This window comes from Pristiophorus japonicus, chromosome 12 (assembly GCF_044704955.1).
Source record: "Pristiophorus japonicus isolate sPriJap1 chromosome 12, sPriJap1.hap1, whole genome shotgun sequence".
Taxonomy (NCBI): Eukaryota; Metazoa; Chordata; class Chondrichthyes; family Pristiophoridae; genus Pristiophorus; species Pristiophorus japonicus.
This window is the reverse complement of record NC_091988.1, coordinates 193949896-194094074: the sequence shown is the minus strand read 5'-3', so window position 1 is coordinate 194094074 and position 144179 is coordinate 193949896. Positions and strand designations below refer to the sequence as shown.

The following is a 144179-nucleotide window of genomic DNA, read 5'->3' as shown; positions in this document are numbered from 1 at the left end:
CCTTAATCCCTAAAAGTAGAAAAGTTAGAAGAAGAGCATTGTTTGGGCAACACTGGAGTATCAGACTCTCAAACCCTGAAGGTGCAAAAGTCAGGGAATTCCCAGCACAGTATTGGCACAGGATGGCTAGAGTCTGCAATTCACATGGGGGCAGCAGACCTGGTAGGAGCTGACTTGAACCTTTTGCCCAAACCCAGAACAGAAGCTAATGCCTAGTCACAAACCTTTCTCCCAAGACCTGATTGTCTTACTGAGGCATCTTACTCCGCTTACCAGGCCAACATCCCCAGCATTGAAGCACTGACCACAGGCGGGCCACATTGTCCGCATGCCTGACACAAGACTCCCAAAGCAAGCGCTCTACGCTGAACTCGTCCACGGCAAACGAGCCAAAGGTGGGCGGAGGAAACGCTACAAGGACACCTTCAAAGCCTCCCTGATAAAGTGCGACATCTCCACCGACAACTGGGAGTCCCTGGCCAAAGATCGCCCTAAGTGGAGGAAGTGCATCTGGGAGGGCGCTGAGCTCCTTGAGTTTCGTCTCCGAGAGCATGCAGAAAACAAGTGCAGACAGCGGAAGGAGTGTGTGACAAACCAGTCCCACCCATCCCTTCCCTCAACCACTGTCTGTGGTTCTCACCTGTGACAGAGACTGTGGTTCTCGAATTGGACTGTACAGCCACCTAAGAACTCATGCTCAGAATGGAAGCAAGTCTTCCTCGCTTCCGAGGGACTGCCTATGATGATGATGAATCCACTGAACTCCTTACCCAGTATCCAGTTTCCATTGAATCTCTTACCCAGAACATTTATTTTTGGATTAAATTCTTCCTTTGTTAAAGTTCATATTCCTAGACTGGTATAACAGGAAAGTTGCCTGTTATTAAGCACCTGCCAATCCTATCTTTGAACCAGCCACCAGGAAATACTTAAAAGCTCCACCGACTGACTTATCCTCGGAGTTTCTATCCCACTCTCTGGAGAAGTTCCTCACTTGCACCATCCAGAGGAGATCAGTATTTCAATGTGTAGTGATCTGCAGACAGGAAGGAAGGAAGGAACTGAAAGGAAAAAAAAAGAAAGAAAATTTATATAGCGCCTTTTATGACCTCAAGATGTCTCAAACCGCTTTATAGCCAATGAAGTATTTATGAATTACAGTCACTGTTGTAATGTAGGGAAACGCGGCAGCTAATTTGTACACATCAAGGTCCCACAAACGGCAATAAGATAATCACCAGATAATCTGTTTTAGAGATGTTGGTAGAGGGATAAATATTGGCCAGGACACCGGAGAGATCTCCTCTATTCAAATAGCACCATGGGATCTTTTACATCCACCTGAGAGGGCAGATGTGACCTCGGTTTAACATCGCATCCGAAAGACGGCACCTCCGGCAGTGCAGCACTCCCTCAGCACTGCACTGAAGTGCCAACCGAGTTTATGAGCTCGAGTCTCTGGAGTGGGACTTGAACCCACAAGCTTCTGACTCAGGAATAAGAGTGCTACCACTGAGTCAAGGCTAATACTTGGAGAAGGAGAGAAAATAACTTGAAATGAAAAGAAAAAAAAAAGGTTTTTAAAATATATTGAACACTACAGATTCTGAAAGAACAGTGAGTGGTATGTTCCTCCATTGGTAGCTAAGGAGAAGTAACTGTTTCCAATACTGTGAAGTGCTTAATGACCTGAAGAAGCGGTAGGTCATGTCTACGATTTATCAGAATCAGGTCTGACACTTTCTCAGCTTATAAATTCTGTCTGATTTCATGAGGTTTCATATTCAGCCTCCACAGCTGGTCAGTATTACAGACAATAGTCATACCTAACCACTTCCTCTCAACAGTTTTATAACGACATTCAATAAACTTCTATGACAGAATTTCTTTGTTATTAGTTTATGTTAAGGTCTGGATTTTGTATTCCACGTTCTTGGCATATTTTACATAGCAGGGAGTCAGATTTTCTTTCCCCTTCTTTTCAGTTTAGCATTGTGAGAAAGCACAATATTGTCCCTGTTTTCCGCTCCTGTTGAAAGAGCCTTATTCTTGTCTAAAAAATTTATATTTTACAAATTATTGCCAAATTGTCTGCTATACTGGATTATGGACCTAACATGTGAATGAAACCCCTGGACCCCTTTGATGAAAACGATACATCTCCGAGGTAGCAGGGACATATGGAACAGCTTTGGAGTTACAAGCGCTGGCTGTGTTGTACTGTTGGAAGCTCTGCACATTTGAATTTTGAGCAGCCACTTCGCAGGCGTTTCTGACAAATGGTCAAGAAGGAGTTTTAAAAGAAAAAAGAATAAAGACGTGTTGCATAAGACTACCAGCTTCCGAGTCATTAATTAATCCCCAATGAGTGACTGTCTTAAATTCTGTGTTAGAAAGATTGGGGTTGTATTCTGCAAATTGAAAAGTACCTGCCGGCACTTTATTCTTACTCACATTCGCGAGTTTTCAGTCTGAGGGTGACAGCAGCATTTTGGCTTCGCTTCCACTGAAGATGAGCACTGACGTCGTCTTTTTGTTAACTTGTGGAAAAATGGCCTAATCTTTTGAACTTTACTGCCATCGTCATAATATGCTTTTAAAATATTTGGAATACAACAGTGTCCCATTTAATTAAAAAAAGTTCTGAAATTTTTATTGATATCTAGCGCAGCGCTATATGAATGAGTTTAAGCCAGACTCACTCGTGTTTATTGCTAAATTGTAACACTTCATACAAAAGTTGTGATTTCGAGAGCACCGTGTTAACACCAATATGATTCTGCTATTCACGTAGAAAGAAAGAGGAATTTATATAGCGCCTTTCACGACCACCGGACGCCTCAAATTGCTTTACAGCCAATGAAGCACTTTTGGAGAGCAGTCACTGTTGCAATGTAGAAAACACGGCAGCCAATTTGCACACAGCAAGCTCCCAGCAATGTGATAATGATCAGATAATCTGTTTTTGGTATGTTGATTGAGGGATAGGGGAGAACTCCCCAGCTCTTCTTCGAAATAGTGCCTCAGGATCTTTTCCATCTACCTGAGGGAACAGACGTTCAACATCTCATCCGAAAAACAGTACCTTCAACAGTGCAGCACTCCTTCAGCACTGCACTAGAATGTCAGCCTAGATTTTTGTGCTGGAGTGGGATCTGAACCCACAACCTTCTGACGCAGAGGCAAGAGTGCTACCCATTGAGCCACAGCTGACACCCTCAACAACTTCAATTGTCGTGAACAGCTTTACACAATCACGTTTCGCATCATCGTTGCTCTTTCTGATAGAACAACGTAACCATTCAAACTCCAAAATACACTTCGGTAAAATTAAACTTGTTGAAATATATTACATAGAATTACATAGGATTTACAGCACAAAAATCGTCCATTCGGCCAACAGATCTATGCCTGTGTTTATGCTCCACACGAGCCATCTAGATGTTTTGCATCTAATACATAGTTCATCCACAGTTCAGTATTACACATCTCCATCACGTTTGCAAATTTCTATGCACCTCAAATTACAAACTGCAACATCACCACTGAAAAGACAGAGGACATGTCAATCGAAAGCAGGAGCATAAATTTCCAGTTGAAAACTACTAAGATGTATGAATGCAATTGCTCAACAATGAATAGTCAGCAAAAGGTACTAATAAAAACAAGGGAAACCAATTAAATTATTGCAAATATCTTTCCAACATTATTTCAGGCATTATGTTGGAGATAAAGAGGGCGAAATTGCCCAGCGTCCCGATTGCGGTGGTAACCTTCTGGGGCCGGGACTTTTGGCGCCCAGCACGGAAATCCTATACCCAACATGGAACTGCCCTTACCGCCCCTCAAAGTAAGTGGAGCGTAATCTCGCACGTTCCACTTGCTTTGGGGGAGGTTACCGGGGCGCTACTGGGGCGGTGAGTCAAATGCTATGCAGATACTCCATGTAGCACTAACGCGCTTCAATGCCCCTCCCCTTCGATTAAAGGGGAGGGCTGCTGCACATTCTGCACAGCCTCTGGAGTGCCGGGCTGCATGATGACGGCCCGGACTACGCCACGTATCCCAGGGGCGCAGGCGGTTCGCAAGCACGTGGGTTTCTCCAACCAATAAAGGAAGGGAATCGCCATTCATACATAGGAAGATTTTACATGTATGGAATCCACATAAGTATAAATGGGAATACCCCCAAAAATACATGTACACTTAAAAGAATTATTTTTTTAAATCACATAATTAAAATTAATCAAAATGTCAGCCCACCCTCCTTCAGATCCTCTTCAAAACCACACATCGCAAGGTCATAATCTCAACAAGAAGTATACTGACTAAATCAGCACCTACAACCAAGATATCCCTCAATGTGTGAATACAATGTAGCGCTGCAATTAATTCAATTGTCTCCATTTAGCAGAAACTTTCATTTATATAGCACCTTTCACAATCTCAGGACGTCCCAAAGCGCTTTACAGCCAATGAAGTACTTTTTGTGAAGTGTAGACACTGTTGTAATGTAGGAAACATGGCAGCCAATTTGTGCTCAGCAAGCTCCCATAAACAGCAATGTGATAATGACCAAACAATCTATTTTGTGATGTTGATTGAGAGATAAATATTATCCAGGTCACCAGGGATACTTCCCCTGCAAAACAGTGCCATGGAATCTTTTACAGTCACCTGAGAGAGCAGACGGGGCCTCGGTTTAATAACTCAGAGGGGAGAGTGTTACCAACTGAGCCATGGCTTTCACTGATTAAATCAATGCATATATTTTTCATTTTAATAGCCCATTTTAGATAACTACTACACAGATAAAAATCAAAATGGGCCCACTATGAAATGCCAACTTGTGACTGGATGTAACACTCAGGATTTTGTCACCCCTGTGTTATACAGTCAGATCCACTTACATAAAGTACCTGCAAGGTGTCTTTTGTTATTTCAGCATAACTGTATTTGGTCGGGGCGAAGGAGCGGCGAGAGACTGCAGAGGGTTGTGATCGGGGCCCAGGGGAGGCGTGAGTTCGGGGCCAGGGGTCCAGGGGCAGCACGGGCCGGCCCACACTGCGATACGTGTGCGCACGAGGTCCGTGCAGCAGAGCTGGTCTCCAGTCGCCTTGGCACTGGACCAAGACCTAGCTCTGTCAAGCCCGTGTGGTGGCTGGTGTGCAACGGCCAGCCCATGTTAAAAAAATTCACGCACAGGCATCTTCCACCCTTCAGGGTATAGTTCGGGTCCTTCATTTGAAACACCTGTGAACACATCCTCTTTTTTGGTGTGGAAGCAAGTCATCCTCATTTCGAGGGACTGCCTATGATGATGATTTGACAACTGCCTATTAAAGGATGGATTATATTTTGAAACCATTCTGTTTCTAGCCAAAAATTATTATGGACTTACATCAACCTTATTAGCTAAGATGTAAAATTTTGTTCCAGTATAAGCAGAGCTGTTTAATACTATTTAAATTGGAATTAAATGAGCGTACTAATATTGACAACTGCATATCAAAATGCATCATCTCCAATTTTAATAAACCCTAAATGGAAAGCTCGGAGTCAAAAGCAAGGAATTCTGTTGATGTTTCAAGTTACATTTTTGGAACATAACATGAAATAAAAAGGCACGATTAATTTATGAGCTAGAGAATGCAATGGTATGATCCACTTTAGCAAGAATACTTACTCAACTGAGCTTTGAGGGTACGGTAGAAGTGTTTCAGGCTAAAGACATATCATAATTCCATTTACATAGGATTTCACAGAATATACGGCACAGAAACAGGCCATTCGGCCCAACCAGTCCGTGCAGATGTTTATGCTCCACTCAAGCCTCCTCCCATCTTTCTTCATCTAAATCTATCAGCATAACCCTCTATTCCCTTCTCCCCCATATGCTTATCTAGCCTCCCCTTAAATGCATCGATACTATTCGCCTCAACCACTCCCTGTGGTAGCGAGTTCCACATTCTCACCACTCTCTGGGTAAAGAAGTTTCTTCATGAATTCCCCATTTGATTTCTTGGTGATTATCTTATATTGATTGCTATTTAGTATTTTTGAATCGGTAAAAACTACTTCCAACTTATAATGATGGACTCTTAAAATTTAGGGGGATGATTCTTCCTCTGTGAAAGAGTGGACAGGTCTACCTGACTTGAAGAAACACTCTCCTGATTCCTGCTCTTACGATTTTGCAAATTCATTCATTGAATCGGCTGGTTCAATCTGATAGTACTGGGAGGAAGACTTTCAGAGGCAAAGTACTATTGGAGAAAGGACCAATACCTTACTGAACTAATAATCTTAATGGTAGGGTTGGATATATATTCATAAGCGATGATAACCTAGATCTAGTATGAATTCCATTTGCTTTGTCGTAATATATAAAATATTGCTCAGCAAAGCTTTGGCTGAATTACAGTCATCAAACTTCTTTTGATCGATACAAAATACCGCGGATGTTGCAAATCTGAAATACAAACAGAAAATGCTGGAAATACTCAGCAGATCAGGCAGCATCTGTGGAGAGAGAAACAGAGTTAACGTTTCAGGTCGGTGATGAAAGTTTTCCTGGCCGGCCTCCCATCTTCCACCCAACATTAACTCTAAAACTCTGCTACCCGTCGCTAAACTCGCACCAAGTCCCGCTCACCCATCACCCCTGTGCTCGCTGATCGGCATTGGCTCGCAGTCCGGCAATGCCTCATTTTTAAAGTTATCATCCTTGTTTTCAAATTCCTCCATGGCCTCGCCCCACCCTATCTCTGTAACCTCCTGTAACATTACAAGCCTTCACGATCTCTACGCTCTTCCAATTCAGGCCTCTTGTGCATCCCCAATTTTAATTGCCCCACCATTGGCGGCCGTGCCTTCAGCTGCCTAGACCCTAAGCTCTGGAATTCCTCCCTAAACCTCTCCGCCTCTCTACCTCGCTCTCCTCCTTTAAGATGCTCCTTAAAATATACATCTTTGGCCAAGCTTTGGTCATCTGTCCTGATATCTCCTTCTTTGGCTCGGTGTCAAACTTTGATTGATAGCGCTCTTGTGACACACCTTGGGCCATTTTGTTGCTCTAAAGGCGTTACATAAATGCAAGTTGTTGTTATTGTTAGAATAATCTCAGATAATATTCCAAGAATTTGTGATGGCGTCATATGACAACAAGTATGATTTCTTTATCACAACTATATCGCATCCTTACCTTCAAAGGAATAGAAACATAGAAACATAGAAAATAGGTGCAGGAGCAGGCCATTTGGCCCTTCGAGCCTGCACCACCATTCAATATGATCATGGCTGATCATGCAACTTCAGTATCCCATTCCTGCTTTCTCTCCATACCCCTTGATCCCTTTAGACGTAAGGGCCACATCTAACTTCCTTTTGAATATATCTAATGAACTGGCCTCAACAACTTCCTGTAGTAGAGAATTCCACAGGTTCACAATTCTCTGAGTGAAGAAGTTTCTCCTCATCTCGGTCCTAAATGGCTTACCCCTTACCCTTAGACTGTGACCCCTGGTTCTGGACTTCCCCAACATCGGGAACATTCTTCCTGCATCTAACCTGTCCAATCCCGTCAGAATTTCATATGTTTCTATGAGATCCCCTCTCATTCTTCTAAATTCCAATGAATATAAGCCTAGTCAATCCAGTCTTTCTTCATATGTCAGTCCTGCTATCCCGGGAATCAGTCTGGTGAACCTTCGCTGCACTCCCCCAATCAACAGCATAAAACCACAGTTTGAACATAAGAACATAAGAACATAAGAAATAGGAGCAGGAATAGGCCATTTAGCCCCTCGAGCCTGCTCCGCTATTCAATAAGATTATGGCTGATCTGATCATGATCTCAGCTCCACTTCCCTGCCGACTCCCCATAACCCTTTATTCCTTTAGCGCTCAAAAATCTGTCTATCTCTGCCTTAAATATATTCAATGACTCAGCTTCCACAGCTCCCTGGGGCAGAAAAGTCCATAGATTTACAACCCTCTGAGAGAAAAAATTTCTCCTCATCTCAGTTTTAAATGGACGGCCCCTTATTCTAAGACTATGGGCCCAAGGTTCAGCCTCAGTTGCTCCTGATTTTTTGGAGCAACTGGTGTAGAACGGAGTATCTTAGTAATTCAAATTCTCGGCATTTAGTTTGCTCCAGTTCTAGTCAGTTAGAACAGTTTCACTTTGGAACAGAATTTTTTTTTCAAAAGGGGTCGGGGGGGGGGGGGAGGGGAGGGAGGTCGGGTTGGTTCGGGTAGGGGGGGCAGGGAGGGAGCGCAGGTTGGTTCGGGTTGGTTCGGTTCGGGTTGGGGGTGGGAGGGGGGGGCAGAGGGAGGTCGGGTCGGGTCAGTTCGTGTCGGGGGCGGGAGGAGGGAGGTCAGGTTGGGTCGGGTCCGGTCCGGGTGTGGGGCGGGGGGGGGGGGTGGTCAGGAGCGCAGGTCGGGTCGGGGGGGTGGTGGGAGGGAGGTCGGTTCGGTTCGGTTCGGGTCGAGGGAGTGAGAGGGAGGTCAGGTTGGGTGGGTGGGGTGCGGAGAGCGGGTCGGGTCCAGTCCGGGGGGTCGGGTCGGGTCCGGTCCGAGGGCGGGGGCGGGGGGGGCGGGGGCGGGGGGGGGGGCGGGGGGGGGAGCGGGAGTCGGGTCGGTGTCGGGTCTGGTCCGGGGGCGGGGGGGTGGGGGGTGGGGAAGCGGGAGTCGAGTCGGGTCGGGAGGAAGCAGGAGCTGGGCGTGGGAGGCACCCTTATCCACGCAGCCCCAGTGAGGCCATTCGGCCAGGGCTAGGGGCTGCGTGCTTCGGGCCCCTCCCACACAGTTTTGGGCACCTGGAGCTACTGCACATGCGTGCCCACTGTAGCGCGCATGTGCAGAGGTCCCGGCACTGTTTTCAGCGCAGGGACCTGGCTCTGCCCCCCCACAGCTCGTGCTGCGCCGTGCCCGGCTCCAGAGGACCAGCAGGGAGCCGGAGAATCTGTAAGTTTTTTTTAAGCGCACTTTGTGGCGAGAAAAACGCCGTCCAGGTCGGGGCTGCGCCGTTCTAGGCGTGGCCCGAAACTTAGGCCCTATGTCCCCTCGTTTTAGTTTCCCCTACGAGTGGAACTATCCTCTCTGCATACATATTGTCAAGCCCCCACATTATCTTATATGTTTCAATAATATCACCTCTCATTCTTCTGAACTCCAATGTCTACAGGACCAACCGACTCAACCTATACTCATAAGTCAATCCCCTCATCTCTGGAATCAACCGAGTGAACCTTCTCTGAACAGCCTCCAATGCAAGTATATCCTTTGCAAGTATATCCTTCCTCAAATATGGAGACCAAAACTGCATGCAGTACTCTAGGTGTGGTCTCACCAATTCAATGTACAGTTGTAGCAGGACTTCTCTGCTTTTATACTCTATTCCCCTTACAATAAAGGCCAACATTCCATTTGCCTTCCTGATTACTTGAAGTACCTGCATACTAACTTTTTGTGTTTCATGCACAAGGACCCCCAGGTCCCTCTGTACTGCAGCACTTTGCAATTTTTCTCCATTTAAATTATAATTTGCTTTTCTATTATTTCTGCCACCTCACACTTTCCCACATTATACTCCATCTGCCAAATTTTTGCCCACTCACTTAGCCTGCCTATATCCTTTTGCAGATTTTTTGTGTCCTCCTCACAATTTGCTTTCCCACCCATCTTTGTATCAATGGCAAACTTGGCTACATTACACTCGGTCCCTTCATCCAAGTCATTAATATAGATTGTAAATAGTTGAGGACCCAGCACCGATTCCTGCGGCACCTCACCAATCACTGTTGCCAACCAGGAAATTACCCATTTATCCTGACTCTCTGTTTTCTGTTAGTTAACCAATCCTCTATTCATGCTAATATATTACCCCCAACCCCGTGAGCTTTTATCTTGTGCAGTAACCTCTTGTGTGGCAACTTATCGAATGCCTTCTGGAAACCCAAATACACCACATTCACTGGTTCCCCCTTATCCACCCTGCTGATTACATACTCAAAGAACTCCAGAAAATTTGTTAAACATGATTTCCCTTTCATAAAACCATGCTGACTCTGCTTGATTGAATTATGCTTTTCCAAATGTCCCGCTACTGCTTCCTTAATAATGGACTCCAACATTTTCCCAACGACAGATGTTAGGCTAACTGGTCTATAGCTTCCTGCTTTTTGTCCACCTCCTTTTTTAAATAGGAGCATTACATTTGCGGTTTTCCATTCCGCTGGGATCGCCCCAAAATCCAGGAAATTTTGGTAGATTACAACCAATGCATCTACTATCTCTGTAGCCACTTCTCTTAAGACCCTAGGATGTAAGCCATCAGGTCCAGGAGAACTTGTCCACCTTTTGTCCCGTTATTTTACCGTGTACTACTTCATTAGTGATGGTGATTGTTGTTTAAGGCTCAGATTAGCCCTGCGCTTACGATCTATTAGGTCTTCGATCTCCTGATCATTCTCATCAAACCAATCCTGGTGTTTCCTGGTTGAGTGACTGAGCATCTCTTTGCAGGCATTGGTTATGGAGGCCTGGAGGGCAGACCAAGCGCAATGCTCGCTGGCATGCTCCACCTCACAGTCAACAAGCTCCCCGCTGGAGTGGAATTAAACTACAGAACCAGTGGGAACCTGTTCAACCTTCGCCGTCTCCAGGCCAGGTCCAAGAACACCCCAACCTCTGTTGTCGAGCTACAGTACGCGGACAACGCCTGTGTCTGCGCACATACAGAGGCTGCATTCCAGGACATAGTCGACGTATTTACTGAGGCATATGAAAGCATGGGCCTTACACTAAACATCCATAAGACAGAGGTCTTCCACCAGCCTGTCCTCGCCACACAGCACTGACCCCAGTCATCAAGATCCACAGCGCGGCCCTGGACAATGTGGACCATTTACCATACCTCGGGAGCCTCTTATCAACAAGAGCAGGCATTGACGACGAGATTCAACACCGCCTCCAGTGCGCCAGTGCAGCCTTCGGCCACCTGAGGAAAAGAGTGTTTGAAGACCAGGCCCTCAAAACTGCCACTAAGCTCATGGTCTACAGGGCTGTAGTAATACCCACCCTCCTGTTTGGCTCAGAGACATGGATCATGTACAGTAGACACCTCAAGTTGCTGGAGAAATACCACCAACGATGTCTCCGCAAGATCCTACAAATCCCCTGGGAGGACAGATGTACCAACATTAGCATCATCTACCAGGTCAACATTCCCAGCATTGAAGCACTGACCACACTTGATCAGCTCCGCTGGGCAAGCCACATTGTTCGCATGCCAGACACGAGATTCCCAAAGCAAGCGCTCTACTCAGAACTCCTTCACGGCAAATGGGCCAAAGGTGGGCAGAGGAAACATTACAAGGACACCCTCAAAGCCTCCCTGATAAAGTGCGACATCATCTGAGACCTGGGAGTCCCTGGCCAAAGACCGCCCTAAGTGGAGGAAGTGCATCCGGGAGGGTGCTGAGCACCTCGAGTCTCATCGCCAAGAGCATGCAGAAACCAAGTGCAGGCAGTGGAAAGAGTGTGCGGCAAACCAGTCCCACCCACCCTTTCCCTCAACGACTATCTGTCCCACCTGTGACAGGGACTGTGGATCTTGTATTCGACTGTTCAGCCACCAAATAACTCATTTTAAGAGTGGAAGGAAGTCTTCCTCGATTTTGAGGGACTGCCTATGATGATGATGATATTGATTGTATTAAGTTCCTCTCTACCTATAGCCCCTTGATTATCCATAATTGGGATGTTCTACCGTGAAGACTGATCCACAAAATATTTGTTCAATGTCTCTGCCATTTCCCTGTTCTCCATTATTAATTCCTCAGTCTCATTCTCCAGGGGACCAACATTTACTTCAGCCACTCTTTTTTTTTTTATAAACCTGTAAAAACTCTTAGTATCTGTATTTGTATTTCGTGCTAGTTTACTTTCATAATCTACCTTCCCGCCCTTAATCATTTTTTTAGTCGTTCTCTGCTGGCCTTTAAAAATTTCCCAATCCTCTGGCCTCCCACTAGTCTTGGCCATATTGTATGCCTTTGTTTTCAATTTGATACCCTCCCTTATTTCCTTAGTTAGCCATTGATGGTTATCCCTTCTCTTACAGTCTTTGCTTCTCAATGGGAAATATTTTTGTTGTGAGTTATGAAATATCTCCTTAAATGTCTGCCACTGCTCTTCAACTGTCCCACTCTTCAGTCTATTTTCCCAGTCCACTTTAGCGAACTCTGCCCTCATACCTTTATAGTCTCCTTTATTTAAGCTTCGGACCCTGGTTTGAGAATCAACTTTCTCACCCTCCAACTGAATTTGAAATTGAACCATATTATTTTCACTCATTCCTAGAGGATCTTTTATTGCAAGATCATTTATTAATCCTGTCTCATTACACAGTACTAGATCTAAGATAGCCTGTTCCCTGTTTGGTTCTGCAACGTAGTGTTCAAGGAAACTATCCCGGATACACTCTATGAACTCCTCCTCAAGGCTACCCTGGCCAATTTGCTTTGTCCAATCAATATGAATGTTAAAATCACCCATGATTATTGCCATTCCTTTATTACAAGCCTCCATTATTTCTTGATTTATACTCCGTCCAACAGTGCAGCTACTGTTAGGGAGCTTATAGACTATGCCGCCCACCAACCTTTTCCTTTTATTATTCCTTATCTCCACCCAAACTGATTCAACACCTTGATCCTCTGAGCCAATATCGTTTCTCGCTCACGCACTGATCCCATCCTTTATTAACAATGCTACCCCACCTCCTTTTTCTTTCTGTCTGTCCTTCCAAATTGTCAAATACCCCTGAATATTTAGTTCCCAGTCCTGGTCACCTTGCAACCACGTTTCTGTAATGGCTATCAGATCTTAGCCATTTGCATCTATTTGTGCCATCAACTCAACTATTTTGTTACAAATGCTATGTGCATTTAGACAAAGAGCTTTTTTTCCTGCTTGTTTCCTCTGTCCTTCAAACTCACTTTCTACATTTTTGCATTCTAATTTCAGCTTTACTCCTCTCCCTACTGAATCTATACTCAGGTTCCCATCCCCCTGTTTGACAGCATTATTTTCAAGGGACATAAAACTGGTGGATTTTTCTGGCACCTTTAGTGCTGGCATAGTCCTTGATGTCCATTCAGATGCATAGAACTCCACAAGCATTTGGTTTCACGCAATCCACAGGTAAGTCTCACTTGAGGGATATATCTCGAGGCTGCATTCTGTTTACCAAGGGATGGGGAGATTGAACTGTTAACACTACATAATTGATCCACCCTAAGAGACTTCTCCATTCCAAGAAAATATAAGAAAGTCTGCTCTCCTGGTGAACATATTTTGAGCCCTGTGGTATTTTTGCTTCTGCACATTATTTTATTGTGAATAAATTTGATTAATTGTTTTAGCGTGTGCAATGTTGGTTTGGCATTGATATTTGCTCTCCTTAGAGCCTTTAGATGGATTTGGAATCCTACATAAATTCCACTGAGCAATTTACGGCAATCAGAATTAATTATTAGACCCAAGCTGTGGTACTGCAGAGAGCCAGAAACTAAAGAAACAGATTTTAAATGGTAAGGGATACAGTGCATTCACAGAAACGTTTTCAGGCTGTTTGATAACTTAGTGTTGGTCAAATCCCAAACTGTAACAATGTGGATGTCACTATATACGGATAAAGTTTGGTATCTTTCTTTTAATGCTAAAAAATGAAGTGAAAAGTTTCGCAGCAGATAAATGTGTATAGCCTGAATGTGCATTACTTGCATTTTGTGTTACACCTTTTAGATCAGGCTGTGTATATGCTGATCTGTCCCACGCCAGATAATTCATCAGATTGATTGGAGAAAAATCCCATTTTTACAAAGCATTATTGGAGACTGTACCTTTAGGAATAACAATCTAGCCTTTCGTACTACTTGTTCCACTGTGACCAATTTAACTGAATCATGATTGCATATAAAATCATATGGCACCTCAGATATTGCCTGATAGTTATTTGGAATGACAACGAAAAACAACAATATGATTATCTATAGTGGCATAAAAAATATCTGTAAGTATGTTTCTAATGAAATAAAACTATTTACCCTAAATTGCCTTCGTACTTCCCAAGCTTAAAGCTCAACTTAATGAAGGAAAGAGGTAAATGAGCACTCTCCAAGGGGTCCTGCTCTTTATTCACTGCTTGAATTGTTTCTTATCTGCTTTGTTGGTAACAATTACCTCCGAGTATTAAGCCACATTGCAAAATATAAACAGACTCTAATACTGACTAAGTGGGTTCACCATCCAAATTTAAATACCACCCAAACACTGCTGCACAAAGAAAAATTCCGGACAAAGAGTTTAATGAGAGGAAGTCAGCTATTAGGTTTAGTGACAATCTGAGGGTGCAATTTTATACCATTATGGAATCGTACTAGTTTTCACAGACAGCCAGATTGCTGGTGAGCATAACACAAATCTCATTCTACAGGCATAGAGAAGTCTAAAATAATTATGTATGGTAATATTAATAAAAATAGTTACGAGTGCGACAAAGCTGGACTTGTTCAACATCTTTTTAGATGGACACACCTAACATGTTTTAAGAAAGGAGGGAGGGAGAAAACGGGGAACTACAGACCAGTTAGCCTGACATCAGTCATAGGGAAAATGCTACAATCTATTATTAAGGACATGGTAACAGGGCACTTCAAAAATAATAATAGGATTGGTCAGAGTCAACACGGATTTATGAAAGGGAAATCATGTTTGACAAATCTGTTAGAGCTTTTTGAGATTGTAACTAGTAGAATAGATAAGGGAGAACCAGTGGATGTGCTTTATTTGGATTTTCAGAAGGCATTCAATAAGGTGCTACACAGGAGGTTATTAAACAAAATTGGGCTCATGGAATTGCGGTAATATACTAGGATGGATTGAGGATTGGTTACCGGACATAAAACAGAGAATAGGAATAAAGGGGTCATTTTCGGGTTGGCAGACTGTAACTAGTGGGGTACCACAAGGATCGGTGCTTGGGCCTCAGCTATTCACAATCTATATCAATGATTTGGATGAGGGGACCAAATGTAATATATCCAAGTTTGCTGATGATACAAAGCTATGTGGGAATGTAAGTTGTGAGAAGGATGCAAATAGGCTTCAAGGGGATATATAAAGGTTAAATGAATGGGCAAGAAGATGGCAAATGGAATATAATGTGGAGAAATGTGAAGTATCCACTTTGATGGAAAAATAGAAAAGCAGAGTATTTTTAAAGGGTGAGAGATTGGGAAATGTTGGTGTTCAGAGGGACCTGGATGTCCTTGTACATGAATCACTGAAAGTTAACATGCAGGTACAGCAAGCAATTAAGAAAGCAAATGGTATGTTGGCCTTTATTATAAGAGGATTTGAGTATAAGAGTAAAGACATCTTACTGCAATTATATAGGGCCCCGGTGAGACCATACTTGAAGTATTGTGCACAGTTTTGGTCTTCCTTACCTAAGGAAGGATATACTTGCCATAGAGGGAGAGTGCAACGAAGGTTCACCAGACTGATTCCTGTGATTGTCCTATGAGGAGAGATTGAGTAGACTCAGTCTATATTCTCTAGCGTTTAGAAAAATGAGAGGTGATCTCATTGAAACATACAAAATTCTTACAAGGCTTGACATGGTAGATGCAGGGAGGATGCTTCCTCTGGCTGGGAAGTCTAGAACCAGGGGTCACAGTCTCAGAATAAGGGGTCGGCCATTTAGGACTGAGATGAGGAGAAACTTCTTCACTCAGAGGAGTGGTGAATCTTTGGAATTCTCTATCACAGAGAGTTGTGGAGGCTCGATCGTTGAGTATATTCAAGATAGAGATCAATAGACTTATGGATATTAAGGGAATCAAGGGATATATGGAAGTTGAGGTAGAAGATCTTATTGAATGGCGGTGCAGGCTCGAGGGGCCGAATGGCCTACTCCTGCTCCTAATTCTTATGGTCTTATGTTCTTATGTCCATTTTATTATTTCTACTACTTTATTGTAGAAATAATAAAATTGATGATTATACATAACCATCATCTTCGGTCCTTACTGCAGACTTTGCTCCTTTGCCACAAACATCATTCTTTTCCCTAGCTACTTGCTCAGAATCAGACTGTGAGAAATCTCAGGGTCTTCCTCAACTCAGCTTGGAGCTTCAACACCCTCCCACATCCTGTCCAATACTATTTACTTCCACATCCACAACATTGCCTGAAACTCGCATTCACACCTTCGTCACCTTCACACTCAATTTCTCCTCACGTCCTCATTGATGGCCTCCCATAAACTCCAACTTTTACAAAACCTAACTGCCTGTGTTCTTTCATATACAAAATCTCACTTGCCTTCACCCCCATCGTCGCTGTCCAACTCCTTGTTCCCTAACACATTCAATTTAAAACTCTCATCCTCGTTTTCAAATCTCTCCATGGCCTTGCTCCACCCTTTGCAAACTCCTTCAACCTTATGTTGCCTCTCAAATCCTTCAGATTTCTAGCTCTGGTCTTTTATGCATCAACTCATCATTTCAACCCAGCACTGGTGGCAGGCGTTCACTTGTCTTGGTCCCACTCTATCTCTCTCTCGCTCTCTCTCACTCTCTCACTCTCTCTCTCGAGCTCGCTCGCTAAACGCCCCGCCTTCTCTATTTTCTTTAAAACTTTCTTAAAACTCATCTATTTGACCATTCCTTCTGTCGCCATTCGTAATCTCTCCTCGATAGTTTGACATCCCTTCCTTTTATTATTTGTTCTTCCTTCTGTACAGCACTTTGGGATATATTATGCATTAGCGGTTCTATGTAAATGTGAGCTGTTACATTTTATTTCAAATCACTTAAAAGTTAGTTTTCACTTTATTCCTTCTCTTTAGGTCCCCTCGAGGAATTCACAATACTCCAGCTGAGATGAAGGGTATGAATCCAGAACCTCTGCCAATGTGACTTCGACCATAACTAGTTAGTGCACAAGAGTAATGCAGGATAACTGGGGGTGAAATTGGTCTTGAGGGGCAGTACAAATCGAGCAATAGCTAATCGACAGTTCCTTTTACACCCCGTTGACTTCATTGGTTTCATCCTCTCATATCTTCTGACTTTTTCTTTCTACAAGTGGCTGGCCTCTGCTGCGCATTTCCTTCCATGACCAAATAGAGAAGTTTTAAGAAAGTTTTTAAGGCAATAGAGAGGCGGGTACGCTTAAGGAGTGAGCGAGAGAGAGAGAGAGAGAGAGAGAAAGAGGGTCTGAGACAACTGAACACTGTCACCAATAGTGGTTTGAAAGGATGGGTAGATGCATAAAAGACCAGAGCTAGATAACCGAAGGATGTGGGAGGTAACGTAAGGGTGAAGAAGTTTGCAGAGGCTGAGGGTGGAATGAGGCTATGGAGGGATTTGAAAACTAGGATGAGTACCTTAAATGACACTTTTGGACGAGAAAATCAGGTAGAGTGTAAAACGCGCTGCTGATTCGCTATCACCGGTATTACGCAACTGCCCAAGAAGAATTTCACCCCTCTTGTGGACATAACAGATATTAGGAACTCCTTACTTGGGACGGTGTGGGCATAATCCTATACTGTAGTGTAGTCCCTTACAGCACCGCTACATTATTTTGAAATCCAAATTGAAGCAAGAAGATAAATCATTGTCTCCTTGAAATTAACCTGAAACTCACCCCAAATCTCAACATCCTCGCTATTAGTCAGGTTTCACTTCTGACATTATTTAAATTCTGCACAAATAGCAACAAATCACCTCATGCAGCAACTTGTGATAGTTTTGACATTAATCACTGCCTGTCCTAGTGCCAAAATGAAGATTAATTGAAACTAACACCTATGGCCATTTAATATTGTATTATATTATTTTTAAAAAGGTCAGGAATAATTTCCTTAAACAGCAAACTTTATTGTATTTTTCAACTATATTGTCGTCACATCAATTATTTTTTTTTACACAGTTAGTTACACCTCGACTGTATTTCAAACGCACATGGCAAACTGTGTACCTCAACATGTTAAGTTAAGGTTTGGAAACTAATTTTGTGTAACATTCCACTTAAGGACGAAAAATGTTGGAAAACAGATGTATCTCTGTTCATTTTACCATTGCGACCGACTCATCTTACTAGATCCACCTTTCACCCGGAAGGCAGGGTAGTACAAATGTAGTACAAATCCCTCACCTGGGAGAAACAGGAAGGTCATACCCAGGGCTCATCACAGCCTCCCTCACCTAGGGTTTTATTGCCAGGGAGCGCAGGCAGTCCAACCCACTGCAGTTTCCTTCTCTAGAGACAGCAGGCCAACCTTATTTGTAGCAATGAATGTGTAATGTTGAGCACTTCATTGCAAAGTTTTGCTCAGTTGCTGTGACGTATGCACCTGCGAGTATGCTCACAGGTTTGTAGAGCTGTTACATGGTGAGCGGCTTAGCCAGTCAGGTGATGTTCACAAGACTCAATAAAATCCCAGCCAATTGTTCATCTAGGTCATCCACGATGAGGTATGCAGTTGTGAGCCGAGTGTATGAACCGGTTATGTGTAGTGTGATTGTTAAACCAATGTTAATAAACCAACTAGTTCTTAATAACAATGTGTTGCTATGAATTCTTAAGCAAAGAACCCATGAAGCAAATACATTACAGTCACCAAATAGTGTTGCAATGGAACATCCACCATGCTAGATACCATTACCAAACTCTGATCCAAAAGGCAGTAAAAGAATAAATTAATGAGGGCAGAATTCCCTTACTGACATCTACTTACTCAGTGATCAAGAAAGTGACATTTAAACAAATTCTTTGCTTCTCTCCAGGACTAATCTCCAGACATGTACCAGATCAAGTTCCTTCAGCGACACATTAAATGCTGTATGTACATATAAAAGAAAGACTTGCATTTATACACCACTTTCACCACAGCCAATGAAGTACTTTTTGAGATGTAGTCACTGTTGTAATGTAGGTAGCGCGGCAGTCAATTTGCGCACAGCAAGCTCCCACGACTGCAATGTGATAATGACCAGATAATCTGATTTTAGTGATGTTGATTGAGGGATAAATATTGGCCTTAAGACCGAGGATAACTCCCCTGCTCTTCTTTGAAATAGTACCACGGGATCTTTTACATCCACCTGAGAGAGCAGTCGGGGCCTCGGATTAACAGCTCAGCCGAAAGACGGCACCTCCGACAGTGCAGCGCTCCCTCAGCACTGCACTGGAGTGTCAGCCGAGATTTTAGTGCTCAAGTCTCTAGAGTGGGACTTGAACCCACAAAATCTTTGTTAATGGACTGTAGTTTAGCACGAATATATGAAACAAATATGTTCACACAATATGATCTCCGCGATGTTTATTTAGGAAGCACTTATTGGACACAGTTTTCACCTTTAGCATTCAGGTGCAGAATTCCACACCCACTCCCATATCTTCCCAAAATATACTCTGGCGCACCAAGCTCTGTACCTAAAGGCAAAAATATGACCCATTCCAGACTGGAGTATGGGATAGGAGGGGAAGGGATGCATCTCAGGGCTCACTGCAGGGGAGTGCAGGTCAGTGATTATTTAGTCAGTCTGCTACTTTGCTGTGAGGTAGCTGTTAAGGCAAAATATTTATAACATTGTGGTATGAGCAGTGTTATTCTATGTACGTGACCAATGCTGAACACCAGGGCAGATTGACTCCCCCTCCCTAATTGTATCTCCACAAAATTTGCTTCAGACCTCGAAGGATATCTAACAAAAGCCAATTTTTGGGGAGGGAAGGTTGCTCATCTCAACTGCAGCAGACAGATTGAAGTGGCAGGAAGTCCTTACATAAAACTAAATTTGGCTTGGTAACCAGAGCTGCACTCACGGCTTGCCGTGGGGATATATTTTGTCTGACGGTTTCAGAGCAATTAGCCAAGTCTCAAATCATTTAGCAGCCTCTGAGAAAGTGAATGCATTACTAAGATTTATACTATTTCTCTATCACTTACCTCCTCAGTTCCTCCTCCTCTCCTGAAGGCATTGACTCCTTCCTGTTCCATGATGCCAGTCATCTGCACCTCACCCAAGTGATTATATGTGAGACTAGACAATGTGCATTGACAAGACTTTTGAACGTTGCAGGCAAGCACAATCCTGCCCGCACTCAATTTGCATACATCCAGCAAAGTCACAAGGCGGTGAACAGGAGCAGGAACCCTGGCTGACTTTTTAACCTCCCAGGAACATCAAGGCCAGTTATTGGGGTAACTCTACTTCCATCATTCTGGCTAAAGTCAGCCAACTCAGCAGAACCTGTTGTCATCTGTGGCACCATCGGAGCAGGCCGGGGAGTGGAAGGAGCAGCGTGGCGGAATACCACACCAGGGAGCAGCACGAGCTGGAGCAGGAGAGCAACGGCAGCGAAAAGGGACGTCACCAAGGTCCAGGTCGGTGATTGGAGCGTGGGCAGATACAGCAGGAGCAGCGAGGTCGGGCGAAGGAGCGGCGAGAGACTGTAGAGGGACGTGATCGGGGCCCGGGAGAGGTGTGAGTTCGGGGCCCAGAAGAGGCGAGGGCCCAGGGGCAGCACGGGCGTGCCCACACTGCGATATGTGTGCGCACTAGGTCAGTGCAACACAGCTGGTCTCCAGCCTTCTTGGTTAATCATTGCTACTGGGCCAAGACCTAGCTCTGTCAAGCCCGTGTGGTGGCTGGTGTGCAATGGTCACCACACGTTAAAAAAATCTAAGCACAGGCATCTTCCGCCCTTCAAGATTTACTGCGGACGTGGAATTTTAGGTTCTTCATTGAAACACTAGTGAACCTTTTGACGTGGAAGCAAGTCATCCTCGATTCGAGGAACTGCCTCTGACGATGATGAGTGGGTAGCACTCTTGCCCCTGAGTCAGAAGGTCATGGGTTCAAGTCTCACTCCAGGGACGAGACGTTAAACTGAGCCTATCTGCTCTCTCAGGTGGATGTGCAAGATCCCATGGCACTATTTTGAAGAAGAGCAGGGAAGTTATCCCTGGCCAATATTTATCCCTCAACTTACATCACTAAAAAAACAGATTATCTGGTCATTATCGCATTGCTGTTTGTGGGAGCTTGCTGTGCGTGAATTGGCTGCCGCGTTTCCCACATTACAACAGTGCCTACTCTTCAAAAAGTACTTGATTGGGACATCCGGAGGTTGTGAAAGGCGCTATAGAATTTCAAGTCTTTCTTTCTTCCTGGACTGTTCGACTCAGCTACTCACTGGAGAAACTGCTGATCCATCAGCAGAGGATCCAATGCACTGCCCTTAAAAATTCTTAAAGGAGAAACTATTGCAGGGATACAGGGAAAGAGCGGGGAAGTGGGACTAACTGGATTGCTCTTCAAAAGAGCCAGCGCAGACTCGATGGGCCGAAGGCACCTTTCTGAGCTTTACTATTCTATGATTCTATGACCCCAGTAATAAAAGGTATACAGGCAAGGTAACTGCCCTCTGCTCATCAGTGTCCAGTAATCTAGGGGTAGTCAATGTTGAATCACATTTTGAATTATGAGCGAGTCCACACAGAGTGGACAACCTCCAGAGGAAGCTTCACCCGTCGCCTCTCCCCCAACATCTTGTTCTGGGTCATAATGCAAGTTTCTGCTTTTGGGCCAAAGCCAAAGCTGTCACTGCCTGGGGCTGACAGTCTAAATGTTAATGGGTTGAGCAATAAGGGGTTAGGGAAGTGTATAGACATCAGTCACGACAGGAAATGTTTACTACACTGTAGAAATCATGAGCACATACGCGCTGTGCATTACCCGTACACATCTTCAATAGTGCAAAACAGAAAAGGAAAAGGGAAAAATATTCAGTACCTGTTACAGAAAACACCAAAATAGGAAATGTTCAAATCTGGAAAGGAATTTTTAAGTTATGCTGGCAGATCTCATATGGAGTTGCTTATAGTGAGTTATGCTGCTTTATATAATCCCTCATGGTATATGTCGAAGGCTTTTGTGAGGTCGAAGAAGGCCAGGTACAAGGGTTGGTGCTGTTCCCTGCGTTTCTCTTGAATCTGACACGCGGTGAAGATCATGTCCATTGCGCCCCTTAGTGGGCGGAATCTGCATTGCGGCTCTGGGAGGAGCTCTTCAGCCACGGGGAGAAAGTGATTCAGGAGGATTCTTGCGATGACTTTCCCGGTAGTCGACAGCAGGGAGATTCCTCAGTCAGACTTGTCACCTTTCTTGAAGATGGTCACGATTACAGCGTCTCTGAGATCTCCTGGCATGATCTCCTCCTTCTAGATAAGGGACATGAGGTCATGAATTCGTGCCAGTAGTGCTTCTCCGCCATGTTTTAGTGCTTTGGCGGGAATTCCATCTGCTCCTGATGACTTGTTGTTCTTCAGTTGTCGGATGGCCTTATCAACCTTGTGCCAGGCTGGGGTTGTGCTGAGAGTGTGGTGGGTGGCATGCTATGGAATGGATTCGAAGACACTCACATCGAAGACAGAGTCTTGGTTGAGGAGATCTTCAAAGTGCTCCTTCCAGCGGGCACTGACTGCCTCTCTGTCCTTGATGAGCACCTCTCCGTTCTTGGCCAGTAGTGGGGTAGGGCCTTGGGTGCTTGGGCCTAGGTCATCCTGATTGCGCTGAAGAATCCTCGCACATCATGGTTGAGATGTCTTGAGCTTTCTCCACCCACCATCTGTTCGTTAGGTCACGGATTTATTTTGGACCTCGGTCTTCAGATGTCTGAAGAGCTGCTTTCTTGCCCACGAGTTGTGTTGCTGTTCAACTGTGAGGGATTATGGAGCGTCCTCCTCAGATTCGGTTGCCCTCAAAAGTTTGTTACCATTCTCCATCTGCTCCACGATGACATGCAAGCTGTGATCCTGACCAATGGATCCACCACAGACCCATGGCATGTCTGGACCGGGGTCAAGCAAGGCTGTGTCATCGCACCAACGCTCTTCTTCATCTTCCTTGCTGCAATGCTCCATCTCACCCTCAGCAAGCTCCCCGCTGGAGTGGAGCTAAATTACAGGACAAACGGGAATCTGTTCAACCTCCGCCACCTCCAGGCCAGATCCAAGGTCGTCCCATTCTCCGTCATTAAACTACAGTAAGCAGACGACGTCTGCACACACTCGGAGACCGAACTCCAAGCCATCATCAACACCTTCATCGAGGCGTACTAGAGCAAGGGCCTTACACTTAAACATCTGTAAGACAAAGGTCCTCTACCGACCTGACCCCGCCATACAGCACTGTTCCCCCCAGTTATCAAAATCCACGACGAGACCTTGCAATTTTTCTCCATTTAAATTATAATTTGCTTTTCTATTTTTTCTGCCAAAGTGGATAACCTCACATTTTCCCACATTATACTCCACCTGCCAAATTTTTGCCCACTCACTTAGCCTGTCTATGCCCCTTTGCAGATTTTTTGTGTCCTCCTCACAATTTGCGTTCCCACCCATCTTTATATCATCAGCAAAAAAGCCAGAATCGAAGGACTGAAGAGGTCAGGAGTGAAAGAGTTGTCGGAGGTTGCAGAGATAGGGAGGGACAAAGTCATGAAGGGATTTAAATGTGAGGGTCAGAACTTTAAATTGGATTGTGTTGGAAGACTGGAAACCAACCTAAGTCAACAAGGACAGGGGTAACAGACGCGTGGGATAGTATATAGGCCGCAGAGCTTTGGATGAAATTATGAAGGATGGAGATTGGGAGGCCAGCCAGGAGGGCAAGGAAATAATCAACACTGGAGATGACAGCTGTATGCCAGAAGTGGAGGAGCTGGAATAGGGGTGGAGGAGGGTCATGTTACAGAGGTGGGAGTAGACAGTGTTTGTGATGGAGAAGAAATCGGGTCGGTAGCTCAGCTCAGGGAAAATAGGCTGCTGAGGTTGTAAACAGTCATATTCAGCCCAAGACAATAGCTGGGGAGGGAGATGGGATCCGTCACAAAGGCACGGAGCTTGTGGTGAGGCCCAAAGATGACGGCCTTGGTCTTCCACTGTTTAATACTGCAGCTCATGCGTGAGTGGATGTCAAACAAGCAGTCTGACTACACAAGAGGCAGTGGGGATGTCACGAGATGGTGGAAATATACAGCTGGGTGTCATCAACATACATGTGGAAGCTGACCCCATGTCTTCAGGTGATGTTGCCAAGGGGCAGCATGTAGATCAAGACCTCTGATATTTTTATTACTATTTCTTTGCCCGTTTAATTTTTATCTGTTACATTTTCAAGCTCTGGACACACAGGAACGTGATAAGCAACATATACCAGATTGAGGTATGTGGGGGTTTACTAGTTCCATTGAAGTTTAGAGTACAGAAGACAGCTATTTGGCTCGCCATGCTTGTGCTGGCTGTTTGCTTGAGAAATCCAAAATTAATCCCGCTGTCCCATCTCGCCCCACAGCCTTGTATCATTATCTGCTTCAAACATTTAACAACTCTTCTTAAAAAATGAAAAAAAAAAGAACAACTTGCATTTATATAGCGCCTTTCACACCCACCGGACGTCCAAGTGCACTTTACAGCCAATGAAGTACTTTTGGAGTGCAGTCACTGTTGTAATGTGGGAAACGCGGCAGTCAATTTACACACAGCAAACTCCCACAAACAGCAATGTGATAATGACTAGATAATCTGTTTATTTTTTTAGTGATGTCGATTGAGGGATAAACATTGGCCAGACACCGAGGATAATTCTGCTCTTCTTTGAAATAATGCCATGGGATCTTTTACATCCACCTGAGAGATCAGATGGGGCCTCAGTTTAATATCTCATCTGAAAGACGGTACCTCAGACAGAGCAGCACTCCGTCAGTACTGCACTGGGAGTGTCAGCCTAGATCCACATGCTCAAGTTTCTGGAGTGGGACTTGAACCCACAACCTGATGACTCAGAGGCAAAAGTGCTACCCACTGAGCCACAGCTGACCCTATGCAGCAGTCTCTGCCACTACTACCTGTAGCAAAACATTCCATGCTCCAGCAGCTCCAGAGGCAAAGGTGAACATACCTAGATTTGTCCCAGGAATAGTGTCTGCATATGCTGAGAATACTCAAGTGACTGTGACAAAACTTTGTAGTAAACACCTGAAACGTTAAACCGAGGCCCTGTCTGCTCTTTCAGGTGGACGTAAAAGATCCTATTTCAAAGAAGTGCAGGGGAGTTATCCCCGGTGTCCTGGACAATATTTATCCCTCAATGAAACATCATTAAAACAGATTATCTGGCCATTATCACATTGCTGTTTGTGGGAGCTTGCTGTGCGCAAATTGGCTGCCGCGTTTCCTACATTACAACAGTGACTACACTTCAAAAAGTACTTCATTGGCTGTAAAGCGCTTTGGGATGCCCTGTGGTGGTGAAGGATGCTATATAAATGCAAGTCACACGATGAGTTGTGCACACTGGTCCAGGAGCATCTAAACCAGAAGGAAAGCGTTCTGATGGCGAGGTATCCGTTCTACACGTACAAAAGGTCTGAAGGCCAGGAAGTGGCGAGCTGCATCACCGAGCTAAGGCGCCTTGAAGGACATTGCGAATTTGAAGGACACTTGGAGCACATGCTCAGGGACTTCTTTGTACTTGGCATTGGCCAAGAAGTAATACTTCGCAAACTTTTGACTGTAGAGACCCCAACCTTGAGTAAAGCCATAGCGATAGCCCAGGCGTTTATCGCCACCAGTGACAATATCAAACAAATTTCTCAGCACACTAGTGCTGCTGCAAGTACTGTGAACAAAATAACATTGTTTTCAAATCAAAATGTGCAGGGCAGGACTTACACGCCTGCAGCTGCACGTCCGCAGATGACTCAGAGTCCACCATCAAGTGTAGTGAATACAAGGCCATTAACACCTTGTTGGTGCTGTGGGGGTGATCAAGGTTTCCATTCATGCTGCTTCAAAGGATACGTTTGCAAGGGCTGTGGAACAATGGGACACCTCCAACGCATGTGTAGGCGAGCTGCAAACTCTGCTAATCCTGCAAACCACCATGTTGCAGAGGAGTTCAGATCCATGGTGGATCACAACGAACCAGAGCCTCAGACCGAGGAGGCAGAGGTATATGGGGTGCACACATTTACCACAAAGTGTCCCCCGATAATGCTGAAGGGTGAATTAAATGGGCTCCCGGTGTCCATGGAGCTGGACACGGGCGCAAGCCAGTCCATAATGAGCAAAAAGACTTTCGATAAAATGTGGTGCAGCAAGGCTTCAAGGCCAGTCCTAATTCCCATTCGTACTAAACTGAGAATGTACACAAAGGAACTGATTCCCGTAATCGGCAGTGCTACCCCAAAGGTCTCCTACGATGGAGCGGTGCACGAGTTACCACTCTGGGTAGTACCGGGCGATGGCCCCACGCTGTTCGGCAGGAGCTGGCTGGGAAAGATACGCTGGAACTGGGACGACATTTGAGCACTATTGCCCACTGACGACACTTCGTGTACCCAGGTCTTAAATAAATTTCCTTCGCTGTTCGAACCAGGCATCTGGAAATTCCAAGGAATAAAAGTGCAGATCCTAATTCCGGGGGGGCGACCCATCCATCACAAGGCGAGAGCAGTACCGTACACAATGAGAGAAAGGGTAGAGATCGAGCTAGACCGGCTGCAAAGAGAGGGCATCATTTCACCGATCGAGTTCAGCGAGTGGGCCAATCCTATTGTCCCAGTCCTCAAGGGAGACGGCACTGTCAGAATCTGTGGCGATTACAAAGTAACTATCAATCGTTTCTCCCTGCAGGACCAATACCCACGACCAAAAGCCGACGACCTCTTTGCAAAGCTGGCGGGAGGAAAGAAGTTCACGAAGCTGGATTTGACTTCAGCCTACATGTCGCAGGAACTGGAGGAATCATCGAAGGCCCTCACCTGCATCAACACGCACAAAGGTCTTTTTGTTCATAACAGGTGCCCGATCGGTCGCGGCGATATTCCAGAGGAACTTGGAAAGCTTGCTGAAGTCGGTCCCACGCACCGTGGTCTTCTAGGACAACATCTTGATTACAGGTTGGGACACCGTCGAGCACCTGCAGAACCTGGAGGAGGTTCTTAGTCGGCTCAATCGTGTAGGGTTCAGGCTAAAACGCTCGAATTGCATTTTCCTGGCATCTGAAGTGGAGTTCCTGGGGAGAAGAATCGCGGCAAACGGCATCAGGCCCACCGATTCAAAGATGGAGGCAATCAAGAACACACCGAGATCACAGAACGTGACAGAGCTGCAGTCATTTCTAGGACTCCTGAACTATTTTGGTAACTTCTTACCGGGTCCTAGCACATTGTTAGAACCCCTGCACTCTTTACTGCGTAAAGGAGATGAATGGGTATGGGGTAAAAGCCAAGAAAATGCTTTTGAGAAAGCTAGGAAGCTGTTATGTTCAAACAAATTGCTTGTGTTGTACGATCCATGTAAACGTTTGGTACTAGCATGTGATGCATCGTCGTACGGGATCGGGTGTGTATTGCAACAAGCTAATGAATTTGGGAAATTGCAACCGGTTGCTTATGCATCCAGAAGCCTGTCTAAGGCTGAGAGGGCCTGCAGTATGATCGAAAAAGAAGCGTCAGCGCGTGTTTACGGGGTTAAAAAAAATGCATCAATATCTGTTCGGGCTCAAATTTGAATTGGAAACCGACCATAAACCGCTCATATCCCTCTTTTCTGAAAGTAAGGGGATAAACACGAATGCATCGGCTCGCAACCAGAGATGGGCGCTCACGTTGTCCGCATACAACTGCGCCATCCGCAACAGGCCAGGCACAGAAAACTGTGCCAATGCTCTCAGTAGGCTTCCAGTGCCCACCACAGGGGTGGAGATGGCACAGCCAGCAGATTTAGTTATGGTAATGGAAGCATTCGAGAGTGAGCAATCACCTGTTACCGATTAGAACCTGGATGAGCCAGGACCCCTTACTGTCCTTAGTAAAAAATTGTGTGCTCCACCGGAGTTGGTCTCGTGTCCCTTTAGAGATGCAGGAAGAAATAAAGCCGTACCATCGGCGCAAAGATGAAATGTCTATACAGGCAGACTGCCTCCTATGGGGTAATCGGGTAGTAGTGCCAAAAAAGGGCAGGGACATCTTCATTAGTGATCTCCACAGTACCCACCCAGGCATCGTAATGATGAAAGCAATAGCCAGATCCCACGTGTGGTGGCCCGGCATCGATGCAGACTTAGAGTCCTGCGTGCACAAATGTAATACATGTTCACAGTTAAGCAATGCACCCAGGGAGGCGCCACTAAGTTTATGGTCCTGGCCTTCCAAACCGTGGCCTAGGATCCATGTCGACCATGCAGGCCCATTCTTGGGAAAAATGTTCTTAGTGATTTCTAGGAGAATTTCTTAGAGAATGCATACTCCAAATGGACTGAATGTGATAATGCCAGCAAGCACGTCCGCTGCCACCATTGAAAGCCTACGGGCCATGTTTGCCATGCACGGCCTTCCTGATGTCCTTGTAAGTGACAATGAGTTGTGCTTTACCAGTGCTGAGTTCAAGGAATTCATGACCTGCAATGGGATAAAACATGTCACGTCTGCCCCTTTTAAACCAGCGTCCAACGGTCAGGCAGAATGAGCAGTTCAAACAATCAAGCAGAGCTTGAAAAGGGTAAACTGAAAGCTCACTGCAGACTCGCTTATCCCGAGTCCTGCTTAGTTACCGCACAAAACTCCGCTCGCTAACTGGGGTTCCTCCCGCTGAACTGCTCATGAAAGGCAAGACTCTCGTTAGTCCACCCTGATCTACATGAACAGGTAGAGAGCAGGCAGCTTCAACAAAATACATATCAAGATCGCACAAATGTGTCACGCGAAATTGAGATAAATTATCGTGTATTTGTGTTGAACTATGGACAAGGTCCCAAGTGGCTTCCTGGCACTGTTTTGGCCAAAGAGGGGAGTAGGGTGTTTGTGGTCAAACTCTCAAATGGACTCACCTGCAGGAAACACTTGGACCAAACCAAACTCAGATTTACGGACTATCCAGAACAACCCACAATAGACTCTACCTTTTTTGAGCCTCCAACACACACACACGTGGCAACCGACCCAACGGTTGACCACGAAGCAGAACCCATCACCCGCAGCAGCCCAGCAGGACTCACCACCCCCAGCAGCCCAGCAAGGCCAGCTGTGCAGCAGACCAGCAAGGGCCCAACAAACGACTCACCAACATCAGCATTTGCACCGAGACGATTAACCAGGGAAAGGAAGGCCCCAGATCGACTCACATTGTAAATAGTTACACTATTGACTTTAGGGGGGAGTGTTGTTATGTATGTAAACCTGTAAATACCATGTCTAACCACCAGAGTGTGAATCCCCTGGAGTCCCAAGGAAGCCCAAAATCCCTTGGGAGCACCTGTATATAAGGAGGCCTCACAGGCTGGAGAGGCACTCTGAGATCTGCAATAAAGGACTATGGTCACACCTTACTTTGAGCTTGCAGTATCCAGTCCGATTCTTTATTCAAGACATAACAAAAAACATCCATTCTTGGGGGTTAAAATTAGACTCCGCCCTCCCCTCCCACCTCCAGAAATCGGAAATAAAAACAGAAAATGCTGGAAACACTCAGTAAGTCAAGCAGCATCTGTGGAGAGAGAAACAGAATTAACGTTTCAGGTCGGCGAGGTCATTGACCTGAAACATTAACTCTGTTTCTCTCTCCACAGATGCTGCCTGACCTGGTGACTCTTTTGTATAAAATGTGCATCATGCCCTGTTTTAATGGGCTTCGGTAGCATCCTCCGAGTTGTGTCGCCGACCATTAATGTACAGCAGCTGAAATGGTATGTGTAATACCTTTTGAACCTTAGAGATAGGTAGTACTTGTTCTCACTAAACACGATGCAAGAGGCATTCAAATTAAACTTTTTTTCCCCCCCCCAATCACTTTTTCCAATTCATCCGTTTTCCCTGGATATTCTGCACAAAAAATGGATGAATGATGCAGACTTTTCCTTTCCTCCATCTCAATTATTGGGTATAATATTTAACAACAACTTGCATTTATATCGCACCTTTAACGTAGTAAAACGTCCCAGGGCGCTTCACAGGAGAACTGAGACAATAAATTTGAAACCGAGCCCCGTAAGAAGAAATTAGGGCAGATGACCAAAAGCTTGGACAAAGAGATAGGTTTTAGGGGCGTCTTAAAAGAGGAAAGAGAGGTAGTGAAACAGAGAGATTTAGGGAGGGAATTCCAGAGCTTAGGGCATGGGCAGCTGAAGGCACGGCCACTAATAATTGAGTGATTATAATCAAGGATGCTCAAAAGAGCAGAATATGAGGAGTGCAGACATCTCGGGGGGGGGTTGCAGGGCTGAAGGAGATTAGAGGTAGGGAGGGGCGAGGCCATGGAGGGATTTGTAAACAAATATGACAATTTTAAAATTGAGGTGTTGCGTAACCACAGAAATCGAGGCGTTGTTTAACCGCATTAAAAGCATTCAACAAGCTTTACATTATAAGAAAATCTTTATCTTCGTTCACTTGCAGACAAATCAGCCATTCCCACTCATGAAGGATGGTGCCTCGTTACATATAGGGTTGATAAAATAGCCCAATTTCAGGCTGAGAGCAAAGCTGTACATTATTTTATCTTTATAAACCCCTGCAAATGCCTTACAAAAATAAATATTTCGTATTTGTCGTGGGATTATATTTACAAAAATTGAAAAATGAACGGGTTTGGGCAAGCATCGTTTTTTTTTAAAGCAACAGCCCCACCGTGTGTTAACCAAGTCACATTACACATTTAGCTGTTGTATTTGCTTTGAGCCTTTAGTTTTTTTTAAATGAGTACAGACTTATGAACTCACAACGTCCACTTGATGGTAATACAGGCCAAGTGTCAAAGGGACATTTTTACTGAACGTCACAGTGAGTTAAATTTTAAATTCTGCCTCTAAACGCCAGCTGCAAAACATCAGATGGACACTTCACACGAGAAAAACATCTCATCTTCCAACTTTCCCAGTGGTGAAACGCACAGTCTCCACTCTGCGTAGCATAGCAAAAAGCCTGCACATTAAAACATCAGGAACACAAAGCCACAATTTTCCACTCCATCTTGTGTCTCAGTGGGTAGCACCCGCGCCTCCAAGTCAGAAGGTTGTGGGTTCAAGACTGAAGCACAAAATTCTAGGCTGGCACTCCAGTGCAATACTGAGGGAGTGCTGCACTGTCGGAGTCTTTCAGACGAGACGTTAAACGTCTGCTCTCTCAGGTGGTCATAAAAGATCCCATGGAACTATTTCAAAGAAGATCAGGGGATTTCTTGCCGGTGTCCTGGCAAATACTTATCCCTCAATCACTAAAAGAGATTATCTGGTCATTTTCACATTGTTGTTTGTGGGAGCTTGCTGTGCGCAAACTGGCTGCTGTGCTTCCTGTGTTACAACAGCGTCTATACTTCATTGGCTGTAAAGTGCTTTGGGACATCCGGTGGTCATGAAAGGCACTATATAATTTAAGGAGATATTTCATAACTCTCAACAAAAATATATTCCAATGAGAAGGAAAGGCTGTAACTATCTGTGGCTAACTAAGGAAATAAGGGATGGTATCAAATTGAAAACAAGGGCATACAATGTGGCCAAGACTAGTGGGAGGCCAGAGGATTGGGAAACTTTTAAAAGCCAGCAAAAAACTAAAAAATAATAGAGGGAAGATAGATTATGAAAGCAAACAAGCACAATATATAAACAAATAGTAAGAGTTACTACAGGTACATAAAAAGGAAAAGAGTGGTTAAAGTAAATGTTGGTCCCTTAGAGGATGATAATGGAGAACAAGGAAATGGCAGAGACTTTGTATCGTCTTCACGGTAGAAGACACTAAAAACATCCCAATAGGGGATAATCACTAATGAAGTAATACTTGGTAAAATAATGGGACTAAAGGTGGACAAGTCCCCTGGACCTGAAGCCTTGCATCCTAGAGTCTTAAAAGAAGTGGCTGCAGAGATAGTGGATGCATTGGTTGTAATCTACCAAAATTCCCTGGATTCTGGGAAGGTCCCAGCGGATTGGAAAACCGCAAATGTAATGCACTTATTTTAAAAAGGAGGAAGACAGAAAGCAGGAAACTATAGACCAGTTAGCCTAACATCTGTGGTTGGGAAAATGCTGGAGTCCATTATTAAGGAAGCAGTAGCAGGACATTTGGGAAAGCATGATTCCATCAAGTAGAGTCAGCATGATTTTATGAAGGGGAAATCATGTTTGACAAATTTGTTGGAGTTCTTTGAGGATGCAATGAGCAGGGTGGATAAAGGGGAACCAGTGGATGTGATGTATTTGGATTTCCAGAAGGCATTCGATAAGGTGCCACATAAAAGGTTACTGAACAAAATAAAAGTTCACGAGGTTGGGGTAATATATTAGCATGGTTAGAAGATTGGCTAACTAACAGAAAACAGAGTGTTGGGAATAATGGGTCATTTTTTGGTTGGCAAACAGTAACTAGTGGGTTGCGCAGGGATCGGTGCTGGGTCCTCAACTATTTACAATCTATATTAATGACATGGATGAAGGGACCAAGTTTGCTGATGGGTGGGAGAGCAAATTGTGAGGAGGACACAAGAAATCTGCAAAGGGATATAGACAGGCTAAATGACTGGGCAAGAATTTGGCAGATGGAGCATAATGTGGGAAAATGTGGTTATCCACTTTGGCAGAAATAATAGAAAAGCAAATTATAATTTAAATGGAGAAAAATTGCAAAGTACTGCAGTACAGAGGGACCTGGGGGTCCTTGTTCATGAAACACAAAAAGTGTTCAGATACAGCAAGTAATCAGCAAGGCAAATGGAATGTTGGCCTTTACTGCAAGGGAGGTGGAGTATAAAAGCAGAGAAGTCCTGCTACAACTGTACAGGGTATTGGTGAAGCCCCACCTAGAGTTGCGTGCAGTTTTGGTCTCCGTATTTAAAGGAAGAATATACTTGCATTGGAGGCAGTTCAGAGAAGGTTCACTAGGTTGATTCCGGAATGAGGGGGTTGACTTAGGAAGATAGGTTGAGTAGGTTGGGCCTATACTCATTGAAATTCAGAAGAATGAGAGATGATCTTATCAAAACAAATCAGATAATGAGGGGGCTGGACAAGGTGGATGCAGAGAGGATGTTTCCACTGATGGGAGAGACTAAAACTAGGGGGCATAGGTTTCAATTTTCCGCAGTTATTTGCGCCGCTTTTTTTGGCCTAAATTAAAATATCCAAGTTTCCCCAAAGATTGTGTGCCAGTGTAACTGAGTTAGTTATGATTTTTTTAGGTTAGTTTTTTAAAATCTCATTGGGGGCATAACCTGCCACCTGCGCCAATTCTGGCCATTTAAGCAAGTTTGGCCAGCTCCGATTTACTCCAATTTTTCTTAGGATGGTGTATGTAACCGCTGTGGAAAAACCTTCTGGGCAGTTTACAAAATCGGTGCAGGTAAGGAAATCAGCGCAGCAGATGCAGTTCTAGGGCCCGGACAGCAGCAGCAGAGAGAGGAGTGAGAGAGAGAGAGAGCAGGTGGGGGTGTGGGGGTGGCAGGTGAGAGAGGAGAGGAGGGGGTTGGGGAGGCCTTTCAGCTACAGTTAGGAGCAGGTACCGAGAGGGGGGAGGCCCTTCGGCCTGGGATAGTAGCGGGTACCAGTACCGGGGGGAGTGGGAGGGGGAAGTTAGACTTTTGGCATAAACACTTTAATGATTTAATGCTGGAATGCTGCTGCAATGTGTAAGGTGTTTGTGCAGGTTGCTGTGAGCTGGCCAGAATGTGTTGTATGTGTCACTTTCCAGCCTCAGCCCGCAGTGTGTCCCTGGTTATCGTGCCAACCTGACCTTTTTGCCGCAGATCTTAGGTTCCACCCCCAAAGCCATAGAACAGGCTAGGCGGCGCCAAAATCAACAATTCAAACGGGGAAACCTGGATGATCTTTTTTGGTGCAGTTGGGCCCAAAAACAACGGGCGTAACTCTTCAAGCTCGCCAAAAAACAGCTTTGGGGAAAATTGAGCCCTCTGTCTCAGACTAAGGGGCCGCCCATTTAAAACTGAGATGAGGAGAAATTTCTTCTCTGAGGGTGGTAAATCTGTGGAATTCTCTACCCCAGGGAGCTGTGGAGGTTGGGTCACTAAATATATTTAAGGCGGAGATAGTCAGATTTGTGAGCAATAAGGGAGTAAAGGGTTATGGGGAGCGGGCAGGGAAGTGGAGCTGAGTCCATGATCGGATCAGCCATGATCGTATTAAATGGCGGAGCAGGCTCAAGGGGCCAAATGGCCTACTCCTGCTCCTATTTCTTATGTTCTTATAAATTCAAGTCTTCTTTTTTTATTTTTCCATTCCATGGTTCAATTCAGTTCAGCACCAATGCACTTTGCTACCGTGCCACCGTGTATTTATTGTTTCATAAACGCTGGTTCCAGGGAGCCAGCGCAGCACCCCGACCTGCGGGGATACACCAGCCACAGGCCGGGGGTATAAGATGAGGAGCCACTTCAAGATACAGCGCGAGCCGTCCCAGGAGGGCGACTGGGTGACATCACCAAAACCCAGGTCGCCGATTGGAGCGTGGGCAGGATCTTCGGCGGGGCTCGGGTACAGCAGAGGTGCGACGAATGACCGGGGCAGAGGAGCGGCGCGAGATCGGGGCCCAGGAGAGGAGAGAGTTCGAGGCCCAGAAGAGGCGTGGGCCCAGGGGCAGCACGGGCCAGCCCACACTGCGATATATGTGCGCACTAGGTCCATGCAGCAGAACTGGTCTCCAGTCGTCTTGGTTAATCCTTGCCACTGGACCGAGACCTAGCTCTGTCAAGCCCGTGTGGTGGCTGGTGTGCAACAGCCACCCCACGTTAAAAAAAAATCCATCCTTCAACATGTAGTTCTGGACCTGGAATATCAGGTCCTTCATCGAAACACCTGTAAACTCATCCCTTTTTGGTGTGGAAGCAAGTCATCCTCGATACGAGGGACTGCCTATGAAGTTGTTTCATAAAATACCAACGCAGCACCAAGAGAAGAGAGATACAAGTCATTGTTTTTTTTCTATTTTTAATATAAACTTTGTACAAAGAAATGTGAAAAAATACTTCCATATGCTAAAAGCAATCCTGTTTCACAAGTTAGGCTAGCAAGTCATGTTCTCAAAAACAATGGTAAGTTTACTATAGTGTCAATTTTTTTTCTACTTTTTATTTTAATAACATTTACTGGTTGAAAACTGTACAAACTGCTTATTATATAAATCAGAATGAAAAATAAAAAACAAAAATATACACATCAGAAAAGCACTGGAATCATTCTGAACACAGAAAGGATCATCTCATATACACACAAACTCCTTGTGTTCAGACACACCAAGAGCAAACAATTGCTAACACAGGGAGAAGAGAAATAATGAGCAGCAAGATGTTCCTCCCCACTTTGTACTCCTTCATTCGAAATGTCAAGACATCCCCCCCCATTTCATGCTTTTTACATCACTGGGTTTCACAGACTCCTACATATAAATATTATATGCTGTGGTCCAACTACTAAAAGGCTCGTTTTTGTTGCATGCTGTATATGTCCCCCAATTCACTACGTTTTCAGAAACTCAAGTCTAGAATCTTCCATTAAGTCACATTAAAGGAAAATACAATGAGGATGAAGCTTTAGAATGGACAAGTTCTATAAAAGATGAAAGGCTTGCAAGATGTGGTCATGTTCTTTAGCTTGAAGTTTTTTTTCCTGTTGGATTTTTTTTTACTGCTAGGCAAGAATGTAGTGTTGCGAGAGCTTTGTATGTTATGTACAAAGCAGATAAGCAATGAATTTGTCCATTCAGGACTGGAGAGTTAGGGCAGTATTCACAAATCTCCATGCAAAGTCTGGTTCCGTTACGCCGCCTTCTTCAAACGTCCTTCCACAAGAACGGGGGCTTTCAGGCTCTGCGGGCTTGTACAGGCATCGCGGTCTGGGTGCACTGGACTTCCGGTTGCACGGCGACTGCTCCAACCGCTGGATTCACAACTGGCATCATCTGTGGGTGGGAAAACAGAACGTAAGTGCCCGTGAATCAATCCACGATTTAAACAGTGCAGTCCACAATTTGGGCAAAATTCCACAGACAAAAGGTACATTTTCAATCAAAACCACTACTGTGGAGGCATCTGAAATATGTTTGCTGCAGTTCATTGGCCTCCTGCAACTACCACTGCAGCACATCTGCTATTGCCCCAATCTCCCTCGCACTGCGCTGCAATACTGCACCCCACTTGTAACTGTCACAATCGTCTTTTCTCTTTGCTCACTGCCCGATCAATCAGAAAGCCAAAAGGGACACAGCAGCAATCAGATTAAGATAGTGAAATGCAACGATGGATATGATAAAGTAATTGGTAGGAGGTTTAAAGATTTAAGGTCATTGGTAGGAGGTTTAAAGAGTTAAAGCAATTGATAGGAGGTTTAGAGGGGATTTGAGGGGACATGTTTTCACCCAAAGGGTGGTGGGGGTCTGGAACTCACTGCCTGAAAGGGTGATAGAGGCAGAAACCCTCATCGCATTTAAAAAGTACTTGGATGTGCACTTGAAGTGCCGTAACCTACAGGGCTACGGACCGAGAGCAGGAAAGTGAGATTAGGCTGGATAGCTCTGATCAGCCGGTGTGGACATGATGGGCCAAAATGGCCTCCTCCCATGCTATAAATTTCTATGATTCTATGATAACTACCAAATTATACATACAATAAAAATGGGTGGGCAAGTCAATCTCCTAAATTTAAACGGTAGAAGCATCACAGATTTTACAGTATGTAGTGTGTCCCTCCCACCCCCCCAGGTTAAAAAAAAACTTAATTTTTTTGGGCATTAAGAAGCAAACGTCAATTATTATTTTGAAAAAGTTCAAGGATAAGCAAAACTTAGATCAGAGCTTTGCAGCCATATCCCCTTACCGAATTTAGACACACCAAACTAATGATAGACGTAGCTTAAAAGGTACAAGGACACTGATCATTTGATTAGTGCATGCTCACAACTGGCACATCTAAAATCTCAGCCTTTAATTCCCAATTATCCAGTGTCGCCGACCCCCTCCCAGTATAACTGCAGGCAGTGCAAGGATAGCACAGTAATGTACACAGCTTTTCTGCATTGGTCAGCCACTTCCTAATATAACTGCAGGAGGACGGACAGTGCCTGTAATCTATGGCAGTACATGTCAAGCCTCATTCTACATAAAGTGGTACAATAACTGGATCAATTTTAAGTGCGATGCAAATAGCCAGCCGGGGTTATATTTTTTGTTGGCATTGCTCTTGAATTGGCAAAAGCAAAGTTCAGCTTAAGCATAAACTCATCCAGTCAGGTTTGCTTGCCAGCCTCAGACAAATTGGAGACTAATTAAGGTTAGTTTGCTTTTTCTGTGATGTTGGAAATGTAAAAAGGTTGGACGCCAGGCTACCTTGGCAACTTTTAAACGCAGGAAATTCAAAAGTTGACTGCAGATGTACGGCACTCATGAGGTCACCTCTTCCAGGTGCTTGTGCCGATGTTTGTTTGCCGGGGGCGGGGGGGGAAGAGAAAGAGAGAAAGAGAGAGACACGACCGGGAGATGAGGACCGGACCAGCAAGCCCTTCGGGCGGGGTTGGAGGTAAGTTACTGCTAATGTGTTTTTCAATTCTTTTAATGTGTTGGGAGCTGGCTGTATGCTTCACTTTGCAGCCTCAGCTCGCATTGTGTCCCTGGTTACCATGACAGCCCGATCTTTTTGGCGCAGATCAAAGCTCCACCCCAAAAACTAAAGGCCGGGTTACGCCACGCAAAAATGAAGAAATCCAACTGAGAAACTTAAAATATTTATTTTTGCCGCACTTAGGCCCCCAAAAGTCGTGTGTAACTCTTCAAGTACGCCAAAAAAATGCTTTGGGGAAATTTGAGCCCTAAATCACCAATGCCACAGAATGGCAGCATTATACGGTATATCTGGCATTAGTGTGGTTCAAAAGTTTCTGGCCTTGAAATTGGGCAATTGTGACCCCCGATCGCACCGCCGGGGGTCGGGCAGTGTACTCCTGGTCCTCCCGGTGCCACATTCAGGTAAGTTACTTACCTTTTTTGCTGCACACGATGCCAAGAGCTGGTTTCCCAGAGAAACTGACAAATATCAAAGTGGATCCGAAGCTACTGTGCAGTTCTGAGCCTCCCCCAGACATCCTCTACAATTCTCATTGTTCCCCTTCCACACAACCCACACTCCCTTCAAAATTGGGTAAACTAGTGTGATTAGTATTTGCAGCAAACAGTTGTTTCTTCTTCAAACGGGAATAGTTTGAACATCTTCCCTCATCCTACGTGGCGTGAATAAACGTGTGCTAGCAGCGAAGAATACCGCTCTCTTTGCATGGAACATCTCGAGCTCATTTCCATTTTTCGACTACTACACAGAAACAATAAAACAGAAGAGGAAAGCACTAGCACAAACTAGTACTGAAAAGTTGTGTAGGCGCAGAGTGGGCCATGGAATCACAGGACTGGAGATATACCTTAACTCTAAGGCATCACTCCATAAACAAAAAGGGAGGTGGGAAGGAAGGGAGAGAGAGAGATGGGGGTGAGCCAGTGTCAGGGAACGGACTTACACAGCATATTGAGACTTATTCACGATGCAACGTCCTCATTTAGAACAAGATAGGAAAAGAAGGAAAATAATTTCCAAATTCTTAGTCATCGACTTGAAACGTTAACTCGGTTTCTCTTTCTATGATCTGCTGATTATTCCCAGCATTTTCTGTTTTTATTTCAGATTTCCAGCATCCGCAGTATTTTGTTTTTTCAAGTTCTCATGCTGTGTATACTAAAACTAACATTTTTGAAAGTAAAAATTAATCCAGCTACACTTTGTTACTTCCAATACTGCATTCAGTGCAGAGAAATCACCAAGATTTTTCCCTATCACATTGCCAGACAGAAGTATGATAGAACAGAAGAGTGGGGGGCATACTTCTTTGAAGCAATAAATGTGCCAAGAATCACTTGTTGTAGAACCATTTGGCTTACCTGAAGGCGAATTTCAGCTTTGCGTTGGTAAACTGAATCCTCTGGACATTCTCTGTGCAGAAAGAGAGCTCTACAGTGACACCTGAACACCAATCATCATCAACAATAGGTGCAATGTCTCAGAGTCGAACCAAAGTGCACTCAAACATTAAACGGGAAAAGCAGCAGCATCTAAGCCACCCTCCCCAAGCAGAGCTTGGATCCTAATGGCAATGCTTTATTACAGAGGTGGGACAAGAAAACCACTACATAAATGCGCTGGAGAAAAGATGCACGATGTCTCTCGTAATGCACAAACTCCATTGACAGCTCCACAACAGATTGGCTCTGCCTTTACCCTGACTGTTCTAATGAGGGGCTTTTGCTGGGTCAAAAAAAATTAGGATGAAAATGTGTTAAAAAATGTCAAGTAAAATAGCTTTCACTCGAATCAGAGCTTTCAGAAATAGGAGAAGTAATTTTTGGTATTGGAAGGTAACAAATATTGTCAGCTCCATTTTATCATCCCAAAGGCACATAGACATTTGTAGAATTATTACAATTATTAACTTTTGGCAAGCATCAATGTTTAAATGGTTCCCTTCTAGACTTAAAACACAATGTTATTTTTAACTAATTTGGTGGAAAACAAGTGGATTTTCATGTTGGGAGAGTATACAATTGATTTACTGTACTCGTGCCATGTGCAACTAGCTTCTGAAGAAGTTAAGGTTGACATGACACATGGATTGCCAAGATTACTTGGCATGTGTAAATGAACCCAACAGAACACAGAGAGGATCTACATCACCTGAACTTCCACAACAGATGCTAAGTAGATGGAACAGTGACTGACGGTTCATGAAGTTTCAAGTGAATTATTCTAAGGATGTTGTGCTCAACCAAATGAAAACAGCAGTTGTTGCAATTTAGGAAGCACTGGGCCAGCCTAAAGGAGACTGCTTGAAGCTCATGCGTTATGTACAGAATTTTTCTCAGGTTTAAATAGGTGATATTTTTTCTCCATTTGCCAAGATCTGTTTAGTTGGTAAATGGTTGTACTTACGATTGTGGGTTGAGTTGTTGGAATGTAGGAAGCTGTCTGTGGCTGGACCTGGACCAGTTTAATAGGCTGGTTGTTGGTCACACCTGCTCCTATCTGCAGTGACAGTATTACAGAGAGAACTTTAAATGCATTGTTTTATGAATATGTTGCTGTATAAACTGGAGTTACTGCTCTCGGTTTTAATATTCTACTTTATTCAATGTGCAAGCCGCTCTCCTAAATTAGAATGCATTTAAATCAACAAACTGCATCTTCTTTCTTCAGCCAGAAGCTCGCTTTTTGGATTGCTGCAAATTTAGAAATTCTGTAAAAGCTTTAGCGAGTTAATTTTAATGTTAATTCAGCTTTTCCATTTTGATTAACAACAATTTCAGCGTGCCTCTTACGACCATTCATTTCCCTTCCTCAATTGTAGCCCAGCTGCATAATTATGGTCTTGAATCAAATACTGTCTGTTTTCAACAATGATTAATATTTCACTTTTATTTAGAAGAGCAAGTGATTTCCTTCAAAGACGGCAGGTCTTCATGCCGGTTGTGCTACTCCAAGGCAGCCCTGGTCCGTTTTTGTTTTACTCTTCAGAATCGATAGCTGATTTGAACTACAAAGTTATTATTTTGTTTGTAACTTTTTATACCATTAGAGAATCTCTAATGGTCTTGCTCAGAGCTGGTGGCAGGAAATGGGAATGGTGGGGGGGGTGGGCGGGGAAATGAGATCATTTTCAACTTATCATCCTAATATCTCATGTGGCTCGGTGTGAAATTTTGTTTGAAAGCGCTCCTGTGAAACGCCTTGGGACACGTTATTACAGTAACGGTACTATATAAATAAAAGTTGTTGTTGTTGTTGTTGTTTCAGTTCGAGCGTAGCATTGGCATTGTGGCTCGGGCGTCAGTTATTGACACGTCCAATTTTCTTTTCCGTTAAAATCACGGGAAAGGAAAGCCAGCCAGTTTCTATAATGGATTGCTAACCCGCAAGGCCAGTTTTAAGCTCCAGCGATATATTGAAAATTAACCCCAGTATGTTTTTTTTTAAAAAGCGAAGTTTGTCGTAACAAGCCACAATGGTAGTTGGATCCGGGCGACACATCACAGCACTAGTGGTGTAAGTACATAAAAGCAGCAGTTGTGTGTCCCAGAACGGAAGTGGTAATTCCTGGTCAATATTCACTCCGATTAAAATAATAGAAGCAGGTGTTACACCTCGAGGTAACAACAGGAAAATAGGTGTGACAAATAGGAAGATATACAGAACTTATTGCTCCACCCATTTTATGCTTCTTTCTTTACATATCCAGTAACTCAAGGTTGGTAAGGAGAAAGAGAACTGGATGATGCAGTAGGTTAGTGCTTTGTCCTTTCACCTCTGGAACCTAGGTGTAATCTAGCTCAGACTGTTGGGATGAAATTATTTTTATTTTTCTCTCTCTGCTCCAAGAGTCCAATTCTGTAAACTGGCCCGATTTTGCAGTTAGCGACGAACAAACAGCACTTGTTATTTACACTTGCAGCTGTCCACAGCTTTTAGTGGGCTTTTACGGTAATTAGAGAGCCATTTTAGCGCCGCACCCTCTAGAGGGGATCTGTGATGCGTGCGAGTAGGCCAAGCAACAGCGTGTCTCTTCAAACCAATCAGATTGAAGAATTCTTACTGAGACACGCAGAGTTTAAACCAGGAAGTGAGAGTTAGAATATTTAATTAATTGTAAAATCATGTACAGAAAGTAAAATAAAGAGAGGGAAGGGAAGATGGGATTAAGAGAGTGATAAAAGAGACAGAAAGAAAAAGGTTAGAAAAATTATTTAAATTTTTAAAAAATCTCCAACAATAATTAAAATCTGAAGGAATGAAACTCCATACTTGTAAAAATAAATTTTCAGTGCCAGTGAGGTTGTTTGGCAGTAAATTAGACTTAACCATGCCATCAAACTTACACTTAAATGCACCAGCCTTAACCTTTGCTGATGTGTTTAGTGGGTATCTAATGCTTAAACACTGCAACTACACGGCCTTCATGTGTTTCAATGCCGAAGCAAATGGCAAGGTACCGTGCCGAAATGGCTCTCTTATCACCCTAAGTTGCCATGCAAAAGCCCACTAAAAGTCTGTGGACAGCTGCAAATGTAGTGAATGGCTAGCGCTGTTTGTTCGCCGCTGACTGCAAAATCTGGGCCATTTTATAGAATTGGACCTCTTGGAGCTTGTGGAGGAGCAGGGCATTTCGGACAACCTCCTGACCCGTGTTTTATTACGCATGTGCGGATGCTGGAAGTTGCTGTCCGATTTACTCCATGCTGAGTGCCGCTAGCCTCACCGTTATTTTTACCACAAAATTGGGATAATTAAGTTTGAGATAGTCTCAAGCTGACTCAGAGAAGCCAAAGGATGGTTACTGTGGTAAATAAAGGAATATAATTCCTACAGGTGCAGTGGGGGGGATTCTTATTTTCGAGATTGGTGGAAATTAACATTGCAGGTAGAGTAGAGGGAGTTTTAGCCTGATTTTAGTCCCTGTTTTATTTGATCATCACTTGAAGCCGACACTGGTGCCGAAAGTGGACGAAAATTGTTCCATTCCTCAAGACAAAATTCCTTATAAATGTTATGAATTCACCTATCTATATCCTCTGACCAATCGCTTCTGACAGGAAGGGCAGGTGGCTACTCAGAGACACACGAGTACAGTTCAGTTTATTTTCCCTCCTGCCCTGTGCGCAAGTTCCGGGCCTCCACTCTGACGAGATGGTTGAGATCAGAAACCGTGTCCTGTGGAGAATATTTACATCACTACACATCAGGAGAACAGTTTTCTATTGGTTGATTAGAAAATCTGAAAGTGGTTCACAGCTGGTTAGGGCCGCCAGTCCTGCTGGAAGTGCATGTACGAGTGTCAGGCAGGGAGTGTGAAGGCAGGATTAGACTCAGCTGAGGTGCCCCTGATAATACGGTCAGATAGTTGGCTGACCAGCACTGCAGAGGTTTACATTTGAGGACGACCACTTAGTCAAGGTATTGGAGAGAGCCTGGTATCTGGGCAATCAGACCACAGCAAGAAAATAATGCCTTCAGGAGAGGAAGGGAGGAAACAGAAATTGGCAGGGATAACAGGTGAGCAAAGGAAAAAAATACTGATGCAGAATCCAAGGGAAATCTAGCCTTGACTAGAAATATGGGGCCCAAGTTTTGGGCCGCCCCCAGAATGGCGCAGCCCCGACCTGGACGAACTTGCAGATTCTCCGGCTCCCTGCTGGTCCTCTGGCCCTTGGCGCGGCGCAGCAAAAGCTGTAGGGGGCGGAGCTAGGTCCCTGTGCTGAAAACAGTGCCGGGACCTCTGCACATGCGCGCTACAGTGGGCACGCAAGTGCAGTAGCTCCAGGCGCCCGAAACTGTGTGGGAGGGGCCCGAAGCACGCAGCCCCTAGCCCTGGCCGAATGGCCTCACTGGGGCTGCGTGAATAAGGCTCCTCCCACGGCCAGCTCCTGCTTCCTCCCGACCCGACTCAACTCGACTTGACTCCCGCTCCCCCCCCACCGACCCGACCTCCGCTTCCCCCGCTCCCAACCTCCCCCCCACCCCCCCCCCGACCGACCCCCGCTCCCGGACCCGCGCTCCCCCGGACCCGACACCACCTACCTGTCAATCCGGTAAGTCTAAGCTCGAAGTCTTGGGCCCGGCCGGGCCCGGCCCGTTCAGCCTCCCTCTCCTTTCTTTCTCTCTCTCTCTCTCCCTTCTCTCTCCCTCTCTCTCTTCCCCCCTTCTCTCCCCCTTTCCCGTCCTTCCCTTCTCTTCCCCCCCCTCCTCCCTCCTTTCTCACCCCCCTCCCCTCCCTGCCTTTCTCACCCCCCCCTTTCTCACCCCCCTCCCCTCCCTCCCTCCCTTCTCAACGCCCTCCCCTCCCTCCCCTCACCCTCCCTCCCCTCTATCACTTGTCACCCCCCCTCCCCGCCCACCCCCTCTTCCCCACCCCTTCTCCCCTCCACCCCCCCCTCCCCATCCTCCCCCCGCTGTCAGAAACACAGACACTGACAGACAGAGAGATAGAGACACTGAGGGGGGCATCCCAGCACGCTGTTGGAGGGCTCCCGGTGCTGCAGTCGGTAAGTAGAAAATGTTTTATTTATTGATTTTTTTAAAAATTATTTATTAATTTTTTTTGATTGGTTTATTGGTTGATTTATTGATGTTTTTATCATTTATTATTGATGATGGCTCTTTATTTGTAAAACTGAAGCGTTTAATGTTTGTAAACTTCTCTTTAAACCCCCCTCTGACCATTCCCTACGCCTGATTTTCTAAAGTGTAGACAAGGTTTTTTCGAGCGTACAAAAATCTTCACTTACTCCATTCTAAGTTAGTTTGGAGTAAGTTTTCACTGCCGAAACTTTGAAAACAGGTGTAAGTGGCCAGACACGCCCCCCTTTTGAAAAAAAAAATTCTGTTCCAAAGTGAAACTGTTCTAACTGACTAGAACTGGAGCAAACTAAATGCCAAGAATTTGAATTTCTAAGATACTCCGTTCTACACCAGTACTCCAAAAAGTCAGGAGCAACTGAGGCCGAAACTTGGGCCCATGATGCTGAAATGAAGCCTGTTTCTAAAATAATGCTAGAAAAGGCTCATCCGCTGATTAAGTCAATTGGCCTTTGTCCAGCCTAAACTGGAGATGGATAAAGATTTGTATCAAGTCTCCACAAGTGGGTCCTTGAAACAGAGGATTACAACTCTTGCCATCTTGTTCAACATGCAAACAAGGAGCTATTTATTTTTAAAATGCAACTGTATACAGTTTCCTTTGTCAATTTGGCAAGAGTTGATGCTGCAATATTGGTTTCTATTTGAATCTATCCAACAGAAAAAGAGCATGATCTATGAAAAGCAAACAACAAAGCAATGGTTTAAGAGCACAATGTGAAACAAGGTGGTCAGAAGCATGTGACGCTGAACAAACAAACAACTATTCGTAAAGGATTTCAAAGAGGTCAGTGCAGGCGCTTCTTCAACCACCTTCCAGTAGGAAGCTGGACTGAACTAGCACTGCACATTTGATGGTCAGGGAATTTGGATTGATAACACACTGGTCCATTAAAAAAAAGGTAATGGCCAAATAAAAATGTTGCCACTAGATTTCCACTGTGGTTGCGTCACTTTAAAATGAGAATAGATTTGAAAATAAGCACAAGATAGTCAATGAATACTGTGAATACTGCAGGTCTGAAGTGTCTGGAGGAAGGGTTTTGTTGACTATAGTAACCAGGCACTACTTACTGTGACATTTTCCTTGCTTTTATCTGTGCTGGGGTCCTTGTCGTTTTGGCTGGCTTTGGTCTCTGAAGGTGACTGCTGGACGGTGGGGACTTGCTGTGCACTTTTATTTAATGCATCGGAGTTCACTTCTGATTCAGTCTCCTGCTGAGTAGCAGTGGCTACAATCAAAAGATAAATCTGTTAAAACCAAACTGCTGTACTGACTGCAGCAATTTAAAGGCAATCCTGGAGAGGTGCCAATTGTCTTATTTAGGTTCGACTCCATCTTATGAGCTGAAGTTTATATTGGACATTAACAGTGAAGAGTGGGGGAGAGCAGGGGGACTCGTTTCATAATGGATAAAATGTATTCAATGAAAGTTCATATCTAGTGTTCTTATTATTTGGGGATTATAGACAATTCAATCTTCTATGCCTGTGGTTGCTTGGACTTTTAAAGCACCCCCATTTATATTACTGAAACTGTTGCAATAACTGTGGCATCGAAATCAAATGAGATGAAGGATTCTACACTTCCCTTCTTATAAATCAGTGCTTCAGTAACATTGTGACAACTGCACAACTCTTCTCCCAAAGATAAAGGCTTGCTGAACATTTAAAAAAAAAGAAAATCACTTTTTTGAATAAGTTTTCACACAAGGAAGAATGTATACATTCCATCTATGTTCAGTATTAAAATGAGGTGATTCAGGCTGAAAGCAATGCCAAGGCTGGAAAGCTCGCGCCTGGGTCTACGTTATGACACTATGTACCTGACTGAGTACAAGACTTCATGTGCTCAGGCCAGTGTGCCTGTTGGCAAGGGTAGTCACAGTAGCTGGTGTTCCAGCAACAGTAGAAGATGGCCTCCTTTCTGCAATTCGCACACCACTGCTTCTTCTTGGTTTCATCAACAGCCTGCTGCTTCTCTGCCTCCATCTGTTTCTTCATCTCTGCGACCATGCGATCCTTCTCCTGCTCAAGACTCTGCCGCATCTCTGCCATCGTTAGCTCTAAGATACACAAACAGAAACTGTTTTCAGAAAATGATCACAGCTTATTTGATCGAAGGAGAACAGTATTCTAAAAAACAATGATGCAACGTTTAAGATTTTGCGGCAAAAGGAGATACCAAACCATTTAATGGTATCTCAATTCTCCGTCTTTCTGCTTTTGCGCTTTCAAGCTGCTAGCCAGAAGCAGCCCGGAGTGAACATTTTGTGTAGAGACTCCACTTCAAAGAGACTGTGAAACTCTTTGAGATCATATAGTAATGCCGCCAGTCACAGGCCTCGATCCCACTTCAGTTCATGACTCCAGAGGAGCTTCTGTACAAAATCAGCTCCGAGACCACCTCTGACCAACAATTTTACCAAATTAGAAGAATACACTACAAAGTGTACAGGTACCTCTGTTTATATTTAGGAAGTACATAATGCTTTGGCAGAAGTGCAAACAGCTCCATAAGTCCCATTTGTATTTTGTAACACATAACAGTTGCAGCACAACACAGATATAGTGATACAAAAGCAAAACACTGCCGATGCTGGAATCCGAAATAAAATATAGTGACATGGCTAAATTTTGCTCCCAAATCACAAATTCCATTTAGATTGAGGCCATTGACCTGAAAGAGCCGGTGTGTTACAATAGCAATTTTAGAGCCTGGATGCCCATTTATGACACAATGTCAAGGTTATCCCAGAAGGACATTTGAATTCCTTTGAACAAATTTGATGTACTGAGCTTTCAACCACATCAACAAGCAAAAGTGATCTAGCTTTACAAGACTGCTTCCATTATTCCATGTTCACTTGGTTACAATGATGCATAAAACAAATGGAAAGCACCTGCCCATATCATGTTATGAGAGGTGGGAAAAAAGGTTGTAGCATATTAAAATCTAACATTGCAAATTGACAGGAAGGCAATGTACACCGATTCTCCACATAACAAGTTACTCATCTCAATGTCTTTATATAAGGAGGTGCCAAGCAGAGGCTAGATACTTCCCAATAAAGAAGGAAGCCAATTCTATTCCTCCCTCACACCTTCTGGTAAGCCAGATTCAGAAAGACACTGACAGATCCCAAGAGTAGGTAGTCTGCCTGGGCCTCTCCCCCAAGGATGTTGCGTAATGCAAGAGACCCAAGTAAACGGAAAGAGAAGAAAATGCAGTCGATTTACAAGTTGTCACCTGGGAAATGATCTGTGACACCAGTTTTACATCGGGCAACAACTTGAAAATCTACCCCAAACTCGCTTAGAGGTAGAATCTTCTTCCCCAAAAAAAACAAAATGTCAAAAGGGTCTATAATTCGCTAGTCCCAATCTCATTTGCACCATTAGGGAAAGACACCAAACTGAGGCCTCAAGATTTCGCATGAGGGACAAGAGAAACCAGTTTACTTTGAGCTCTTAATCCCACATGGTGTGGCTAATAAATGTGTTTCTGCATACCCCTCATCATGGTAATGAAGTATGACACAGACAGGGCAAAATAAAATAATATATTTTACATAGAAACATAGAAAATAGGTACAGGAGTAGGCCATTCGGTCCTTGGAGCCTGCACCACCATTCAATAAGATCATGGCTGATCATTCATTTCAATACCCCTTTCCTGCTTTCTCTCCATACCCCTTGATCCTTTTAGCTGTAAGGGCCATCTCTAACTCCCTCTTGAATACATCTAACGAACTGGCATCAACAACTCTGTGCGGTAGAGAATTCCACAGGTTCACAATTCTCGGAGTGAAGAAGTTTCTCCTCATCTTGGTCCTAAATGGCTGACCCCTTATCCTTAGACTGTGACCCCTGGGTCTGGACTTCCCCAACCTCCTGCATCTAACCTGTCCAGTTCCTTCAGAATTTTATATGTTTCTATGAGATCTCTTCTCATTCTTCTAAAAAAGAGTAAAAGGAGACGGCAGCACAAAAGTTGACTCGTGACATTTACCAAGATTGTGTTTCATCTCAGCAAGCTCCTGCTGATGCAACCATTGCAGTTTATCAATTTCAATTTTCATTCGTCGAATCTGCCAGACGATAAAATAAAGAAAGTCAATTCCGATCAGTTGGCTGATGACATCCGACATTATTCAACAGCAAGACTCCAACTTGGACACAAATGACTAACCTCTGCTATTGTACTTCCAGAACTATTTCTGGAGAGATCATTGTAGATTTCAGTCATTGTTCCCTTTATCGCTTCCATCATCTAAAAAGTAACAGTTGTATCGATTAATAATAAAAACTAGGCTCTTATTGTTTGTACAATTTTCGATTATTGTATTTTCTGGCACTTCTCTTCATGAAATTCTGTCTGAACACAAAATACAGTATTGCATTGTTCGTTGTGTTCAATACTAATTCAGCTTTTACAATCAATGCCATCTCTGGCCTCTTGACAGCTGAGCATCACTTAACATTTGCACTTTAAGGCAGTCTTTCTTGTTTAAATCTGTCAGAAACAGAGCCCAGCAAAGAAAGCACTGTGGCTGAGCTAGACTCTTGGGAGGGAATTTTTCTTTTCCAGGTAAAAACTCATACTTGGCACAAATACATTTAACAAAAATCAAAAACACATGGACAATTTGTGCGCGCACTTGTGTGTTGGTGGGGGGTTGGGGGGGAAAAGAAGGGACGATAAGGGAATTACCATTTAACTTTTTACAGTCAACTCCGCCAAAGGAAATAATTGACTCAGCAGTTAACTCTGGGAAATATGTGGCATTGTGTTCAGGAAAAGTGGTAACTTCCAAAAGTTTGTCAAACGTACAAGTCTATGGTATGAATGACATCAAAACACATCACAGAATGAAATTACCACATCCTCAGCACTGATCCAACAATGTGCCTCAACACTTCAGGAGGAGCTGTGCCTAAATATTCATTTCTTACAATGGTATATATGTGACCTCTCAAGTTAATCAATTTATTGCTAAATTATCAATACAGGTTGAACCTCCCTTATCCAGATCCCTCGGGACCAGGTCTGTTCTGGGATAAGGGATTTTTCCTGATGATGGGTGATCACATTAAATTGGATGGTATAGATACTAAGCAAGGGGATATTGGGGCTGGCTGGTTTGGAGCTGGGAGTGCGGTAGAGAGATATTGGGATATTGAGGGGGGGGGGGGGGTGCGGTGCGGTGGATTGCGGGGTCAGGCCAGCAATTGCGGGAGTCGGCAGTGAGGAAAGACTTCAATTTGTTCGAGTCGGAGTTCTGCGTATGCGCCACCCGGTGGCAGGGAATGGTTCCGGACAAGGGGTGGTTCCGGAGAAGGGAGTTCTGGATAAGGAAGGTTCAACCTGTACTTTTATACTGATGACTGGTACTGAGCAGGAAATGTTCTCATTTTGCTTTGGAACCTTACAACCAGTATAAAGAGGCATTCATCACATTAGAATCTGGACTGAGGCTGTTTTTACCTTATAACTCCAGCATGGATGCAAAGCCGTTTTTGTGTCACAACAATACTACAGTACAAGTGTGTATTCTACAATTACAATATAGATGCACCCGCGTGTAGTCTACATAATCTTAAATAAACCTTCCTTTACACTTTGTTTCACTTTGGTGGTGGGGGGAGAAAGAGGAGGGGTGCAAAGAAATAACAAAGTAGGACTCTTCAGTGTAATATAAAGAATCAGATACATTTTTGATTGGTTGGGGGTCGGGGGGGGGGGGGGGGGAGTACTGTAGTTATGTCAATATTCTGGCCACTTTGTTAGAATACACACATTAGTTAGATAAGGAAATCAAAATCAATGGCTCATAACTTTTAGTTAGTGTGACTTTGGGGTCCTGTTCTTCTTTGATATCTTTAATTTCAAGAAATATGCAAGACTGAGTCCAGATATGGAGCTCTGTCACTCAATCCTTCAACTAGTGAGAGAAAACACAACCCACCCAATGATCGAAATAATTAATATTGCGTTTTACTAATGCTGATCACTGAGCTGTGACCTTCACTCATGTTATTGCACTGGGCCTTTGAAGGAGCATTAGCTGTGACATTTTGCCTCAACAGAAGGACCTAATTACCAGCCTTCCAGTTCTGCTTTCTTCTGATCTTTTGGAATTTGTTAGTTTTCTTTCTCAGAGATCACTTGGGTGTGTCGAAGCCTACTTTAAAAGTTTTGTTTAATGCTGCAGGATACCTTTTGAGCTTCCCTTTGTATTAGCTCAACATCAAAAGTACATCAGAAATATAATTCAAAATGGTAACACTTGTTTAATGAAGTATTCTGTGTTTGTCTTTCTTGGGTAAAAAGAGTGTATCAAGGAGACAACTTGTTCAAATACTTCAGAGAAATGATAAAGCATCTTTCACTTTACTGTTTTGGAAGAGACATAGTTACATAAAGGATTATAATCCAGTTTTAATAAATCTGTGCTTCAATACATTTTTATAAATCTGCGCTTGGTTTCAATTTTGTTTTCATAATCTCACATTCATTTTTAGCCTGAAATATATGGTACAGTATACAGATCTCGTACCTTTTTTTTGTTCCTACCCAATGGCAAAGAGTCCATTGTTTGTCCTGTGGCCTGTTAAACCAGATTATTTCAAGCATAAAATCATCTTTTAGTTTGTATGATACGAGGGCTTCAATATGGAAGTGGACTTTTTAAATTGAGCACAAGAAAAATTATCTGGAATGAGCTTGATTCATAACAAGACTGCAGGTTTAAGCATTTAATTCAAGGAAGCATGTAAATTACAGCCATAAATTAGATACTTCCTACTTCAGTTTATTGTGTACATCAATGGTGTGGATATAGGGCTAAAGAGACTGAAGACCAAATTTGCAGATAATACTAAAATAGGTGGCATAAAGGCAATGGAGGAGAAATTGGGTGCATTTGCGCCTCCTGTTAGAACGGGGTACAAATGGGTTTGCGACCGAGCGCAGCGCCACTAACAACTGCCGCTAAATTCGTGACATCATCGGCGTGCGCATCGCCATCGTTAGCGCCCCGGCCCCTAAATTGGGTTTCACCCCCTGAAGCAGCGCAGGAGATGACAGTGACTGCTTTAGGGGACGCGTAACGGGCGGCTGGCCACCACAGCCGCAAAAATTAAAGGGGTGGGTGGTCGGCTGCAGTGAAAAAATATTTGCCCTTTTCGTTGCCGCTCCAGTCGTGGTTTGTTCACAGGATGGGTGCCGCGATCATTCAGTGCAGCACTCTGCTCGAGTTCTGGGCTGATCGAGTGGCACCCCCGTTCCCCGGTGGTCCAGGTAGATGGCTCCTTCTTTGGCAGAGTATGCAGCTTGGGAAGGGAGGCGGGAGTCCGGGGCAGCATCCGAGGCCTATAGAAGGCCCAGTCGGTGAGTCGGAGAGGCAGTCGAGGAGGCGGAAGTCCGAGGCAGTGTCCGAGGCCTATAAAAAGGCTCAGCGTGGTGAGTCGGGAGGCAGTCGAGGAGGCGGGATTCAGGGGCAGCGTCCGAGGCCTATAAAGGCCCAGTCGGTGAGTCGGGAGGCAGTCGAGGAGGCGGGAGTCCGGGAGTCCGGGGCCTATAAAGGCCCAGTCGGTGAGTTGGGAGGCAGTCGAGGAGGCGGGAGTCCGGGGCAGCGTCCCAGGCCTATAAAGGCCCAGTCGGTGAGTCGGGAGGCCCAGCTTGTGCAGCTGCAATGGGGAGGCAAAAAAGAAGTAGAAAGAAATTGAAAGGTGACGTCACAGCCAAGGGGGTAAGTGATTGGTTGGTGATTGGTAAGTAGTTTTTCTTTTTCTTTTCTGTATCAGTAAGTAACTTTTAGCATTATTGTTGCCAAATTACATTAATATAAGGGTTAAGTCAAGGCAGGACAGCTCAGACACGTGTTATGCTCCTCCTGTACTATGTGGGAAGTCAGGGACACTTCTGGTGCCCCTGACGACTACGTGTGCGGGAAGTGTATCCGCCTCCAGCTCCTGACAGACCGCATTTCGGCACTGGCGCTGCGGGTGGATGAACTCTGGAGTATCCACGATGCTGAGAATGACGTGAATAGCACGTTTAGCGAGTTGGTCTTATCGCAGGAAAAGGGTACAAAGCCAGACAGTAAATGGGTAACCAACAGGAAGAGCAGTGGAAGGAAGGTAGTGCAGGGGTCCACTGCAAAACAGATACACCGCTTTTGATACTGTTGAGGAGGATGACTCATCAGGGGGGAGCAGCAGCAGCCAGGTTCATGGCACCGTGGGTGGCTCTGCTGCACAGGAGGGCAGGAAAAAGAGTGGGAGAGCTATAGTGGTAGGGGATTCGATTGTAAGGGGAATAGATATGACGTTTCTGCAGCTGCAACTGAGACTCCAGGATGGTATGTTGCCTCCCTGGTGCAAGGGTCAAGGATATCTCGGAGCGGTGAGGACATTTTGAAAAGGGAGGGTGAACAGCCAGTTGTCGTGGTGCATATAGGTACCAACGATATAGGTAAAAAACGGGATGAGGTCCTACGAGACAAATTTAGGGAGCTAGGAGCTAAATTAAAAAGTAGGACATCAAAAGTAGTAATCTCAGGATTGCTACCCAGTGCCACGTGCTAGTCAGAGTAGGAATTGCAGAACAGCTCAGATGAATACGTGGCTTGAGGAGTGGTGCAGAAGGGAGGGATTCAAATTCCTGGGACATTAGAACCGGTTCTGGTGGAGGTGGGACCAGTACAAACCGGACGGTCTGCACCTGGGCAGGACAGGAACCAATGTCCTCTGGGGAGTGTTTGCTAGTGCTGTTGGAGAGGAGTTAAACTAACATGGCAGGGGGATGGGAACCTATGCAGGGAGACAGAAGGAAATAAAATGGAGGCAGAAGCAAAAGATAGAAAGAAGAATAGTAAAAGTGGAGGGCAGAGAAACCCAAGGCAAAAAACAAAAAGGGCCACATTACAGAAAAATTCTAAAGGGGCAAAGTGTGTTAAAAAGAGAAAGCTGGAGGCTCTGTGCCTCAATGTGAGGAGTATTCGGAATAAGGTGGACGAATTAACTGCGCAGATGGCAGTTAACGGATATGATATAATTGGCATAATGGAGACATGGCTCCAGGATGACCAAGGCTGGGAACTCAACATCCAAGGGTATTCAACATTGAGGAAGGACAGGCAGAAAGGAAAAGGAGGCGGGATGGGATGGCATTGCTGGTTAAAGAGGAAATTAATGCAATAGTAAGGAGGGACACTAGCCTGGATGATGTGGAATCGGTATGGGTGGAGCTACAGAATTCCAAAGGGCAGAAAACGCTGGTGGGAGTTGTGTACAGACCACCAAACAGTAGTAGTGAGGTTGGGGACAGCATCAAACAAGAAATAAGGGATGTGTGCAATAAAGGTACAGCAGTTATCATGGGCGACTTTAATCTACATATTGATTGGGCTAACCAAACTGGTAGCAATGCGGTGGAGGAGGATTTCCTGGAGTGTATTAGGGATGGTTTTCTAGACCAATATGTCGAGGAACCCACTAGAGGGCAGGCCATCCTAGACTGGGTGATGTGTAATGAGAAGGGAGTAATTAGCAATCTTGTTGTGTGAGGCCCTTTGGGGAAGAGTGACCATAATATGGTAGAATTCTTTATGAAGATGGAGAGTGACACAGTTAATTCGGAAACTAGGGTCCTGAACTTAAGGAAAGGTAACTTCGACGTAATGAGGCGTGAATTGGCTAGAATAGACTGGCAAAGGATACTTAAAGGGTTGACGGTGGATAAGCAATGGCAAACATTTAAAGATCACATGGATGAACTTCAGCAATTGTACATCCTTGTCTGGAGTAAAAATAAAATGGGGAAGGTGGCTCAACCATGGCTAACAAGGGAAATTAAGGATAGTGTTAAAGCCAAGGAAGAGGCATATAAATTGGCTAGAAAATGCAACAAACCGGAAGACTGAGAGAAATTTAGAATTCAATAGAGAAGGACTAAGGGTTTAATTAAAAGGGGGAAAATAGAGTACGAGAGGAAGCTTTTCAGGGAATATAAAAACTGACTGCAAAAGCTTCTATAAATATGTGAAGAGAAAAAGATTAGTGAAGACAAACATAGGTCCCTTGCAGTCGGATTCAGGTGAATTTATAATGGGGAACAAAGAAATGGCAGACCAATTGAACCAATACTTCGGTTCTGTCTTCACGAAGGAAGACACAAATAAACTTCCGAATGTACTAGGGGACAGTGGGTCTAGTGAGAAGGAAGAACTGAAGGATATCGTTATTAGGCGGGAAATTGTGTTAGGGAAATTGATGGGATTGAAGGCCGATAAATCCCCGGGGCTGGATAGTCTGCATCCCAGAGTACTTAAGGAAGTGACCCTAGAAATAGTGGATGCATTGGTGATCATTTTCCAACAGTCTATCGATTCGGGATCAGTCCCTATGGACTGGAGGGTAGCTAATGTAACACCACTTATTTTAAAAAGGAGGGAGAGAGAAAGCGGGTAATTATAGACCGGTTAGCCTGACATCAGTAGTGGGGAAAATGTTGGAATCAATCATTAAGGATGAAATAGCAGTGCATTTGGAAAGCGGTGACAGGATCGGACCAAGTCAGCATGGATTTATGAAAGGGAAATCATGCTCGACGAATCTTCTGGAATTTTTTGAGGATGTAACTAGCAGAGTGGACAAGGGAGAACCAGTGGATGTGGTGTATTTGGACTTTCAAAAGGCTTTTGATAAGGTCCCACATAAGAGATTGATGTGCAAAATCAAAGCACATGGTATTGGGGGTAATGTACTGACATGGATAGAGAACTGGTTGGCAGACAGGAAGTCAGGATAAACGGGTCGTTTTCAGAATGGCAGGCAGTGACTAATGGAGTGCCGCAGGGCTCAGTGCTGGGACCCTAGCTCTTTACAATATACATTAACGATTTAGATGAAGGAATTGAGTGTAATATCTCCAAGTTTGCGGATGACACTAAACTGGGTGGCGGTGTGAGCTGTGAGGAGGACGCTAAGAGGCTGCAGGGTGACTTGGACAGGTTAGGTGAGTGGGCAAATGCATGGCAGATGCAGTATAATGTGGATAAATGTGAGGTTATCCACTTTGGGGGCAAAAACACGAAGGCAGATTATCTGAATAGCGACAGATTCGGAAAAGGGGAGGTGCAACGAGACCTGGGTGTCATGATTGATCAGTCACTGAAAGTGGGCATGCAGGTACAGCAGGCGGTGAAGGAGGAAAATGGTATGTTGGCGGGAGATGGCGAGAGGCAGTGGCCTATAAAGGCTCAGCAGTCGGGCAGTCCGGGGAGCGTCGAGAGAGGCGGGAGTCGGTGAGAGGCAGCGGCCTATAAAGGCTCAGCAGTCGGGCAGTCCGGGGAGCGTCGAGAGAGGCGGGAGTCGGTGAGAGGCAGCGGCCTATAAAGGCTCAGCAGTCGGGCAGTCCGGGGAGTGTCGAGAGGGACGGGAGTCAGCGAGAGGCAGCGGCCTATAAAGGCTCAGCAGTCGGGCAGTCCGGGGAGCGTCGAGAGAGGCGGGAGTCTGCGAGAGGCAGCGGCCTATAAAGGCTCAGCAGTCGGGCAGTCCGGGGAGAGAGGCGGGAGTCAGCGAGAGGCAGCGGCCTATAAAGGCTCAGCAGTCGGGCAGTCCGGGGAGTGTCGAGAGAGGCAGAGCATGTACAGCTCCAGCTGGGAGAGAAAGCAAAAAAAGTAGAAAGAAATCAAAAGGTGACGTCACAGCCAAGGGGGTAAGTGATTGGTGAGTAGTTTTTCTTTTTCTTTTTTATATCACTCAGTAACTTTTAACATTGTTGTAGTCAATTTAAGTGTATCTAAGGGTTAAGTCATGGCAGGAGAGCTCGGTCACGTGATATGCTCCTCCTGTACCATATGGGAACTAAGGGACGACACCAGTGTCCCTGACGACTACGTGTGCGGGAAGTGTATCCGCCTCCAGCTCCTGACGGACCGCGTTGCGGAGTTGGAGCTGAGGGTGGATTCACTCTGGAGCATCCACGATGCTGAGAATGACGTGAGTAGCACGTGTAGCGAGTTGGTCTTATTGCAGGTGAAGGGTCCACAGCCAGATAGGGAATGGAAGACTAGCAGGAAGAGCAGTGCAAGGAAGGTAGTGCAGGGGTCCCCTGCGGTCATCCCCCTGCAAAACAGATACACCGTTTTGAGTACTGTTGAGGGGGATGACTCATCAGGGGAGGGCAACAGCAGCCAAGTTCATGGCACCGTGGCTGGCTCTGTTGCACAGGAGGGCAGGAAAAAGAGTGGGAAAGCGATAGTGATAGGGGATTCAATTGTGAGGGGAATAGATAGGCGTTTCTGCGGCCGCAACCGAGACTCCAGGATGGTATGTTGCCTCCCTGGTGCAAGGGTCAAGGATGTCTCGGAGCGGGTGCAAGACATTCTAAAAAGGGAGGGAGAACAGCCAGTTGTCGTGGTGCACATTGGTACCAACGACATAGGTAAAAAAAGGGATGAGGTCCTACAGGACGAATTTAAGGAGCTAGGAGCTAAATTAAAAAGTAGGACCTCAAAAGTAGTAATCTCGGGATTGCTACCAGTGCCACGTACTAGTCAGAGTAGGAATCGCAGGATAGCGCAGATGAATACGTGGCTTGAGGAATGGTGCAGCAGAGAGGGATTCAAATTCCTGGGGCATTGGAACCGGTTCTGGGGGAGGTGGGACCAGTACAAACCGGATGGTCTGCACCTGGGCAGGACCGGAACCAATGTCCTAGGGGGAGTGTTTGCTAGTGTTGTTGGGGAGGAGTTAAACTAATATGGCAGGGGGATGAGAACCAATGCAGGGAGACAGAGGAAAACAAAAAGGAGACAAAAGCAAAAGACAGAAAGGAGATGAGGAAAAGTGGAGGGCAGAGAAACCCAAGGCAAAGAACAAAAAGGGCCACTGTACAGCAAAATTCTAAAAGGACGAAGGGTGTTAAAAAAACAAGCCTGAAGGCTTTGTGTCTTAATGCAAGGAGTATCCATAATAAAGTGGATGAATTAACTGTGCAAATAGATGTTAACAAATATGATATGATCGGGATTACGGAGACGTGGCTCCAGGATGATCAGGGCTGGGAACTCAACATCCAGGGGTATTCAACATTCAGGAAGGATAGAATAAAAGGAAAAAGGAGGTGGGGTAGCATTTCTGGTTAAAGAGGAGATTAATGCAATAGTTAGGAAGGACATTAGCTTGGATGATGTGGAATCTATATGGGTAGAGCTGCAGAACACCAAAGGGCAAAAAACGTTAGTGGGAGTTGTGTACAGACCTCCAAACAGTAATAGTGATGTTGGGGAGGGCATCAAACAGGAAATTAGGGGTGCATGCAATAAAGGTGCAGCAGTTATAATGGGTGACTTTAATATGCACATAGATTGGGCTAACCAAACTAGAAGCAATACGGTGGAGGAGGATTTCCTGGAGTGCATAAGGGATGGTTTTCTAGACCAATATGTCAAGGAACCAACTAGGAGGGAGGCCATCTTAGACTGGGTGTTGTGTAATGAGAGAGGATTAATTAGCAATCTCGTTGTGCGAGGCCCCTTGGGGAAGAGTGACCATAGTATGGTGGAATTCTGCATTAGGATGGAGAATGAAACAGTTAATTCAGAGACCATGATGCAGAACTTAAAGAAGGGTAACTTTGAAGGTATGAGGCGTGAATTGGCTAGGATAGATTGGCGAATGATACTTAAGGAGTTAACTGTGAATGGGCAATGGCAGACATTTAGAGACCGCATGGATGAACTACAACAATTGTACATTCCTGTCTGGCGTAAAAATAAAAAAGGGAAGGTGGCTCAACCGTGGCTATCAAGTATTAAAGCCAAGGAAGTGGCATACAAATTGGCCAGAAATAGCAGCGAACCCGGGGACTGGGAGAAATTTAGAACTCAGCAGAGGAGGACAAAGGGTTTGATTAGGGCAGGGAAAATGGAGTACGAGAAGAAGCTTGCAGGGAACATTAAGACGGATTGCAAAAGTTTCTATAGATATGTAAAGAGAAAAAGGTTAGTAAAGACAAACGTAGGTCCCCTGCAGTCAGAATCAGGGGAAGTCATAACGGGGAACAAAGAAATGGCAGACCAATTGAACAAGTACTTTGGTTCGGTATTCACCAAGGAGGACATAAACAACCTTCGGATATAAAAGGGGTCAGAGGGTCTAGTAAGGAGGAGGAACTGAGGGAAATCCTTATTGGTCGGGAAATTGTGTTGGGGAAATTGATGGGATTGAAGGCCAATAAATCCCCCGGGGCCTGATGGACTGCATCCCAGAGTACTTAAGGAGGTGGCCTTGGAAATAGCGGATGCATTGACAGTCATTTTCCAACATTCCATTGACTCTGGATCAGTTCCTATCGAGTGGAGGGTAGCCAATGTAACCCCACTTTTTTTAAAAAGGAGGGAGAGAGAAAACAGGGAATTATAGACCGGTCAGCCTGACCTCAGTAGTGGGTAAAATGATGGAATCAATTATTAAGGATGTCACAGCAGCGCATTTGGAAAGAGGTGACATGATAGGTCCAAGTCAGCATGGATTTGTGAAAGGGAAATCATACTTGACAAATCTTCTGGAATTTTTTGAGGATGTTTCCAGTAGAGTGGACATGGGAGAACCAGTTGATGTGGTATATTTGGACTTTCAGAAGGCTTTCGACAAGGTCCCACACAAGAGATTAATGTGCAAAGTTAAAGCACATGGGATTGGGGATAGTGTGATGACATGGATTGAGAACTGGTTGTCAGACAGGAAGCAAAGAGTAGGAGTAAATGGGTACTTTTCAGAATGGCAGGCAGTGACTAGTGGGGTACCGCAAGGTTCTGTGCTGGGGCCTCAGCTGTTTACACTGTACATTAATGATTTAGACGAGAGGATTAAATGTAGTATCTCCAAATTTGCGGATGACACTAAGTTGGGTGGCAGTGTGAGCTGCGAGGAGGATGCTATGAGGCTGCAGAGTGACTTGGATAGGTTAGGTGAGTGGGCAAATGCATGGCAGATGAAGTATAATGTGGATAAATGTGAGGTTATCCACTTTGGTGGTAAAAAAACAGAGACACAGACTATTATCTGAATGGTGACAGATTAGGAAAAGGAGAGGTGCAACGAGACCTGGGTGTCATGGTACATCAGTCATTGAAGGTTGGCATGCAGGTACAGCAGGCGGTTAAGAAAGCAAATGGCATGTTGGCCTTCATAGCGAGGGGATTTGAGTACAGGGGCAGGGAGGTGTTGTTACAGTTGTACAGGGCCTTGGTGAGGCCACACCTGGAGTATTGTGTACAGTTTTGGTCTCCTAACTTGAGGAAGGACATTCTTGCTATTGAGGGAGTGCAGCGAAGGTTCACCAGACTGATTCCCGAGATGGTGGGACTGACCTATCAAGAAAGACTGGATCAACTGGGCTTGTATTCACTGGAGTTCAGAAGAATGAGAGGGGACCTCATAGAAACGTTTAAAATTCTGACGGGTTTAGACAGGTTGGATGCAGGAAGAATGTTCCCAATGTTGGGGAAGTCCAGAACCCGGGGTCACAGTCTAAGGATAAGGGGTAAGCCATTTAGGATCGAGATGAGGAGAAACTTCTTCACCCAGAGAGTGGTGAACCTGTGGAATTCTCTACCACAGAAAGTAGTTGAGGCCAATTCACTAAATATATTCAAAAGGGAGTTAGATGAAATCCTTACTACTCGGGGGATCAAGGGGTATGGTGAGAAAGCAGGAAGGGGGTACTGAATTTGCATGTTCAGCCATGAACTCATTGAATGGCGGTGCAGGCTAGAAAGGCCGAATGACCTACTCCTGCACCTATTTTCTATATTTCTATGTTTCATAGCTAGGGGATTTGAGTATAGGAACAGGGAGGTCTTACTGCAGTTGTACAGGGCCTTAGTGAGGCCTCACCTGGAATATTGTGTTCAGTTTTAGTCTCCTAATCTGCGGAAGGACGTTCTTGCTATTGAGGGAGTGCAGCGAAGGTTCACCAGACTGATTCCAAGGATGGCTAGACTGACATATGAGGACAGACTGGATCAACTGGGCCCTTATACACTGGAGTTTTGAAGGATGAGAGGGGATCTCATAGAAACGTATAAGATTCTGACAGGACGGGACAGGTTAGATGCAGGAAGAATGTTCCCGATGATGGGGAAGTCCAGAACCAGGGGACATAGTCTTAGCATAAGGGGTAGGCCATTTAGGACTGAGATGAGGAGAAACTTCTTCACTTAGAGAGTTGTTAACCTGTGGAATTCCCTGCCGCAGAGAGTTGTTGATGCCAGTTCATTGGATATATTCAAGAGGGAGTTAGATATGGCCTTTGCGGCTAAGGGGATCAAGGGGTATGGAGAGAAAGCAGGAAAGGGGTACTGAGGGAATGATCAGCCATGATCTTATTGAATGGTGGTGCAGGCTCGAAGGGCCGAATGGCCTACTCCTGCACCTATTTTCTATGTTTCTAGGTTTCCCTTTAATTGAGGGAAGAGCCCCTCGTCCGCAGCAGCACCACGTGGCCCAGTGTGTAGCGTTACTGACGTGTGCTCTATTTAGTGCTCCACTTCCTCCCGGGGGCGGTAACCTGAATTTAGCGAGCGGGGCAGGACTTCTGTACCTGACACAAAGTTTCCCCACCTCCTGGATGTTACCGTCCCCAAACGGGGCAATAATGCATTACTGGGCCCATAATTATACTTTGATTGGAGGAAAGCTGAGTGATGTGGAAGAGCAAATGGATTTGGAGGTTCAGCTTGCAAGACATTAAAAGCAACAGCTCAAGTGGACAAGGCCGTTAAAATACTGATGGAATACTGGGTTTTATGGAAAAAGAAATAGGGGCCGAAATTGTCCCTCCCGATAAGGCCTCTGGCAGCCTGAAAGCGACAACCACCGGGTGGCGTGGAATAGCCGCCGACTCTCCTGCAGAGGGGCCGCCATTTTGTAAGTTGCCTTTCGTGAGTTTTAGAGCAGCGGCCGGGATCTCTCTGCGGAGTGCACGCGCCGACCCCTTACCGACTGGCGGGGATCCTCTCGCGAAGGTTCACCAGACTGATTCCCGGGATGGCGGGACTGACCTATCAAGAAAGACTGGATCAACTGGGCTTGTATTCACTGGAGTTCAGAAGAATGAGAGGGGACCTCATAGAAACATTTAAAATTCTGACGGGGTTTAGACAGGTTAGATGCAGGAAGAATGTTCCCAATGTTGGGAAAGTCCAGAACCAGGGGTCACAGTCTAAGGATAAGGGGTAAGCCATTTAGGACCGAGATGCGGAGGAACTTCTTCACCCAGAGAGTGGTGAACCTGTGGAATTCTCTACCACAGAAAGTTGTTGAGGCCAATTCACTAAATATATTCAAAAGGGAGTTAGATGTAGTCCTTACTACTCGGGGGATCAAGGGGTATGGCGAGAAAGCAGGAAGGGGGTACTGAAGTTGCATGTTCAGCCATGAACTCATTGAATGGCGGTGCAGGCTAGAAGGGCCGAATGGCCTACTCCTGCACCTATTTTCTATGTTTCTATGTTTCTATGAAATGGCCCCTATCCCGGTATTGCCCCGCGAGAGCGGCCCCGCCGCTGATCCATGTCCCCGACAGCTTTTTGTGTCGGTGTGCACTCTGTGGCACGGCAGTCCAGCCGCCCTTAAACAGAAGGCCACGCTGCCGCGGCCACCATGTTATTTTTTTCCGTCGGCCGACTGCCAGGACGGCCCGACAATTATGCCCCCGGGTTCGGTCAGCCTGGCACCCTCTTGGGTACCAGGCCACTGGCCCGGCCGAAACCCTTTCTGGTGGCCCAGTACTGGTCACTGAAGTGGCTGCAGAGTTCGCAGCAGCCTCCCCCCCCCCCCCCTTTAACTGAAAGAGACGTTGCGATGCGGCGGCACTTGCGCCCCGCAGCCGCCACAGCCTCCACCCGGAGCCAAAAAAACGTCAAAATGCCAAATATCAACGGCATTTCTGCCGCATGGGGTACAGTGGAGAAAAAATTAATGGAGGGTGTACCCCATTTCCAGCAGTGGGCAATTTTGGCCCCATCGATTACAGAAATCAAGATGTAATGGCGAATCTATAAAACCATAATAAGACCATAGTTGGAGTCTTGTGTGTAGCTTTGGGCTCCAAACTGTAGGAAGGATGTTGATGAAAAAAGGGCTGAGGGAACCTAATAGAGGTCTTTAAAATTAGGAAAGGTTTTGATAGAGTGGATACAGAGAGAATGTTTCCACTTGTGGGGAAGAGCATATAAGGTAGTCACCAAGAAATCCAATAGGGAATTTAGAAGAAACTTCTTCACTCAAAGATTGGTGAGAATGTGGAACTCGCTACCACAGGGAGTGGTTGAGGCGAACAGTATAGATGCATTTAAGGGGAGGCTCGACAAGCATATGAGGGGGAAGGGAATAGAGGGTTACGCTGATAGGTTTCGATGAGGAAAGACGGGAGGAGGCTCGAGTGGAGCATAAACGCTGGCATGGACTGGTTGGGCCGAATGGCCTGTTTCTGTGCCATATATCCGGTGTAATAGATAGAGCACATTGCAGGTTCAACAGGTTGCTGCCTGGAATGAAGAAATATAACTACGAAGAAAGACAATTATTTTAAATTAGAATCAAAAGAAACAGATGTTTTCCAGTGGTTGGGGGATCTTAGAACTAGGGGACATACATACAAGATTAAATCTAAGATTTAGGTCAAAGAGCAAGGGAAACGTTTTTTTCTTTTTACACTGAATTATGAGGCTGCGGAAGGCACAACTCCAGTTAATGATCGAAGCAGAGACCATGTGCAACATTTAAGAGTAGGTTCGATAGGTGGTTGAAGGAAAGGGGAATAAAAGGGATATGGGAACAGAACAGGCATATGGGATTAGGACTACTAATAACCTGGACTGGTTGGGCCAAATGGTCCGCTTCCATATTGTAATTTCTATGCAATTCTATGCAGCAAACCTATTCAGTAACGGAGAGTAGCAGCACATACCTTGTTTGTATACTTAGTAAGATCGGCAGCAACATCAGCAGATGGAGTAGCTATGGGTAAATCAGTGCTGTAGACTGAACTGGAAGCGGTGTTCACCATTGCTGAACTGCTGCCTGCCACAGATGCAGATGAACTGCTTGTAACCAAAGTGATGGAAGATGTTGAAGTTGCCAGAGTTGCCTCTTTCTGTTGCACGGCTGCAATTGGAAAGCAAATCATAGTCAGCAATCATCAAGAGACGCGAGTCATCGTCTCCAAATTGTACCTTTGCTGTATTCTTACATGACGACCAAGTTAAGAATTTTAAGATCTCAACACCTGACCGAGGCAGCCCTCTGGCACAAGATCAGCTGTGGCCATTTCAGAAGCCACAGTAACGGCAAACGCACCAGCTGTACTTTCACATTGTTCACAATGCTAGAGTACAGAAAAAGACAGGGGGTGGGTGGAGGGTTTCATTCCTGTGACGAGAGGGGAGACTGGCAGATCGCAGTGTGCTGTCTGGCCTACTGTTGGCACCCCCAATCTTAGAGGAGCCTAGCTTCTATGAGAGGCTGGAGGTGGTACAACCCTAGGTCATGCAAGGTGATGTCAATGAGCTCCCAGAGCTTGGCCCCCATTGTTTATTTCTCTCAATTCCATGATATGACACTGCTTTGCATCACAGTCCGAACTGGGTTATCATGACTCGATTTACTTCCCTTAATACAAAAGCAAAAGACTTTTTCAAAAAAACTTCAATTGTAGCAAAATTACCAAAACATAATGACGTGTTGGACTCTTAGAGCTAGACACTCAAAATATTTATACCTTTCACAGCCAACCTCGTCTGGTATCGTATTCCTGTGTTTTGAGATGGTTGCTGTTGCGGTGCTGGCAATTGCTGTTGTTGCTGCTGCCTTTGTACTTTCTGCATGTGCCATTTCTGTGAGGAGGTCTGAAACTTGGTCGAGGGATTCCACACCACTGCACGCTGGACAGCTGGAACAGTTTCCTTTGGCAATAGAGGCCGTTGCTTTTTAACCGGGCTGTTGCTAATAGCAACGGCTGGAACTGTAGCAGTAGACGCAACACTGGCAGTCGTTGTAATACTGGTTGAAGGGGTCTGGCTTGGGAGACTGGGGAGTGAAGAAGCAACCTCACCTTTTGGTTGACTGGACACAGTTGAAGTGGGTGATGCTTTACCTATACACACAATTAGGAATATTATATTTGCCCTTGTAACTATTGAAAAGGATAATCAGCAGTTTGGTTCACATATCTATCTGTTTGATTATCTTTATAAAGTTCTGAGCAAAGTTGGTGGGAGGGGCAATGTTTTTTGTTCAAGGTATCCCCCCCATTTTATAGTGAATATACTCCTCAAAAATCTGGTTTGACTTTTTATTCCCGAGTCAACAAGTTCTCAGCCCAGTTCCAAGCCATGGCTACCGTTGTTTAAATGGGGCAATCAAGATTCACAAGAACGCTCTATATTCCTGCACCATGAAGCAAGCTAGTACTAAGGAAGGCACGGCCAGACTTAGTGCAGCTGCAAAAATTTACTTTGAAAAGCAAGAAATGTCAAACTAGATTTTTGACAGTAAATCTTTTTCACTAAAAGAGGGAAATACTTTGAGTAAGAAAGTATTTCCCCAGACTTTCCTTCCCCTTCAGGTTGTTGTGTTCCTTTACATCAACACATTATATCATTGTAATGAAATCTACACCAAAAAAGTGAATTTCTGATTCAACCATTCTGAAGTTGCCACTGTGGTCCCAGTCCCACTTCTCAGTCAATCTGAATATACAAAGATCATGATTTGATGATTTGTGATTGACAAAAAACCCCTCCAAATCGCAACATGTTTTCAGTTTGTTAAAGTTAGCTAATTAGGTTTGGCTGATCCAATTGTGTCTTCTACATGTTAAGGTACTTGATTATATTACATATGATTACATTGAACATACAGCACAGAAACAGGCCATTTGGTCCAACCAGTCCATGCCGGCGTTTATGTTCCACTCGAGCTTCCTCCTGCCTTTCCTTATCTAACCCGATCAGCATAACCCTTTCTTCCTCATATACTTGTCTAGCCTCCCCTTAAATGCATCGATACTATTCCCTTCAACCACTCCCTGTGGTAGCGAGGTCCATATTCTCACCACTCTCTGGGTAAAGAAGTTTCTCCTGAATTCGCTATTGGATTCCTTGGTGACTGTCTTATATTGATAGCCTCTAGTTTTGGTCTTCCCCACAAGTGGAAACTCTCTGTGTATACTCCAACAAAAACCTTTTAATATTTTAAAGACCTCTATTAGGTCAAGCGTAATGAAACCCAGCCTGTTCATCCTTTCCTGATAGGTATAAAAGGTTACAGATTGCCTTGAACAATTCTATAAACAAAATTAACTGGTTACCGCGGGTGGACATTTTTGACCCGGTCTCATCAATGGCACCCTAGTGCCCAAAGGCACCCGAAATCCAGCCATGATGTAGTAAACACATTCATCACTGGGCACCCACCAGGTTTAATAAGCAGAGAAAGTATTACATCATTAAGAAAAACAAAGGTTTAAAATACATACTCTCTGTATTTGATGCACTTGGCGATTCCTTCAGTGTCGGTGTTGGAGTTGGATCCTTTTTGCTCTTCTCCCCTTTCTTGCCTTCTCTCACAGACTCTTTACTTTCATCTCCCAGATCTATAACCAGTTCACTCTCAGAATCAGAATCAGAACCCAGTCCCAAGTGCACTGTTGGTGAGTCAGTCTCATCTTTATTCCCCAATTTCTCTTTTGCTGCCTGATGTAGACTTTTCATTTTCTCAACGTGTTCTTTGTCAGAGTCCCCATTTGCCTTTTCCTTTCCAGACGCCTCATTTTTACCCACAGCAGAACTGGGACTGGTCTCTTGCTTCACTTCACCATGAGCCATTACCTGCTTTGGCTTCTTTTTCACAAAGGGTGAATCCTTCTCACCCCTGGCGCCTTCCTTTTCCTCCCCCTCTTCTTGCCCATTATTTAGCTTTGGTCCTTCATCGCTGGCATATTCGCTGTCAGTGGTGTCCGATTTTTCTGAATCCTCAGAGTCACTGTGTTCAGCTCCTGCATCAACATCTTCAGAGATTTCATTTATTCCTTGGGATTAAAAATACATTCAATTTTCAGACAGTACTGAATCAACAATCTGGAATGTCGTCAATCAAGCCTCAAATACCCAACACACTTCAAAGGTTCATTATAAACATTACAGAACAGAGGAATATTCCTACACAAGAGGACACCAACTTCATGATTAGAAGCATTTCTTAGCTTACCAATATACAATGCAATAATGTGCAACGTGTCAAAGCAAGTCATTGGATCACAATGACATCACGTGTACAACAAAAATACCAGGACTTTTCTCGGTGCCTGGTAATGCTTTTGGTTCCATTTAAATTGTGCCAATAGAATTTATTCCACTTCAAAATCTGCACAGGAGGATAAGAAAGGAAGAAAAAAAGGCAGAGCTCGAAATCAGGGGCTCAAATGGCATAAAACCATAAGGATCATGCTTGTGATTTACAAGTCATCTGAACGCCCAAGATCAGATTGCCACCTGCACCCTCACCCCCCCCCCAAAAAAAATGTTTTTGTTTAAGCACAATACATTGTAAACTTTGTGGAACAGCTTTATTCAGTTCCAGATACTTAGCATTTCCCCCAATGGTGGATTTCAGTGCAGAATCCGATGTTGATGTGTACTGATGAACTATTGATTATAAAATTGAAGCAATTACAATCACAAATTGATGAATAATCAAAAGTTGATCACTGAATATAATCTAACCTGGATAAGGCTGCATTTGTGTGTGGTTGGGGAGCATTATAATTAATCACAAGGAATGCAGTTAATGGGGTGACTAATGAAGGTTTGGTATATGAGAGAATAGATTCCATAATAAAATAAAAGGAGACATATATTGAATAAAGCCCTGTTAAGACTGCAGTGTACAAATGAATAAGGGCTACATTGATTAGGAGTACCTCCACCTCAAGTTTCTCTCTTCATCTCCTGAAGGTATGGCTTCTTATTCTGAATATTGCAAAAGAACCTCTGGTAATTCAACCAAGTGGCAATTCTTCTCTGTGAGCTTAGAGTATGTGCTCCAGCAGGCTACTTGGTCATGGAGGGATGGTAATCCATTCTCATCAGACGTCATACACACATACCTTCCAGCATGGATCACTTGGTATCAGGAGGAGGAACTCAAGCTGATTTTTCCCAGCTGGGCTAACTGTAGCCCCGCCACGAATCAATTAATAGCACCAACTGCAAATTGAAATAGATATTTTCTGGGCTCTGTACATTGTACTGTATTCTAAATGAGGCTATCGCATAAATGTGATTGGGTGCTACACTAGAATAGAACATAGAATGCTTAATAAAACATAAACTAGAGGTGATCCAAAACTCGGCTGCCTGTGTCCTAACTCGCACCAAGTCCCGCTCACCCATCACTCCTGTGCTCACTGACCCACATTAGCTTCCGGTTAAACAATGCCTCGATTTCAAAATTCTCATCCTTATTTTCAAATCCTCCATGGCATCGTCCCTCCCTATCTCTCTAATCTCCTCCAGCCCCACAACCCCCTCCCCCCGAGATGTCTGCGCTCTTCTGATTCTGCCCTCCAGAGCATCCCTGATTATAATCGCTCAACCGTTGGTGGCCTTGCCTTCTGTTGCCTAGGCCCCAAGCTCTGGAACTCCCTCCCTAAACCTCTCCGCCTCTCTTTCCTCCTTCAGGATGCTCCTTAAAACCTACCTCACCTGCACTCATTTAAATTTTTATCGCATAATACTCCTGTGAAGCGCCTTGGGACTTTTCACTACGGTAAAGGCACTATATAAATATAAGTTGTTGTTGTTGTTGTAAGACACACGTTAAGTGTTTTATTCAGCAATATCCCAATAAATATTCAGTACAACTTTGCGTTGAACAGAATATAAATAAAATAGGCAAGAGTAAATGTGCAAATGGAATGGAGTTAAAAATATTTTAAAATTATGACTTAGACTTGGCAACTCCAGCAGCGGAGTGCTGGACTCCCATCCAGATGGGAGCAAGTACAAATCTCTGCCTCAGAAATCATTCATACAGGACGTGCCTTCAGTGGATGGGTTTCAGCACTTCATTTCCAGAATGTTAGGTAGACCATTCATTAACATGCAGTACTCCATCTTGATAAAAAGGTGTGGGAAAATAAATTTGCCTCTCCAACACCACATACCTCATCGGCCAATTAAACAGGAAGATTGGCAAAATGCCGACTCTCCTGTCTTCCTAACCAATAACTGTGAAAGGAGATATTTTTAAAACTCACGAAGTCTCGGCTTTTTATTAAACGTCCCTATCTTCCAAACAACCCCAAATGTTATTAAATCACAAGACATTCTCACCTAGCTGTGCTTTACAACTTTCTATGGTCTTGTCGAGGTTAAGCAGGAAGCTGCTTCGAACCGGCTGCTTTTTCGGTGAGGTGAGATGCACGGGAGCTGACTGCAACACTGATTCACTTAACTCTTTTAGATCCATCTCTGCTTTACTGCGATCTATTATATGAAAAGAAAGAGTAAAACATTAGTGAGATGGCAAGATCAATTTTGTGGAACGAATCTGATGCAAAAGCTGTGTTAGAGATATCTGAAAAGTTGGAGAGGTAGACCACAGCCAATTTACCAATGGGCAGCCCAATATACTGGTGCACTAAAGTGCTGCACATTAGGGATGGTATGAACACAAGGAGTTTGCCAACTCAGTTGGCTCATCAAATGAGCTATAGACCAATAAATAGAATAGAACCTGTAAAGTTATTGGCATTTTGGGACCAAATTGGAAGTGAACAGCAGTGCTGTTGAAAACATAGAATAGGGATGTGTGTAAATAACAGATAAGGCAATAAGCAAGTTTCCCATTGTACTAGACAAATATGTGCTTGATATAGAGAACTTTAGGAAAGGCTGCCTGTTGTTTATCTGTGTACCTTGTGACTTCCAATATACAATAAGCATCAAGTTTATAAAATAAATGGGGGGGTGGTGGTATTGGGAACTAATTTTTTGAATCATTAAATTGGTATCAATTTTAAAAAAGGAAAATACAATTCCATTTCTATATATCTATAACCCTCACAAAAGGAATTACTCTCTTTGCTCCAAAGTCTCTTCCTCCTTCCCCACCCTTTCCAGGACATGACACACCCCTGGACAATCTCATAAAACATGCGCACACACTCCTCGCACCCAGTCTCTTTGTCTCACTGCACTTTGACCAGAAACACCACAAAACCAAATGGAAGAACATTTTGTGGTCACAACTAACCAAGGTTTAGGTTAAGGATGCTGCCCGTAGGAGGGTTTTTCAAAGTCCTTTCTGATTTAGCAGCAATGGGAGTGGAGGACTGAGGAGTGAAGGGTTTTGGGCTGCCCGACACACTGCCAGCTTGACTCGTCTTCACAGATCCAGGAGAAGCTGAAAGAGGAAACAAACTGGATCAATGTGGAACTGGCGAAGAAGTCCAGGTTGTCAACAATGTTTGTAACCTGCACCACAACTGAGCTTAACATCAGTAGGAGGATAAAGGTTTGTTATCCAACAACTGCACACAGTGTACAGTCAATGAACAGAATATTCTGTTCAACCACTGCATATGGAATCCATCAGACCTATGAGGGACCCTTGCACAACTCTTGACGTCCTTCATTCGTGAGATCAATTTCATTCACGAGATAAATTTCATTCACTAGATAAATTCCATATTCAACGGCAAGCCATCAAATATCCCCACATTTCTCTTTTGCTCATTTAGATTCACAATGATGCATTATGTCTCTGATTAAGTTTCTGAACAAATCTATTGAGAGTGTTGACAACTCAACTGACAAAGCAGCAGTCTCCACTACTTGAAAGGTGACTTTTACATAAGAACATAAGAAATAGGAACAGGAGTAGGCCATGCGGCCCCTTGAGCCTGCTCCGCCATTCAATAAGATCATGGCTGATCTGATCATGGACTCAGCTCCGCTTCCCCACCCGCTCCCCATAACCCCTTATCATTTAATAAACTGTCTATTTCTGTCTTAAATTTATTCAATGTCCCAGCTTCCACAGCTCTCTGACGCAGCGAATTCCAGATTTGCAACCATCTGAGAAGAAATTTCTCCTCATCTCTGTTTTAAATGGGCGGCCCCTTATTCTAAGATTATACCCTCTAGTTCTAGTCTCCCCCATTAGTGGAAACATCCTCTCTGCATCCACCTTGTCAAGCCTCCTCGTAATCTTATACGTTTCAATAAAATCACCTCTCATTCTTCTGAATTCCAATGAGTAGAGGCCCAGCCTACTCAACCTTTCCTCATAAGTCAACCCCTCATCCCTGGAATCAACCTAGTGAACCTTCTCTGAACTGCCTCCAAAGCAAGTATATCCTTTCGTAAATATGGAAACCAAAACTGCACGCAGTATTCCAGGTGTGGCCTCACCAATACCTTATATAGCTGTAGCAAGACTTCTCTGCTTTTATACTCCATCCCCTTTGCAATAAAGGCCAAGATACCATTGACCTTCCTGATCACATGCTGGTGACATCATCTCTACAATACAGTATTCACCATTTGAATGAAAATGACATGAAAAAGAACTATTTAAAACACAAGAGCTTCTATTTTTAAACCTTTTCACTTTACCATGGCGGCACAAATTCTCTGGAGTGTCCGTCCAATACTGGCCAGCATGAATCATTTCTGCCTCCCAATGAAATTAGAAGGACGCAGTCACTTCATCTCAGTTCACTCTATGAATAATGCCAGTGTGGCTCTGTGCTCAGGTATCACCCCCTTGCTCTTCTATAAAGTCTGCAAAACTGAAGTTGCCTTCCTCAGCGGAGGACAACCTAAAAATCAACCATAATCTAAAATCCAATACGTTTGAGACAACTTACTGGTAAGCTGCATTATTCAAACAGAGGTAATTAAATAGAAACGAGCTTATGTCAATTAAATTCATAAGCATACATTTTGCTGATGAAACCCCATTCTATAGATTTCTGTCTTCTCATTTTTCTCCCTCTCCCCTCATTCCCACCCTCACCCACTTACCCAAGATCGTTCTTAAGTTGAGGGACCATACCTGTGCTCCGGTCAATGAAATCCATGGATTCCTCACTTGCACTGAAGTGACTGGAAGCCACTTTCATACTCTTCTCTGCTGGTTCAGTTTCCAGATCAGAACCAGTGTGCACCGAAGAGTTTGTGCTCATTGGCGAGCGAGGCATGTCCGAAATCCTCCGACTGGGACCACTGATTAACATGGGTTTGCTGAGAACTATTTTCGGCGATGCGGTCATATCGAAGTTTAATTTAATTTTCTCATATTTATCAGGCTTGGCAGTCCCTGCTGCTGGGTTCTGGGGGTCTTTTAGCATCTGGAATTGGTTGTTGGGAGTGTATGGTGACCGGAAAGGTGCATAATTGAATACTCCAAACTTTTTACGAATGTTCTCCACATACACTTCCATTTCTTGCATTGCACTGTTGAAGATGCTTTTAGTCTTTTTCACAGAAAAGGGAATTTCCTTAGACATGAGGTAGCAGTTATTTATTGGAACCCAGGCCCTGCATGTAAAAGAGAAAATGTATTTATTAAAAGGTGAAATCAAAATAATTTGCTTTGTTGCAAGGACTAACATTTTTCCTGTTACATTTCGGTTTTTTTTCATCGCCTCCACCTCCAAATGAAAAAACATTTTATTTATGAAGGCATACAGGTGACCATTTTCCAGACCACTTTCTTTGATCCAACTACAGTTGTATCTCTCCAGTCCGGCACCCTTGGGACCTGACCGGTGCCAGACCAGAGAATTTTCCGGGCATGGGGCGGGCACACCAACCCTAGCGTTGTTAGCAGTACCCTAGGGGTCAACTGACAAGTGGTTAACTTTATAAAACTGCGGAGAGACCATGTTGAATATCTGGTTTGTAGAATAATATACTATTATAACAATTTGTTATCCTTTGTTTCTTTTTAATGTTGTGTTCATCAAGTTGAGTAATTTTTTTAATGAGTACGGAGAGTAAGAAAGACAACAAGGAAAGATCGATTGCTGTATTTACACAGATCCCTGTGTAAATACGCGATAAAGCATTTGGGTGCCCACGAAAGCCAATTCCTCCAAGCGGCGTAGACATCAACCAAAGCCAAACAGGCTGAAAGCTGCTACAGATCTGGGGCACAAACACCAGTGAGCGTGCCCAGTGACATCATTGCTGCCCCCTCCCAACAACACCCGCCCCGAGCTGCTGCTCACCTTTTTGATGTTGGACTTGGAGGCCGGATGGAAATCCTTTTTACACATGAAGTTGGCGAACTATTTCCCCATGGCCACGGGAACTGCTTCACAGCCGTCACCTCTGGAAATGGGGTCGGGATCAGGAGGAGCCGCAGGTTCCCATAGGGAATGAACGAGGCACTACAGAGCGGGCGGGAGCACTGCCGGGTCAGAGAGGAGGCGAGGGCTCGACCGGCTGTCAGGTGAGGGGATCTTGGTGTTTATTTAAACTGCTGACAACGCCGCTGACATGTGCTGCTCAGACGCCTACTGCGCAGCATTTCTCAGGCCCAGCTTCGGCGCCTCAATCAGCTGCCACACTCCTCGCTCGACCCGACCAAGGAGGGAATACCGGAGGCAGCGGGGAGCAGAGGAGCAGCCAGCCCGAGGACACAGCGCGGGTCGCGATCCCCCGCCAGGAATGATGCCGGACCAGGGATGTTGCTGTACCAGAGAGACGCGGACTGGAGAGGTACAACCTGTACTGGGAAATACAAGAGAAAATCCTGGGATCCTGTGTCTATTTCCCCCCCTAGCACCAAGTCCCGTTCACCCATCACCCCTTGTGCTCGCTGACCTACGTTGGCTCCAGTTCTCATCCTTGTTTTCAAATCACTCCATGGCTTTGCTCCTCCCTATCTCAGTAATCTCCTCCAGCCCCAAACCCCTCCGAAAACTCTGCACTCCTCCAATTCTGGCCTCTTCCGCACCCGATTTTCTTCACTGCACGATTGGCGGCTGTGCCTTCAGCTGCCTAGGTCCCAAGCTCTGGAATTCCCTCCATAAGCCTCTGAAACTCTCTCTCGCTCTTTCAATACGCTCCTTGAAACCTACCTATTTGACCAAGCTTTTGGTCACCTGTCCATATATCTCGTGTCCCAGTGTCAAATTGGTTGACAATCGCTTCTGTGAAGGGCCTGGAGATGTTTTACTACATAAAAGGTGCTATATAAATGCACGTTGTTGTTGTCATTGGAATAGAAAATTGTAAATTCAGGCCGCAACTAGACAAATTGCAATAGTACCAGGTGAGAATTAGTCCATCCAACATGGACCTGTTGAGAAGAACCATTCCTCAAATGAGATGTTGAAGTAAGATCCCATTATTCATTTAGCAAGTGAGGGGGGAATAGTGTCCTGGCCAAAATTATCAGCCTTGGCTCCGTCATAGCACTCTTGCCTCGGAGTCAGAAAGTTGTGGGTTCAAGCCCCACTCCAGACACTTGAGCACATAATCTAATCTGGCACTTCAGTGCAGTGTTGAAGAAGTGCTGCTCTGTTGCAGGTACTGTCCTTTGTGCGAGACATTCATTTGAGGCCCTGTTTGCCCTCTCCAGTGTATATACAAAATACCACGGCACTATTTAGAGAACAACAGAGGAATTCTCCTGGTGTCCTGGCCAATATTTATCCCTCAAACCAAAACCTAACACAGATGATCTTGTCATTTATTTGATTATGGTTTGTGTGAGCTTGCTGTGCGCAAATTGGTTGTTGTGTTTGCTACATTACAGCAGTGACTACACTTCAAAAAAGTATTTTGGGACGTTCCAAGATTCTGAAGATACTGTACAAATTCAAGTCTTCCTTTATTTCAAAATTCTTGATATAAACTTCACCTCTCAACACCCTTGTTAAAAAGGAGATTATGTAATCTTACTGGTCAATTCTAATTAAACATTTTGACATGAAACTTTGATACATCAATAGAGGCCACAGCAATTCAACAGGTAAGTACGGTAAACACTTCTTCTGTATAAATCAGGAATATGGGGAGAATTACAGTGCCCATTTACCCTGTCCTGCATATGCGATGCTTTGCTAATATGAAGCACCACTTTGTCTGATAGACAAAGAACAGTCTAACCTCACAACATCTGACCAATTTGAGTGAAGAAGTCGAATCCTGCGACCATGGAGATACAAGGATTTACCTTCCTGCTTGCCTGAAGGCATTGGCGTCTTGCTGGGACATGGTTCAACACTTCTACATATAAAGGGTGGTAGAAATTTGGAACTCTCTTTCGCAAATGGCAATTGATGCTAAATCAATTGTTAATTTTAAATCTGAGATTTATAGATTTTTGTTAACCAAAGGTATTGACGGTTATGGGCCAACAGCGGGTATGTGGAGTTAGGTCGCAGATTAGCCGTGATCTCTCTGAATGGCGGAACCGGCTTGAGGGGTTAAATGGCCTACTCATGTTCCTATGTTGCCTTTACATTTAACACCGCCAATGGTTACCAGCACTAGTGTAATTAACACAAAACGTGAAGTATAGCGAACAGTGAGGAGGATAGTGATAGACTTCAAGAGGACATAGACAGGCTGATGGAATGGGTGGACACGTGGCAGATGAAATTTAACGCAATAAAGTGTGAAGTGATACATTTTCGTTTAAAGAATGAGGAGAGGAAATATAAACTAATGAGTACAATATGAAAGGAGGTGCATGAACAGAGAGACCTGGGGTATATATGCACAAATCGTTGAAGGTGGCAAGGCAGGTTGAGAAAGTAATTAAAAAAGCTTAAGGGATCCTGGGCTCCATAAATAGAGGTGTAGAGTACAAAAGCGTAGAAATGATGATGAACATGTATAAAATACTGGTTCGGCCTCAACTAGAGTACTGTGTCCAATTCTGGGCACCGCACTTTAGGAAGGATGTGAAGGCCTTAGAACGGGTGTAGAAATGATTTACGAGAATGATTCCAGGAATAAGGGACTTCAGTTCCATGGATAGACTGGAGAAGCTGGGGTTGTTCTCCTTAGAGCAGAGAAAATGGAGAGGAGATTTGATAGAGGTGATCAAAATCATGAGTGGTCTGGACAAAGTAGATAGAGAGAAACTGTTCCCATTGGCAGAAGGGTCGAGAACCAAAGGACACAGATTTAAGGTGATTGGCAAAAGAACCAAAGGCGATAAAAGGAAAAACTGTTTTACACAGCGAGTGGTTAGGATCTGGAATGCACTTCCTGAAAGGGTGGTGGAGGTAGACTCAATCATGGCTTTCAAAAGGGAGTTGGATAACGTATGAAAGAAAAAAATTTGCAGGGCTACGGGGAAAGGGCAGGAGAGTGGGACTAGCTGAGGTGCTAATGCAGAGAGCCGGCATGGGCTCGACGGGCCGAATGGCCTTCTTCCTACTGTAACCATTCTATGATTCTAACTGTATTTCACCCTAGTGTTGTGCTCTTTGCTAGGGTACAGATAGAGGTTAGGACAAAACTCTATAGTTATACTGCTGGGTGTTGTTTTTTTCCCCCATTTTAAGTGGGTATTGTCGGAACATTTCATAATCCTAGTTACATTTTGGCGAAATTATAGATGGAACTGCTGACAAACATATATTATAGGATTCAGATGAATATTCCATGGAATACACAGTGTTATCTTCTGTAGCTTTCCATTACGCAGAATCCAAATTCTTTCTTTTCTTTTTCAAATGCTAAATGTTTTAAGAAATGGGGACTCTGTCTGTCAAGGGAATCAGTGTTACATCCAGTGTAGATTTGTGCACAGGAATCTCATTAAAAACAAATTATTATATATAATAAAAGATCAACTCGCACCTGTCATGCTGCCCAAAGAAACGTGCATCGACCTGTCCGTCCTTGTCCCGCAGTGCTTTTGCAGGCCAAAAGGGAAAGCCTTTAAGCTTAGCCCAGACAAGTGGGTGGGGGTTACTCTGTATAAAAAACACAGGTGAGGAGGTGAATCTATAAACCTTACAACACAAGAACAGAAGAATTGTTTGAAGATCTCTGCAATGCTGAACAAAAATGAAAAACGGAACAGGAAGGGTTGCACATGTTCAATGCAAACAATTCCATCTGAAGCAGATTAAGAATTGCAATTATTATCTAATAAACATAACTCTTCCAATGGAACGCAGTGGCACAGCATGCCTGTGCATCAACACTGCAGGTCTGAGAATAATACATTTGGAAGGGCAACTCGAACAGCACACCTGCCAGCGACTTACTTAGGTAGCATTATGAGATGCAAGGACCATCAGCAGGTCGGGGCCTTCAAAGGGAGCATATCATTTCAAGATACGTGTTGGAGAGCGACGGCTGTGAAGAGGGCAACTGGATTGGATGTCACCAAGGTCCAGGTCGCTGATTGGAGCGTGGGAAGGTACAGCAGGAGCAGCGAGGTGGGGCGCAGGAGCAGAGAGAGATCATGGAGCGACATGATCAGAGTCCAGGAGAGGCATGAGTACGGGGTCCAGAAGAGGTGAGGGCCCAGGGGCAGCACGGGCCAGCCCACACTGCAATAGGTGTGCGCGCACTAGGTCCGTGCAGCAGAGCTGGTCTCCAGTCGTCCTGGTTAACCCTTGCCACTGGACCAAGACCTAGCTCTGTCAAGCCCCTGTGGTGGCTGGTGTGCAACGGCCACCCCACGTTAAAAAAATCCACGCACAGGCATCTTCCACCCGTCAATATGTAGTTCGGGATCTGGAATATTAGATCCTTCATTGAAACACCCGTGAACTCATCCCTTTTTGGCGTGGAAGCAAGTCATCCTCGATACGAGGGACCGCCTATGATGACGATTATGAGATCTGGGAACATTTTCTGGCTCTCCCCTGAGTTAGGAGATGCTATGCTTCTTGGTGTGAGGGAAGTGAAGAATGGGTCCCTGTTATTTGCAACTTACATTGTTACAATGAAACAATCAGACTGTGCTGAAAAGCCTCACAACTGTAGAGACAGGAAATAAAGCACAACCAGCTTTACTTTGAAAACAGTCTCAGAAATATCATTGGAACATTCACACACAGCCAACTGCAAAACTCGATACTGTACTTGTTTTGAAATAACATTATTGGAATTGGTATTATATATCTTGAACACGAGGTGGCACTATATCATAAGTATTTTTCCTTCAGTAATTCAATGGCAAAAGAGTAGCAGACTTTCACTAATGTGATCACACAAACTTATGAAAAACACTGAAGTCTGAAGAATGCAATTACCCTCTGCCTGAACAGCGGCAGGACCTGCCCTACTCGACCAAAGAAGGGCTCAAATGACTAAATTTTCTGAAGACTGACACAGAAAAAAGATAACCAAAAGGTATAGAGGAGAAGGAAATTAACAAACTATTTATCTTTGACAGAGGACTGCAGGATAAAAGTACAAAATTTACAAGCCTTGAACAAGGTTAGAAATTAGAAAGCCGACTCAGAAAAGGATAATGGGTATTTGAAGTGAACTCCCAGAGATGATAATGGACTCGGGGGGTCAACTGACATCTTTAAAAAAAAAAAATGGGATCGATACCTGATGAGAAACAAGATGGAGAGTTTTAACAATTAATAAAACTGCTTGAATTTCCTATTCCCCCAGTAGAGTCCAGTGAAGGAAAATATTTTTCCCTAATAGTAGGGACTTCTAATGTATGCACCCGTGAGTATGCTGAAAATAGTTGTAGAGCTGTTGCATTGTGAGTGGCTTAGCCAGTCACGTGATGTTCACAAGACTCAATAAAACCCCAGTCAGTTGGATCTAGGTCATCCACGATGAGGTATGCAGTTGTGAGCCTAGTGGATGAACTGGTAATATGTAGTGTGATTGTTAAAGCTTTGTTAATAAACCAACTAGTTCTTAATAGCAATGCGTTGCTATGAATTCTTAGGCAAAGAAACTATGAAGCAAATACATTACAGGACTCAACAGGGGTGAGGGAGGGAAGACCAAGATAGAATAATCATGCATGGATTCTGGAGGGAGCGCACTGAATGGACTTTGCCTGGCTCTGATTTTCTTAAGCCACTAGCAATGCCATTATGCAAATGATGAAAGGTCAACTGATACCTGTATTGGATGATTAAAGCAGCAGTTGGCAAGGATCAATTAATTCTCCACTGAAAAGTAGATTGATTTTGAAAAAACAACTATTGCAAATTTAAACATGCACACTAATCCTAACTATGGCTCTGCTCATGGTACACCAGAGGATATGCTGTTTTATAATGGCAGGGCATTATACTATGTAAGGCACTAGGGGCTCAATTTTGCCCATGCCCATTTTCTGGCGTATTGCCAGTTACGCCGGGTTTTTAGGTCCAGAAATGCACCAGAAATAATTGTACTAACTTTCCCTGATCTTTAAAATGCGATCCGGAGCTGCGCAGTGTGTCAGTTGCCTTGGGTGGGGGGGGGGGGTGGGGTGGAGCCTGCTGTCTGCCGACAAACGCAGCTGGGCCCTCTGCGCATGCGCGTGGGAAAAAAACGTACATTTTTGACGTCATTGCAATGGGGACACATGCGCAGTACAGCTCCGAGTTGGCAATCGGCCATCTTTAAAGAGCCAGTTGTGTGTGTGAGAGAAGGAGTGCTGTGTGTTTAGTCGTCGTTAATTAGCTATTATTAGGTGGGGTGGCAATTTTGTATAAGTCTTAAAGTAAAATCTAGCTTAAATAATTTTTTATATATAGCTAATTCAATTATTTTATGCAATTTAATATTTATATTTGTAGTACTATAAGTAGGGAATATTAATTAGAGAATTAGTTGTCGTTTAGCTCAGCTTTAAAAGTCTATGGAATCAGTCTACTGGAACTGGGGAGTTGTATCCACTGTTAGACCGAATGCTGTAGACTGCCTGAGAGTCTGCGTCCCGATTTTATAAGTTTACTCATTTATACTTTTATAAACTATATTTAAATTGTCTGGGGGAGAAGTTGATTTAATGCAGCTTTTAAAATCGGTGGAGATCGGGTCCGCTGCTTATTTACTGCCGTTGAATCGACTGTTTGTCTGCTGCTGCTTATTGGAGCCTGTCTGTATATGACCGAAACCGCCGATTATTATTGTTTATAATTTTAATTTTATATGGTTCCACCGTATTTTGGATCAAAGGTTTGGTCGCGTGGGAGGACCCCTTAATTATTATAACTTTTTAAGACAATCAATCAGATAGGACTTATTTCTTGTTTTATTTTTGTTGGGCCGACTGCCGGTTTAAAGCCTCAGGCTAGATTTGTATGCGGCCAGAGAAGGTGCCTAGATCGGAGATCATACTGTCTCCGGGAGAGGGAGGCAACCTTCGATAACGTGGCAAAGTATATTTAATTGGAGCGAAGGAGTTTAACTGTTAGATCTCCCTACTTAATTCCAAGCTTGCCGGTCCGTCGGCTCCCTCCCCCACTGACCCTGGCCCCAAGTGCCCTCCCGGTCCATTCCCCACCCCTAGCCCAAGCCGAATGGCCTCCTCCGATTTACTTACCTGCGCAGATTTCTTTAACTCTCCACAAGGGTTTTCTGGAGAGGCCAACTTAACTAAAAAAATCGTAACTAAATGATTGGGGAAACTGTGTATTTTTAAGTTAGGTCAGAAAAAGCAGCCTGCTCAAAAAACAATGGCGCAAATCACGAGGGAAAATTGAGCCAATATGTTATTCTGCTGTTAAAAGTTCAGTTATGGAGATTTACGAGGATGTGCCAGGATTGGAGAATTTTAGCTATGAGGAAGGATTGGATAGGCTGCATTTGTTTCCGTTTAAACAGGGGTGCTGCGAAGAGATTTAATTGAAGTATATAAAATTATGAGGGGTCTAGATATAGTGGATATGAAGGACCTATTTCCCTTAGCAGAGAGGTCAATAACCAGGGGGCGCAGATTTAAAGTACCTGGTGGTGGGAGTCTAGAACACACTACCTGAAAGGGGGGTAGAGGCAGAAACCCTCATTGCATTTAAAAAGTACTTGGATATTCACTTGAAGTGTCGAAACCTACAAGGCTACGGACCAAGAGCTGAAAAGCGGGATACGGCTGGATAGCTCTTTTTGGCCGGCACAGACACAATGGGCCAAATGGTTTTCTTCCATGCCTTACAATCTGTACCGTAATCTTGTATGATTCTATGTGCAACAATGCATCCTTTTGAAACCTCAAGGTGAAATTGTTGTACCTTCCTAGATCAATTACGGCAAATCCTCAATTAGAGGTTAAACTGGTTTTAAATGCAACTCCTGAAATCAATTAGAAGGTTTTTTATGTTGCTGGGAAGTTGTTCACTCGGTTGTGGATTCGATCAGCTTTCTTTCTATCTTTTATTCCTAAAACCAAAGTGCAATGACTGCATTTCAAAATGCACATACCTGATGGCTAAGATATAGCTCAACATTTCAGAGTCCTAAAGGTAACTAGTATTAGTATTAGGCAGTCCCTCGTATCGAGGATGATCCTCTTCCACACCAAAAAGGGATGAGTTCACAGGTGTTTCAATGAGGGACCTGACATTCCAGATCCCGAACTACATACTGAAGGGTGGAAGATGCCTGTGCGTGGATTCTTTTAACGTGGGGTGACCGTTGCACACCAGCCACCACATGGGCCTGACAGAGCTAGGTCTTGGTCCAATGGCAAGGGTTAACCAAGACGACTGGAGACCAAGCTCTGCTGCATGGACCTAGTGCGCACACATGCTCCTATGATCCATAGATCGCAGTGTGGGCTATTAATGCTTAACTAACCATCAAGATCCTTAATAATTTAGAAAAAAAAGATTAAGCTAAAGCCCAAGTGTTCTTGTTGAATGGACACTCTGTGAGGGCTGTCACTTAACTTCATCAGAGAACTCCCAACTTACACAAGGCTCGCAGAACCAGTTGTCTCTCTTCTGGCATGCTGCCAAATAGCATTCTGGACAAACTTCAATCTCATTCATCTATTTTTTTTTTTAAAAAGAAAAAAAGCACATTAGGTTGAAACTACTTACTTTCTTTAGTATAACAAAAGGTACAACAGACATAAGAAAAACCGCAAATGTTGAACATCTGAAATACAGAACAGAAAATGAACAGCAGTGTCTGAAAGAGAAAGAGAGATTCTGTAAAGAATTTCACCAGAAAGGTTAGCCTAGCTTTTCTCTTTCAGATGCTGAATGACCCGACAGGTATGTTTAACATTGTGTTTTTATTTTATGTATAATAGGTTTGATCCAAAGTAAAAGATCCTTCTGCACTGCCTCAAAAATGCAATAAAACCAGAAGTGCAGTTGTGATACGACACCATGGGGCTGGAATTTGATAGCCATTTCCGCCCGGTTTTTCAGCAGTACTCCTATTTTTTGGTTGAAAACCACCAGGTGCAAGTTTCGTCCAAGTGTTCCGCCGGCGGTTTCGAAATATCGCTGGGGAGCGGACCGCCGGCGTGCAACACTGAAATAACCGCCACCACCCGAGTTTAGTAGTAGCGGTGTTCCGTAGTTGGGGAAAAAACACTGCCCCGGACGGAGGAAGCAGCCAGAGCAACGATGGTAGGTATGAAACCCTGCAAAGAAAGGTAAGTGAAAGTTTTTTTAAAAACATACTTTTGCAGCGATTCACTTGAAAGGGGTCCTGTGAATGTTTTCCGACTTGTTTTTCGGAAAAATATTTTTGCTATTTTCCCCCTGCCCAACTCGCAGTCTTGGACTAAATTTAAGTACCGCTCAATTTACCAGGATCGCGTTTTCCGCCGAGAATCCGCATGGAAGACTGATTTTTCCCACTGGGCAGAATTTTTTTCCATTTTTAAATCAATTTTCCGTCGGCCTTAATTGAATAATCTTAGCGATTTTTTGGGGCAGCAATCCGGGAGTGGCGGTTTTTGATCAAATTCTAGCCCTGTATAACCGTCTTGTTTATACTTACTTCATGCTCACAGATTTTAATGATCACCTTCGCTGTTGCTGTTAATTTGTGATTGGCTGCAATACAAAAATCTATTATTGACTTTAAAAACAGAACACTGTACAGTACTAACATTTGATTCAATAACATGGGGGGGAGGTGCACATCTAATAACTACACTGCATTGCACATTACTGAGCTTTGACTATATGTCCATTTGGCTAAGTGGTAACACTCTCATCTCCTAACCAGCAGGTTGTGGGTTCAAGCCTCATTCCAGGAGTTGAGCACAATTTACAGGAGTGAGGGGATGCTACATTGTCAGAAATGCCATCTTTCAGGCGAGATTGAGGTCCTTTCTACCTGTCCAAGTCAATGTAAAAGATCCCGTGGCACTTTTTCCAAAGAAGAGCAGTGAGTTCTCCCAAGTGTTTTCTTTCTCCTAGACTGCTGAAAATGATTCTTCAGACCCCAGATTGACAACCGGGGGATAAAGAGTACCACAAAACGGAGCTTTTCACAATTTTGTGCGTAATACATTAAAAACACACAGGTCTAATTATGTTGCTTCCATAAAAATACAGCTGGGCCTGGAAGCAATAATGCAAGCACTTGATAGATTCATCTAAAATTCCTGATTTTAGTGGAGGTGTGACCACCTTTGAAATACCAGCGTCTGTATGCTTACACCAGGGCCACAGTTTTATTGCTCTTCCATTTTCAAGTAAAAGAGGTTATAGCTCCTCGTTAGCTTAGGTGAGTTTACTCATCGAATAGCTGAGCTGTACAGGCCAAGAATGTCCCATAGTTTGATCCCCAGTCTGTGCTTAGTTAGCTGTCCGCAGCCGGGGTGGCAACACGACATTACGATCAACCTGATCATTCTAGGGCAGGGAGGAGAAAAAGGTTTCTACTCCATCATTAACCAGCAACCCTTACTGAAAAGTGCATGTGTGGAGATTGGGGAGGACAGGGTCAGATAAAGCATGTTATGCCTCTTGTAGTCAATTATTTTTTATTCAACTTCGAATGCGGGCTTTGCTGGCAAAACCAACATTTATTGTCTATCCTTAGCTGCCTTCGATGATGATGAGCATTCTTCTGGAACTGCTGCAGTCCGTGTGATGAAGGTGGTTAGGGAGGGAGTTCCAGGATTTTGACTCAGCGACGATGAAGGAAAGGCAATATATGTCCAAGTCAGGATGGTGGAGAACTTGCAAGTGATCGTGTTTCCATCCACCTGTTGCTCTTGTCCTTCTAGGTGGTGGAAGTTGTGGGTTTGGGAAGTGCTGTTGAAAGGCCTTGGTGAGTTTCTGCATTCTGTGAATAGTACACGCTGCGCCGATGGTGGAAGGAGTGGATGTGGATCGGGTGCCGATCAAGTGGGCTGCTTTATCCTGGATAGTGTCTGGCTTCTTCAGGTGTTGTTGGAGCAGTACCCAGCCTAACAAGTGGAGAGTTTTCCATCACACTCCTGACTTAAAGACAAAGAAGAACTTGCATTTATAGTTCCTTGTTGACAGTAGAGAGTCTTTGGGAGTTAGGAGGTGAGCCACTCGCCACAGAATACCCAGCCTTTGACCTGCACTAGTAGTCATGACATTTATGTGGCTGAAATAAATATCCTCCAATGACCACAGCCATCGTTCTTTGTGCCAGGTAGGACTCCGGCCACTGGAGAGTTTTCCCCCAATCCCCATTGACTTTAGTTTTATTCGGGTTCCTTGGTGCCACACTCCTTGAAAAGCTGCCTTGATGTCAAGGGCAGTGACTCTCACCTCGCCTCTGGAATTTGGCTGTGTCCATGTTTGGACCAAGGTTGTATTGAGGTCTGGAGCAGAGTGGCTCTGACCGAACCCAAACTGAGCATCAGTGAGCAGGTTATTGGTAAATAAGTGTCACTTGATAGAACTGTTGATGGCTCCTTCCATCACTTTGCTGATGATTGGGAAGTAACTGGCTTCATGGGATTTGTCCGGCTTTTTGTGGATAGGGCGTACCTGGGCAATTTTCCACATTGTTCGTTAGATGCCAGTACTGTAGCTGTACTAGAACAGCTTAGTGAAGAGTGCAGCTAGTTCTGGAGCACAAGTCTTCAGCTATACAGGCGGGATATTGTCAGGTCCATAACCTTTGCTGGGTCCAGAACGCTCAGCCATTTGTTGAGGCCAAGTGGAGTGAATCGAATTGGCTGAAGACTTGCATCTATGACCTTTTAGGAGGAAGCCTGCTGACTGTGTCAAAACTCAAACATGAATAACTTGGTGAACTATCAGAAGGCACCTGGCAAGGCATCAACTCAGCATGGAGAGGAGGGGACAAAATTGGCAAGAGAAAAAAAAGGTTGACTGCTCATCGGTCATCTCAACGGAAAACAACCCACATTTTAAACCAATGCAATTCCCCTTCAGTCAAAGTGCTAGTACCTCACGTGTCCCATTTCCTGCTCAGTGGTGCAAAACTAGTCAGCGACAGTCCTTCACTAGCTCGGGCACGTAAATGTTCCAGATGTGCAGCATGCATGAAGGGTCCAGACTTCATCTTCAGTCTGCACCAAGATAGCAGACTTCAACCAGAGCAGCAGTGAGGCACTATACAACTAGCTTTAGTCTCCCTTGACAATGGAGGCGAAGGGAGTAGAGAGAAAAAAAGAAACAGAAAGTGCTCCCACTCTTGGTCACTAACCAGTGTCCCCTTCTAGACAACACACACGTCTGGGCAGTGAGTGGGGACAAGATTGGGTTGGACTGTGATGCCCTCCAGTCTGAATAGTCTGCCAAGATTCACCCTCCAGTCTCACTCACTCAGACAAGGTGCCAGAGGGCTCCCCATGCCAAAGGAGAGAAAATAGTTTGCAGCAGCCAATGAATGAACATTTTGTGCATCATTTCCCCTCTGCCAACACAAGCAGAATATGCTCCTATGGGCAAGGTCAGATACCAGGCCACAATGAAACTGGAGTGAACAGGCTGCACACCGTACAGTATCAGACCAATGTAGTACACAGGAGGAGGCTGTTTAATCAACAAACAGCAATTTTCAGAGACAGCACTTTGTAAGGATTACATTCAGGGGTCTATAAGGTAAAGTTTTTGTACAAATCTACAACAGTATTCCCATTCACAGGAGCATCTGAGTGGAACCCCACAATATCAGAGGGAATTATACAGATGTATAGTTCCAAACTAACATGAGAAAGAACAATAATGCAGGGCAGAAAAGTTCCAAATTGTGTAAAGGTTATCCACCTCACATTCGTTCAAACAATTGCAGTTTCCTTATAAATGAAGTGACTTCCTGCAGCAGATTTTTTTATTATGTCGAGTTCTGTTTGTATAGATACCATCAAAAAGCAAATGTCAAATCTTGGAGCACATGTAACCATGAGCTTATGGAACTGTATTACTTGAAATTCAGCATCATAAAGTAACATTGTAACAACTATGAATTATTATTTCAAGATACAGGGTACCACCTGTTGTATCATTTAATGCAAGGTCTTATAGGAACCAGACATTCCTTTACTACAAGTACTAATGAAGAACTGGAGACTAAAAGATACCGCTGAAAGCTATGTCCCTCAAAATGCTAGAAGGGGGGTATGTCTCCTAGTAGCACATCAAGATATTTACCACCATTATATATGATGCAGTTATGCAATATCCACTTGACATCAGCAAGGAAAGCCTCAGTGCAACCATACATCTTCTTCTTGACATTCTGCAAAAACAGAAATACTCAGTTGTGGCAAGTGCAACATTCTGTACAATATGATCAACACCCTGGAAAACACACAAGTCCATACAATGCAGCTCATCTTTAATGAGAACATGTTTAATCTGTTGATTGATCGGGCAGTTGGATTAACAAGGGTACACTTCAACTTGGTTGAGGGGGAGGATGTTACTAGCCAACGGTACAAACTCAGACAGGTTGCTCAAGTTCTCGTATTGAAGAACGAGGCACGGGACAGGGCTGTGACAAAAACAAAATGTAGCATTTTGTCTAAGATTCCACTTGGAATTGGCTTTGTTAATTTGGCCACAGTACATAAAGGGTTAAGAATGAGCTTCATTCACACAAATCACCTCACAATTTAATATGATGCCTTGCTGCATTAAGTGGTTTGTTTCTCAACAGGCGGTTTGCTTGACGGAGGAATCAAGCTATTCAATTCAAATACAAAACATGGTGGGGCCGAGATTGCCCCTTCCCTTAAGGCCGGTTACCGTCGGAAATCGGCGGCCAAGCTACGGAGTGGAATAGCCTCCAATTTTTCGTGGAATGACCGCCATTTGGAAAATTCCTCTCCTGCGGTATCCCAGCGGTGACCCATTCCCCCCACTGCTGCCCCTCCCCCACCACCGCTGCTGATCCCCTTCCTAAGTGAGTCATCAGTGCGCGCACTGCCGATGTTCCCCCCCGCCGCCCCCCGATCGTGAAATTCAGCGGAGAAAATCTTGCTGCCAGCTTTTTCTGTCGGTGCATTGTGCTTGGAGTGCTTCTAAAATGTGCGGTGCAGCTGCCATTAAAGGGGAGGACTTACTGCCGCAGCTTCCATTTAAATTTTTTATGTCGGCCGACTGCCATGTCGGGCCGACAATTATGCCCCTGGGTTCGGCCGGGCCACCACCAAGCACAGCCTGGCACGCCATCTTGGGTACCAGGCCACTGACCCAGCCGACACCCTCCCTGGTGGCCCAGTGGACCGAACTTCAAGAATCGCACAGGCTCTCCCCTTTAAGTGAAGGGGAGAGACGTGGTAATGTGCCAGCGCGATGGTGTTATCAGCGCTTCTGGCCCCATTATGACTGACTTCCGGGCCGCTGGGGGAAAAAAAGCCAAAGAGCCGAATCTCACTCAAGAGGCCACCCCATTGACCGCGCCGGTAAAAACATCCGAGACAGGGTAGGTGCACTGCGTTTCTGGCAGTGGGCAATTTCGGCCCTGCTGTGTATTGATTAAAAAAAATCAAAATTTAGGAGAGGCCCGGTAAGTGACCTCGGACTGATGAGCAATATTTGAGAACTTCAATGAAATGAAAAGGAGTCTCTATTCAGTGTGTGTTTTATTTCAATCACCCAGGAATTTCTCAGGGTTTACTGGACAAGAATCCAGGTTATAAATGATCAGGAGAAACTTTATTATATAAAATTCAACAAAACTTGTATTCTCCTTTACGTGTGGTCTAGAGGTGCAAAGGGCTCTAATGGGTACAGAGGTTTGCAAATCATTAAAAGTAGCAATGCAGGTTAACAAGGCCATAAACAATGCAAACATAGCAACGGGCTTAATTTCTAGAGGAATAGAATTGAAAAGTTATATTAAACTTATATATAGCCTTGGTTAGACCACACTTGGAACACTGTGTACATTTCTGGTCTCCATATTACAAAAAGGATATGGAGGCACTGGAGAAGGTGCAAAAATGATTTACAAGGACGATACCAGAAGGGAGGTTAGAATCATCAGGAAAGATTAAACAGCCTGGGGCTCTTTTTAATAGAAAAGAGAAAACCAAGAGATCTTCAGAATTATGAAGGGGTTTGATAGGGTAGATGTAGAGAAGATGTTTCCACTTATGGTGGAGTCCATAACTAGGGATCATAAATACTGTATAAGCGAGTCACTAATAAATCCAAAAAGAAATTCAGGAGAAGCTTTTTTACCCAAAGAGTGGTTAGAATGTGGTTCTTGCTATGACATGGAGTAGTAGAGGCAAATAGTATGGATGCATTTAAGGGCAAGCTAGATAAGAACATAAGAATTAGGAGCAGGAGTAGGCCATTCAGCTCCTCGAGCCTGCTCTGCCATTCAATGAGATCACGGCTGATCTTCTACCTCAACTCCACTTTCCTGCACTGTCCCATATCCCTTGATTTCCTTAATAGTCAAAAATCTATCGCTCTCTATCTTGCATATACTGAACGACTGAGCATCCGCAGCCCTCTGCGGTAGAGCATTCCAAAGATTTGCCACCCTCTGAGTGAAGAAATTTCTCCTTATCTCAGTCCTAAATAGATGACTCCTTATCCTGAGATTGTGGCCCCTGGTTCTAGACTCCACAGCTAGGGGAAAACATCCTCCCTGCATCTACCCCGTCAAGCATTTTGGAGTGGAAATTCAGTCCGTTGCCGCCTCTGTTCGCGGTAATGGCAGCGGAATTGATTTTCAGGTGGCCGGCCAGCGTCCAGCACCCCACCGGGACATTCGGTGCGGGTTTTGCGGGGGCGCGGAACAGTACCACCCAGGAGAGGCGAGCCGGTGTGCAACACCCGCAGTTGCGACAGTTCTGAAATTTGTTTCCTGGGGGGACCCGTAGCATCTTATAGCGCACCCTAGTGGGACCGCCTGGGAAAGCGGGCGGTCCGAGCTGTTCCAGCGGCAGTGAGGGAAGGAATGAATTCCCGAGGCAAGTGTGATTGTTCTTTTTGCGATTTAGGTTTATGTGGGGTGAGCAAGGTATTGGGAATGTTTTTGGTGTATTTGTTGCCGATGTTTGTTTTCACAGGGAAGCCTCTCTTGGGACGCTCTGAGACCGGCTCTTTAGCTCAGGATTTTCAGTTGCTAAGCCGGCCTAGCGGCCTAAGAGAGGTGTGGGATGCCTCCCTTAGCACTCCGCTCCACACTCAGGGCCCAGCTGATGAATTTTGTGGCTGCAGACGCATTTCCTGGCGCACAATTTACTGTCCCATCATCTTTAGCCTCCAACCACATTTCCAGCCCTAAGAATTTTGTATGTTTCAATAAGATCACCTCTCATTCTTCTAAACTCTAGAGAATATAGGACTAGTCTACTCAATCTCTCCTCGTAGGACAATCCCCCCATCCCAGGAATCAGTCTGGTGAACCTTCGTTGTACTCCCTCTATGGTAAGTATGTCCTTCCTTAGGTAAGGAGATCAAAACTGTACACAATACCCCAGGTGCAGTCTCACCAGGGCCCTATATAATTGCAGTAAGACATCTTTATTCTTGTACTCAAATCCTCTTGTATCAAAGGCCAACATACCATTTGCTTTCTTAAGCTGAATGTGATTCGGGTACAAGGACATGATAAGAGAGAAAGGAATTAAAAGGATATGCTGATAGGATAGGGTGGGAGGAGATTTGTCTGGATCATAAACTCAGACACCCCCTTTGGGCCAAATGGCCCATTTCTCTGCTGCAAATTCTATGTACTCAGTTTTATGTTTTTTTTTAAATCAAATGAATGTTTCTACTTTTTTTGTATACTGTGGAGGAGACAAGGCACAACAGATTTCATCAGATGCTACTATCATGTGCATCTAAAATAGGTGTATAGAACCAAAAAGTCCCAATTTTCAGGTGAAAATTAAAAACACTGAAAATAAAGTACCATAACTTTAGGACACCCAGCCTTGCCAGATTATTGAGCAAGCGATGCTGGAGTGCCAATCCTTGCCACTGAGCAGGTTTATTAAAGTAGAGTATTGTTATACTCGAGCCCTGCCACTGGATGGCACCAGACAGAAACAAACTAAATTGCTGTTAAAAAAACTAAAATATGCAAGGTACAGGATTGAGATACCGTTTGCAGATTTTTTAAAATTGCATAAACTTAAAACTCAAAAAGAAAAAAAAAGGAAAGTGGGGCAATTCAGCAAAATAGGAATAAAAAGAAAAAACAAAAGCGGTGAAAATCAAAGAAGAAGAGAATACAGACACAAGAGCCAAGACTAGTGGGAACTCTCCAGTAAGTTACACAAGCCAAGAGAGGCTCACACTCCAGACCTACCTTTTCTAGTGTGCAAATGTCCATTGGATGAAAGATGTATTCGGCATAATCGGGATGTTGTTCTAATGAAACTGGCTTCTGGAAGGGCTCAGTCTGTTAAAAAGCAGCACAGTATTTTAAGCTAGGAAAGGAATGCTCAGTAACAAAATGAATGTTTAGATAAAATATTAAAAAGATACAGGTATTTATTTCCCTTTTGAAGCAAGATTTTGATTTCATTTCCAGATGAAAACTGTGAGGTAACTGTTCCATGATTAAGGCAAATGATTAGTCATGGCATGACAAATCCCACAAATTACTGCATTTAGCACAGATCGCTGCCCAAGTATTGCAATTTTGCATACAACGTTCTGGAGGCAGTAAAATGCTAAGTTCTGAACGGATCTGAATAATGATTAATCATTGCCCCAACCATAATTAAAGTCCCCTCATATAAGGTGGGATAGTGCAAACAATATTAGCAGGTCACTGCACAGTGCCATGTTCGCTGAGCCACATGGAATAGGTCGGAGCAAGGAGAAGAGAAAGACAAATAAAATTGGAGAATCTCGGCTGGATGATTCATGGTGACTCCTCAAGAGATGAACTGAAAGAGCCACTGACAACAGCCTTGGCATAGGCCACGCACCAATCTCTTTATCGCAGATTTTTTTTTTTTAAACTGGCAGACACAAATGACAAAGAGGGAGTAATCTACCCAAAGACATCATTCAGAAAACCTGGCATTTCTCACAGCTTCCAGCTGGCAGTTTTTTGTGCGAGGAGATGATCGAGAGAGGTACTGCATTGTCTTTAGTTCTGGGACAGCACTCCCGGAAAGTGGATAACTTCTGCGGCTACTGCCAGCTAGAGACATTAAACAAACCATAAAAAGAGGCAAACAGAGGTAGCGGGTCTTTGTGCGAGTATTGCTGTCCCAAATTAAGTATTAAAGTGCCTCAAGCTTTGACTTCTCTCTCTACACAAGGACTGAATGAGCATGATGATCATATAGCTGCTGCAATTTTTGACTTTGACCTGCTCCATTTAAAGGTTTGTATTCAGTGTTGCATTTGATTCTTCGCTCATGTGCATTTCGACCAAAAGAGACGCTTCAATTGGTCTCAATTTCTAATAAATGTAAGATACAGTATAATTCATAATATTTAGCTGTAGTGTGGTGAATCATTTCACTCGCACGCAAGAGCCTCAACCAATGAGCTCAGCTGACACCAGCAGCGTGTAGCATGGGGAAATCACAAGGGAGAAACAACACAGAGGAGTTCACAGTGTTGCCATTTTTACTTACTCCTGGCTGCTTCATCTTCTGTAGTGCAAATTTCAGCAGATAAGACAACTGATCTATAGTGAGCATAGTCATAGCTTTGCTCTGAGTCTCAATACATTCAGCGACCGTGATTTTCTGTGAAGCAAACAGATGTAAAATAATTAAAAACAAATCTGCTGACGTTGGATGTTCTGGGTACAAACTTCACATCAGCTGCAGAACCACCTCAGCAGAATATGAACAAGTCATGCTGGTCGAACGCAGCCTTCCAGGGAGCGCAATATTAATCTTCAGACAGACATTCCTTTCACTCATGAACTGCACAGTGGTCTGAACGGCAAGGATACCAAACAAGGCCACAGCCAGCAGGTTTAACACCAAGATATTACATTAACCCTTTGAAAAACTTCTTGAATTATGTATCTGCCAGCTTCTAAAGCTGCTGATTATAAAAGTACAATTAGAGAAATTAATAAAACTACAAAACCTGGAGCTTAGGAAAAGAAAATTAGAGAAGTCTTTGATTAAAAAAATCTAACTTTATTGCTCAAAGGGTTAATGATGTAATATACACAAAGCTTACCATGTTCTTAGCAACTCAGTCAGTTCCCTGTATCCATACCAGTTTGTGTTATTGATGAACCTTACCCCAGGAATAGTGGCTACATGCGTCTTTTAACCAAATTTATCACATAATCAAAATAAAATCCCACTTTCTTAATAAAAGAATGAATTTGAACAAATTCATGCCCATTTCCCTCACCATAGTTTTAACTATCTTTTACCATACCTCACATTCTGGACAGAACCAGTCCCCTTCCGGTTCAGCGTTCAGTTTTAAACACTTTGCATGGTAGACACGAGGACAGAGCTCGCAGCACAGAACCTGGCCCTCCCGGTGGCACACCCAGCAATAGAAGTCATTTCGACCATCCTGTGGTACAACATGAAGAAGGTCTTTGGTGAATGGCTGCTTCATAGAAGCAAAGGGACCACGTCTAAGTGTCAACTGAAATGGCAGGCAAGAGAAACAGGCTTGGTTTCAAAATGGGATGATCAGCAATTGTTAGGGTGCAAAAAAAATACCAGTTTTGTTAGGCTTCTCATCCCGCACACCAGATGGTTAGGGATGCAACAGTAACAACTGTCTATTGACACAAGGTTGCCAGAATAGTACAATATATTCAGATGACGACAAATTAGTGACAAGCTTGTTTTTTTTTTAAAGAAGCAAGTCGCATAAAATTCAGTGATTCAGGCAATTGTGCTCTATACTTCCAAGACATGCACTTAATTTTCCATACATTAGTCTTGCAAGACAAAAGATTACAAAATAGACCAAGGTAGTAAAAGTTACTGATATTTGCACTATTGAGACAGAGGGGAAAAAAAAGCACAGAAGGCAATGCCCAATTGTGTTTATTGATTTTAATATTCAGAAAAACTTGCAGGAAAAATTTGTAGATTTTTTTGTGAAAGTGTAACAGAAACCCTTCCATCTGAATAAGCAATTCGATACCTAACAAGTACCGGTATTCTAATTACACTACATCAAGGTTAATACATCTCACATCTACTGTATTTAACAATACTAAAACATTCAAACCAGCTAGATTTACTTAGAAATACTGTACCAATATTATCAATGCATACTAACATGTACGTTCTGTGCAACATTACTTATGTCCCTCTCACCATAAATCACCAAAGCCACCATTTTGTTTTCTTAAGAAACAACAGTTTTCTGATGTTTTTTGTAGAAAACAACTGCTGGTCTTCAATGTATTTAACTATGGTTCCCCCTCCAATGGTTGTCTGGCAGCCAACCATTACTACACATGCAAGGACCATTAACCCCATTCAATTTAGGTGGGGCTCATTAAGCTGCCAGTCAAATTCTGCCCAAGGCTCACAATTATTCTGCATTTTAACAGCACTACTAATTCAGTATTGATCAAATCTATATTCATAACAGAAAACCTAGCATCTAAATAGGGTATTTGAAAAACTTTGCTCAAAAGTCAAGTCAGTAGATTAAATGAGAATATCCCAGAGACCAGCTGAATGTGAAAAATGTTCCAACCTGCAACTTGCCATCGTCTTTGGCCCCCGCCACAAACTTCGTCTAATAGCGTCTGCTTCAGCCCATCTGCTGCTAAAACCCTCATCCGTGCCTTTGTCGGCTGCAGACTCAGCTATTCCAATGCTTTCTTGGCCTGCCTCTCACCTTCCACCCTCTGTAAACTTGAGCTCATCCAAAACTCTGATGCCGGTATCCTAACTCGCACCAAAACCCATTCTCCCAACACCCCTGTGTTCATTGACCTACATTAGCTCTCGGCCCAGCAACACCTCAAATTAAAAATTCTCATCAGTGTGTTCAAACCCTTACATGGCCTCGCCCCTCCCTATTTCTGTACCCTCAGAGAACTCTGCTCCTCCAAATCTGGCCGAGTGCATCCCCGATTTCCTTCGCTCCACCATTAGCGGCCGAGCCTTCAGCTATCTGGGCTCTATGCTCTGGAATTCCCTCCCTAAACCTCACTCTCCTCCTTTAAGATGGCCCTTAAAACCTTTCTCTTTGCCCAAGCTTTTGGTCACCTTATGTGCTGGGTGTCAAATTTTGTCTGATAATGCTCCAGTGAAGCACCTTGGGATGTTTTACTACATTAAAGGCACTATATAAATGCAAGTTGTCGTTGACCTCAGAACCCACTAATGAGTTCCAAGACATCATGAGCTAAAATATTTTGAAGTTGGCTGTTTTGCCTCATTCAGCTGGTTAATCGGAAGAGATATTCCATTTCTACAATCGATGGACTATGGCATGGTGACCTATAATTCATTCTTCCTTTAACATTCAATGATCTTACTGCAATTTGGCTGAGACATTTCCATACACCTGGCAGGGGTGCATCAGACACCTTCTGACAATGTAGTTGTAGTCAGGGTATTATGGTCGTAACAGACGGCCATACAGCATTCTGACCTGATGGATATCTATTATTGCAGCAAGTTTTGGTTACTACTGAGAAGCCAGGATGTGGACTCAGTGCAAATGCTTTTAGCCCAGGGATAGAGCAGTAAGCTGGTATCTAAGTTGACAATTTGAAGTGGTTGTTCAAATTGAAGTGAAGACAGAGTATTAAAATTTCCTTGCAAGGCAAATTTTCACAAATTAAAAGCATGTTCTCCCAGAACTCATGATTATTTAATTTTCTTTCCCCGCAATATGCAAACATTCCTCAAGTTATAACCATCTCCACAAATCCTCCCTCAGGTGGAAGCACAGTCAAAAACAAAACACTTTTATCCCCCCACCCCTCCAACTGAAAATACGAGCTGCTGCACAGAAGTGTCGTGTATTTTTAGCAGTTCTGAGGTTTACTGCACTCAGCTGGTGGTGCCAATATGCTCAAAGACAACATCCATTGAATAAAGTCCAAAAAAAATCACTGAAGTATGAAGAATATTAAATACACAATTAAGAGAAATGTCCAGAAAAAAAACATGCATGGATGTCAAAGAGGTAAACTTGCTGTTTGAAGTGTTTTGAAATACATTTAAGCCTGGTTTCCCAATTGGCATAATTTTAACACCAACTGGTTTTCACCCGTGTTAAAATAACCTAATTGGAAAGCCCAGGCTTAACTTTCTTTGGGAGAGCGGGGTAAAGTTGGAAAAGAGGCAAGAAAAGTATCGACTAGAAGTTCCAACAGTAAGTTTATTGTTTTTTTAATTAAATGTATAACTGTTCTATAATTGTTGTAAAAGCAATTACTGCCATTAAAGGCTTAATTAAACTAGATTTAGTTTGAATTATAAAAATTAAAATTACCCCCAAAAAAGTGTGCCTTATGTTAGCTGTAGTAAACCAGAACCCCACTCATCCACCCCAAACTCTCCTTCTGCCTTTTTCCTATACAGGTACTTTGTGTGCAAGTCCCACACTGGCCTAATTAAAGGCACTGAAATAATCTGTCTACATTTCACTTGCTTTTTTAAACAAAGAATGCTCATGTTGTCTAGAGATCAAAAGGAAGATAATATGATCTGCAATAAAAAAAAACTTTCCCAGCGCATTGAGAAGTTTATAGTGTACAAGGCAAAATGCCAATTCTTGTACATGATGTAGAGTATAGGAAAACATCATAGTGTAACTGCTTAGGTAGCATTTTGGAAGAGGGAAAAGCAAAAAAAAAATGTGGCATAAGGATTTACTGCAGTTTAGTGATTTTCTAGCCATAGGGAAACACAGCCGATATATTCAGCAAGATACGCAAGTGTTCATGTCTAAAACAGTGTCTATCTCCGGCAACACAAGTTTGGACAGAGTGGACATGAGGCAAAAATACATTAAAAGGTTATGTTGAGTGTGGCCATAGCACAGAGCTGATGTAAATGGAAAACGGGAGATGTTCATTGTGTTTTTCTTGTAAATGAGTTGGTTCCAAGATGCTCAAACTTGACTAGATTGAGCCAGGAAGTCATTATTCAGGATAATTCTGGCTCAAGCCCACACTATCTAAATCAGTATACACAAATTCGCAATCTAAAATTAAAATCCACATCATGCTGAGGCGCCATTAAGAGGTAATGAGATCATATGTAGCTGGGATTTCCTGCTTCTGCATGCCAGCAATTTTTCGTCCAACAAAACAAATGGATGAAAAAGTCACAAGTGAGGCAAGTGCAAAACCTGAAAACGTCGGTATTTAAGTTAAAACACTAAACGTACATCTGTTAATTTTTCTCTGCTCAAAGTTATTGCTCCAAGTTTAAGAGAATCTTAGGGCTTTAGCAGAGTTTATTATGCAACATGTGATCTGTCAGAGTTTCAGATCATATCAAAACCAGTTTTTAAAACCACACCTTAGAGCCAGGTCATTCTGACCTTGTGTAAAAAGAGCTTAATAAATACATTGATGCTAATCTTTTAAATTTCCTTGAAAATAATTGTTTAGACCAAAAAAAATGCTGGAGGTGCAGGCATACTTTTATAAGCAGATCTTCATGGCTATGTGACAGCACATAATGCAAATGATTGGGCAAGGTCTGTGGAGGGTATATGATAACCTAATATGTATCTAATCTTTCAGACACATTTCTAATATGAAGTGCGTTAATGAAAATCATTGAGGTGAGAAGTGGAGCTACACAACACCGAGCATTCACAGTTTATGAGTCACCCAACTCCATCTTTCCTCCCTATCTGGAAAAAGCAAAAGGGGTGCTCACACTGGTTTGCAAAACCATGCCTCATTCTATTTATCACATAACCTTTGAGATTTTTTTTAAGTGATTGCATTTACACACCAATTCCTGGGTAATGACAAAAATGAAGTGGAAAGCATAAAGAGATGAGATAGATACATTGGGTGAAGATGAAATTTAAGGAGAATGAGTAATACCACAAAACAGGTGTGACCAGATTAAAGAATTGATTTAAATGTCAGCCTTATGCACAGACTAATGATTTCAAGGTGCTAACTTCACAACTGCACTCTATGGACTGCCTGTAAAAAGACCTAGTTGTGTTTACTATTAATTAAAGATTAGCAGGCACTGGTGGAGGTCATTTATGACGTTAAAAATATCCTATTTTGTCTTAATATTTAAGAGAGATTAATAGGAAATGGCTTGTTTTGGAATTGTTTAATAATAAATAGATTTGCATGCAGTCAGCAAGGATGACTATCAGACAGTGCGGGCACTGTTCAGGGTCCCACGGGGAAATGGTTCTCTCAATAATAACGTGGAGTACATTGTGTGCAGAGAACTTTCGTAGTTGTGTACGGAATTTGCAAAGGTCAACCATCAAGACGAGTTTTTCTGAAGCTGGGTCTTTCTGACAGGCAGTTTTAGTGAATCCAACAAGTTTACTTTGGGGTTCCTGCTATTGCACGAGCTCTGCATTTGGGAAGCCACCAGTACTCGGGTAGAGTATTAAAATAGCTCAACTCAGCACAGGCTTGAGATCAATCTTAGGACCTTTTTGGTTCTTTGTACTTTGGGCTACATCAGGGTAATTTCATTTTTGTTAAGGCATTGGAGAATGCATTCCAGTGCTCAGTTCATAATTGCATTGCCCATTGCAGAACAGACTAAAAGACTTGCATTTATATAATACCTTGTCGTGTCTAGCTCAGTGAGACTGCCCTCACTTGGTTCCACTCTTACCTATATGACTGTAGCCAGAACATCTGTATCAATGGCTTTTCTGCCCACCCCCAGTCACCTTGGGAAACCCCCAAGGATCCAATCTTTGTTCCTTCCTCTTCTCTAACCTATATACTGCCCTTGGCAACATGGGGTGAGCTCCACATGTATGCTGACAAGACTCAGCTCCATCTCCAGCATTTCTCTTGGTCCCTCCAATGCTTCCATGCTATCAGACTGCTTGGCCAACATTCAGTTGGCTTTGCTCCTAGCCACATGCTCTGTATACACGCCACCAACTCCAACTTCCTCTCTGGTCACTATCGGAGGCTGAACCAAACGGTTTACAATCTTGTCGTCCTATTTGACCCAAGGCGGAGCTTCCGATCCCATATTGCCTCCATCAGAAAACGTGCCTACTTCCACCTCTAACATTGCCCACCTCTTCCATTATTTCATCCCATCTGCTGCTGAAACCCTCATCCAGGCCTTTGTTACCTCCAGACTCGAGTATGGCCAGCATTGCACCTTCCAAACACTAAACTTCAACTGATCCAAAAACTCAAGATTCCACTATGCTACCCCACACCAAGTTCTACTCACCAATCATCTCTCGCCTAACTACATTAAATTCCAGTGCTCTACTGCTTCAAATTTAAAATTCTTTTGTTCATCTTCATGACTTCATCCTTCTGTATTTCTATAACCTTCTAGTGCTAACCACAGCAAAACTGTTCCTCTAACTCCTGCTGCTTGTGACTACCCTGCCCACCATTGGTAGCTGTGTCTTCTCCTGCCAAGACATCAAGCACTGGAATTCCTTAACTACACCCTCCACCTTCCATTCCTCCTTTAAGGCCCTCCCTAAAACCCACTGCTAATATGTCCTGTGTTGACTGGACATCCAATTTCCCCGTCATCCTTCTGTGAAGCACCTTCTACGTTAAAGGTTGTTGATAATGACATGGCTTTTGATCTCTTCAGTGTTGGCTCAGTTGTAGCACTCTCGCCCGAGTCAGAAGGCTGCAGGCTCAGATCCCACTGCAGAGACTTGAGCACACAATCTAGGCTGCCATTTAGTGCAGTACTGAGGGGGTGTTATCTTTCCGAAGAGACATTAAACCGAGGCCCCGTCTGTCTTCTCAGATGGATGTAAAAGATCCCATGGCACTATTTAAAGACCACCAGAGGAGTTCTCCCCATATCCTGACCAATATTTTTCCCTCAACACCACCTAAAATAGATGATATGGTAATTTATTTCAATGCTGTAATAGCTGCCACATTTTCTAGATTACAAAAGTACTTCATGGGTTGTAAGCATTTTTGGACGTAAAGACTTTGGGATACCCGAGGCCATGAAAAGTGCTATATAAATGCAAGTTCTTTTTTTCTTCCATTAATGTTCTACACAACATATTGGATGGTTAGTAGTTTAGAGATATATACCCTATATACATAAAAAACATAAAATCCATAATGCTGGAAAAATACAACATTATTTACTTTGTGCTTAATGTGTTTATCTGCTACATTTAATTGTTGATAACATTATATATGCAGACTATAGATATACTCTCTGTGTGGTCATTATGTAGTTGCATAAGATGGAGACTTGTTTATCTGATGTACTGTCAATAAGGTTTGCACTCTGTATATACTATGCTGGCACCACTAGAGGGTGCACCAGGGTTTCCTGTCCTGGTGGCAGGGGCTGACTCACTCTGGAGTTACGAATAAAGGACCAAGATCACTACAGTTTGAGTACAACTCATTGCCTCGTGCAGTCATTCATAAGTGCATTACAGACATAATAGATAGACCTTTATATTCCTAGTCAAATACAGGAAGTTCCCTCCAACTTCAGTGTTTGCACGATTAACACGGGACCAAGCTCAAATGGATGGGTAATAAACACATTAAACTTTGAAGTCTTTTCCAGATTGTTACCAAATGAACTCAATTACAAGTGTTACATAGTATCTGAATTAGAAGCAACTCAGCCTAAATCTACCAGAATGTTTTAAAAATAAGCTTAAAAAGGGGGGAAAAAAAACACCTGAAGCCAGGAAAGTCAAGTTTCCTGCATTTTCATTTGCCTTTCAGCCAAGCACTATAAACTCTAAACATACAGATCCTGCACTGTTTTTGGTTACCTGTAGCCTCCTCCGTGTCAGCCAAAATGTTCAACATTTACAAAGTATAAATGTAAAGTATCAGAAATACCGGCACAGTACAGTTCCTTGAATTTATTATTGAAAATATACCATCCATGACAAAGCTGGAGATGACAAGTAACCAAGAAAATAATTGGAAAAGCTTTTAAAGATAATTTTGGGGGGAAAAAAATCACCAAGATAGCATTGCGTCCATCAAAACTGCTACAGAATTGGCAAAGAGGCATGTACAATACCGGAGTCTTTAGTTTGAAACATAAAGACAAGACTGGTATTGATGTTACCCAAAGCAAAACAGAACAATTGTGTTGGAAGCACTACTGAAACCTATAAATGCTCCATTGTTAACAATCAGGACCACAATCCTGATGAGACAAGAGTCATAAATGTGGTGACTCTCAAACTTATCTGGAACATGACTATGGGTCCAGAAGAAAGCCTGATCCAAGACAAATCATCATACATACAAAAAAAGGTACTAGGAAGAGTCTTGTACAAGAACCATATGTAAGGCAAGTGAAAAAAATCCACAAGGCAGCTGAAATAAATAAGTACAATATTTAGCACAGAAAAGGGAGAAAATAACTCCAGATGTGAAGCCCAAGACATTTTGGAAAGCATTTGAAATAAGACTGTAAATGATGTGAAAGAAAGCAGCCTGTCCTGCTTGTGTTGAAAGTGCAATCAATATACGTACTGAACTGAACCATTTCTCAGTCAAGTGTCTAAAGTCCAGAAATTGGACCAAAGGCAGACAGTAACAACATATTGCAGATGAAGCTATTCATGACTTAGATAAAGTCCACATTCTCTCACTTGATATTGCTGGATCTGTAGAAGACCAATATGTCAACATGCTCATAAACAAGCAAGTCACAAGTCAGATTTCAGGTACACTGTCAACATTCGCCCGAGAATGAATATCGGAGACTGTTTAATGATTCAAGTAGCAGAGAATTTCAGGATTCTAACAATCCACTGCACATGGTCAATAAAACTGAAATTAAGCCATGGGACAAGAAGTCAGTGCTATCAACCCTCACTCCCTCCCTCACTACCCGCCAACCCCCCCAACATTCATCCATGAAAATCCAAGCAGTACAGGTATCAAATAGTGCCAAATGTCTGTAGACCTGTCCTAGGTGCTAGAGTCATTCAACATATCAAACATGTGACAATGAATCATAAGACCATACAAGTAGATGTGTCATTAAAGCTCACAAAATAAGATGCACTGGCCAAGCTAGAAGGCACTTTGTACCTTCAAACTGATCCCACTACACACAGTTACTAACTGCGAAACTACCTCCAGCTGTGAAAGAACTGGTCAAGACGCATACTAGTTGAGAAAAGTTGGTGACCCAACTGACTGCATCTCTACAAATGGTGGTTGTAAAGAAAGTTAATGAAAAAATGTATCTGTGTATCAATCCAAAGTTATTTGAAGCCCTTGAACATCCTCATTGCTTAGGTGGAACCATTGATGATGTTCACCTGAACTAGCAAAAGTAAAACTATTCATGGTTGTCAGTGTAAATAATGGGTTTTGGCATGTAAATTTGAGGAAAGAGAGTCTGTCAACTAGCTTTTTAAACACCATTTGGAAGTTACAAGGGGTTGTGCCTTTCAGAATCTCTTCAGCTCCTGAAGAATTTCAATAACGACTTCATGAAGCATTTCTAAATACAAAAGAGGAGTTGCCATCATAGTGGAGGAGATTTTAGTCTATGGTACAGATAAACAAGGCCATGACTATTAGTCCAGTAGAAGCACCACCAACAAAAAAGGTGACAAACTGAACAAAAGCAAAACAAAGTTGAAAGCATGAGGTGAAATATTTGGGCAGTAGATTGTCTGAAAATAGACAAAACTAGATCCTCTAAAATAAATGGTGCTCAACATGGATTCTCTAACTGCCAAATAATATATTCAGAGAATTCTTGCAATGACTATGCATCAATTTACTCAAAAGTTATCAGGGCAACCATTCCTCTTTGAACCAACTGAAGAAAAGTCGATGTAAAGTCTATGGAAGAGTCACCACAAGAAAAGTCCAGATGAGTTGAACATCATCTCAACCACTGGCTTATGCCTCAACAACTAACTGAAACAGAAATAAATAATATTCAGATCAAAAAGAACCTTGCCATTGTTTCAGATTTGGAAAAATTTGAGCATTGCGAGTTTGAAAAGAAAATTGTGAAAAATGATCAGTTTGAAACTATTTTGATTAAAAAACTGGTACACCCAAAAGACAGCAGAGAATGAGGGTCCATTTTTAATGACAAATTTGATGTTGTCTGGAAGAGAGGCAAGGTGTATTTCCTGCTGATATACAAGGTAGATGTGCTTAGGTTTGAAGAGTAATGTTGACAAGGAAGTCATGTCAATTGACACGTATTTGGAAACCCAAAAAATAGCATCAATATGCTGCAATATTGACTCCTAATTGAAGGTGGAATTATTAAGATTCACCAAGTTACTGGAATAGATTATGCATCATATAATGGGCCACCATGTAATTCAAGGGAATTCCAACAATTTCCAAAACAATACACAAGTTCAGTGATGTCACCAGCTCCCCAAGGTATCCAGAGTGAAATGGTAAGGCAGAGAATATGTTAATTGCAAAGACACACAAAAAGCACAAAGATCCAGCATATACCCTGAATGTGATCTTCTTGACTGGTACACAATACCAAGTGAGATATTAGACAGATCACCAGCTTAAAGAGTACTGTCCACTGAACCAAGACATTATACATCCTAAAGCGAGCCAACTGATGAATCAAAGGCTAGCAAATGCTGTAAAAGAGAAGCTATACTACAGATACAAGATAGTCCAGTTCTGCAATAAAAAGTATCTTACAGCTCATTAAGTATAGGAGAAGTTGTCTGAATTTGGCAGTCAGCACAATTGCAACAGCAAATTAATGCAAGATCCTACAAGGTAAGGACTGAAGATGGAAGCCAAAGTAGAAACCAAAGACACCTGCAGAAAAGGAAGCCATATTTTGTGGAGACCAGAGAGTCCAGTTATACATACCATAACACAAATGGAGCTACATTAACCAGTCCACCAGAAGCAACTGACAGTCACACAACAGGAAAGTGTAGTCAAGAAAAACTGTGAGCCAATGCAGCAACTGGGATCTCCAATGGAAAGTGCTCCCATTAACAGTTTAATCAGAAGCCCACCAGTGGTGCACAAAAAGAACAATTTTATCGATCAGTGACTTTTTGAACTGCTAAAGCTGGAAATGTTACAGTTGATCTTGTTTTGATCATGCAGCGTTCTTACTTAAAAGCTTAATTTCCGGAGAAAGATATATTGATATTAGCGTAAGTTTGTATCAATATCAAGTACAGGAAGTTCCCCATTTCCGCTGACCCAGAGATTTACGCATAAGTGGCTGAGTAATCTTTTCAAGTTCGTGACTGATGATAGTGTATTTAAATGTGTAAACACACAGAAGACAAGATAATATTTATTTCAAAGAAAGTGTTTTAACATTTTTTTGGAACTATGCACCAGCCACTGATGATTCAGTACAGCAGGTACTTGTTGCTGCTGCTCTCAGGAATACTACATACTTCAAACTTCACATACAACAGAATATGCTAGTAGGTCAAAAAAACAAGAGGGAAGTGGAACACCTTAAGACACCTCTGAACTCTACATCTTTCTGGGATTAATTTATCAGATGGTTTTCTCATTCCACTGTACACAAACCCTCATTCTGAATTGTATCCTTCACTCTGACTGAAGGTGGTGACAGAGACACAAGTCGGAACCAGAATGTAAATAGATTCACAACAAAGATGCAAGCAGCATTAGGTCAGGAAGAAGAGACAGGATTTTTGTGGGTGTAGGTTGAATTACATTCGAAGTATGAGGATGACCATACTCACAGTTAGCAATTTAAACATTCTTCCTCATTCTTTCAACTTTCACATACAACAGAATTATACCCAAGTAGCACAGAAATTGGAGCTGGGACTCAAACCAGCTTGGAGTACAGAAGCATCAAAGCATTGGTCATCCTGAACAGTCAGATCATGACAATGGGGGAGAAATCAATGGCCAGGATTTTCGCCAACGGAGGCGAGTTCGATGCGGGCGGCAATGGTGCAGTGTGGGAAACCCACTCCGAAGTGCTGCCCGCCCCTTCAATCTTCTGTGGCTGGGGCTTGTGAAGCTCGCTCTGTGGGTTTCTCGGCCAATTAACTGGGAGCCGGTCTAATGATATCATCGGATGACGCATCATCAGCCGTTTTCCTTAAAGGGATCATGCCCAACTTTTTTTTTTTTGAGTTGTGCTGTCAGTGTTTTTGGCAGCATTGACCTGCTGCAAACACAGACCAACACTACACCCGGGCTCTCCCATGACTCCCTCCAGATGCTTACGAAAGGAGTCACACCACGCAGAGAGGCTCTCTTCCCTTCCAATGGGCAAAAAAGACCTCCCCAAGATATCAACACAGCCTGGTTGCACATTGTACAGGAGGACACAAGCAGGGATGTCGTCTGAGGGAGCTGGCTGCAGTGGTACAAACCTTTCAATAATCTCAGTGGATCACAACACATTACTGCAAAGCCACACTCAACTTTATCCTACGATGCCACTCATCACATCCCCATCACTCTGCATTCCCTATCCCTACTCCTACACATCCTTACTCAAACCAACTTACCTTGAACCTCCAACCATCCCTCTCTATCTACATTATCCCTTCCCTATCTCACTAGCTACCCCTCACACTCACCATCATTCTTTGTCCAATCATACCAACTAGCAGCACACAAGGGTCAGCACTTGGGTTTTAGCCAATGTTCATGTAGAGCATCTGCTAATGTGTTGTCAAACACTGAAATCTTTATTTTGAACACTGTGTTCTTGGACAGTTTTGTGTTCACGTTTGGACGTGGCTTAGCGAGTTGTAGTGAATGGTCAGACATAAGGGTACCCTGCACAATGGTGATGATTGTGAAATGAATGGCCTGGGCATTGCAGGGATGCTTTATGGTGCTGGTGTGGGGTGGTGCCAACCTGGCACATCATGTGGCAGCCAGGGTGCACAGCGTCTAGTGAAGTAAATGTAGCCATGGTGAGGTCATCTTTGGCCTCCCGGACAGCAATGTGGTCTTTACTGTAGAAGACACTAATAATATTCCAACAGTGGATAGTCAAGAGGCTATAGAGGGGGAGGAACTTAACATAATCACAATCACTAAGAAGGTGGTACTCGGTAAGATAACGGGACTAAAGGCGGATAAATCCCCTGGTCCTGATGACTTGCATTCTAGGGTCTTAAGAGAATTAGCAGCAGGGATAGTGAATGCATTGGTTGTAAGTTACCAAAATTCTCTGGATTTTGGGGCGATCCCAGCAGATTAGAAAACTGCAAATGTAACGCCCCTATTTAAAAAAGTAGGCAGACAAAAAGCAGGAAACTCTAGACCAGTTAGCCTAAAATCTGTGGTTGGGATGATGTTGGAGTCCATTATTAAAGAAGCAGTAGCAGGACATTTGGAAAAGCAAAATTCGGTCAGGCAGAGTCAGCATGGATTTATAAAGGGGAAGTCATGTTTGACAATTTGCTAGAATTCTTTGAGGATGTAACAAACAGGGTGGATAAAGGGGAACCAGTGGATGTAGTGTATTTGGACTTCCAAAAGGCATTTGACAAGGTGCCACATAAAAGGTTACTGCACAAGATAAAAGTTCACGGGGTTGGGGGTAATATATTATCATGAATAGAGGATTGGCCAACAAACAGAAAACAGAGAGTAGGGATAAATGGTTCATTCTCGGGTTGGCAACCAGTAACTAGTGGGGTGCTGCAGGTATCAGGGCTGGGACCCCAATTATTTACAATCTATATTAACTTGGAGGACGAGACTGAGTGTAATGTAGCCAAGTTTGCCAACGATACAAAGATGGGAGGAAAAGCAATGTGTGAGGAGGACACACAAAATCTGCAAAAGGACATAGACAGGCTAAGTGAGTGGACAAAAATTTGGCAGATGGAGTATAATGTTGGCAAGTGTGAGGTCATGCACTTTGGCAGAAAAAATTTAAGAGCAAGTTATTATTTAAATGGAGAAAGATTGCAAAGTGCAGTGCAGTGGGACCTATTCTCACATGGACATTGTCCTGCTCTAGTTACTGGATAGCAATCAAGTTCAGGAGCTGTAGGGGAGTGAATATGGAAGCCTAATATTGTGGCCCCACTGCTGGTCCAGCCGAGATCAGCTAACCCAACAGACACCAGGAATGAAACCTGTCTGGACCCTCGTGGTCTGAATGGCTCAGCACCACCCCATCTCTCACAGTGGGGGTATTTGTGCATGAAACACAAAAGGTTAATATGCAGATACAGCAAGTGATCAGGAAGGCCAATGGAATATTGGCCTTTATTGCAAAGGGGAGGAGTATAAAAGCAGGGAAGTCTTGCTAGAGTTGGACAAGGAATTGGTGAGGTCACACCTGGAATACTACGTGCAGTTTTGATTTCCATATTTACGAAAGGATATAGTTACTTTGGAGGCAGTTCAGAGAAGGTTCACAAGGTTGATTCCAGAGATGAGGGGGTTGATTTATGAGGAAAGGTTGAGTAGGTTCGGCCTATACTCATTGGAGTTCAGAAGAATGAGAGGTGATCTGATCGAAACATACAAGATTATGAGGGGGCTTGACAAGATGGATGCAGAGAGGATATTTCCACTGATAGGGGATATTAGAACTAGAGGGCATAATCGTAGAATAAGGGGCCGCCCATTTAAAACAGAGATGAGGAGAAATTTCTTCTCTCAGAGGGTTGTGGATCTGTGGAATTCGCTGTTTCAGAGAGCTGTGGAAACTGGGACATTGAATAAATTTAAGACAGAAATAGACAGTTTCCTAAACGATAAGGGAATAAGGGGTTATGGAGAGCGGGCAGGGAAGTGGACCTGAGTCCATGATCGAATCAGCCATGATTGTATTAAATGGCGGAGCAGGCTCGAGGGGCCGTATGGCCTTCTCCTGCTCCTATTTCTTATGTTTTTATGTTCTTATGCGCTGATGCCCTGTGTAGCATCAGGTGATTGCAGAGAAGGTTGGTGTTGTTGTTGGCGATGCTGGTGTGCCTGGTGATATTGGTGTTGGGGCTGATCGTATTAAGATTTTGAGGACCAAGGTGAGTCTTTTTCCAGGGCATGGATGCTGAAGAAATAGATGGCAAGCGAGGTTAAAACGACAGAAGCGGTGTCAATGGTAAGAGAGTTGCTGCAAGGATGCGACAATGAATAGACAGTTCACTACAAACACTTCCAACCAGCATACAGCTCAAAATTTCCTTCCAAATCCTGAAGACTTCAGCTTCTGACATTGGAAAGTGAACAGCTGTGAAATGGTAGCTTTTATACCACGTCTGCAGCTGTCAACTTGCCAAAGTAAGAGAGTCACTGATCCCGACGCCACTTGCCTGACGAGTTCCAAGAACGGAGGGAAACCGGACAAAAAAGTAGTAAAATTGTCATTGCCTGCTTTTGATCCTCTTAAATACCACTAAGCTGCCTGTTAATACATTAATGAACTGGCCTGCCACTTGGTGTCGGGTCTGCAATCCACATGCAGACCTGACAGCTGAGAAACTCACACGAAGGAGGGTTTAGAGCATGATCCCGACCCAGTGTCAAGCAAAGCCATTTTGCTAGCAGACCCGCCTGCAAACCCGCACTCACAGGGCTGGCAACATTTCGGCCGATGTGTCCATTTTTCAGGCGTGACCACTTTTCGGGTGTAAAATAGGCGAAATGGGGTCCAAAATCAAGTTATGATCACCCGTGCCCGATTGACCCTAGAAGTGCGCCTCACACAAAATCTGCGCAGCAACTAGGCGGATTTTGCACCACCCAAGCTCCAACTAGTTCTTCTGGGTCTAGAGCAGCTGATCCAGTGGTCCACCACTGTTACTCTAGAATACTATAAGATTCCACCCTTAGTCCTCTCTTTTTCCGCATTTATGTCGCTTTTAGTAACATTATCTGTAGGTGCTTTTAGTAACATTATCTGTAGGCATGAGGTCAGTTTCTATATGTACCCAGAATGCGTTATCCATTTGTCCAACATTAAATCATAGATTAGATCTAACTACAGTACCTCCAACCGAACATTGGAAGACCACAGATATCTCATTCAGCTCAAACCCTTTACCCTCTATTGTGTTCAGGCTGAATTAGATAGTGTGAAACCTCAGTGTTTTATCCTATAACCAAGGATACTTAGTTCCACCTCTGCAATATTGTCTACTCCCATCCTTAACTAACCCTCACTGCTGCTGAAACCCTTACCCATGCGTTTCTTAACAGATTCAACTTCGACAGCGCCCTGCCCAGCTCCATCATACAATTTTATGCCCTTACAATACATAACCTCCAAGTCAACCAAACTTCTGCTCACTCCATCTTCTCCCGAACTAAGTCGCACTTCCTAACACTCCTGCTCTCACTGATCACATGCCCCCAACATATTGAATTCAAAATGACAATATACAAAATCATCCTTGGCCTCACTGCACCTTCTTTTGCAACCTTCTGCAGCCCCATGTCCCAGCCTGTGCTCTTCCAGTACACCCTTTCAGGCCTCCTGTGCATTCTCCTCCCCTTCCACAAAACCCAACTATTGGCGACGAAGCCTTCAGCCTTCTCAGCATCTACGCTTTGGAACTGCTCCTTTAACCCCTTTGCCTTTGCAACTTCCCGCCCCTCCTTTAAAGTTTCTTTTGAAAACCTAACTTTCTGACTATGCCTTTGGCCATCTCACCCAACTCCTGTATTACTACTCATTGTCCATTTTTCCTCTGAAATGCCTTGGAGCTAAAGGTGATATATAAATGCAAGTTATTGTGAAGTTTACTTAAGGTGTCGTTCGCATAGCTAACAACCAACAGGATTGAATGATACATGTCACAACATAGAAGGAGGGCATTTGGCTCACTGCACCCGTTCCAATTCTATTTCCATACTTTTTCCTATCCCTTTATATTCGTTGGTTGCAAATCCTTATCTATTTCCACTTAAGTTATAAACTCTGCTTCTATAACCACTTTTGGTATTCCTTGTCCTTGTGACCCGCTGTGATTTTTTTTTAAATCATTCTCGGGATGTGGGCATCACTAGCAAAGCTGACATTTATTACCCATCCCCAGATGCCCCAGAGAAGCTGGTGCTGAGCCTAATTCTTGAATCCCTGCAGTCCGTGTGGTGAAGGTGCTCCCATAATACTGTTAGGTAGGCAGTTCCCAGATTTTGACCGTGACAATTATCCAAGTCAGGGTAGTGAGTAACCTTGAGGTGATGGTGATCCCTTGCCACCCTTATCCTTCTAGGCAGTGGAAGTTGAGGGTTTGGGAGGATCCACTAAAGAAGCCTTGGAAAGTTACGGCAGTGCTTCCTGTAGCTGGTACACACTGCAACCACAGTACCCCAATGATGGAGGGAGTGGATGTGTGCTGATCAAGTGGACTGCTTTGTCCTGGATAGTGTTGAGATCCTCAAGTTCGAGCTGCATCCATCAAGGCAAGTAAAAAAAAAAATTCCATCACACTCCTGACATTTGCCTTGGTGAAGATGCTATGGGGTGTCAGGTGGTGAACCACTCCCCACAGAATACCTAGTCTCTGACTTGCTCTAGTAGCCACAGCATGTGTGTGGCAGGTCCAGTTCACTTTCAAGTCAATGGTAAATCCCAGCATGTTGTTGGTGGGGTACTTGCCGATGACAATGCCATTGAATGTTATGAGAAGGTGGTTATACTCTCTCTTTTTGGAGATAGCCATCGCCCGACATGTGTCTGTGTGGCATGAATGATACTTGCCACTTATCAGCCCAATCCATGTTGTTCCGGTCTTGCTATATGCAGGCATCAACTGCTTCATTATCTGAGGAATTGCGAATGAAACTGAGCCATGCATTCATCAGCGAACAGCCACACGTCTGGCCTAATGTGGAGGGAAGGTCATTGATGAAGTAGCTGAAGATAGTTGGGCCGAGGACACTGCCCTGAGCGATGTCCTGCAGTGATGTCCTGGGGCTGGGATGATTATCCTTCAACGACAACAAATGTTTCTTCATGCCAATTGGGAGGCGAATTGAATTGACTGAAGACTGGCATGAGTGATGCTGGAGACCTCAGGAGGTCAAGAAGGGCCACCCACTCAATAATGGATCAGTTGCTTCCACCTAATATTTTAAGCCTATAAAAAGGTGCAGGTCGTGTAATAATACTTATTCATTCAGAGGATGTGGGCGCTGCTGGCAAGGTCAGTATTTATTGCCCATACTTAATTACCATCGAGTAGGTGATGGGTGAACCACCGCAGTCTGTGTGGTGAAGGTACTCCCACAGTGCTGTTAGGTAGCGAGTTCTAGGATTTTGACCCAGTGACAATGGAAGAACAGTGATATATTTCCAAGTCAGGATGATGTGTATTTTCGAAGGGAACTTGGAGGTGATGCTGCTCCCATGATGGTGTTCCCATGCGCCTGTTGCCTTTATTCTTCTAAGTGTTAGAGGTCGCGGGTTTAGGAATTGCTGTCGAAGAAGCCTTGGCGAGTTGCTGCAGTGCATCTTGCAGATGGGACATATTGCAGCCAATTTGCGCCGGTGGTGGAGGGAGTGAATGTTGAAGGTGGCGGGTGGGATGCCAATCAAGCGGGCGACTTTGTCCTGGATGGTGTCGAGCTTTTTGAGTGTTGTTGGAGCTGCACTCATCCAGGCAAATGGAGAATATTCTATCACACTTCTGACTTGTGTCCCGTGGAAAGGTTTTGGGGAGTCAGGTGCTGAGTCATTTGCCGCAGAATGCCCAGCCTCTGCCCTGCTCTGGTAGCCACAGTATTTATGTGTAATGATACTAGAAGGGTTTCAATCAGTACATGGAGAAAAGCCCTACTTGATTAGGCTGGCACTTCCAAAAGCTAGGTTTTTATTTGTAGGCTCTGTGGATTTCTGTGTAATATATGGCTCTCCAGCTGCTCGTGAATATGACCTGTATAGGATCCAAATCAGTTCAGCAATTCTCAAACAATATCAGAAAATTCAAGGCAGTAAAAAGTCACTAAAATATCAATAGTTTCTTTTGTTCGGGTCTTGTGAACAATCCTGGCAATGGAAGAAAATTAAGAGAAAGTACAGCGGGACTTACTATTTCAGGAAATCTACTGCAAATTGATTGTATAGACTTCCATGAAAGTTTGTTTGGAAACATTGCAGGTCAGTTTCTGTGTACGCATGTTTGTCAAAATTATTTGAGGCAATTTATGGAGAATCTATTAGCACCAGGTGATATGTGATTGGGTCCACACTCCTTGAATGCTTGTTCTTTGATAGAGGCAATCAGAAGGAGTTAAAGTCTGCAGTTGCAAACTGCGGAGTGTCTTCAGAACACCATCTTGGGGAAATCCGCTATCTCCAAATTCGAAATGACCAGTTTGTGGCCATTAGTCTCAGAAGGATCTAACTGCCACCCTAGTTGAAATCAGCTAAAAGCACACAGAAAGCATCAAATCTTGAGATCTTTCTCATCTCTAATTCTCAGTACTATATTTGGTAATATATTTACCCACAGTTACCACAGGAATAGATATGATATTTTCAAGAGGAACAATTTGTTCCGTTGAATACTGAAAAATTTGTCAGACATATTAAATGAACAAGGATAACAACAAAATATTTCCATAAAAGTCTGGTTAAAATTGTGTGCTAAAATGTTAAGTCAGAGTGACCATTATATTTTACCAATCTACAAATTTGGATATTTGAAAGGTTGACTATTTTTGAAAACAAGCCGAATATTTAAGTGCAAGATGCTTGAAAAATTTAGTTAAAATTTAACAAAGCTAGCTTCTTCAAATGGTTCAGTGGATATTGAGCAGCACTGACCATGAAGTTTCCACATTGGATCTCTGGTTTAAAAAGAAAGGAAGAACTTGCATTTATGTTGGATTATAATGATCTCTGCCATGGCAACAATCTATTTATCAGCCTTGGTTCTGTGGTAGCATTCTCACCGGAGTGAGAAGGTTGAGGATTCAAGGCCCACTCCATGAGCACATACTCGAGACCAACACTTCGGTGCAGTACTGATGGACTGCTGCATTGTCGGTGGTGCCGTTGTTCAGACTGGATGTTAAATTGGGGCCCTGTCTGCCTGTTCAGTTGGAAGTAAAAGATTCCATGGCACTATTCAAAGAGCAGCACAGCCCTGGCCAAAATTTATTTCTCAACCAATGCCACCAAAAAACAGATTATAGGTAATTTATCTCATTGCTGTTTGTGGGACCTTGCTGTACGTATAGTGACTGCCACATTTTCCTACATTACAACTGTAACTATACTTCAAATGTACTTAATTGGCTGTGAAGCGCTTTGGCATTATATAAATGCAAGTTCTTTCCTTTTAATTTACCTCAGCACCATGGGCTAGAGCGGGGGAAAAAAAATAGTAAAGCCAAATAGGGCTCCCATCCTAGATAGCAATAAAGTGACCATTTCTGTAAAGTTCCCATGTATGGATATCTGACCAAGTGTGACACCGATAATTGCACCCTCCCCCCAGTCAAACATCCTGTTGATACTCAATCTCTTCGGCCACACTCGAAGAATGGGTATTTGAGCGAGTTACAGGACGGTTGGGTATTTGAGTAAGTTACAGGACAGATGGGTATTTGAGTAAGTTACAGGACGGTTGGGTATTTGAGTAAGTTACAGGACAGATGGGTATTTGAGTAAGTTACAGGACGGTTGGGTATTTGAGTAAGTTACAGGACAGATGGGTATTTGAGCGAGTTACAGAAATTCGGCACGGAGAAAAAAAATCTAATTAGTATTTTGTATTATTGAGGGGCCTTTAATGTTCGCAGACAGCACCATAACAGAAATCCTAATTGAATGAAAGTTAAGAAGCTGACATAAAATTGTTTTAAATTTCTAATGAAGGTGGAGATGAAGTAAAAATGAAGAAATGTCCAGAACGAATATTCAGTGATGCTGAAGTAAATAATTCTTAAATGAAGATTCATTTTTAAAAGATATATGTATAGATTTTGTTATAATAGCAGGGCTGTACATCCCAAAAGGTTAAGAGAATACTGAACTGTTTGAAAAGTAAGCATGTTATTGAGGTTACATTAATCCGGGGATTTAAACAGCCCCAAAAAGGAAATGCACCTCAAACAGCCACTGATTTTCATTAGTGCAAGTTAATTTAAAATTGTAAATTAAAGTTGTTGCTGACAAGATTTAGATTGAATATTTGCAGGAGAAATTGATTGTATTATGAATATGGCATCACACCTAGATCGAATTGATCAAACTACTCTGACTACAGTCACTGGCTTGTGTAAATAAAAGAAACTGCAGAATTATACTTCAGTGATTTTTTTTTTTTAAAGTGATAAGGAAATGAATTTGGAATAAGTAAAGTCATGTTTGGTCTTGCATTTATAGCTCCTTGATTTCAGATTAATATCGATACTGGATACGGCAACTTTTACTAGCCATTGGAGGGACAGAAACATAATTTGTCACACTGTAGTTACAGGTTTCAAAAAGGTAGCCGTGAAATGTGATGCATAGCCAGCAGACTGGAGTTAAATAGCTAGCCAGACATCCGGCCAGATCTCAGTGATCAGCCACAAAGGAGCTTTGTGCATGTATGCTTGGATATATGTGCAGAGCCTTGCTCCCCCAGCTGCTAATTTTAGTTAGAAGAGCATAAGCAGGACTGTCCATTCTCTCATAGCCAAGGACATCGCCATAAAAAAGTGTTAAGATTCCAGACCACCCATCCAATGAACCAGCTGAGAACATTTAATATGCAGCTTTGCACTAGGCTGCAGCTAGTACAAACTCACACAGGTGCGAGAGTGCTTCACACCACTTGACTTTAATGAGCTTGGGCATCAGATCAGGATCGGACACCCAAGTTATAATGCCACTTTTGTGTTAATACACACCCAAAACCATGACAGTATCAGTGGAGTCTCAGTCTCAATTTAGAAAGAAACTAATTTATTAACGGACCACCTTCCAACATGTCACATGCATAGTGTTGTGTCTAAAGAACACAAACGGGTATGATAAACAGGTACAGTTTAGGAAATACTGAGAAAGCTACCTAGCACCTTTACAAGCAAGAAGATTAACAGTTTCAGAACTAACAGTTAAAGCAATTACCAAGACTAATAAACATGCCACTCTAACTTTCTCATGACAAAAGTAGAGGACAAAAACATTATGAAATGTAAAACTTGTTACCAATTTAAAGCTGCATTACACCATTTTTAAAAATCTGTAATGAGTACCAGATCAAAGGAAATTCGTTAGATTTAGATTCGGAAGCCAATTTATGAAAGCACAACTGCCCAAATTCCTTGCTATTTTATAAACCACCTGTCAATCATTCAACAATGTTGCATGATGAGGTTCACCACACTGCGTATCCAAGGTCTTAGCTACATTGGTTTCTGACTTATTTTTTAAATACAAGTGATTGACCATTAGAAGTCTTTAAGAAAGATGGATACAGATATCTAGTATTTATAATTTTAAAAATAGGTATTTTGGTGTTTAGAATATATTTCTATTGTATTTGTTTTTTTTTAAATACTGCAATAGTCAAGATGCCAGAGACAAAACAAAGTGGAAGCAACTTAGCAGGGAGCTGATCTTTGCAGAGTTGACCTCGAGATACATTTCTGTCTCGACGAAAGCTACAAGAACATGTACTTGTTTCATTTATTGCTCACTGGATCATCTTTGAAACCCAAGTGACTCAGGGCTGCAATTAAGTGAAACTTCTGTTTGCCAAGGCTAGACAAGCTAATAAATGTATCTTTCACTAATGAAATGCCATTGCAGCAAAGCTGAAATTTTTAATCAAAACACGAAAAGTGTTTATTGACAGAAACATACTTCAAAGAGTGGCTACTATTTTACTTATTTGGGGGAATTAAACATTTAACAAAGTTTAAATTTTGATGTGCTAGTCACAGCATATACTTAATGAATAAAGAGGATATAAGAAGTTATAATAAAGTCTGCTGGTAATTTGGATGTGATAGTGCCATAACTTAAAGTACACTGTAAACTAGCAGTATCCAATTTCTTATTATTGCTTTTTTTTAAAAAATGCATAATTACCAACTAACTCAGATTTCGTCATGACTAGTCTCTTTATGTAATGCATTATGGAGAATGCTGAGCTCAATACAAAGCTGAAGGACTGATGACAAAACTTCAACCCCTTGTACAGAGCAAGGGAATCAATGCAGTAATCCATGAATCCAATACAAAGTGGAGGACATGTCTGCAAAAACTCTAAAGTTAATTAGAAGAGGGGGATGGGTACTTTAGGCCTGAATAGAGAGAAATGCTACTGATGAAAGAAGGAACAGACTGTGAAAAGCAATGTATGGTGCTGCAATTTTGCACAATCTGCTGAAAGCATTTGCTGCTTTCGAGTATCTAGCTTTTGAAATCAGATTCTGCTTTTTTCATATTTCAATAAGCATGCTGCTTTTAAATTAACACTTTTAGGCAGAAACTGCTGCATTTATTGAATAACTAACAAACCCTTAGATGTAGAACTATAGCTACAGAACTCTGATTTATCAGATTTTCGTTTAAATAACTATCAATGACAATAAGGAAAGTTAATACATCCATCAAACATGTGGCTAGATTACTCAAATGAATGCTTTAATCACTTAATTAGTTGTTGGGAACAAGCTCTCCAAATATGCAATGGTTAGAGTTGGTACAAAGGCACTCAAAAGGAAATCTGACAAGTTTCTGAGACAAGAATATTTCCATTTATAGAGGACGTGTTAGTTAATTGTGATTATGAGAAGTTATGGGCAATTATGGTCTCCTAGAGCCTTGCTGGATTGCCTTAGGTAATCTCAGAGGATTTTTTGTTAAGCTTCTTCCAGGAGATTGTGTGGTTGGGGGTGTGGTTGAAAGGTGTACTAGATTTCACATCAGGAGGGATAGACGCAGGTGGTCTTTTCTCATTCTTCTTTTTGTTCAGATTTGTGTTTGTTTTTTTTCACCAATTCCAAAATATGACTATAAAATAATTGTGGGGTAATGCAGCTTGATAAAATTACCAGGTGTTAAAAGCATGAATTAGACAGACTTAGATGTTACAATACCTGCTCTTTACTCGAATTAGCTAAGCCAGGTTTCTTCTTCTTTTTAATGGGACTCAATGATTCATCTTGCGGGGAGTGTCCATTTGAAGATGGCTGAGGGCTGAGTTGCTTTCTTTTCAGCCCCGCACGTTCTGCAGAACCAGGGTCTGAAAAATAAACTCAAATCATTACAAACCAAGAAAACTTCATCCATTAGGGCAAGGAAATCAGTGCCAACAAAATTAGTGAGATGCATTGTTACCAATGAAAAGCAGCATCAGAAACCCGCTGAGAATCATACATTTTGGATGGTTACTGTTGAATCTGTGGAGCTCTATTCAAGTTTCTTTTTATGTCCCATGTATTTTCCTATAATCTTTCCTGCCTACCCCTCACTTTTTAGGATGATAGCAAGCGTATATAACTATCCTCAGGACATTGAACAGTGGCAAAATCATTAGTGGAACATAGGAAGATTTGCTTATCACTTATTATTGTATATAGGAAAATGGTATCTTGCTTGGATATTGTTAGCTATGGTCATGGGTTCAAATACCCAGGGATGCAAGTTAAATATTAGGAAGTTAAGAGTAAGAAGGGAAGTTAGGCAAACCTTTTTCACCAGGACAGCAATAGACTGTGGAACAAGTTACCAGGGAAGGTCACTGTAATGGAGTGGGCAATATAAATGAGTTTGAGGGAAAGTTACATGACTGGAGAGAGAAGTAATTGAAAGATATCGGGATATATAGGGTTGACCTATGGATAAAGGATGGGTTTTATTAAGCCCGATTGCCATTTGATGTTCCTAAAACTTTGCACTTATGAAATGGTAGTCAATATTGGCCTTGATTTTGTGGCCAGTGGCAAACAAACGACGCTCGCTGTTCATTACACTTACAGCTACCCAGACTTTGTGGGCTTTTGAGTGGCAACTTACGGTCGTCGGGAGTCTGATTCAGCATGGCGCTCTCTGCGGGGGATCTGGAACCCGTGTGAACAGGACGAGTAACAGCGTGTCTCTTCAACCAATCAGATTGAAAGATCCGTACTGAGTCACGCAAAGTCTAAACCCGCAAGTGCAAGTTGGACTATTTAATTCATTATAAAATCAGGTACAGCAAGCACAATAAAGAGAGAAAGAAAGAGATGAGAGACAGAAAGTAAATGTTAAAAAAAAAATTTTTTTAAATCTCCAACAATAATTAAAATTTGAAGGAATGAGACTCCACATTGGTAAAAGTAAATTTTCAGTGTCAGAGAGGTTGTTTGGTAGCAACCAAGACTTATCACCAACGTTTCCTCTCTTTTTTTTGTGTGTGATCCTTTTAGGTTTGCTGCCGAGGCCGCCCATGCACGGTATCGTCCAGCGCCAACAGCTTATGAGTGGAATGCGCGGGACCTCCCAATTGATGCACAGCCACGCACCTTGGGGGAACATTCAAAATTCATTTAACACTTGAATTGACAAGCCCTAGCTTTTTCTCTTGTTTTTAGTGGGTATCCAGTGGATAAGTACCGTAACTTCACGCCCTTCATGTGTTTGAATGCAAAGTTTCTTGGTGAGTTACTGTTAAAAAGAAGCTTGTGGAGCAGCAGGGCAAATCGGACAGCAACTTCCTGATTTCCGCGTTTAACGGCGCCTGTGCGACCACTGGCTGTTTCTGTCTAATTTGCTCCTTAGTAACGGTGAGCGCTGATAGCTTCACCCTTATTTCTACCACAAAATCCAGGCCAATGTGTTTGAAGTCCTCCTATTTATAGTTTTTCTTTTTTTAATTATAATTATTAATAACAATCCTGTTATGTAAACAGAGGGATGATATTCGCCCAAAGTTGTTCTGGTTGCAAAGAGATGTCCAAGAGTAATCCAACGCTTCTCCTCAGCAACTCAGATGACAACTCAGCTAAAGTTAGGAACTAATCCTGGCGTGGACTCACATCCTACCACGTTGTGGGTCAGCATTTAAAATAGTCTAGAGTCCTAGCTTTAAGAGACTAGATTCAGGATTATACAGAGCATTTTTGTGAATGTAAGGAAAATGGCTTTCTATTTTAGGACAATAAATTGCATTTGAGAGTATTCATTGGGTCTGAACTACAATCCCCATAAAGCACCTCAGTGTAATCTAAGGCTAGGTCCATACTTATTGTCATATAAACTGGGCAAGCGGTTTATTCAGGACATGGCATGTTTTAAATAGGTCTTTTCTTGGGAGGAACCTAAACAGATGCTGACGACCAAGTCAAACACACATTTCTTGTAAAATGAGTTATTTTCTTCAATGTTATCACGAGCAGTGGAGAGAAGAGCTTATTTAATAGCTACTGCTACGATAAAGCATGTTCAAACCATTGCAGTTTCCTACCCACCCCATTAATCAGCGTATAAGCATTTTAATCCATATCACTTGTGCCTCAACATGACTGCAATTAACTGAAAAAAAATCCTAAAACACTTGGGTGGTAAACAGTTAACGAGATGCCAAATACCTAGCCTAACCCACATATGGTGAGTTGGCGTAATGACCACTCACCTCTGGAACCTGGGTTTCAATCCAACCCAGGAGAGATAAGGGTTAACTGAAAGCTGCATGGTCCCCAAGTGAAATAAGCTAGGGCAATCCTAAATGCAGTTTCTAGTAAATCAAAGACCACAGCATAAAACAACAGAATTCCAGATAAATTGACTTGGAGCACCTAAAAGGGATCTGTCCAATCATTGTTTATATGTGGATGGGGAGTGCATTGACTGAAGAAAAGTGGGTATAACAGTTTCCTCCCTGTCAATATATTTGCTGGTGTTAAATGGCTAAACAATGTTTAGTTTCCCTAAACAGACAAAAAGTTTTCTACAGACGGAAATCGGTGTCTTCATTCTCTGCTGTATTTGGGTTAATATAAATGCAGATATAACAATTAATCCCAATCACAGAGGTGCTTACTGAACATCACTTAGAATGTTCACTGTGTCTCCTATCTCCTCAGATAATGAAATACCATGTATAGACTAAACTACTGTTCTAGATTTATCCAGAAGTAAAATGTTGCATTGAAGTAAAGAGACAGATCAACTGCTAAACTGCATAATACTTCTGTGCTGTAAAATTTTATGAGGGAATTGGAAACCATTCACAAGGGGCGAATATATCCTTTTCAGAAAGTGAAAATACACAGGAAATTCCGTGCCAAAATACGTGGGATTCGAGATCCAGAGCCTGGATGCATTCGTGTCAGAACTGTTGACCACTAAAAATGTTCCCTTTGTTTTATAGTTTAACCTTTTCGAGACAGTGCTGTCAATCACTCATCAAAGGCAACATTATCACACGAATCATCCCATAAAATGCTGATAAGAAGTTTAAACACTTATCATCTGGCTCTAGCATCTGTTGAAGCTCTTTACAGTGAACAATAAAATTCACTCAGATGAAAGCACCTTCACAACTATTTTCTTGATCAACAACCTTGCCTGGTTCATAGAGGGTATCCTGTCTTCTGAACTGAAATATAACAAAGAAGCAACCTCCATCTTAAACCCTAGCTATTTTTAACTATACAAAATCAAAGGCAGGAAGTTTTATTTTGTCAAAGTGCCAAAATCTATTCTCCATAAACATTTCTCACCTTGAAGGATTCTAATTGCACTCCCAATTAGAAAAATGATACTCACATGTCCAGTGCAGATTCATTTGTATTATATTTCCAGTGAGTTACAAATATATATGCTTGGCAATTTAGTGGGTACTAATAGTATGAGAATTGTGAAGAGTGACATGAAACAGATTAAGTACAAAGGAAGCATTTTTCTGAAGTCTGGAAGTTTTTTTTTGGAAGGATTTGTAACTAGGAATTTGTAAATCTTTTCTAGGGCCAAACTTGAATATCACTAAATTACTACAGCCTAAACTGTTCCATTGTCGTAGTTTTGGTCATGCAGATCTTGTACATATCAGCTTTCCATTTCCAAAACCAAAACTTACAGTATGGAGCTTGGCATTGTTTCATGTACAGTTTGCACACCCAGCATTCAGCTGTTAAACATTCCAAAATTGTAATCAGCAAATCCAGGAAGTGAAGCTACAGATTGCAGCTGACCCTCCAATTTGCATTCAGTGAGCAAATAGACTTTAACCACTTTCACAATTGGAAGGAAAATAAAGTGAATTAAAAATTAGAGGGGGAAGATAGCCAAGCACTTGCTTCAAGATGTGACTCAGTACATTTTTTTTAAAATAAAAACAAGTCCTCCAAACATTCCAGTTTAAACTGATCACAGTAAATCATAGTATATAAAATCAGCAGGTCAATTAAAGGGAAAAAGATTTATTCTAAAAAACTATTTTCACCCTGTAAATACATTATGACAAATAAATTAATAAAGTGGCCGATTCCCACATTCCAGGTATTGCAAGTCTGTTCCTTTGTTATTCAGCCAGATAAGAATGTAAAATCCATGAGGCCCTGCAATTGGGCGGTGGGATACCAGCGTACAAAAAACTGAACATAGTCATCTGAAATTCCTCTCTATTCTATTTTAGCAGAGGCCAGCTTCTTAAATTTACTTGGTATTTTAAAATACAGGTTGGACCTCTGTCGTCCGGCACCCTTGGGATCTGACCTGTGCCGAACCAGAGAATTTTCCGAACCATGGGAGGTCAGTATATGACTGAACCGATACACCCTTCATAAGCATATGCCTAGCCTAGGCTAACGGTACCTGTAGAGTTCTGCTCACCGCTCTCCTGGGCTATCTTCTTGAACCAATCTTGCAGCTTGGCTTGCCTCATGCATTTCGGTTTTTCTTTAATGAGTTTTTCTTGTATCATGTAGACAGACATGATCTCTTGCTCCGAAATGAAAGTTCTTTGCTCCAGTCCTGCTATCAAATCTGTGGCCAACTGAATGCATTTATCGATAGAAATTCGCTCTTCAACTTCACCCTCATCATCACTGGCTTCGTTATCTCCCTGCTGCACCATTTGCACAGTCTCTTGATCAGCTAGTTCATTCACACTTGGTGCATCTTTGTCGACATCCATCCAGTCTTGTAAATCTTCCTCTTCCAAATCCTTGGTCACCTCAAGCACTGCAGGGTTGGACATACTGGTGGCATACTCCAGCAACTCACAAATAATTTGTTTGTCTTGAGACACTTGAAATCCAGTGAACTTGGCCTCATCATCCACATCAGGACTGTCCTCAAACATTAAGGTTGGCCACAGATTGTGCCATCCATTCTTCAGAGTAGATGGAGTTACTTTTTCCCAGGCTCCAGCTAGTGTCCAAATCACATCCCTGAGGTTAAATTCTTTCCAAAAAGTTGCCACAGATTTCCCAGCATTAACTGACAGTAGCAATCGGTGCATAAATTTGGACCGGTACTTACACTTAAGGGATTGTAAGATACCCTGATCACAAGGCTGAATCAGAGAGGTACAGTTAGGGGGTAAATACAGTCCCACCACATTGTCTTTGACAAGCAGTTCGGCTTTAGGGTGGGCAGAGCAATTGTCGAGAATCAGCATAATTTTGCACTTCGGATCCAGCCCGACTGATGTGCAATAGGCTCTAGCCTCCGGTACAAAATATTTCTCGAACCACTCGAGACATAGTTTAGTGGTTATCCAGCCTTTCTTGTTGCCACGGTATATCACTGGGAATACTTTCACCCCTTTGAATGCCCTTGGTTTCACCCTTTCCCCAATGACCATGAGCTTGCACTTGTGCGTACCTGCTGCGTTGCTGCAACCAAGGACAGTTACCCTGTCCTTTGACTCCTTCATTCCAGTTGGTGCCCCCTCAGCATCTGTTGCTAAGGTTTTTCGAGGCATACAACGCCAATAGAGAGCAGTTTCATCGGCATTGTATACCTGTTCTGGGGATAACTTCTCACTTGCAACTAACTGTGCAAATTCATCGACGAACTTAGCTGCTGCTTCGTGATCTGCAATTCTTTGTTCACTGCACACACAGTGTGTGAGACTAATACCATGCCTGTTTTTAAATTTCTGCAGCCATCCTTGAGAATATTCACACTCATGCTGCAGGTTAAGTTCTTGGTGGAATATTTTTGCTTGCGCCATTATCATCTCGCCGGAAATGCTAACACCATCATTCCGACGAAGCTTAAACCACTGTATGAGTGCACTATCTAAATCACTACTTTTTCCTTCCTTCAATGTCTTACGAAAGGTCAAACTTTTCTTACTTTCACTGTCAGCAACAAACCTAAGGATCTTATCCTTTTGCTTCTTCAAGTCATACACTGTTGACGAACCAACATTGTAAAACTCACACAAGGCCCGTACCGATGTGCCTTTGTCCGATTTCTTCAACAATTCCACCTTTTGTTGTATTGATAACGACACATGTTTACGCTTAGCAGCACTACCAACATTTTCACTGCTTGCTGGTCTCTTTGAAGCCATATTTAGGGGTAAATTAGAGCTAAATAAAAGCACAGAACACTGAGAGCCAGGACTGCCGGCCGGACGTAAACAAACTTTGCGGAAGCGCGGGAAACCAGGATACCACCCACACAAAGCGGCAGTTCCGCAAACTAATGCCGAACCATGGATGTTTCCGGATCAGAGAGTCCCGGACCAGAGAGGTTCAACCTGTAGCAAAGAAGGGAATTTCAGACATACTCATGAAGTATTCATATGCTAGCATCCCACAAAAACAGAAAATACTGTAAATACTCAGCAGTCCAGTCAGTATCTACACCAATAACACCACTTTATCTGTTCTTTGCACACGATCTGCTTAGTGTTGCCAGTATTTTCTGTTTTTGTTCCAGATTTCCACCATCTGCAGTTTTGCTGCTACTATCCCACAACATAGTTTCAAAGTCTGATTATCTTAGCCAAACAATGTTAAGTACAAAACTTTGAAAGCTTCAGTATTTACAGTCTTGCTGAATCTACAGATTTCTACATACAAGGTAATGAAACAGCTAAGAATAACTTCACTCTGCTGTAACAGAGACAGCCAATGAACAGTGAAAGATTACACAGCAAGAAATAGTTCTTCATATTGATCTGACCAAGGCTGAGAAAGACAATGTAACAAAACTTGTTTCCAAAAATTAAATTCAGATTAACCAACAACTTGTATTTACATAGCGCCTTTAATGTAGTAAAATGTCCCAAGGCGCTTCACTTGATTATCAAACAAAAGTTTGACACCGAGTCACATGAGGAGATATTAGGACAGGTGACCAAAAGTTTGGTCAAAGACAATGGGCCTAAATTCGCGGCCCCTACGGGCAGGTACGAAGTGTGCACGTGCCCGTAGGGGTCACGCAAGTCCCGGGTTTAGGTACGCGAAGCGCTTGCGCCTAAACCCAGAACTTGCGATCTGTCAAGAATCCTCTTGGCAGATCGCATGCATCCGGAGGAAAAGGGCCTCTGCGGGTGGAGAGTTGCGTTATTTGCCCAACTTCTGCCGAGCAAATGCCCTTGAAATTCTTACGCCTGGTAAAAGCACGTGTAAGGCCTGCTTTTACCAGCGAAAGAGTTTTAAAAGATACAAAAATAAAATGTTATCATATATTAAAAATCCTGTCCCATTAAGGCAAGTTTATTTTTAGCCCTGTTAAATCATATTAAAAATAAATTCAAAGTAGTAATTTTTTTGTACAAAATATTTAATTAAATTTCATTTTAATTCATTTTAAATACGTAGGGCTGGATTTTCGCGTCGTTTGCGACCAGGTTCTCACGGGTTTTGACCCTCGGTGGCGCAAAATGGGGCGGTCAGCTGTTTTGCGTACGGGCGTGATCCTCGGCTCGGTTTTTGCAGCCGTGCTTAGAAGCACCGCCAGGGAGAGTTGTGCCGGGTGTGCAACAACTCACATTGCAACACCGGCAGAAATTTCTGCAATCACCCGATCCATACACCCCGAAATGCGTCCCGCGACGACAAGCAGGGAAAACACAGCGGTGCGGCCCTGCCAGAGGCGGTGAGGTGGATAAACTGCAAAAAAGGTAACTTGTAATTTTTTTAGATTTTTGCAGCAATATGTGTGGCAAGGGTGTTGGCAACGTTTTTTGAATGTTTTTGTGAATTTTATTTTTCCCCTCCCAAGGTCTCGGAGCGCTCCTGGCCCCGCACTAAAGTTGGGGAGGTTCCCGTTTTTGCGCCCACGAACGTAGTACAAAGCCGCCCTTTGCGCTCGCAGGGCCAAAATGACAAAAGTTGCTCCACACAGCGCAAACGTTAATCGGGCGGTAAATTTCCCACCCCGCCTCTGCAAAGCTGAAAATCCAGCCCATAATGTGTTTGTTTTTTTAAATTAAATGTGTTTGTGTGTTTTTGAAGGCATTCCCATTCATACTCATGGCAGCTCCGCAGAAACGGAATTCACCAGAAGTATGAATGGGAATACCCCCATTTTAAGAGGTTGGGCCGGCCCACGTTATCCCAGGGACATATGCGAAGCACATACACTCCTAGAATACGTGGGCCTCTATGCAGGCCTTCGCGTAGAGAACTAGGGCCACAAGCCTTCAAATCTCCGGGGCCATCAGATACTTTCGTAGAAATCTTTGTGGTTGGAGGCAAATGCCCGCGGGAAGCCTTCGACCGGAAATTCTGGGCTGTCGTTTTTAAATGGAGCATCTTAAAAGGAGGAGAGAAGGGTTGGGTGGGGTGGGGGGAGAGAAAGAGAGGTTTAGGGAGGGAATCCCAGAGCTTGGGGCCTAGGCAGCTGAATACAAGCCCCCCAATGGTGGAGTGATGAAAATTGGGGATGTGCCAGTGGCCAGAATTGGAGGAGCGCACAGATCTTGGAGGGTTATCAAAGATTACAGAGATAGGGAGGGGTGAGGCTATGGAGGGATTTGAAAACAAGGTTGAGAATTGTAAAATATACACAAAGTAACACATGCAGGCACATGTTAAACCCATGTCAATGTCTTTCAATAAATCCATAATTTTATTAGCACGGAGACACCTCATCATTTTCAGATACATTTGACAGTCACTCTCGATGGGACAAGACAGGACACAATATGCAAAGACTATTTCCACCCACCTCTTGATCTGGTTGAGATCTCCATTTCCTCTTCCTCCTCCTCCTCCTCTTCCTGCTCCTGTTTAGGCAGGTCCTCTGCCAAACTACATCAATGAAAAACAAAATCAACCACTTGAGAAAAAAATATTGCAGAAAATCCACAGGATCAGACACAGCAAATGTATTTTGAAAAGAAAACATTATTTTTAGGAGGGTATTTGAGAAAGTTAATCCTTTTTTTTTAAAACCACTTCCCAAATCCGCCTGCCCTGGTGCTATTAAGGTCATAGCACCAAAAGGGCTCATATATGGCCTACTCTAAGAAGCAATATACCCACCTACGGTTGGCTCTTCTGTGGTTTCTTCACCCCTTCCCCAAAAGAAACACATTTCAGCTTCCCTTTGTTCAGCCTCTCCTCCAATAAGACATAATGCTAAGCACCATCACACTGTTGCATTTTTGAAAGAAAACTTCCAGTTTTAGCACAAGATTTAGACAACTTGAGGTAGACAATAATAGCAAACTACAATGGAGATTGCTGAGCCAGCTCACCTACCTGAACACTTTTCTTACAAATGATTAGTAGTAGTCTGGTCACCCGATAAGGCGAACTAGCTTTGCTTCTAGCTATAATACACAGAAAAATAGTACACCTGTTCAATTCCCAAGAGTGTGCACAGCACTAACACAAAAATCAGACGCTCCTCTCAGTTTAATCGGCAAATGCACATTTTTACTAAAATTCATGTTCTAGTTTTCCCAAACATATAAATAAGGCAGCATCATACATGAGGTGGACCTGCTGACAAGGCAATTAAGAGTTTCCATCAGTTAAGTAAACAAAAACATCCAACTTAAAACTGTTTTTTATGCTGTAGGTACCAAGCCCAGACACTGTTTTTTTCATATTTACACTTTTATTAAGAATTTTGAAATGCAAACAACCAAAGATAAATGGATTCACATTATCAATCTCAATGTACTTATGCCCTTAATAGCACAAGAGCACATCCATTTCCTTTTGCTTCACTTACCCATGAGGAATGGATCATTGATTTACTGGAGAGGTTTAAGAGAGCCACCAATGAGGAGGAAAGGGTGACTCAAACCTCTGCATGTTATGAGGAAAGGCGAACGGAATTGAATTGATGAGACCCAATCCAGGGCGTTAAATAATCTATTTGCATTTTTAACATTTTAAAAAGAACTTGATGTCCCAAAGTACTTCACAGCCAATTAATTGCTTTTGAAGTGTAGACACTGTTGGTCATCATCATCATAGGCAGTCCCTCGAAGCGAGGATGATTTGCTTCCACACCAAAAAAGGATAAGTTCACAGGTGTTTCAATGAAGGACCCAATATTCCAGGTCCCGAACTACATCTTGAAGGGTGGAGGATGCCTGTGCGTGGATTTTTTTAACGTGTGGTGGCCGTTGCACACCAGCCACCACACGGGCTTTACAGAGCTAGGTCTTGGACACTGTTGGTATGCAGGCAAACATCTTTGCCAATTTGCAGACAGCAGGCTCCCACAAATGCCAATGATGAGGGATAACATTTGTCAGGTAGAATTCTCCTGCGCTCCTTCAAATATTGCCACGAGGAGGCCGAAATTCAGGGCCGCCAGAAAGCTTTTTCCTTCAAGTTTTTTTCCGCCAGGATCGTTGAGGCGGCCTTTCCGGCAATTTTCGAGGACTCGCCTTTTTTTTGTAAGTTGGACCGGAAGTCGGTCATAGTGGGGGCGGAAGTGAGGTGCTAAGGCAGGCTGAGGGGCAGAAGTTGGGGTGGGTTCGGGGCTCCGCCGCTGTCAATCAGCGGCGGAGCGATGGTGATGTCACAGCGCATGTGCGTCACCACGCTCTCTCCCTTCAGTTAAAGGGGAGAGAATCGGACATTTTTTTATCTTCCGCCACTGGGCCACCAGGGAGGGTTTTGGCCGGTCCAGCAGCCTGGTACTTAAGAGGGGGTGCCAGGCTGCCTGTTGGCAGCCCGGCTGAACCCGTGGGCATTATTTTGCCAGCCGATCGGGAAGTCGGCCGGGAAAAATAAAGACATGGCGGCCGCGGCAGTGGGCCCTCCCCTTGAAGGGCCGCTGCGCTGCTGGGCCGCACACGGTGAGGAGAAGGTGCACCGACAGAGAAAGCACGGCGGGGGAGTGATTTTATGGCAGTGAATTTGGGGTGCAGTATTCTGCATGTGAGGGAGAGTGACGGTGCGCACTTTTAAGACACGCTTTGTGGCGGTCATCAGCAGCGGGGCGGAAGTGGGGACAGGCCGAAATATCCGCCACCTGAATTTGGGTTGGGGCGGCCAGTTGACCACAAAGCGTCGGCCACGGGATTCCACCGCATGGCCGCCGCAAACAGGCAGTAACGGGTCTTACCGAGAACCTGAATTTCGGCCCCGAGATCTTTTATGTCCCTCTTAACTGGCAGACAGGGCTTCAGTTTGAAGTCTTTTTCAAAAGATGATAGCTCTGAGAATGCAGGACTCCCCCAATACTTTGTTGAAGTCCTAAAGTGGAGCTTGAACCCCAAACTTTCCGATTTAGAGGCAAAATGAGAGCGAACCAAGTTGACACTTCAGGGTAGATGCAGAGAGGATGTTTCCCTTAGTGGGGGAATCTAGAACTAGGGGGCATAGTCTCAGAATAAGGGGTCGCCCATTTAAAATGGAAATGAGGAGGAATTTCTTCTCTGAGGGTTGTGAATCTTTGGAATTCTCTACCCTAGGGAGAGCTGTGGAGGCTGGGTCATTGAATATATTTAAAGGTGGAGATACAGATTTTTGAACGATAAGGGAGTCAAGGGCTATGGGTAGGCAGGGAAGTGGAGTTGAGGCCAAGATCAGATCAGCCATGATCTTATTGAATGGCAGGCTTGAGGGGCCAAATGGACTACTCCTGCTCCTATTTCTTATGTTCTTCTAGCCCAGCTTAAACTGCCCCAGGCTCCACTGCTAATGCCATCAGCTCGTTAACAATAGATAAAGCCAGCAATTACATTGGCATAGAATTTGAAGGCATCAACCTACCAAAGATTGTGGTTCGCAAGTGTCTCAACAATGGGAACATCACCACTATCTGCAAAGTAAACACAAGCAGTGTCGGGTGGTGGGGATTGGCGGGGTGTGGAACAAAGGTATTAAATAAATATGGCTATTGACAAGCTGAAGCAGTCCCATTCTTCTTTTGACAATGTCTTCACTCAGCAATAGGAGCTTCCCCAGTCATTAGTGGAAGTTACAGGAGCAAAAGATAATAGTTGTAAAAATTCCACTTGTGCAAGCTACAATGTTAATGCTCATGCAGATCTGTAAAGGTTATTCACCTATAGCCAGAAAAAACAGCCCAGTAGCAAACAGCTGCTGCCACCACTTTGTTCTTGCTCTCCCAAAATGTTCTACAATAGAAACAAGCTCTAAAACAGCAACTTGCATTTACATAGTGCCTGATTTCCTTCAATCCACCATGTGTGGCCGTGCTTTCAGCTGTCCAGGCTCAGAGCTCTTGAATTCCTCTCTGCCTCACCACCTGTCTCCTCCTTTAAAGACACTCCTTAAAACCTACCCCTTTTACCAAGCTTTTGACCTGCCCTAATGTCTCTGTGGCTCAGTGTCAAACTTTATTTGATAATCGTTCCCGTGAATACAGCCTTGGGATGCTATATAAATGTAAGTTGTTGTTGCTGATGAAGGCTGCAGGGATAGGTATAAATATGGATAATTCGCTACGCCACATGATGCCAACCATTTTTTCACAAACGGCCTTAGAATCTATGACATATTTTCAAATAAAAATTAATATTGGTGACTTTGCCAATAAATTCAGTTGGTATCTCACCAATCTGGTCGAGAAAATGTTTTGTTGTACACGGGGCAGGCGCAATGTTAAAACACCATGGTCACAGCCATTTTCTCACAATTGGTCTCAAGCTTTTTGAATCTGTTATAGTTGCTGCTATTCAAATGATTAAGACTTCCTCATAGATGTCAAACAAGGACAGGGCAGGACCAGGTCAGCTCCCCACCAGCCTCCATCCCCACAGTCGAATACATGCTGATGCTCATTATTAAGGCTCACATACAAAAAATGGCCAACCCCTACTGAATTGATACCTCAGCATGAGCCAATACCTTCAGCAGCAAGGCCAAAACTCCAAGGGGATGGGAGGTGAAAAGAAAAAAAGAGAAAGATGCTGTTGAAATAATGAACTGTAAAATTGGCCACAAGTGTCAGGCTACATCAGTAAAACACGTGTTCACTTTTCTTGTATCTATTCTTTTCCAACTCGTTGTCTATTGATTTTTCTCCTCAAATCACAATGTTTTATAAATGATACACGTGTGTTATAAATACTGTACATCAAAGCCAGCACAAAGATAATAAATAGCCCCAATGGCAAGACTGAAAATAACCGTCTGCTGCTCTCACGTTATCAAGTCACCTTCAACTTGTGATATTCGTCATAGTGAGTTCTAACCTCTTCCCTATGCCTGCTGTATGAAGAATCATGCGTAATTTAATTCTACAAAATGTCGTAATGGGATACTAAAAACATACACAATAAAACATTCAGTGCACAATAGAGAACCAGAAGGGACCGTTTATAATAAATGGGATTGCAAACACCATAAAATGAGTCAGGCTCAGGAAACACAACTCACAGATTATATTTGGGGTGGGAGGGGACTTCAACATTTAACCCACAATACTCCCTCATGACAGTACAATGTACACGATTGTACATACTGTGCCCTACAGCAAAGGGCTGGGTACAGTACATGGATTATGTAAATCACCTGAACCTCAAGCTATTAGGTCGAAACCCATTTTGATCATGTTATTTTTTGACAGTACACCATATGCAATTTTGATTTCGAGTGGAATAAGTAGAAAACCTGCAATGACTTACCGGCCACAGACCTACTTCCTTGTGCAGTGAAACTGAGTACGGTCTATGTTCATCTTACAGAAGTTTGTGATGAAAGCAAATAGATAATAACTGAATCGTGCAACTAACAGATGAGTATATTACAAGGTTACTTTGTAGTAGAAGATAGCTGGCTATTTGCTACCCTAGTGTCAGCTGTGGCTCAGTGGGTCACACCACTCGCCTCTTCAGAACCCATTGTGGGTTCAAGTCCCATTCCAGGGACTTCAGCACATAAAACTAGGCTGACATTCCAGTGCAGTACTGAGGGAGTGCTGTACTGTCAGAGGTGCCATCTTTTGGATGAGACATTAAACCGTGGCCCCGTCTGCTCTCTCAGGTGGACTTAAAGATCCATGGCACAATTTCGCAGAAGAGCAGGGGAGTTATCCCCGATGTCCTGGCCAATATTTATCCCTCAATCAACATAACAAAAACAAATCATTATCAGTGTTGTTTGTGGGAGCTTGCTGTGTGCAAATTAGCTGCCATGTTTCCCACATTACAACAGTGACTACACTCCAAAAGTACTCCAGTGGCTATAAAGCGCTTTGAGACGTCCGGTGGTCATGAAAGGCGCTATATAAATGCAAGTCTGTCTTTTCTTTCTAAAAATAATAGCATTAATATTTTGTGTGTCCACACAAACCGAGAGAAAGTGCACTCAAGGATTCATTATAAATGTCTCAACAAAAAGAATGGCTTGGTACACAGTTTATCTCGCCTACACCTCCTACTTTATATACAACCATAAAAAATCCCCAATTGATAAGCAAACTGTCCCTTGGTTGTACAGATATTGAGTAGTTCTGAGCATTTATATTTTAAATATATAGACTGCTATGGAATTAATTTTCCCCAGAATTTGTTGGGCTTTTTTTAATGAAAAAACAGAAACCCTGTAAGCAGTGAGGTAGCTCAGTTGCTCTACATACACCATTGTCAACCAGTTACTTGCCCTGTACAAAATGTTTACAATATGCAGAGTCTAAAAATGGAACCTGGCACTGTCGGTCTGCTCCTGTCTGTGCCTAAAATGGTGGCACTCTCCATAATCACTTTGGCAAATGTCAAACCTGCAATCCTTTACTACAGAACCATTTAGGGCACAATTAAGTCTATTAATCAAAAGCAAGTAACTGCATCATGCTGCACTGCAAGGCAGCCACTGTGCTGAATGGAAGCAACACTTTTAATTGAGCAACTATTCCACACAGAATAAAAACAAAATCAAAAGAACGTTACATTGGTGTTAAATGCCAGTGAGAATCCCGATGATCTTTTCTAGAAAATATCTTTAGCTGTAATCTGAAAACGTGGAAGCTGCATTTTATTCTTTACAGCTCAGCAAATGTAGCCCAAATTCTTAAAAAAAAACGACTGACTCTCCTTCAGTGGGCTTGAAATATTTACAGAAAAAGCAGCTCCATTGCAGATGCAGCAATGGGAGACTTGCTCAGACCGGTTTGAACCAGCTTTTTACCTTGGGCATGACATCTGCTTCTCCTAGCCACTGAATTACATCAGTATTTTAATCATTTTTTGGGGGTGTTTTTGCTATAGCAATTGTAACAATAAAATAAATGTAGAACAGAGCTGACGGCACGTTACAAAGGAGGCGCAAGGAGTCAATGCACTGGGCTGTTTGTTCTTGTCTCACAGCTTGTACAGCATATCCCATCAGCACCAAATACAAATTGTTAACAAAACTGCAGAAACTGCTTCATTTTAGCCGTGTAGTGTATATTACATAAACGACAGAGAGTATCCTACCTTCTTTTAACCACTAAAAATATATAAAGTTCATCAGCTTGGCTGAATTTACCTTGTTTTGGTGGAACAAAGATGGAGGAAATTTCCAGAAGGCCTTTCCGAGTCCGGCTACTGCAATTGTCAATCTTTAACCTATTCTGCGCCTCGATTGGCTAAATGCTACATGGGAGGATATGATTGGTTTGCAGCAAAAGCTGTACAGCTGCTGCTACCTTGTTTCAGACAGCATCTTTCTGCATTGCAGCCTAGATTGTAAGAAACACAAAAGTATGTATGTACGCAGACAGATAGATACACAGACACTTGGAGGAGGAGGGGGATTTAAAAAGCTGCCAAAAAAAAACCGCTATTTTCAGTCCTCCACAACATGGAAAGTGGTTTTTACGATTATGATTTTCAATACATTTTGTTGTTCCATGTAGGCCCTGCCAGCACAGCCATTTTTAGACTTTATTAAAAATAATGATGAAAGATAAAATAATCCAGGTAGGTCCGGTCAATGAATGTTATTCTTTAGGTCAGTCTGTGGTACAGGAGTAGAGATCACCATTTAAAAAAAACCTTTCCTCTGCAATAAATGGGGGGGGGGGGGGGGGGGGCACAGGGGGGGAGAATTAAGTCATATGAAAATGCAGTCACTTGCTACATTTTAACCTTCTTCGGCAAGATACTTAATAGTTTCAGGCCATGTAACTGGGAGTGTACATTCAGGGTACTTTAAATTTGAACACTGCAAATTAAAATCATCTAAAATTGACCAGGCTAGTGTGCAAATGGTTTCTACCAGACCACTTTTTCAATTTATAAAAATAGTTTAGGCATTTGATAAAGCTTAGTAAAACAAACCATTCAAAAATCAAACTCTTTAATGCCGAACTACCAAATTCTTTGAATTATGTCAACAGTGCAAGCTCCTGAGACATTTTACCAAATCCCTGTTCAACTCTTTTTATAGAACTGTACATTAAAAGAATGAGAGAGAAGTGGTGGCCATCTTCTACTAATAAAGTCCATAGCTTTAAAACTTACCGATGGGGTGATTTTGGATGCTTAATTTTTTTTACCATTGAGCTTCAAAGTCCCCTCCCCCACCCATTGCCTGCACAGCCTCCACTTGAATCTGGCTAGTGTTACAATGGACACACATTACCAGACAGTTGTGCAGCACGTACTCCTGACTATTGTCTTGCTTCTGAGCCACTCACACTGACAAAGATAGGGCCTCAAAATTCCTCATTTGCTCAGGCCCGCCCTTCCTCCTACTATCTATAGGATTTTAAAAAACACAAAATCTGTATCACCACTGCCTGACCTTGCTGTTGGTCTGCACTGTGGACTTGGCCCTTCAGCGACATGATTTACAAAAGAAACAGCCCCCGGAGTCAGCAGTGCAGGTTTGTCAGCTGGCAGATTGGCCATCGAATCACAACCATAAGTCAGGCATCAGTGTGACATTATTGCAGCCCAGGAGTTTTCTATTGCTACTCAGGAACCACAGCAAATTCTACAGATAATGCACATATTGTTGGAGCAAATGTAGTGTTATGTAACAATCTAAATGCTCCATGTGTAACGTGAGCTCCTGCACTCTTTTAAAAATAAATGTCCAAATTTTAAAAAAAGGAAAAAATACACACATTTACAATACTCGGTCATTTCACAGCAGTTTGGGGGGGTGGGGGGTAGACCAATCAAAATGTGAAGTATTTTAGGTGAAACCAAAATCACGGTCTAAGATATAAATTTTTAAAGAGGCTTTACAAGTTGGGAACAGAGATAGCAATGCGATGTGGTTTTGGGAGGGAATTCTTGGGTTCAGGATTCATAGAAACATAGAAACATAGAAAATAGGTGCAGGAGTAGGCCATTCGGCCCTTCTAGCCTGCACCGCCATTCAATGAGTTCATGGCTGAACATTCAACTTCAGTACCCCATTCCTGCTTTCTCGCCATACCCCTTGATCCCCCTAGCAGTAAGGACCTCATCTAACTCCTTTTTGAATATATTTAGTGAATTGGCCTCAACAACTTTCTGTGGTAGAGAATTCCACAGGTTCACCACTCTCTGGGTGAAGAAGTTCCTCCGCATCTCGGTCCTAAATGGCTTACCCCTTATCCTTAGACTGTGACCCCTGGTTCTGGACTTCCCCAACATTGGGAACATTCTTCCTGCATCTAACCTGTCTAACCCCGTCAGAATTTTATATGTTTCTATGAGGTCCCCTCTCATTCTTCTGAACTCCAGTGAATACAAGCCCAGTTGATCCAGTCTTTCTTGATAGGTCAGTCCCGCCATCCCGGGAATCAGTCTGGTGAACCTTCGCTGCACTCCCTCAATAGCAAGAATGTCCTTCCTCAGGTTAGGAGACCAAAACTGTACACAATACTCCAGGTGTGGCCTCACCAATGCCCTGTACAACTGTAGCAACACCTCCCTGCCCCTGTACTCAAATCCCCTTGCTATGAAGGCCAACATGCCATTTGCTTTCTTAACCGCCTGCTGCACCTGCATGCCAACCTTCAATGACTGATGTACCATGACACCCAGGTCTCTTTGCACCTCCCCTTTTCCTAATCTGTCACCATTCAGATAATAGTCTGTCTCTCTGTTTTTACCACCAAAGTGGATAACCTCACATTTATCCACATTATACTTCATCTGCCATGCATTTGCCCACTCACCTAACCTATCCAAGTCGCTCTGCAGCCTCACAGCATCCTCCTCGCAGCTCACACTGCCACCCAACTTAGTGTCATCCGCAAACTTGGAGATACTACACTCAATCCCCTCATCTAAATCATCAATGTACAGTGTAAACAGCTGGGGCCCCAGCACAGAACCCTGCGGTACCCCACTAGTCACTGCCTGCCATTCTGAAAAGTACCCATTTACTCCTACTCTTTGCTTCCTGTCTGACAACCAGTTCTCAATCCATGTCAGTACACTACCCCCAATCCCATGTGCTCTAACTTTGCACATCAATCTCTTGTGTGGGACCTTGTCGAACGCCTTCTGAAAGTCCAAATATACCACATCAACTGGTTCTCCCTTATCCACTCTACTGGAAACATCCTCAAAAAATTCCAGAAGATTTGTCAAGCATGATTTCCCTTTCACAAATCCATGCTGACTTGGACCTATCATGTCACCTCTTTCCAAATGCACTGCTATGACATCCTTAATAATTGATTCCATCATTTTACCCACTACCGATGTCAGGCTGACCGGTCTATAATTCCCTGTTTTCTCTCTCCCTCCTTTTTTAAAAAGTGGGGTTACATTGGCTACCCTCCACTCCATAGGAACTGATCCAGAGTCAATGGAATGTTGGAAAATGACTGTCAACGCATCCACTATTTCCAAGGCCACCTCCTTAAGTACTCTGGGATGCAGTCCATCAGGCCCTGGGGATTTATCGGCCTTCAATCCCATCAATTTCCCCAACACAATTTCCCGGCTAATAAGGATTTCCCTCAGTTCCTCCTCCTTACTAGACCCCCCGACCCCTTTTATAACCGGAAGGTTGTTCGTGTCCTCCTTCGTGAATACCGAACCAAAGTACTTGTTCAATTGGTCCGCCATTTCTTTGTTCCCCGTTATGACTTCCCCTGATTCTGACTGCAGGGGACCTACGTTTGTCTTTACTAACCTTTTTCTCTTTACATATCTATAGAAACTTTTGCAATCCGTCTTAATGTTCCCTGCAAGCTTCTTCTCGTACTCCATTTTCCCTGCCCTAATCAAACCCTTTGTCCTCCTCTGCTGAGTTCTAAATTTCTCCCAGTCCCCAGGTTCGCTGCTATTTCTGGCCAATTTGTATGCCACTTCCTTGGCTTTAATACTATCCCTGATTTCCCTTGATAGCCACGGTTGAGCCACCTTCCCTTTTTTATTTCTATGCCAGACAGGAATGTACAATTGTTGTAGTTCATCCATGCGGTCTCTAAATGTCTGCCATTGCCCATCCACAGTCAACCCCTTAAGTATCATTCGCCAATCCATCTCAGCCAATTCACGCCTCATACCTTCAAAGTTAGCCTTCTTTAAGTTCTGGACCATGGTCTCTGAATTAACTGTTTCATTCTCCATCCTAATGCAGAATTCCACCATATTATGGTCACTCTTCCCCAAGGGGCCTCGCACAACGAGATTGCTAATTAATCCTTTCTCATTACATAACACCCAGTCTAAGATGGCCTCCCCCCTAGTTGGTTCCTCGACATATTGGTCTAAAAAACCATCCCTTATGCACTCCAGAAAATCCTCCTCCACCGTATTGCTTCCAGTTTGGTTAGCCCAATCTATGTGCATATTAAAGTCACCCATTATAACTGCTGCACCTTTATTGCACGCACCCCTAATTTCCTGTTTGATGCCCTCCCCAACATCACTACTACTGTTCCAACCCTTGCCCCGATTGGGGCGGTAACCTTCCGGAGCCGGGACTTTTACCGCCCCCGACATGGAATTGGGCCATACGCCCCTCAAAAGGAGGCGGAGCGCTGTCTCCGACACTCCGCTTCCTTTGAGGGGGCGATCCCGGGGCGGTAGCGTGATGCTGAGCTCAGCACTACACGCCCCTCCCCTTCAATTAAAGGGCCGCTGCGCACTCTGCATGGCCATTCGGTGGCCGCCACTGGGCCACCAGAGACACGCGAGATCGGGCCAGCAGCCCGGCACCCAAAACAGAATACCGGGCTGCACGATGGCGGCCGACAAATAAAGATGGCGGCCTGGGCGCTATAGGCCTCCCTTTTAAGGGGTGTACCGGCAGCTGATGTCCGCCAGCTTCACGGCCATGACGTACACTCGCGCCAGCCCCGCGGCCCGTGGGGCAATTCCCTTGTATATTAAGAGGTCGGCGCGCATGGCGATGATGTCATCACCGGTTGCGCGCCAGCCCGCCGTGTTAATTGCAGGGCGCGCCGCTGCTGAGACAGCCCCCCCCCCCCCACCCCATCCAAACCTCCAGGGCAATTTCCCTGGAGGCGGTAACGACCCCCCCACCCCCGGGCAGAAACGCCATTGCAGTCCATTAGCGCCTCCCCCCACCACCCCCGCCCCCCCCCACCCACTCGGAGGTGCTAACGGGGTTATAAAAAGAGTCAATGTCACCCAATGAATGTGAAACTTGAAGTTCAGCTCAACGTCAAACAAAATGCCACAGTTGTGGAGACAGCCAGGGAGTCAAAGCCAGAGACACAAAGATATTACTCATGACTTTGAGCTGGGAGGTCAGTGCTGTAGGCAGGATGAAGACCTTATGGAAAGGACTCAAACAATCAAACAACTTCGATTTATATAGCCCCTTTAACATTGTAAAATGTCACAAGGCGCTTCACAGGAGTGTTATCAAAAAAAAATGACACCGAACCACATAAGGAGCTATTAGGACTGATAAAGAGGTAGGTTTTAAAAAGAGTATCTTAAAAGGAAGAGAGAGAAAGAAGTGTAGAGAGGCTTATGGAGGGAATTTAAGAGCCTAGCGTCCAGACATCTAAAGGCACGGCTGCCAATGGTGGTGTGAGTTAGAGGATATGGGCAGCAGAGGTTTGGATGAGTTCAAGTTTTTGGAGGGTGGGAGATGGGAGGCCAGCTAGAAAGGCATTGGAATAATCAAATCTTGAGGTAACAAATGCATGGATGATGGTTTCAGAAGTAGACGAGTTTGAAGTAGGTGTCTTGGTGATGGAGCGGATGTGTGGTCAGAAGCTTATCTCAGACTCAAATTATACGCCAAGGTTACCGTCGGTCTGGGTCAGTCTCGCAGTGACCAGAGAGAGGATTCGAGTCGGTGGCTCAGGAGCATAGTTTTTAGCAGGGACCGAAGACAATGGCTTTTATCGTCCCAATATTTAGGACATTTCTGCTCATCCAGCACCGGATGGTCAGACAAGCATCGTGACAAATCAGAGACAGTGCAGGGATTCAGAGAGGTGGTGATGGAGCTGGATGGCGTCAGCATACATGTGGAACCTAACATTGCATTTTCAGATGATGTCGCCGAGGGGCAACGTGTAGATAAGGAACAGGAAGGGGCCAAGGAAGATCCTTGAGGGACCTCAGAGGTAAATGTGCAAGAGCGGGAAAAGAAGCCAATGCAAGTGATTCTCTAGCTATGACTGTATAGATAAGAATGGAACTGGGTGAGTGAAGTCCCATCCAACTGGACAACAGAGGAGAGGCGCTGGAGAAGGATGGTGTGGTCAAACATGTTGAAGGCTGCAGACAGGTCGAAAAGAATGAGGAGGGATAGTTTGCCATGGTCACAGACTACGTGACTTTGATAAATGCCGTTTTAGTGCTATGGCGGGAGCAGGAACGTGATTGGAGGCGTTCAAACATGAAGTTGCGGGAAAGATGGGAACAGATGTGGGAGATGTTACTCATGACTTTGAGCTGGGAGGCCAGTGCTGTGGGCAGAATTAAAAGCTTATTGAAGGGGCTCAAACAAGGTATATAGTGACGGCTTTCCAGTTGACAGCAGCAGCCCAGTAACTTACCAAAATGGCCATTTTTAATATGCCCATTCAATGAGTGCCTGCAGCTATTGCACTGTGGGACATTACAGCATCCTATTCTCACATGGACATTGTCCTGTTCGAGTTACTGGATAGCAATCAAGTTCAGGAGCTGTAGGGGAGTGAATATGGAGGCCTAATATTGTGGCCCCACTGCTGATCCAGCCGAGATCAGCTAACCCAACAGACACCAGGAATGAAACCTGTCTGGACACTCATGGTCTGAATGGCTCAGCACCACCCCATCTCTCACAATGGGGGTATTTGTGCATGAAACACAAAAGGTTAATATGCAGGTACAGCAAGTGATCAGGAAGGCCAATGAAATCTTGACCTTCATGGCAAAGGGGATGGAGTATAAAAGCAGGGAAGTCTTGCTACAGTTGTACAGGGTATTGGTGAGGCCATACCTGGACTACTGCGTGCAGTTTTGGTTTCCATATTTATGAAAGGATATACTTGCTTTGGAGGCAGTTCAGAGAAGGTTCACAAGGTTGATTCCGGAGATGAGGGGGTTGACTTATGAGGAAAGGTTGAGTAGGTTGGGCCTCTACTCATTGGAATTCAGAAGAATGAGAGGTGATCTTATCGAAACGTACAAGATTATGAGGGGGCTCGACAAGGTGGATGCAGAGAGGATGTTTCCACTGATGGGGGAGACTAGAACTAGAGGGCACGATCTTAGAATAAGGGGCTGCCCATTTAAAACTGAGATGAGGAGAAATTTCTTCTCTCAGAGGGTTACAAATCTGTGGAATTCGATGCCTCAGAGAGCTGTGGAAGCTGGGACATTGAATACATTTAAGACAGAAATAGACAGTTTCTTAAACGATAAGGGGATAAGGGGTTATGGGGAGTGGGCAGGGTTGTGGACCTGAGTCCATGATCAGATCAGCCATGATCTTATTGAATGGCGGATCAGGTTCGAGGGGCCGTGTGGCCTACTCCTGTTCCTGTTTCTTATGTTCTTATGTTCTAATACATTCATCACTGAGCCACAGTAAGAGCCCAGTGCAGTTTGAAAAAAAAGGAAAAAAAAAAGAAAGCGAAACAAGCACTGGGTAACCGAAAAAACCCTTGAACCTTCAACTATATGGGCCAATGCTTTATTAATCAATCATCAAAATTGTTTACAGCAATTTTAAAATATGGGGGGGGGGGGGGTGTGAGTAATTCACAGTATTTTGACAAACTGCATACCAGTTCACATCTTGATCAAAATAAATACTTCTTGTGCACAGCACAGTTAGGGTTGAAGAAGCTGAAAACACTGAGCTGTGGCCAGTCTAAGCTGCTAGTGCCACTTCTGCAGTCTTTCTCTCTTTGTAATCGGTTATAAACTCACCAAAAGAACTGAATGAGAGCATGTATTTTAAGTGATAGACAGAAAGAATGGGACAGAGCCCTTTGAGAGACACAATTTCAGCTCCCATTCACTCAACTGGCAAATATCTGCTGTATCGTCCTTTCTTCATTCCTTCCAACATCACACTGTCAAAGGGCTAAACGTTTGCTTTAAGCCTTGGCCGATAAGTATGCAGACTTTAAGAATCAATAACCATTAAAAAAAAGGGAGACGGGCAGCACAGTACACATTGGCTATAGAGTGCCATAAAGCGGCTAGCTACATGGGTTGTCTCCACGATTTCCCACACTAGTAATTCCTGAATGCAGCTGCATTGCTGCAGGGAGAGACATTTTTACAATTGTCTGTGTTTCCCACAGCCTCCCTCCCCCCACTCCCCCGCCCCCGGGGCGGCGGGGGAGGGGAAGGCAGCAAGAGAGAAAAAGGGAGTCCAGTCATCACTGTGATCTTTTTGTGCATCGATTCATAGTGGCATATGCCTCTCTGTGTAGCTAATGCAAAGACGGCCAGGGTAAATAAATAACAAGAAAATACTTTTTTTTTTTTAAAAAGACAGTACTGTTCTGCACTGTAATGTTTTACATTGGCATAAAAATAAGTTTAAATTATTGCCGTGCAGTAGTTAATTCAAACTGACAATTGGGAGATGACTGTAAAAAGCAGATTTCCTTGATGTCTTGCTGTATTCCTACAACAGCACTCACACTTACAGAACACTATGTTAACAGTTTAACACTTTGTCTTCCCAGGCTAGCCAACATCCATTTTGGACTCAGTTTTTTTTCACTGGAGAGCAAAATAAAGCTTATTCAAAAACTTAATAGAAGGCAGCTACAAATGGCCAACTACGGTTTGAATCACAGGCCACAAGGCAGCAAATGTGACTAGTTTTAGCCAGGTTGGCGGGCAAGAGAAAGATGCTCTGCAAGTTGAAGGCAGGGAAGCATTGATGACATCCAGGGTGGATGGTTACAGGCCAGAACATCCTACCCTCCCGTTCAAGGAGAAAACCTTACTGACGCAGGATGCTGAAGGACAAGATCCTCAATTATTCAAATTAACTACGGTTAACAGAAGAAAATAGGGGGAAAAAATTGGATGCATTAATATACAGTTTGCATTCACAAATAGAATAGCGTTCATCATTCCTGTACATAGTCATTCTGTGTTATTAAACACACAAAGTAGATGTGTTCGTGTCTGTATACATCATTGTTGTGCTGCTGATTGCACATGTATGGGACTCGGTGTGTCTTTCCTGCACAAAGGTATTCAACATCACACACAGGTACAACCTCCTTTTCTGAAAGCAGCCTGGCTCTATCTGGGCTGTGCACATTACATACTGCACTATTATTAACTATCTCTGATCTAATCCCAAAATTTCAGTGCATCAGTTCCTTTCCATGCTCACCCTCTTACCCCTCCCCCATGAAATTTGCCATTTTGCTTTGCCACATTAAAAAGGGATATACTGAACTAAATGCTAACAGAAGCAGATCTGCATTTAATTTTGTGACAGCGCAATCTGTATCCTACCTTCTTAGTGACGATGGTGATCTTGTTTGCAATTCAAACTAGCTATAGCCTGCCTTGACTCCCTGTAGGGCAGTTGCCTGCTTCTGTACTGCTTCTTCTATTTGCCCACCAACAGGCATGTGACTCAGCTACACAATAGGGCAAGCACCTTCTGTTAAAGAGAAGGCCACTATAATTGATTAGTGAGGATCAGAACAGTGTGAACCAAAAGTAAATTCTCCCTTAAGGTATATATATATATATATATATAAAATACAGCTGATCACACTTTAAATAGAATCACTACTGAACAGGATGACACTAACATGTGACCAGGGGAAGCAGAAAGTAAAACTCTACCACTGCAACTACTGAAAGTACTTGGTTTGCTAGTTTTTACAACAGCCAGATCCTGAAAGTACATGTAGATAATCTTTAACACTTTAAAAGTACATGAAATAAACTGTTTGGTGCTTACCTCTGTGGTTGCATTGTACTGTAACACAGGGTTAAGTCAATACTTAAAAAAACATGGTGGCCAGTAACTCAGTGCTCAGAGAAGGGCTTGGCACATATGCCTGATGATCTGTCAGTCTCCAAAATACCTCAACTGCAATTGGACACTCTTCTTTACCAGCATATAAAACTGAAGCTGATTGGCTAGAACACTTCCTGAATGGTTACCTCTGCACAGCATTTGCAGACAGAAGCCATTCTGTGAAAAGAATTTGAATTCAAAGCTTGGCTCAGTTTCAGCAGCAGGGAGCAAAAATATCAAAGAAACCAACTAATATCAAACTGTTGTTCAATTCTAAACAGCTAAGATAATTACTGAATAGCCTACTTTGTCGTGGCAACGCATTTTTAACAAATTGCCTTGCTGTTATTGTCCTTTTCCCTGAATGTAAAATGACAGCCACTGTATCTCATAAAGAAAACAATCTCCCCGTGTTGATCTAATGATTGGGATTCCTCCAATGTTTCAAGCTCTTTTAAACACATCAGACTGTATCGTGTCATCGATGAAATACAGCAATCTTTTTCTATTTAATTAGATTTTAAAAATGGAAGTGGTTTATTAAAACAAAATGCACTACTGCAATCCACAGTGAAGAACTACTTGAATTTATAATAGCCCCTTTAATACAGAAAAACATCCCAAGGTGCTTCACGGAGGTGAAATCAGAAGAGAAATAGATGCTGAGCCAAAGAAGGAAATATTAGAAGTGACCAAAAGCTTGGTTAAAGAAGCGAGTTTTAAGAAAGGTGTTAAAAGAAAAAGTGGGGCTGGAGAGGCGGGGAGATTTAGTGAATGTAATTCCAGAGCCGAGGTGGCCGAACACACCCATGGTGGCGGAAAGGGAGGGTGATGCACAAGAAGCCAGGGTCAGAGGAACACAGAATTCAGGAGGAGGTTAGAGGTAGGGAGGGGTGAGGCCATGAAGGGATTTGAACACGAGAATGAGAATTTTCAATTTAAGGCACTGTAGAACCAGGAGCCAATGCAGGTCAGAAAGGACAGAGGTGATGGATGAAGCAGGATTGGGTGCGAGATAGGAGAAGGGCAGCAGTGTTTCGGATGAGCTGAAGTTTACAGAGGAGCAAGATGGGAGGCAGACCAGGAAGCACTGCAATAGTTGAGTCTGAAGGTGACAAAGCCGTGGATGAGGATATCAGGAGGAGATGAGCTGAAGTGGAGACAGAGGCGGGGCAATGTTAGAGAGGTGGAAGTGGATAGTCTTTGTGATGGAGAGTATATAGGGATCAAATAGGATGCCAAGGTTACAAACAGTCCCGTGATGCCTGAGACAGTGGCCAGGGATGGGGATGGAATTGGGCAAATATATAGAATTTGTGACTGGCGCTGAAGACAGTGGCTTCAGTCTTCCCAATGTTTAACTGGAGGAAATTGCAGCTCATCCAGGACAGCATGTTGGACAAATAGTCTGACAACACAGAAGTAGTGGAGGGGTTGAAAAAGGTAGTTGAAAGCTGGGTGTCATTAGTCTTGAGGTACAAGCTGACCCCATGCCTGCAAATGATGTCACCATGGGACAGCATGCAGGTGAGGAAGAGCAGGAAGCCAGAAGTAACGGTGCAGCATTAGAAGAGGATTCTTTGATGGAGCTGTTCTGGCTATGACCAGATAGAACAGGATAGAAGCAAGCAGAAAGCAACCCCACTTAACTGGATAATGGAAGGGAGGGTTGGAGGAGAAAGGTACAGTTGACCATGTCAAAGGCTGCAGAGAGAGCAAGGAAGACAAGGGTGGATAAGGCACTGTCACAGTGGATGTCACTTGTGACTCTGGTTGGAGCTGTCTAAGTGCTGTGCCAGATGCAGAAGGTGTGTGAACTTGGATATGTGAAAAGATGGGCAAAGATTAGGGAGGTGATGTTGAAAGACTTTGGAGAGGAAAGGGAAGTTGCAGATGAAGGAAATTTTCCCGGTTGAGGAGTCAAGGGTGGATTTTTGAGGAGGGGTTGATGAAAAGGGTTTTGAAAGGGAAGGGGGCTATACCTGAGAAAAGGGAACCTAACATGTCAGCTAGCATGGGGGCCAGGAAGGGAAGTTGGATGGTCAGCAGTTATGGGGTTAAGGGAACAGTGGATGTGTCTCATGGACAAGACCTCAGTGGAGGTAGGAGTGAAACTAGAGAAAAAGGTATATTCAGGGCTAGGGCACGAGGAACTTGGGAGAAGTTGGTAAGTGGCTAGGCGGGGATCAGGAGGGCATCATGGTCGGGAACGAGGAGAGATTCCCGGGGAATAGAAGGCCCAAGGTTTCCGAGTGGGGCCTGGTGCAGGAGTACTCCTCCTGGCCCACAAGGAAACAAAAACAGATTTAAATTAACAGCTTTCTATGCCTTTTCTGGCCCCAGATACGTTTGCTGCCATGTTTGCCTGGCGGGGAAGCTTTCACAGCTTCCCCATGCAGGCCTTGGGTTAAAATTGCAGTTGGACCCCGAGGATGTCACCTGTATATTTAAAGAAGGACCCTGCTGCCTTCCAGAGGATGTCACACTCACCTGCTCAAAAAGGTAGGTTAAAATTGCAAACATGAAGGCAGCTGTATCGGAGGGAGTACATCGCTGTGGCCATTTAAATTGCCCACCCAGTTGCAGGGTTAAAAAAGGCCGGAGAGAAACCTTGAAAGAGACTGTTGACAGAGTGTTTCACAATGATGCAATCAGTGACAAAATGGCATCATCATGTTGCTG

General features: G+C 43.6%; 1 protein-coding gene across 17 annotated transcripts; it reads right to left on the bottom strand.

Moving 5' to 3' along the window:
• Positions 1-35113: 35113 nt before the first annotated feature.
• Positions 35114-141523, bottom strand: zmynd8 (zinc finger, MYND-type containing 8). Of its 17 annotated transcripts, none has more exons than XM_070896350.1 (23): positions 127884-127928; positions 125406-125476; positions 124870-124952; positions 115851-115996; positions 92102-92320; positions 91333-91446; positions 90045-90137; positions 85919-86006; positions 82308-82378; positions 81263-81340; positions 76233-76348; positions 71461-71945; positions 69655-69804; positions 68733-68885; positions 65876-66427; positions 64118-64492; positions 63308-63504; positions 48512-48592; positions 48332-48410; positions 46146-46385; positions 45394-45551; positions 40123-40215; positions 35114-36058 (listed from the first exon to the last, which is right to left on the bottom strand). In XM_070896350.1, exons 3-23 carry the CDS (start codon positions 124892-124894, stop codon positions 35960-35962), a joined length of 3612 nt encoding a protein of 1203 aa, XP_070752451.1. In that variant the 5' UTR covers positions 124895-124952; positions 125406-125476; positions 127884-127928; the 3' UTR covers positions 35114-35959. The 17 variants fall into 17 exon arrangements, with proteins under 17 accessions (XP_070752451.1, XP_070752448.1, XP_070752449.1 ...); XM_070896349.1 differs by lacking the exons at positions 125406-125476; positions 127884-127928 and adding exons at positions 39078-39127; positions 141438-141523 and having other exon boundaries at positions 36001-36058; XM_070896347.1 differs by lacking the exons at positions 125406-125476; positions 127884-127928 and adding an exon at positions 141438-141523.
• Positions 141524-144179: the final 2656 nt, after the last annotated feature.

Excerpts from the sequence above, each read along its gene's own strand:
- zmynd8 (XM_070896347.1), bottom strand. Across the intron at positions 86,007-90,044 it reads ACATTTGCACACTAGAAAAG|AATGTCAAGAAGAAGATGTA; the intron begins GTAGGTCTGGAG and ends CTGTTTTTGCAG. Across the intron at positions 68,886-69,654 it reads CATCCTTAACCTAAACCTTG|ATCGCAGTAAAGCAGAGATG; the intron begins GTTAGTTGTGAC and ends TTCATATAATAG.